The sequence below is a fragment of the Pinus tabuliformis genome, chromosome 8, assembly GCF_031772625.1.
Source record: "Pinus tabuliformis cultivar Carrire ecotype Pingquan chromosome 8, CPIR1, whole genome shotgun sequence".
Lineage (NCBI taxonomy): Eukaryota > Viridiplantae > Streptophyta > Pinopsida > Pinales > Pinaceae > Pinus > Pinus tabuliformis.
Window position 1 is genome coordinate 1,190,814,156 of NC_142294.1, and position 144,179 is coordinate 1,190,958,334.

Below are 144,179 nucleotides of genomic sequence, written 5' to 3' on the forward strand. Positions count from 1 at the left end.
CCTTCACCTTGCATTCTGTCCTTGCTGATATACAGCCAAACTTGGTCACCAACTTGGAAACTATGCTCCATCCAATGCTTGTCATGCCTTTCCTTGTATTTGGCTTGGCTCTTTTCCAGATGTTCCTGTACTGCCTGGTGGATCTCTTGGACCTATTCAATGAACCTAGTTGCCCTGTCCATGTCATTGTGTCCCTCAACTGTGGTGTCCTTACCAAAGACAAAATCCAAAGGAGACCTTCGTGTGAAACCAAAACAGGTCTCAAAAGGATATCTTTGTGTAGAAGAATGTTTTTCTTGGTTGTAAGCATGCTGCAAATAACACAAATGTTCATCCCAAAGCTTAGGATGTTTGTTGCAATATCCCCGAAGCAACTGGATCACTATCCTGTTGACTACTTTTGTTTGGCCATTGGTTTATGGATGGAAAGCTATGCTTTTCTTCAGTTTGGTGTCCATCAGTTCCCACAGACTTGACGAAAACTTTCCCACAAATTGAGTGTCTCGATCAGATACAATGGAAGTGGGTAATCCAAAATGAACCCATACATGTTGAAAGAACAGTTTTGCAATTTGTTCAGCTGTAATCTGTTTATTACAAGGTATCAAAATACACATTTTGCTGAACCTATCCACAAAAACATACAGATAATCATGACCTTTCATAGATTTAGGCAGTCCTCCAACAAAATCCATGGAAACACTTTCCCAAGGGTGAGAAGGAACTGGTAATGGAGTGTACAAGCCTAGTTTTCTATTGATGGGATTGCTTTTAGCACACATAGTACACCCTCTTACATATCTAGAAACTGTCTCGTTCATTTTTAGCCAATAACAAAATCTTTGCAGCTGTGGAAGTATTTTACTTACCCCAAAGTGGCCTGATATTAGAGAAGTGTGTTCTTCTCGAATTATCTTTACTCTTTCAATTTGTGGAATGCATAGCTTCCCACAATGATATAGGAGTCGATCCTTTACATGATAGTCCAATTCTTCTACTCATTTGCCTTGACTTAAAGTCGCATATACATCTTTAAAGTCTATATCTTGACTATATTGTTCAATGTAGCTCTCATGTAACACTGAATTATGTTTAAGCATAGTAGATGCATTTATAATGGGTCTAGATAACATATATGCAACTTTATTGTGTATGCCATTTTTATATATGATGACTAAATGAAACTATTGTAGAAAACCCATCCATCTATAGTGTCTTGATTGCTCCAACTTAGTTTGGGAGTGTAGATATTGAAGTGGTTGATGATCAATATGTATTACTGTTTCTTTTCCCATTAAGTAATGTTTCCACTTTTTCACACTCAGTACTAATGCATAAAATTCTTTATCATATGTAGGATAGTTAAATAATGCAGAATTAAATGTGTCAGAATGATAACATATGGGTTTACTGTGCTATGTCAACATTGCTCCCATGGTATAGTCACTGGAATCCATTTGGATCTCAAATGGTCTTTGAAGATCAGGCAGTGCTAGTACAGGTGTTGTACTAATCTTTTCTTTCAGGGTTTCGAAGGCTTTTTGTTGTTTTCCTCCCCACTGGAACACTTTGTTCAACCATGTTAAAGCATGTAAGGGAGCTGCAATTAAGGAAAATTTAGAAATGAACTTTCTCCAATATTGTGCTGCTCCTAAGAAGCTTCTAACTTATGTAGTAGATTTGGGTTTAGGCTAGTTTATAATGACTCCCACCATAGAGGGATCCATCTTCAATTCACCACTCCCTACTATATGTCCCAAATAATTCAAAGATGTTTTGCCAAATTCACATTTTGAGAGTTTAACATAAACTTTTTCTCTTTTCAAAACATCTAATGTTTTCTTAACATGCTTTAAATGTTCTTCCCATGTTTTTCTAAATATCAGAATGTCATCTAGATACACAATAACAAAATCATCAAGAAAAGGTCTGAGTACATCATTTATTAATCTCATGAAAGTAGCAGGGGCATTAATTAAGCCAAAAGGCATAACCAACCACTCATACAATCCTTGCCTTGTTTTGAAAGCAGACTTCCATGCATCTTGTTCTGCAACTCTGACCTGATGGTATCCACTATGCAAGTCTAACTTGGAAAAATAAACAGCTTCTTTCAATTGATCTAAAAGATCATCTATGTGAGGAAGGGGATAATGATTTTTGATTGTTATCTTATTCAATGCTCGGTAATCAATGCACATTCTCCACGAGCCATTTTTATTTCTCACCAAAACGATTGGTGACCCACATGGTGATGTGCTAGGTTTGATGAACCCCTTCTCGAGAAACTCCTGCACCTGCTTCTTGATTTATGTGTTCTCTAAAGTGGACAACTTGTACATTCCAATGTTAGGCAATGGATCATCCTACTGCAAAATAATATGATGCACTATTTCCTTTTTGGGTGGCAGACCTTTAGCTTCTTAAAACAAGATGTCATACTCTAAAACAACCTTTTCTAAGTCAGCTTGCTGTTTAGCATCATAGCCCTCAAATGCATTGGTTTTATCAGGTTTCTTTTCCTTTACAACCATCAGTAAGAATTGTTTGCATGAATTTATCATTTGTTTCATCTTCCCTGAGTTTATGAGAGTATAATTATCTTTGAGCTTATGGCCTCTTACAAAGTATTCGATTCCATCTTTAACGAGTAGATACTTGTTCTCAACTCTATAGAAAATAGCTTTTCTGTCATACAAGTAAGGACTTCCTAAAACAATTCCACATATATCCAAAGGAATTATGTCTAACTCAACCTCATCTACAAATGCTGACCCAAAAGAAAATTTGAGTTTGCATTGTCTAGTCACTTGTAGTTGTGCTTTATCATTTATCCATCCTAATGGGTATGGTTTGTTGTGAGGTGTAGTCAGTAATCCCAACATCTTTACAATTGCTTCAGAAATTAAATTTACTTGTGAGCCACTATCAAACGAAGTATTAATCTTTTGATGTTTGGAAATAACTCGAATATGGAAAAGCTCATGTCTTTTTCTCTCATTTTCTTCATCAATAATAGATTGTGCAGAATTACTAGTAGATGCTTCAGAATTATTACCTTTTATACCTGTGGCTACAATAGTTGTTTCATCTCCTGAGTCTGACCCCAAATCTTTCTGAATAGCTACAACAGTCTTCTTCTTCTTGCCCTCGAACTTCTTAGGTCTCAGCTCCGGATGCAGAATCCAACAGTGCTCATCATCATGCCCATCCTTCTTACAGTGAGTGCATGAAGCCTTTCTCTTCTATGCAGTGTTAGCCTTCCTTGCTTTCCATTTCTGTTTTCTTTTCTCCTTATTCTTGCTTGCAGTGGGTTGGGATGATCCCCCAACTTCTGGACTTCCATTATTTCCTCTAGCTTCTAGATGAGTAGCTTGAACAAATACCTCATCTATACTAGTGGGATTAAACATGAGGATAGTGTGCCTCATGTAGCTGTGTAGACCATTGATGTACTTCAACAGAGTCTTAGTAGGGTGGTTCTTGGATTCCCCAAGCCACTAGAGTGCATAGACTCCCCCTTACTAAGTCTCGACCTCAACTGGTCTTAAAGGGATGAGTCTAATTTGGTACTCAGTTCCCGACAGATATCCTCACAGGGATTACTTGAACCTCTCAAGCCTGGTTCTGTCTGCTCGATGCTGCCTTAACTCTGTAGGTCAGCTTGGCTCTCTATTCTCTACTTCTATCTCTTATGTCTCCTTCTTCCTTTCTCACTGTCCTCTGTCTCTGTTCTTTGTCTGTTCATGGCTTAAAGCCAATCCGTCCCTTGACTGTTTGCTTCCTCTTTCGCCTCTTCAGATCGCCTGTTGTTGTCCAGTTGGAATTCCCTACCTCTGCATCATCACCACTGTGTAACGTCTCACAGGGAGGTGGCCACTTGTCCCCTCATGAACTGTGCCAGCTCTTCCTCAAACGGTTCGGTATTTCCGTTACTTTGTGAAATGATTCATCCGCCAACTCAGCGGTCAAATCGGAATTCAACCTTTATGCGTTGTAGCTTATTTTCTCCCATCGAATCCGGTTTCCCATCGGGCGCAATCTCTGCCGTTAGATTTGGGGCCTCTAGATCCTACGGTTATCGCTCTTATCATGGGGTTCACTTGTTCGGACGTTAGCTTGCGTTGAGAGCGGTTTTCTTTCTCATCCGCTGGACACGCATCATCCAACGTATGGAATCGCTCATTCCCCTGCCAAATCTACTTACCGCCCAAAACACCTATGATATTCTGCTGGTTTTGGAGTGCGGGACCCGCCTGTCATTTCAGTGCTTTTCCCACGGTTTTCTAGTTTTCCTTGTGACCGTGCACTCAGGGCTATTCCTTCTTGAGGGGTTTTGCCCAGTGATGTGCAATTAGCGGTTTACGTTAGCGCTAATCGCGCATTAGAAACAACCTCTGTTTTCTGATTTGAGCTTCCTATTTGCCAGTTTTACACCACTGCGTGGTCTCCATGGGCCTCGGTCAACACGCTTTGACCAAGGTCCTCGTCGTTCGTTGCTGGCTACAAACTGCCACTGTCCAGAGGTCCTTCTTGATAGCTCACTGTTCACAACTTTTTGAAGGCTATTATGATTTGATACAGTCATAGAACTCTGATAATTTTCATGGATCCAATTCAGATCACTCAAAATGGGGCTTCATTCAGCATGAAAAGCTAATAAAATCTCATAATAATGTGGCAATAAGCATTCCTCAATATAGTGTTACATGGGGATCTCAACAATAATACATCATCCAGCAAAAAAAAAGGGAGGCATAACATAACTGTGTCATATAATTCCATGTTCGAAGATGGCCAAAAAATGAAAGGCTCGACTGCTTAAAATGACTACACGACTAAATTCCCAATGACAAGTAGTGTAAAATTGACTGTAAACTCGTCCAATTTTGAAACAGTCAAATTATAGGCCTTCAAGAATCTTGAAGATTCCCAAAATATTCCTCTCCACTGAATGACTGGAGATTTGCTACTCATATTGCAAATATGATATTGCAATCATGATCCTTGTGAAATTCTAAGAAGAATGAATATAAGGTCGACCATATTCTGACATTGCCAAAATTCAGCCTCCAAGGGAATCTAAAGATTCCTCAAGTTTCCTCAGAGTTTCTTTTTTGCGGGCCACCTGTAATTCTGGTACTAATATGGTGAATCTGACTTCACCATCGTGCTCCCTATGAGAATCTGATAAAAATTACTATGAATTTGACAACATTCTAACAATGTGAAATTTTTACCTCTTAGGGAATCTTTCAGCATATAGGAATATTCTTCAGTTCATAGTTCCATAGCTCCAAGCGCTCAGGTTCCACCATGGTTCGTGGATCCATAATTCATGGTTACACTAGATTCCCTCCATTACTCTCCTTCACGCCCTCCAAGTCGATTGATTTGAAAGGCACTTACATAAGTTTGTGGGCGGAATTAACAAAGTGGATCGTTCAGTCCAATGGTGAAAAGCTAGGAATAGGTCAACGGAGGTCTGACGTTCCAATCCCCGCCCAACCAAAATACATATTGGTTTTTTATTTTTATAACGATGGCACATTTTTTACAACTTTCTGTTGGTGGTTATCAAAAATATCGACGGTTATAATGGCATGGTTAATATATGTTGGTATTACATTCGTTTTGGAGTTCGATAGTGATCCCAATCTGGCACTCAACATTAAAGTTTTAAACTTGGCGAGGTTGAAATCGTAGCATTATATTTGCAGTTGCATGTATTTTTGGGGTTGCTTATTGGGGTCCGCCCCATGTGGGCCAGGCGGGTTCAACCCCCGGTAACCCCCATTGAATGTTGACAAGTGGCGCAATGGATTTGGCTGGTCCATTTTTGGCATCCGCCCATATCACATATATATGATATTTGTATTGTGTGTTGTGGGGTGTGGCAAGGGTCATGAACTGTCACTCACTTTGACTCTATCTACCATATGTGACAAGGGTGGTAGGGGTTATGGCCCACCTCTAATTTTTAATTATTTTTCCATTTAAAAAAATTATTTTCCCATTTTTAATTTTGTCAAAAATAAGGGCCATTAGGTGGTTTAAGTAGGAAACAATTTCGCCCGTCCGTTGGCCAGATTTCATGCACCAAGTCTCGGTTAATTTGTAGCATTTTTAAACTTGGCCCACATGCCCACTTTGACCAAAAATTTTACCAACTCTATTTCACTCATACGAACTTGAATTTGAGTGTCGTTCACACAGTTGGAATTAGGGCAACGAGCCCTTCGATATGGTCCTGGTTCAAGAGAAATCCGACAGCTTTGAATTTTAATCTATTATGAGCCTTCTTTGACCTCTAGGTGTCTCTAGAGCCACCTAGATCATTCTTCCCCACTGAGTAGCTTTTGGTCCACCAAAATCATGACCGTAATCTGCAACTTCTTTGTACATTATTTGCACCATAAGTGTCCTATGAGGTCACCCTTCCTTCTCCTTCACCTTTGTCCTTCGGAGCCATAAGTGATGAGCCGATACCTACGTCCTCAACAAACTTGTAGTACAATATTTTCAAATTACATGTTTAATTACATGACCATAATTACCCAAGCATCCCATACTTTCCATGAGTTTATAACACATATTCGGTGGTCAAGTTTACATCAAACTGGAAACAATACCCCAGCCAAAACATCATTATTGCTATAACAAGTGATGGGAAACACATCATCACTTTTACAATGTAAATTGCAATAAATGATTTACAAAAATATGGCCATGAAAATCTAACACATCTAGAAAAACCATATCTCACTTATCAAAGTGAATGGGTCATATCCCTGTGGTGGATTCAGTTGTCAAACAACTTTTTCAACTGGTTAATGCTCGTGCACTTTTTCCTTAAGACGTTGCTCTAGATGGAGCCTCCAACATGTGGCTCTTTAATGACCACCTCTATTGTAATGAATGCAAATGTCTTCTTCCTCCAAACTTTCTTAACCTTCTTTCCTTGAAGTGGAGAAGGCCTTTCATGCCACATCCTCTTTCATGCTTCCATTCTCTTCTAGCACTCAGCAATCACATGGTTATGTAAACCATAAAAACTACATGTTTTCCTATGCAATGATTTATGTTCATTGTTAGCAACATGCTTGTAATCAAAATTAACACTAGAATATTGAGGCTTATTATACCTTTCCAGACTGTCTCTAGTTTAATTATTATGATGAGAGCTTGCGTCAGCTCTTCCTCTGCAATGTGCATTGTCATGGGATTATGGTGATGTGTTCCCATCATTCTCTTTCCTTGACGGTTTCAACAATATTTAGGAAACTTCTGACACCTTTGATCATTCCCCTTTGGGGTATCCCAAACCCACGAATTGAGGTCTTTGCACAAACTTCAATGGTTGAGTCATGCCTTGGCCATTAACACCAACTCCTCCTCCTTTACACCCCATATTGGTAAGGAGTCTCATGCCAGTCCCTGAAATGGGTACCTCCACATTTCCAACAAAAATAACATCATGTGAAGATGTAACTGAAGAATGATCAACATTTTTTACCTCAATTGTTGATTCTGAAACATATGATGATGGCTTCTCTAAGCCTTCGTTGTGCTTCAACTCCTCTAAAGCCTCTCTCGTGGCTTGTAGCTAAAGATGCAATCTCTCTTTCTCCTCTTTCTCTTCTTGTAGAAGCCTCCTTAATTCAACATTCTCTGCTTCAAGGCTCTATTTGATCTCCTAATTTGAATGATGAGAAGATGATGAAGACACTCAATGTTCACTTGAGAGGCTAGATGGAGCATCGTCCTATGTTCTTTATTTTTCCTCTTTCTTTATTCTCTTCTCATAAGCTTCGTACATTATGTCCACCATTTTTGGACATCCTAAGAAAGGCCTCATACGTTTATTTGTCATCCTCCATTGTTGCACATTCATTCATTCATGCTCGCAATTCACATGAGCGAGAAGACCACTCTGATACCAAACTTGATCCGGAATCCTTCATCTATCGGAATTATACAAGATCTTTTACTTTCATGATGTTTTTAAAAGTGCATTTAAAAGAGAATAAATAACCACATGTGCATTCTTAAACAAGAGGAAACATGAAAATGACCAGCAAATCAAGAACATGATACATTTGATAACAGAGTTCACCCAGTGTGGGTTATGTCTCTAGACCCAGTGTTAAGATAGTGGAAGTCACTTCATATAATGATGCAAATGATGATGATGTAAATGGCATGTTCTTTGTCATAAAAAGGACAAATACCCTCAACAAGAGTGTTGTGTCTCTCCACAGGATGTTCTCCCTACAAGAACTCTCACTCAAAATGGGTCTTCCTTTAGCATTACAAGCTAATAAAATCTCACAATAATGTGGCAACAAACATCCCTCAACATAGTGTTACATAGGGATCTCAACAATAATACATCATCACAACAAAACAAAAATGATGCATAAAATAACTGCATCATATATTTCCATGTTTGAAGATGGTCGAAAAATGAAAAGCTCATATGCTGAAACTAACCGCACCATTGAATTCCCGATGATGAGTAGTGTAAAATTGACTATAAACTCATCCAGTTCTGACACAGTCAAATTCTAGGCCTTCGGGAATCTTGAAGATTCCTGAAAGATTCCTCCCCACTAGCTAACTAGAGATATTCTACTTAGATTGAAAATATGATGTTGGCATCATGATCCTTGCTAAATTCTGAGAATAATGACTGTAAATTCGGCCACATTCTGACACTAGAAAATTTCAGCCTCCAAGGGAATTTAAATATTCCTCATGATTCTTCAGAGATTCTTTGCTACAGGGAACCTACAGTTTTGCTGCTTAGAAGGTGAATCTGACTTCACCATCATGCTCCCTACGAAAATCTAATAAAAATGACTATAAAGTTGCTAGTATTTTGACAATGTGAAATTTTTATCTCCAAAGGAATCTTTAAGCATTTAGGAATATTATTCAGTTCATGGTTCCACAGCTCGAAGCATTTATAGTTCAACCCTGGTTCATGGATCCATAATTCATGGTTCTACTAGCTTCCCTCCATTCCTCCGCTTCATTCCCTCCTAGTCGACTGATTTGAAAGGCACTTACATATTGTGATCCCAATCTGGTGGTCAACGTTGAAGGTTTAAACTTGGTGGGCTCGGAACCATAACCTTATATTTGGAGTTACATGTATTTTTGGGGCCATCGCACATGGGCCGAGTGGGTTCAACCACACCTGCCCCATTGAATGTTGACAAGTGGCGCAAGGGATTTGGTGGGTCCGCTTTTGGCATCTGCACACATCATATATATACTATATTTGTATTATGTCATGGGGTGTGGCAGGGGTCACAACCTGCCGCTCATTTTGACTATATTTTCCCCATGTGACAGGGGTAGCGGGGGTTATTTCCTGCCTCCCATTTTTAATTATTTTCTCATTCAAAAAAAAAAAATTGGCCATTTTTAATTTTGTCGAAAATAAGGGTCGATGGGCGATTTAAGTAGGAAACAATTTCGCCCATCCAGTGGCTGGATTTCGTGTGCCAGCTCTCGGTCAATTTGTAGGATCCTGAAACTTGGCCCACATGCCCACTTTGACCAAAAATTTGACCAGCTCTGTCTCCCTCATACAAACTCAGATTTGAGTGTCATTTGCACTGTTGAAATTAGGACGACAAGCACTTCGATCTGATTCTGGTTCGAGAGAAATCTGACCACTTTGAATTTTGACCTATTATGAGTCTTCTTTGACCTCTGAGTGTCTCTGGAGCCACCTACATCAATCACTTTCATCCATGTTTCGTTCATGTAATTATTCTTTTCATCGAAAGCAATCCATAAGTTCCTATCTGGCTTCCTTCATGCCATGCTACCTTCTTCATGCCATGTTTCCTTAAGGATATTTTATCCTACTACATGGACATTATGGGTGGACGATATCCATAGATCTTCTCTTGGATTCCCTACATAAGCCCATCTGGATATCGTTCAAAAAGAAAGTAATGGACATTAATCAAAATTACATTTTTGATGTTCTTTCATGATGACATCTTCTAACTTGCATTAAAATCCTACATACACATTGACACATCTCCCAAAGATATATATTATCAAGGGTGTCTTTCTTTTTTAGGCTTCATCAAAGTCTTCATATCTTTCATGGAGATATCCTAGTCAAATCTCTTAGCCCTTGGATGTTGATTGCATGTTTCCATAGTTTCATAATTCATGGTCTCTTCCTTTCTTTCTTCACACATTTTCTTCTCGTGAACTTTTAATCAAAGTACCTCCAATCACAACCACCTCATATTTCATATGAGGACATATTATGTTTATTTCATCTAGAAAATGTGTGACTCATGCCTTCCTGCATCCTTTTGAAATGAGGATATGATTTCCTTTGACCATTTCCTCGAGATAGAGAATTTATCCATGTTCATCTGCAACCATATGACATGACTCTGCAATATCGAAAACAAGCATACATACCTCATTTTCTTTTAGGTCATCTAGACATCCTTCAACAACTCTCTGTAATTGAAGGAAATTCAATCCCGTGATCTGTTTCACCTTTTCTATCATCACACCATCATCCCATGAATTCCACAAGTTGGAATTCTTGATGAAACCCTTACTTCCTTTTGAAATTTTGTGAACCTCCCGACAAAGATTCCAATAGATGATCTTGAATATCCTCCTCTACGAGATGTTTCCTTTTGACAAATGTATGATGAGACTCATGCCAGATTAATTTTTATTTTTCTATTTTCCCATAAATACTACTTATGCTTCTAATGAGGTTACCAAGAGCTACATCCTTCCTAATTCATCTATCACTCATGCTTCCCTATTATGATGTCACAAGCTCTTGCTTCTAATGCTTTTATGATGTTCTTCTAATTATCCCTATCATGATATTTATACTTTACAATAGAAAATAAACTTGAAAACATAAACTTGAAAAGAGCTAGGACAGAAATATTATCTCAATTGTAATAGAGATCTTTTACTTCCTCTTTCTTGGACTTCTTCTTTTCAGCTTCCTCCAACTTCCTCTGTGTTATGGGCTTCTTCTCTTCCTATTTTTTTATTGTTCTTCTTGATCTTAGGACATTTTATTTTGTAATCTGCATATTATTGACATCCACAGAATTTATGTTGGCATTATGAGACAAGTGTTGTCCTTGATGGCAAATCAGACAAATGATAAATCATAGTGCAACAAAGTTTCCTTCATGTAGAGAAAAGTTCACGCACAATTATGCAGAGAAAAGTTTATTCCATGTAGAGAAAAGTTCACAGACTTTTATGCAGAGAAACGTTTATTCCATGTAGAGAAACATTCACTCACTTTTATGCAGAGAAAAGTTTATTCCATGTAGAGAAACGTTCACGCACTTTTATGTAGAGAAAAGTTTATTTCATGTAGAGAAAAGTTCACGCACTTTTATGCAGAGAAGAGTTTATTTCATGTAGAGAAATGTTCACACACTTTTATGCAGAGAAAAGTTTATTTCATGTAGAGAAAAGTTTACGCACTTTCATGCAGAGAAAAGTTCCCTTCATGCAAGAGAAAAGTTCACGCACTTTCATGGTTGGTTCATGGTATTAGTCTGACAGTTTTTGATCCTATGGTTTTGGTCCGTGGTATTGCATCCAAAAGTGTTGATCTCACGCATTTTCATGGTTGGTTCATGGTATTAGTCCAACAGTTTTTTGATCCTATGGTTTTGGACCGTGGTATTGAGAAAGGACTAAGGCTATAAAAGAGGAAGGAGATCATCTGGCAAAGCATCATCTGAATTATTGAATATCTGATAAAGTGTTAGATCTGGAATACTGTGATTGGGTTATGGTGCAGATCTGGATCTGAGCTAAAGAGGGATCTCACCGGTTGATGGAGAACAAGATCTAAGGATAGATCGGGATAAAATGGTTTGAAATGAACTATCTCTATATATTTTATTATGCTTATTCTAGACCTGTATACTAACGCTTGTAATGATCTGAACTGGGTATAACTTAAGTTTGAAATCGCTGCAAGTCATGTTTGAATATTTATAGATTTGTACGTGGGTTGGATTTGGTCTAAGCGCATATGTATGCAGACTTGGTTCATTGTAGTAGCGTATACAATTTGAGCTATGATATTTGAAGTCACAGGTGGTTCTGGTTGTTGATGGGTTCTGATGACAGTTTAAAGGTGTCAGTATTCTGCATATCCTGTTTGGTTGATTGTGTTTAGCTTCAGTATTGATGGATGAGAACTAATATTGGATCAGGATCATAATGACTCATATTTATGTGATCTGATGGACTATATCTGGGTGCTAACACATATATTATCCTTGTATGTATTGATCTGGTGTTTGGGTGATTCAGAAGATTGATTGATTATGTGCTTCAATGATATTAATGGGTCCAGTATGAAAACTGGATGAAACGTGGCCTTTCAGATTATGTGTTGTGCTTCAGGAGTATCCAGTATGAAAATGTATGAAACGTGGTACCTGGAGGAGAGAAGATTGTAGGCCGGTGGCTACGTACTAGTATCTTAGCTAGTGCAAGAGCTAAGGGGGTGGCAGCTCCCTTCCAGTTGCAGTTGAAAACTTTGGAGCATCGTAGCAGGTAGCAGCCTGTGTACTAGTAATTAGATCGGCTAGTACAAGAACTATGGGGGTTGTAGCTCCCTTCCAGGAGAGACTGGAGAAGTAGAGAGGGTTGTAGCTCTATGCAAGTAGAAGCCTGCGTACTGGTATAAGATTGCACCAGTACAGAAATATTGTGAAAGGATTTTCTTATTAAGAAGATGATTGAGATGACTTGTAGCAGGTGGTTTTCTCCCACATTGGGTTTCCACCTTATATCATGGTGTTCATGTGTGTGGCTTATGTGTGATGATCTGTTCTATTTTACTGCACCTGTTTACTGTTTGATAATGTTCTAATGCACTCATTAAGGATCAACTAACTGAATCATAAGAAGTTGTGGAAGTAACATATATGAATCTGAATATGGAAATGAAAAAGTTTTATTGATGTGATAATACTGATTCACCCCCCCCCCCCTCTCAGTATTATTTCCAACAATTGGTATCAGAGAAGGTCCTTTGGTAGAAGCTTGATCGCTTGAAGGAGATCCATGGAACTATGGGAAAGAATCTTAAGAAGAAAGCACCTAAGAAGAAGAAGACATCTCAGAAGAACTATGACATTGGGAGAATTGATTGGGGATTAGGTATAAGAAGCTCTTCAGATTCAGAATCATTTCAGAATGAAGATGAACTATCAGGTATGAATTTTCTATCCTCTGATGTTCTAGCTATCTATCCATTTGGAAAATATGAAAGTGATAGTGAAGCAACTGAATTTGCTTTTATGGGTGAGCAAGAAAAGTATCAAATAGAGGCAGTATTTAGAAGGCTTACAGACAAAATTAAAGATCAACAAGATCTATTGAAAAAAGGGGAATGTGCTTTCAAAGAAGAAGTTACCAAACTAAAAGCTCAATCAGAGGAAGGAAACAAGGTAACAAAGTTACTCAAGGACAAGGAAAATCAATGTCAAAAGTTGCAGGGTGAAGTGACATCATTAAGAGATGAAGTCAATGAAAGAAGCACAACCATCAAGAAACTCAGAGATAGATCCAGTTACTATGAAAGTCTTGAAGCCACGATCCACTCGCTAAAGGAAGATCTTGAAGAATCAAAGAAGCAGAATAAAGATCTACTCGAAGCTATTGAAAAACAGGTAAACGAAGATATCAGCTTAAAATCTCAACTGGAATGTGCCTTCAGAATTCGTCAAATGCAGCAAGATCTGAATGAAGAACAAGAAAAGGAGATTCTCAAACTAAGGCATCAGTTGGAAGAAGGAATGAAAGCTGAAGAAGACATGAAGAAGCAATGTCTAGAAAAGGAGGAACAACTTCAAGTTGAGGTAAATATCTTGAAAGGTAAATTAGAAGAAAAGGATAAACTATTGAGATTTCAAGATAGTACTAAAGCCTTGGATGATATTCTTAGTAGTCAAAGGTCTCCTACTATCAAGACTGGTCTTGGTTTTCATGAATCTATTGAAGGTGAATCTAGTTCACAAGGTGAGGCAAGGAACTCTAAAGAGAAATGTAAAATGATCAACAAGGAGATGAAAGATCAACCCCATCAACAATCAAGGAAAGAGACTCCTCAAAGAAAGTCTTTTACTCCTCCTATGAAAAATGTTGAATGTTATGTATGTCATAATCTTGGATATGTTGCAGCTAGATGTGGAAGAAGAATGGCTCAAGAACATCATGTAGAAAGATCATCACATTCAAGGTACTTTAATGGATATTGCTTTGCTTGCAATGAGTTTGGTCACAAAGCTGCTGATTGCTATAGGAGGAATATGAAACATGTAAGATGTTATGCATGTAACAAGCTTGGAAATATATCAAAGGAATGCAGGAACAAAGCACGGACTTCACACCAAAAGGAGAAAACAACATCACACTTGAAGATATGGAAGAAGAAGGAAGTACAGACAGAAAGATGTGGCACAGCACAATGTACTCCGACACAGCACAACACAGACTCAGAGGGAGCTGAAAGTATAAAACTTCAGTGTCCTGAATATCATACACAAGTTCCATAAAGGGAAGTCACGTATATACGCGAGTTGGATACTGCATAGTCGCGTATATGATTATCTGAAGAAATGCAGTAGGGACAGGTTCAGGAAAAGGATTTGTTATGTTTCAGTCCATTACTTTCTCTGTTTCATAATATTTACAGTCTGCTGAGGATGTGTGGAAATATCTTGATACTTGTAAGATGTTTAGAAGGGTTTGATCCTAACTTGATTATGATGTCTTGATGCTTATTGTTGATATATGCATGATTATATCTACCAGATGGCACAGGTTGAGGGGGAGCATATGCCTTTAATAATTCATTGTTGGCATTATGGTTAATGATGCTTATATGGCTAAATGATATATCTTGCTATGATTATGAGTTGTCCATGATAAAATCTCATATGATTCTTGGGGTTACATAGTTGATGTTCAAACCATATTTGTGGATTGATTCTTAGATGGTGCATTTATATAGTGATCAGGATAAGGAGAAGTACAAAGCTTGAATACAGAACTTCATTAATTGATGATGTGTTTCTCATATGCTGCTGTCGTCATATGCATAAAGATCATGATGCAAGGTTCCTATAGCTCTTAGTGCTTATAGTTGATGATATAAAGAAGTTTTGACAAATGAGGTTGAGCTCAAGATACATAGGGCTGATACATGGATGACTACTCAAAGTTGCTTTATTGGAGACATGATGATGAGTTCTTATCTATATGATACTTACATATGTTGATTGATGCAGATGTTCCCAAGTAATGATACCTGGATCATGTAGATCTTGATGTTGATGAAATGGCTATGGTGGTTTCACACATGATATAATGTGAATGACTCTGAATTCTGTTCAAATGGATGAATTGATGCAGACATACCTTGTTATAGGTTGATGACTTATACTCTACAGGAAATTTACAGGTTGTTGATTTGAAATTGGTTGTACGCGAGTTTCATAAGGACCATCCGTGTATATACGCTTGTTTATGTGCATACAGTCGCGTATATTATAATTTCAAGGAAATCTGATATGGGTCTGACAGAGACCATCTGACACAGATTCAGCAAGAGCAGAGCTTTCAGCATGTAGCATGGATAGATTGGTACACCTTGGCATATACAAAGGGGGAGCTCATTCAGATATTTCAGCAGGTACTCAGGGGGAGTATGAACAACGGAATGCCTTTCTACGAAAGAGAATATCTTGGTTCGCCCTTTGCCCTTGATGTCAAAGGGGGAGAGTGATTTGGTATTGTTGCCATCAAGTCCAAAGGGGGAGATTGTTGGCATTATGAGACAAGTGTTGTCCTTGATGGCAAATCACACAAATGATAAATTATAGTGCAGAAAATTTATTTGATAAATTATAGTGCAACAAAGTTTCCTTCATGTAGAGAAAAGTTCACGCACTTTTATGCAAAGAAACGTTTATTCCATGTAGAGAAAAGTTCACGCACTTTTATGCAGAGAAACGTTTATTCCATGTAGAGAAACATTCACTCACTTTTATGCAGAGAAAAGTTTATTCCATGTAGTGAAAAGTTCACGCACTTTTATGTAGAGAAAAGTTTATTTCATGTAGAGAAAAGTTCACGCACTTTTATGCAGAGAAGAGTTTATTTCATGTAGAGAAATGTTCACGCACTTTTATGCAGAGAAAAGTTTATTTCATGTAGAGAAAAGTTTACGCACTTTCATGCAGAGAAAAGTTCCCTTCATGCAAGAGAAAAGTTCACCCACTTTCATGGTTGGTTCATGGTATTAGTCTGACAATTTTTGATCCTATGGTTTTGGCCCGTGGTATTGCATCCAAAAGTGTCGATCTCATGCACTTTCATGGTTGGTTCATGGTATTAGTCTGACAGTTTTTGATCCTATGGTTTTGGTCCGTGGTATTGCATCCAAAAGTGTTGATCTCACGCATTTTCATGGTTGGTTCATGGTATTAGTCCAACAGTTTTTTGATCCTATGGTTTTGGACCATGGTATTGAGAAAGGACTAAGGCTATAAAAGAGGAAGGAGATCATCTGAATTATTGAATATCTGATAAAGTGTTAGATCTGGAATACTGTGATTGGGTTATGGTGCAGATCTGGATCTGAGCTAAAGAGGGATCTCACCGGTTGATGGAGAACAAGATCTAAGGATAGATCGGGATAAAATGGTTTGAAATGAACTATCTCTATATATTTGATTATGCTTATTCTAGATCTGTATACTGACGCTTGTAATGATCTGAACTGGGTATAACTTAACTTTGAAATCGCTGCAAGTCATGTTTGAATATTTATAGATTTGTACGTGGGTTGGATTTGGTGTAAGCGCATATGTATGCAGGCTTGGTTCATTGTAGTAGCGTATACAATTTGAGCTATGATATTTGAAGTCACAGGTGGTTCTGGTTGTTGATGGGTTCTGATGACAGTTTAAAGGTGTCAGTATTCTGCATATCTTGTTTGGTTGATTGTGTTTAGCTTCAGTATTGATGGATGAGAACTAATATTGGATCAGGATCATAATGACTCATATTTATGTGATCTGATGGACTAGATCTGGGTGCTAACACATATATTATCCTTGTATGTATTGATCTGGTGTTTGGGTGATTCAGAAGATTGATTGATTATGTGCTTCAATGATATTAATGGGTCCAGTATGAAAACTGGATGAAACGTGGCCTTTCAGATTATGTGTTGTGCTTTAGGAGTATCCAGTATGAAAATGTATGAAATGTGGTACCTGGAGGAGAGAAGATTGTAGGCCGGTGCCTACGTACTATTATCTTCGCTAGTACAAGAGCTAAGGGGGTGGCAGCTCCCTTCCAGTTGCAGTTGAAAACTTTGGAGCATCGTAGCAGGTAGAAGCCTGTGTACTAGTAATTAGATCGGCTAGTACAAGAACTATGGGGGTTGTAGCTCCCTTCCAGGAGAGACTGGAGAACTAGAGAGGGTTGTAGCTATATGCAAGTAGAAGCCTGCGTACTGGTATAATACTGAACCAGTACAAAAATATTGTGAAAGGATTTTCTTATTAAGAAGATGATTGAGATGACTTGTAGCAGGTGGTTTTCTCCCACATTGGGTTTCCACCTTATATCATGGTGTTCATGTGTGTGGCTTATGTGTGATGATCTGTTCTATTTTACTGCACCTGTTTACTGTTTGATAATGTTCTAATGCACTCATTAAGGATCAACTAACTGAATCATAAGAAGTTGTGGAAGTAACATATATGAATCTGAATATGGAAATGAAAAAGTTTTATTGATGTGATAATACTGATTCACCCCCCCCCCCCCTCTCAGTATTATTTCCAACAATTGGTATCAGAGCAGGTCCTTTGGTAGAAGCTTGAACGCTTGAAGGAGATCCGTGGAACTATGGGAAAGAATCTTAAGAAGAAACAACCTAAGAAGAAGAAGACATCTCAGAAAAACTATGACAGTGGGAGAATTGATTGGGGATTAGGTATAAGAAGCTCTTCAGATTCAGAATCATTTCAGAATGAAGATGAACTATCAGGTATGAATTTGCTATCCTCTGATGTTCTAGCTATCTATCCATTTGGAAAATATGAAAGTGATAGTGAAGCAACTGAATTTGCTTTTATGGGTGAGCAAGAAAAGTATCAAATAGAGGCAGTATTTAGAAGGCTTACAGACAAAATTAAATATCAACAAGATCTATTGAAAAAAAGGGAATGTGCTTTCAAATAAGAAGTTACCAAACTAAAAGCTCAATCAGAGGAAGGAAACAAGGTAATAAAGTTACTCAAGGACAAGGAAAATCAATGTCAAAAGTTGCAGGGTGAAGTGACATCATTAAGAGATGAAGTCAATGAAAGAAGCACAACCATCAAGAAACTCAGAGATAGATCCAATTACTATGAAAGTCTTGAAGCCACGATCCACTCGCTAAAGGAAGATCTTGAAGAATCAAAGAAGAAGAATAAAGATCTACTCCAAGCTATTGAAAAATAGGTAAACAAAGATATCAGCTTAAAATCTCAACTGGAATGTGCCTTCAGAATTCGTCAAATGCAGCAGGATCTGAATGAAGAACAAGAAAAGGAGATTCTCAAACTAAGGCATCAGTTGGAAGAAGGAATGAAAGCTGAAGAAGACATGAAGAAGCAATGTCTAGAAAAGGAGGAACAACTTCAAGTTGAGGTAAATATCTTGAAAGGTAAATTAGAAGAAAAGGATAAACTATTGAGATTTCAAGATAGTACTAAAGCCTTTGATGATATTCTTAGTAGTCAAAGGTCTCCTGCTATCAAGACTGGTCTTGGTTTTCATGAATCTATTGAAGGTGAATCTAGTTCACAAGGTGAGGCAAGGAACTCTAAAGAGAAATGTAAAATGATCAACAAGGAGATGAAAGATCAACCCCATCAACAATCAAGGAAAGAGACTCCTCAAAGAAAGTCTTTTACTCCTCCTATGAAAAATGTTGAATGTTATGTATGTCATAATCTTGGACATGTTGCAGCTAGATGTGGAAGAAGAATGGCTCAAGAACATCATGTAGAAAGATCATCACATTCAAGGTACTTTAATGGATATTGCTTTGCTTGCAATGAGTTTGGTCACAAAGCTGCTGATTGCTATAGGAGGAATATGAAACATGTAAGATGTTATGCATGTAACAAGCTTGGAAATATATCAAAGGAATGCAGGAACAAAGCACGGACTTCACACCAAAAGGAGAAAAAAACATCACACTTGAAGATATGGAAGAAGAAGGAAGTACAGACAGAAAGATGTGGCACAACACAATGTACTCAGACACAGCACAACACAGACTCAGAGGGAGCTGAAAGTATAAAACTTCAGTGTCCTGAATCTCATACGCAAGTTCCATAAAGGGAAGTCACGTATATACGCGAGTTGGATACTGCATAGTCGCGTATATGATTATCTGAAGAAATGCAGTAGGGACAGGTTCAGGAAAAGGATTTGTTATGTTTCAGTCCATTACTTTCTCTATTTGATAATATTTACAGTCTGCTGAGGATGTGTGCAAATATCTTGATACTTGTAAGATGTTTAGAAGGGTTTGATCCTAACTTGATGATGATGTCTTGATGCTTATTGTTGATATATGCATGATTATATCTACCAGATGGCACAGGTTGAGGGGGAGCATATGCCTTTAATAATTCATTGTTGGCATTATGGTTAATGATGCTTATATGGCTAAATGATATATCTTGCTATGATTATGAGTTGTCCATGATAAAATCTCATATGATTCTTGGGGTTACATAGTTGATGTTCAAACCATATTTGTGGATTGATTCTTAGATGGTGCATTTATATAGTGATCAGGATAAGGAGAAGTACAAAGCTTGAATACAGAACTTCATTAATTGATGATGTGTTTCTCATATGCTGTTGTCGTCATATGCATAAAGATCATGATGCAAGGTTCCTATAGCTCTTAGTGCTCATAGTTGATGAAATAAAGAAGTTTTGACAAATGAGGTTGAGCTCAAGATACATAGGGCTGATACATGGATGATTACTCAAAGTTGCTTTGTTGGAGACATGATGATGAGTTCTTATCTATATGATACTTACATATGTTGATTGATGCAGATGTTCCCAAGTAATGATACTTGGATCATGTAGATCTTGATGTTGATGAAATGGCTATGGTGGTTTCACACATGATATAATGTGAATGACTCTGAATTCTGTTCAAATGGATGAATTGATGCAGACATACCTTGTTATAGGTTGATGACTTATACTCTACAGGAAATTTACAGGTTGCTGATTTGAAATTGGTTGTACGCGAGTTTCATAAGGACCATTCGTGTATATACGCTTGTTTATGTGCATACAGTCGCGTATATTATAATTTGAAGGAAATCTGTTATGGGTCTGACAGAGACCATCTGACACAGATTCAGCAAGAGCAGAGCTTTCAGCATGTAGCATGGACAGATTGGTACACCTTGGCATATACAAAGGGGGAGCTCATTCATATATTTCAGCAGGTACTCAGGGGGAGTATGAAAAACGGAATGCCTTTGTACGAAAGAGAATATCTTGGTTCGCCCTTTGCCCTTGATGTCAAAGGGGGAGAGTGATTTGGTATTGTTGCCATCAAGTCCAAAGGAGGAGATTGTTGGCATTATGAGACAAGTGTTGTCCTTGATGGAAAATCACACAAATGATAAATTATAGTGCAGAAAATTTATTTGATAAATTATAGTGCAACAAAGTTTCCTTCATGTAGAGAAAAGTTCACGCACTTTTATGCAGAGAAACGTTTATTCCATGTAGAGAAAAGTTCACGCACTTTTATGCAGAGAAATACTTATTCCATGTAGAGAAACATTCACTCACTTTTATGCAGAGAAAAGTTTATTCCATGTAGAGAAAAGTTCACGCACTTTTATGTAGAGAAAAGTTTATTTCATGTAGAGAAAAGTTCACGCACTTTTATGCAGAGAAGAGTTTATTTCATGTAGAGAAATGTTCACGCACTTTTATGCAGAGAAAAGTTTATTTCATGTAGAGAAAAGTTTACGCACTTTCATGCAGAGAAAAGTTCCCTTCATGCAAGAGAAAAGTTCACGCACTTTCATGGTTGGTTCATGGTATTAGTCTGACAGTTTTTGATCCTATGGTTTTGGCCCGTGGTATTGCATCCAAAAGTGTTGATCTCACGCACTTTCATGGTTGGTTCATGGTATTAGTCTGACAGTTTTTGATCCTATGGTTTTGGTCCGTGGTATTGCATCCAAAAGTGTTGATCTCACGCATTTTCATGGTTGGTTCATGGTATTAGTCCAACAGTTTTTTGATCCTATGGTTTTGGACCGTGGTATTGAGAAAGGACTAAGGCTATAAAAGAGGAAGGAGATCATCTGGCAAAGCATCATCTGAATTATTGAATATCTGATAAAGTGTTAGATCTGGAATACTGTGATTGGGTTATGGTGCAGATATGGATCTGAGCTAAAGAGGGATCTCACCGGTTGATGGAGAACAAGATCTAAGGATAGATCGGGATAAAATGGTTTGAAATGAACTATCTCTATATATTTGATTATGCTTATTCTAGATCTGTATACTAGCGCTTGTAATGATCTGAACTGGGTATAACTTAAGTTTGAAATCGCTACAAGTCATGTTTGAATATTTATAGATTTGTACGTGGGTTGGATTTGGTGTAAGCACATACGTATGCAGGCTTGGTTCATTGTAGTAGCGTATACAATTTGAGCTATGATATTTGAAGTCACAGGTGGTTCTGGTTGTTGATGGGTTCTGATGACAGTTTAAATATGTCAGTATTCTACATATCTTGTTTGGTTGATTGTGTTTAGCTTCAGTATTGATGGATGAGAACTAATATTGGATCAGGATCATATTGACTCATATTTATGTGATCTGATGGACTAGATTTGGGTGCTAACACATATATTATCCTTGTATGTATTGATCTGGTGTTTGGGTGATTCAGAAGATTGATTGATTATGTGCTTCAATGATATTAATGGGTCCAGTATGAAAACTGGATGAAACGTGGCCTTTCAGATTATGTGTTGTGCTTCAGGAGTATCCAGTATGAAAATGTATGAAACGTGGTACCTGGAGGAGAGAAGATTGTAGGCCGGTGCCTACGTACTAGTATCTTAGCTAGTACAAGAGCTAAGGGGGTGGAAGCTCCCTTCCAATTGCAGTTGAAAACTTTGGAGCATCGTAGCAGGTAGCAGCCTGTGTACTAGTAATTAGATCGGCTAGTACAAGAACTATGGGGGTTGTAGCTCCCTTCCAGGAGAGACTGGAGAAGTAGAGAGGGTTGTAGCTCTATGCAAGTAGAAGCCTGCGTACTGGTATAAGACTGCACCAGTACAGAAATATCGTGAAAGGATTTTCTTATTAAGAAGATGATTGAGATGACTTGTAGCAGGTGGTTTTCTCCCACATTGGGTTTCCACCTTATATCATGGTGTTCATGTGTGTGGTTTATGTGTGATGATCTAATCTATTTTACTGCACCTGTTTACTGTTTGATAATGTTCTAATGCACTCATGAAAGATCAACTAACTGAATCATAAGAAGTTGTGGAAGTAACATATATGAATCTGAATATGGAAATGAAAAAGTTTTATTGATTTGATAATACTGATTCACCCCCCCCTCTCAGTATTATTTCCAACAATTGGTATCAGAGCAGGTCCTTTGGTAGAAGCTTGATCGCTTGAAGGAGATCCGTGGAACTATGGGAAAGAATCTTAAGAAGAAAGCACCTAAGAAGAAGAAGAAGACATCTAAGAAGAACTATGACAGTGGGAGAATTGATTGGGGATTAGGTATAAGAAGCTCTTCAGATTCAGAATCATTTCAGAATGAAGATGAACTATCAGGTATGAATTTGCTATCCTATGATGTTCTAGCTATCTATCCATTTGGAAAATATGAAAGTGATAGTGAAGCAACTGAATTTGCTTTTATGGGTGAGAAAGAAAAGTATCAAATAGAGGCAGTATTTAGAAGGCTTACAGAAAAAATTAAAGATCAACAAGATCTATTGAAAAAAAGGGAATGTTCTTTCAAAGAAGAAGTTACCAAACTAAAAGCTCAATCAGTGGAAGGAAACAAGGTAATAAAGTTACTCAAGGACAAGGAAAATCAATGTCAAAAGTTGCAGGGTGAAGTGACATCATTAAGAGATGAAGTCAATGAAAGAAGCACAACCATCAAGAAACTCAGAGATAGATCCAGTTACTATGAAAGTCTTGAAGCCACGATCCACTCGCTAAAAAAAGATCTTGAAGAATCAAAGAAGCAGAATAAAGATCTACTCCAAGCTATTGAAAAAAAGGTAAACGAAGATATCAGCTTAAAATCTCAATTGGAATGTGCCTTCAGAATTCGTCAAATGCAGCAGGATTTGAATGAAGAACAAGAAAAGGAGATTCTCAAACTAAGGCATCAGTTGTGTTGTGGGGAAAAGTATCCGACTCGGAATGACCCTATCCCTACTCTAAGGGTGATAGTTCCTTAGCAACAACTGAAAGTAAAGCTTTGATATTTTCCTTTATGAAAGTACAGAGAAGGAAGAAAAGATTGACTAACCGATATCCTTCGCTTTTGTCGATCTTGTCTTCTCTCTTCGTCCCTTGCTTCCAGCTCCTTGTTCTCTTGCCAGCCCAGCTACACAAAGATCCTACACAAACAAGAGAGGGAAACTACAAGAAACATGTACTCATAACTGATGCATGGATTAGAGTGAATCAGATATACAAGTAAATACAATACATCAATGCAATACAAGTATATAGGAGAACATTCAAAGCTTTATTGATAGAAGTAAAAGGTTCTGAGAAGGTTACAACCATCAATGGCTCCAATCCAGCAGCACCTCCCCAGCAGCAAGAAATCTCCTCTTCACCTCTATAAAAGCAATCACCCAATAACTCTAACTGTAAACCAACAGCACTTCCTTGCTTTGCACAAAATTCCAGCCTCCTTAGACCTCATAGAAGAGCTCTATATATAGGATAGAAGAAGAAAGGATGAGTAAGCTTGAGACTGACATAAAGCTGCCTTGTGTCCTTTCCCTCTTCAGTTAATCTTCAGTTCTTAAGTCCACTTGGAGATCCTTGCTTACACATGGAGATCAAGTACCTCTTACTCATCACAGGGCGAATTCCTTGAACCAAGTGTCAGTTTGGAAGCTTCCTGGGCAGTTGACACCTTGCAGAATGACTGTGCCACTTGGCCAATCTCGCCCAGCGCAGGTAGCCTTCATTGGTTTTGACTTTCAGCGCAGGTACAAGGAGGAGCAGTTGACATTCAGCACAGATGCTCAGTGGAGCAGCTGACATGATCCAAAAATAGCCTGTTTTTGAGTGTTTTCAGGTGGAGAACTGATGGGAAGTGCTGTGGTTTGCTGACCTTGTTCCTCTAGGGGTAAGAACAACATGTTTAGGGACTTTGGATCCCTGTAATTATCGACATTTCATGCTCCATGCTGTGAGGCACAAAAATGTCTATAACAGTTGCCCCCTAAAGTATGAGGCCGTTTATCGGGTGAAATGCTTTATCCAGAGGGTCCGAAGTTCATTCAAGTGCTGAGAGGTGCCCTGTAATACAATACAATACAATACATTATTTTTCATTCTGTTTTCATGATCTAGCTGAGGCGGGCATTCCCATGCTCAGCTTTATAAATACATTTTGGTACATAGAACAGACGATCGTCTGATGGTAGACTGATAATTTTCTGCTGAAATTATCATCCTTTGAGTAGGATGATCATCTGCTGCAATGATGTACATGACAAATGCTTTTATATTTCCTGAATATGTATCGCAGCCTGGATGGATGAAACTAGATCCGGGGTCTTCAAACTCATTCGATCTTCACTCTAAGTACAAGTCGATCCATGTGAGAATTTCGCTGAAGTCGAACATGGAAAGACATCACTTGATTACCGGTCAATGATGAAAACCGTTAACAAGCGCGAGAAGAATCACCGATAATGATAATGACCCTCAAGGTACTGCAGTACAATTCACGTGGCGTGAATAAAGGACTTGGCGTCGAACGCCATGCAAAATCTTCTGGTCGAAGGTCATTGATGTATACCTGTCGCCGGAAGTGAGAAACTTGCCATTGAGGCATGCAAGTTTCAAAGTACTGATGGGGTTGTTCCTAGATCAACTTCTTGGATAATGAGCTGAAGTCGACAAGAAGCGATCCGTCAAAGGAGGGCCTTAATGAATCCCACATCAATGACACGGAACGGAGCTAATGATTTTAGTGGAGGTGAAAACAAACTGTGATATATGATTCAGGGTGGCGATCATGAATGGATGAAGGATAATGTATGGCAGTGGATGGGACACGGTTGACACTTTCAGAATGACCTCTCTTGAACATATAACGACACTGATGCGATGGATCGGTAGCATTACCCCAAAATGTGGATGGTTTGGCGAAGACCATGGTGATGAGACCGGTGAATGAAACAACCCAACCCGATGTGGTATGGAAGAAAAGTGTCATGTTCAAGAGCGACTTGCTACCATTAAGCTTCGATGTTCTCCCAATTTTTCCCCAGTCATTTCTGACCAGTACCTCTTTATTTTTGTCAAGCTTGAGGAGGATAACATATGCTTGTTCTATAACCTGCCCTTCGGGCAAGCCCATCGCTATGATTTAACGAGCTTAGCGATAGGGAAACTCGTTCTCGTCTAAAGACAAGTTTGTCACTATTTAATCATTTTAACGAGTCTAACGACAAGGAAAACTCGGTCCTTTTCATTTTTAGAGAGTCTGAAAAGGTACAGAAAGTTAACTCCATAATTCCTTTTTCGTCATCTAATCCCTTAAGTCCGAAAAAGTATAAAACAATACAGAAGGGATGGGTGTTCGGTACTTTTAACGAGCCGAACAAGACAAGCGCTCGATCTTTTTGTGTAATAATCCCTCAGGTCCAAAAAGATTAAAGTCTAAATGAGGGATAGCTCTTCCGGTTGCTTTAACGAGCTGGAAGGCCAAAACTTGGCAGACTTTTCATATTTTACGAGTCAGTGAAAAGAGCTCAAAGAAGACTCGTCTTTTGAGGAACGAGTGATGAACAGGGATAGCAGCAGATTCCAGGTACAGGTTGGAATTCTCCAATCACGGCAGTGTCACAAGGATGGCTAGGTGAAATCACTCTTCGCAGATGTTCCTCAAAATGGGTAAACACACAAATGGAAGTGAATGATCGGCCAAATGACGGTGGAGGTGACGGTGCACAAACACGACCAAGGCTTTTATGGCTGATGAATTTACGATCTCAAAAGGGTATTTACCGGTTCATTTTTTCTGAATGAGCTTGAACTCTAAAGGAAAGCCTGCTCATAAACTTATGTTTATTTTTTAACGAGCATGAACTATGCGCTAAAACTGCTCGGATCTTGCGTTTATTTTTTAACGAGCATGAACTATGTGCTAAAACTGCTCGATATACCAGTCATAAAATAAGAATGCCTCCTCTAAGGATCCATTTTTTATAGAGCTTGCGCCTTACCACAGCTATGCTCCAACTCATCCTTCCTTTGTGTAAGTTCGGAAAACGGTTAATCTTAAAACCAGATAAATAACCGCCCCTAGCTTGCACTCCAGAAGGTTTGCATGCCCCCAGGTATAGGGTAGGATTTCGAGGCTGCCCCTCCTCTCCCCCACCTCTGCTTTTCTTTGGGTGTTCACAGCTACTTGTCATCTTGCTAATCTAATGTTAACGATACTAGTCTTCTCGTTATTCTAAGGGGTCTTATGCGGTACTCAGTCTTCCCGTCGGCCCACCTTTTAACGAACAGCTATTTGTGACAAGAGAAGAACACTACTCAAAGACAAAACATTGGTATTATTGAGGGAGGCTTGCCTCTTTCTTATTATCCGAAGAGGGTTCTATTTTCTGCCGCAAATCAATCTCTTTCTTCGGCGATGTCTATCATTGGGTTACTCAAATATGGTTACCCTCTGTCACAACAATAGAATCTCTTTCTTTGGAGGCTGCCCCTACTTATCCTTCAAAACATTTGTTTTAATGGGTGAGGCTTGCTTTTCCCCAAAGATGGTTACTGCTTGTCGCAATAAGGGAATTCCTACTTGGGCAGTGCCCACCTCTTTAGACAAAGGTGAATGACTCTTTTGCCAAACACATAACTTTAACAAAAGAATACTATTCCAGAACAACCCCTCTTCCATCCACGGACGGGGTACGGACTAGTCATATTCTTCTGCGGAAATTCTACCTTATACCCAGGGTTTCTTCTGCCCGAAGCAGACCAGGGTGCATGCCCCCTGGGTTCCAGTCTTCCTTTCTGAATCACTCGCACTCATCGGGAAGGAGGACTGGGGGCGGAGGCGAATCTTGTGTGAACAGACCATTTAGGAATGGTATTTGACTATTTGCGATGCGAGATCCCGGAAATGAAAGTTGGTCTACGAGCTTGACCATCCTTCCTTCGTGTGGAAAACACATTACTCTAAAGAGTGAGGAGACTATCGCTCCCATGCAATAAATATAGTCACGTCCAAGGAGTAGGTTATAATCCAAGGGTCCTTGGACGACCATCACGTTCAAATTGACGGTCTTCCCTTTCAATGTAACAGGCACATTGGGGAGGATTCCTAATGGTCGACTGGTTCCTTTATCAAAACCTGAGAGATTTCTTAACTCAGGTAAAAGCGTCGGGGAACCCAGTGCTTTCCAAGCAACAGAGGAAAGGATACTCACAGACGCCCCTTCATCAATGATAGTACCAGCCATGATCATTCTATAGATCTGGACAATGATTCTGAATGGTACACTGGCTGGTAACCGGGGTCTGCCTAGTTGATTCCAATCAAAGGATACAACCAGGTTGCTTGGTGGTGGGACCGAATATACGGCCGGATATGACCCTGATGATGTTCCTTCCTGCGATAAAGGAATGGGCGCATTGCCCTGACGCTCATCAGAGTCGGTGCTGATGAAAAGAACCTGGATGGTGTCATCCTTATTCTCTTCAGTGAGGTTGTCGCATGAAGATGACTCTTCGGCGACGGTGTCATTTGAAGATGAAACTTCTGAAGGTAGAACCGGGTCAACTGCCGTATCGACCTTTGGACTTTCATCCGGTCTGGATTCAGTAGGTTCATTTTCAGTGACTGACGCTTCAGCCGACCACTTGAGCGGGCCAGCTGTATTTTCAATCAACGAAGGACTTGGCACGAGTTTTTTGTATCCAGGAGGAAGTTTTACCGGTGAAACCGGACGATCTTCCAAATCTCTCTTCGCTTCGTCTAAGAAGGGACAACGGTGGATGGCATGACTGCCTTCACACAACTTACAGGGGAATCTTACTCCCCCTTTTTGTCTTGATCCTTCACTTTCGCTGGTTGACGGAAAGCCATCAACCTGATTGTCAGAGGTTGATGCCCCCGAATTGTGCAGACGAGGGGACCAGTCCCTTAGTATCCGGGGAATACAGGGACAATCTCTATGGAAATGGTCTCCTCTACATATGACACATGGCGATTTAGGCTCGGTCTGTGCAGTGGGTGGGTTTTCGTCAGATGTCTTTTGCTTGCCCCCAGTCGCCTTAGGCTCCTTCTTCTTCTTTTCTTTCTTCTTCCTTTCCTTCTTCTCCTTGGGAGGTTGACTTTTGCCAGCTCTACCTTGCGAAGATGAAGGATCAGAGGAAGTATTGTAAGAAGGGGAAGGCTGGTGGGTAGTTCTAGACTGTTCTGACTGTTGATTCGACTTCTCAGGATTAGTGGCGATCTGGACTACATTAGTTGAAAAGAGCCATACAGGTAGGCCAATTGTCAATCCTGGAAGTGACAATGTCGCCATATGAGGCGCACCAACATCTCCCCAAGAGGAGAAGGGATTTGGACTTCCGCCAAGGTTGCCTCCTTGGTTGGTGGGCTCCATACTTTTCAACTGAAAGATCAACGTGGGAATAACAGGTGATTTTGTTCCGCTTAAAATAAATTTTATTAACGACGCTTTTAGACACAAACTTGCTTTTTCATGTTTTAAGAGTCGAGAAAAAGCTAAAGATGACTCTAGTCGCCTTCGATGTTTTAACGAGCCCGAAGTGACAAATGCTCGGTTGGACTTTTTCAGTTATAGAGTTTGAAAAAGGCCAAAAGAAACTGCTCTGGAGATCTAGGCAGAGGGTGTGCCAAACCTTTCGCGAAACCACAGAATACGTTTTACGGTACGGGTGGTCGATCTTCGTGAATGCTGTGTTCACTGCATCGCGATCAGTAGGGCGGTCGACACAGCTTCCTATGGATAAAGGATAATTGCCTATAGGGGTCTCCCAATATATACGCGACGGTACGTGGGAGCACAAGTCCGTATTAGTGCCACCGACTCTCAAGAGGAATCACCCACCTTCGTAGAGATCGATAGTCACTATGTTTAACGACGCCGGAACACGTCTCTACCTAGACCTCTAGATGTTTGCGTTATGTTACAAAGCGTTGTTATGTAAATTGGATTTATTTTAATGTTGATCTTGCTTAGCAGTTTGCCTTTAAGGATCACCACGAGATGTATATATACAACTTCCTAAATGCAATCTAAGATGAGAAGCAAAAAACTTTTCAATCTTTCAACTTTGAAAACCTTAATCTACTGAGGGAAAAGAAAGACATCAACTTTTCACACAGATCATAGAACACACACTAAATGCACTTTTTCCTAAATCAACATGCAAACTGTCAATAATGCACATGCACAATGCAGATATTTCTTTTCTTTATCCTTAATGTTGATGTAAGACAAAAAGGAAACTGTTGTATAACTTTGAATCTAATTTCAAGCGAAAGTAAACAAGCTTGTCCAAAATCAAAAGACACCTTAAGATCGACTTGTTTAGACACTGGAAATGTATAGATTCAAACCACAAAATGAAAAACAAACAAACTCAAACAGCCATGAACAGTAACAAAACTAGCTCTTAAGATCACAAAGACACTTCTACAGTTCAGGATCTAAGAGGCCACAGCTATACTGGTTTGCTTTTCACAATGGGAAACTGTAACTGAAACAAGAAATACTGAAAGAACAATCACAGTTTCATCACACAACTGAGGCGGAATAATGTCAAGGAAAGTTGGTTTACAGCAAGTACAAATGACAAGCAATCAGCAGCAAAATAACAGTGAAAACAGGGCTAAGACTCAGTAGGAAACCTCAGCAAGACATTGGCTAACTGGTTCAGCGCAGGCTCTGGTCTGTCAAATTGACTCTCAGCGCAGTTCCCGAATGGAGTACCTGCGCTGAAATGCAGACTGCCTTTGGGCAGCCTGCACTGAGACACGAGAGTTGCGTTTACAAGGGTTTCCGGGTCATAAAAAGCTCAAAAATTCACTGTTTTTGCTGAAACAAAAAGCTATAGGTCAAGTACAAGCTAAGGGATGATCAAGAGGATGAAAAACTATCACAAAGAGCACAAGAGTCTTTTGTAGATCAGCTCTTCAAATCATGAATCTGCTCAGAAAATGAGCAAGAGTAGCAGCCCCTCTACTTCGCTTTTGATATAGTCAAAAGCTTTTCGATTTGGTACTCTTTTCTTCAAGAAATGAATAGCAAAGATACTACAAACACCAACAAGATACTAGGCTCCCCAGTGGAGTCGCCAGTTTGTTGTGGGGAAAAGTATCCGACTCGGAATGACCCTATCCCTACTCTAAGGGTGATAGTTCCTTAGCAACAACTGAAAGTAAAGCTTTGATATTTTCCTTTATGAAAGTACAGAGAAGGAAGAAAAGATTGACCAACCGATATCCTTCACTTTTGTCGATCTTGTCTTCTCTCTTCATCCCTTGCTTCCAGCTCCTTGTTCTCTTGCCGGCCCAGCTACACAAAGATCCTACACAAACAAGAGAGGGAAACTACAAGAAACATGTACTCATAACTGATGCATGGATTAGAGTGAATCAGATATACAAGTAAATACAATACATCAATGCAATACAAGTATATAGGAGAACATTCAAAGCTTTATTGATAGAAGTAAAAGGTTCTGAGAAGGTTACAACCATCAATGGCTCCAATCCAGCAGCACCTCCCCAGCAGCAAGAAATCTCCTCTTCACCTCTATAAAAGCAATCACCCAATAACTCTAACTGTAAACCAACAACACTTCCTTGCTTTGCACAAAATTCCAGCCTCCTTAGACCTCATAGAAGAGCTCTATATATAGGATAGAAGAAGAAAGGATGAGTCAGCTTGAGACTGACATAAAGCTGCCTTGTGTCCTTTCCCTCTTCAGTTAATCTTCAGTTCTTAAGTCCACTTGGAGATCCTTGCTTACACATGGAGATCAAGTACCTCTTACTCATCACAGGGCGAATTCCTTGAACCAAGTGTCAGTTTGGAAGCTTCCTGGGCAGTTGACACCTTGCAGAATGACTGTGCCACTTGGCCAATCTCGCCCAGCGCAGGTAGCCTTCATTGGTTTTGACTTTCAGCGTAGGTACAAGGAGGAGCAGTTGACATTCAGCGCAGATGCTCAGTGGAGCAGCTGACATGATCCAAAAATAGCCTGTTTTTGAGTGTTTTCAGGTGGAGAACTGATGGGAAGTGCTGTGGTTTGCTGACCTTGTTCCTCTAGGGGTAAGAACAACATGTTTAGGGACTTTGGATCCCTGTAATTATCGACATTTCATGCTCCATGCTGTGAGGCACAAAAATGTCTATAACAAGTTGGAAGAAGGAATGAAAGCTGAAGAAGACATGAAGAAGCAATGTCTAGAAAAGGAGGAACAACTTCAAGTTAAGGTAAATTAGAAGAAAAGGATAAACTATTGAGATTTCAAGATAGTACTAAAGCCTTGGATGATATTCTTAGTAGTCAAAGGTCTCCTGCTATCAAGACTTGTCTTGGTTTTCATGAATCTATTGAAGGTGAATCTAGTTCACAAGGTGAGGCAAGGAACTCTAAAGAGAAATGTAAAATGATCAACAAGGAGATGAAAGATCAACCCCATCAACAATCAAGGAAAGAGACTCCTCAAAGAAAGTCTTTTACTCCTCCTATGAAAAATGTTGAATGTTATGTATGTCATAATCTTGGACATGTTGCAGCTAGATGTGGAAGAAGAATGGCTCAAGAACATCATGTAGAAAGATCATCACATTCAAGGTACTTTAATGGATATTGCTTTGCTTGCAATGAGTTTGGTCACAAAGTTGCTGATTGCTATAGGAGGAATATGAAACATGTAAGATGTTATACATGTAACAAGCTTGGAAATATATCAAAGGAATGCAGGAACAAAGCACGGACTTCACACCAAAAGGAGAAAACAACATCACACTTGAAGATATGGAAGAAGAAGGAAGTACAGACAGAAAGATGTGGCACAGCACAATGTACTCAGACACAGCACAGCACAGACTCAGAGGGAGCTGAAAGTATAAAACTTCAGTGTCCTGAATCTCATACGCAAGTTCCATAAAGGGAAGTCACGTATATACGCGAGTTGGATACTGCATAGTTGCGTATATGATTATCTGAAGAAATGTAGTAGGGACAGGTTCAGGAAAAGGATTTGTTATGTTTCAGTCCATTACTTTCTCTGTTTGATAATATTTACAGTCTGCTGAGGATGTGTGGAAATATCTTGATACTTGTAAGATGTTTAGAAGGGCTTGATCCTAACTTGATGATGATGTCTTGATGCTTATTGGTTATATATGCATGATTATATCTACCAGATGGCACAGGTTGAGGGGGAGCATATGCCTTTAATAATTCATTGTTGGCATTATGGTTAATGATGCTTATATGGATAAATGATATATCTTGCTATGATTATGAGTTGTCCATGATAAAATCTCATATAATTCTTGGGGTTACATAGTTGATGTTCAAACCATATTTGTGGATTGATTCTTAGATGGTGCATTTATATAGTGATCAGGATAAGGAGAAGTACAAAGCTTGAATACAAAACTTCATTAATTGATGATGTGTTTCTCATATGCTGCTGTCATCATATGCATAAAGATCATGATGCAAGGTTCCTATAGCTCTTAGTGCTCATAGTTGATGATATAAAGAAGTTTTGACAAATGAGGTTGAGCTCAAGATACATAGTGCTGATACATGGATGACTACTCAAAGTTGCTTTGTTGGAGACATGATGATGAGTTCTTATCTATATGATACTTACATATGTTGATTGATGCAGATGTTCCCAAGTAATGATACTTGGATCATGTAGATCTTGATGTTGATGAAATGGCTATGGTGGTTTCACACATGATATAATGTGAATGACTCTGAATTCTGTTCAAATGGATGAATTGATGCAGACATACCTTGTTATAGGTTGATGACTTATACTCTATAGGAAATTTACAGTTTGCTGATTTGAAATTGGTTGTACGCGAGTTTCATAAGGACCATCCGCGTATATACGCTTGTTTATGTGCATACAGTCGCGTATATTATAATTTGAAGGAAATATGATATGGGTCTGACAGAGACCATCTGACACAGATTCAGCAAGAGCAGAGCTTTCAGCATGTAGCATGGACAGATTGGTACACCTTGGCATATACAAAGGGGGAGCTCATTCAGATATTTCAGCAGGTACTCAGGGGGAGTATGAACAATGGAATGCCTTTCTACGAAAGAGAATATCTTGGTTCGCCCTTTGCCCTTGATGTCAAAGGGGGAGAGTGATTTGGTATTGTTTCCATCAAGTCCAAAGGGGGAGATTGTTGGAATTATGAGACAAGTGTTGTCCTTGATGGCAAATCACACAAATGATAAATTATAGTGCAGTAAATTTATTTGATAAATTATAGTGCAACAAAGTTTCCTTCATGTAGAGAAAAGTTCACGCACTTTTATGCAGAGAAAAGTTTATTCCATGTAGAGAAACGTTCACACACTTTTATGCAGAGAAACGTTTATTCCATGTAGAGAAAAGTTCACACACTTTTATGTAGAAAAACGTTTATTCCATGTAGAGAAAAGTTCACGCACTTTTATGCAGAGAAAAGTTTATTTTATGTAGAGAAAAGTTCATGCAATTTTATGCAGAGAAGAGTTTATTTCATGTAGAGAAATGTTCACGCACTTTTATGCAGAGAAAAGTTTATTTCATGTAGAGAAATGTTTACGCACTTTCATGCAGAGAAAAGTTCCCTTCATGCAAGAGAAAAGTTCACGCACTTTCATTGTTGGTTCATGGTATTAGTCCGATAGTTTTGATCCTATGGTTTTGGCCCGTGGTATTGCATCCAAAAGTGTTGATCTCACGCACTTTCATGGTTAGTTCATGGTATTAGTCCGACAGTGTTTGATCCTATGGTTTTGGTCCGTGGTATTGCATCCAAAAGTGTTGATCTCACGCATTTTCATGGTTGGTTCATGGTATTAGTCCAACAGTTTTTTGATCCTATGGTTTTGGACCATGGTATTGAGAAAGGACTAAGGCTATAAAAGAGGAAGGAGATCATCTGGCAAAGCATCATCTGAATTATTGAATATCTGATAAAGTGTTAGATCTGGAATACTGTGATTGGGTTATGGTGCAGATCTGGATCTGAGCTAAAGAGGGATCTCACCGGTTGATGGAGAACAAGATCTAAGGATAGATCGGGATCAAATGGTTTGAAATGAACTATCTCTATATATTTGATTATGCTTATTCTAGATCTGTATACTGACGCTTGTAATGATCTGAACTGGGTATAACTTGAGTTTGAAATCGCTGCAAGTCATGTTTGAATATTTATAGATCTGTACGCGGGTTGGCTTTGGTGTAAGCACATATGTATGCAGGTTTGTTTCATTGTAGTATCGTATACAATTTGAGCTATGATATTTGAAGTCGCAGGTGGTTCTGTTTGTTGATGGGTTCTGATGACAGTTTAAAGGTGTCAGTATTCTGCATATCCTGTTTGGTTGATTATGTTTAGCTTCAGTATTGATGGATGAGAACTAATATTGGATCAGGATCATAATGACTCATATTTATGTGATCTGATGGACTAGATCTGGGTGCTAACACATATATTATCCTTGTATATGTATTGATCTGGTGTTTGGGTGATTCAGAAGATTGATTGATTATGTGCTTCAATGATATTAATGGGTCCAGTATGAAAACTGGATGAAACGTGGCCTTTCAGATTATGTGTTGTGCTTCAGGAGTATCCAGTATGAAAATGTATGAAACGTGGTACCTGGAGGAGAGAAGATTGTAGGTTGGCGCCTACGTACTAGTATCTTAGCTAGTACAAGAGCTAAGGGGGTGGCAGCTCCCTTCCAGTAGCAGTTGAAAACTTTGGAGCATTGTAGCAGGCAGCAGCCTGCGTACTAGTAATTGGATTGGTTAGTACAAGAACTATGGGGGTTGTAGCTCCCTTCCAGGAGAGACTGGAGAACGAGAGAGGGTTGTAGCTCTCTGCAGGTAGAAGCCTGCGTACTGGTATAAGACTGCACCAGTACAGAAATATTGTAAAAGGATTTTCTTATTAAGAAGAAGATTGAGATGACTTGCAGCAGGTGGTTTTCTCCCACATTGGGTTTCCACCTTATATCATGGTGTTCATGTGTGTGGCTTATGTGTGATGATCTGTTCTATTTTACTGCACCTGTTTACTGTTTGATAATGTTCTAATGCACTCATTAAGGATCAATTAACTGAATCATAAGAAGTTGTGGAAGTAGCATATATGAATCTAAATATGGAAATGAAAAAGTTTTATTGGTGTGATAATTCTGATTCACCCCCCCCCCCCCTCACAGTATTATTTCCAACAAGTTAATCTTAGTCATGTTGATTTTCTTTTTCTGAGAACTATACTTTCAAAATTTTCCCTTCGTTCTTGTCATTGTAGCATAAGCTTGATTTTTATCACCTGATCCTACATCAGATTTTTCCTCTATCTTGGATTCTTCAATCTTGCATAGTGACCATAGATCTTGAAATGGATTAGCTTCTTTCTTCCCATAGATACATCAATTAAAGTTACCCCACTCCTCTGGTAGCGCATTTAGTACTATTGTAGTCATTTCTCAATCAGACATGACTTCTCCTAGATCTTGAAGTTGATTCCTGAGTTTAGATATCCTCATAAAGTATGAGGTTATACCTTATTCTCTTGGAATCTTTAGCTTGTAGAGTACTTTCCTTAATGTCATGACTTCTCCTGCAGTGCTTACCGAATACAACTCTACCAATTTGTCATAGATTTCTTTTGAAGTTTCAAGTTTTGATACATATGGAATGAGGGGATCCTTGATGGATTCTATGAGAATCCTTTGAGCCCTAACTTCCCATTTCATATACTTTTCAAGTGTTTGAGCATCTTCCTTTGATGTTATGGTTATAGATCCTTTTACATGTTCCATAACCTCATTTTAAATTAGATTCAGATCTGTCCTTTTCTTCCATTCAAGATAGATTGAAGCCCCAACCAATTTGTTGTTTTCCTTGAAAAAAGACATTCTGAAAGATTCATGTGTGGACATAAATATACCTACTTGATAGGATTCTCCTTCTTCTTTCTTATTTATTGATGTTCATGATGATATATAGAATAGAAAAACTTCTCCTTGTTGAAGATAGTTTTCTTCCAGAATGATCCTTGATCCCACCGAGAGGGATATTTATTTTGATACTCTTATGGTAATGTCTTTGATGATGATGATCAATGATGACTTCTTGATGATGTCTTAAATGGTAAGAACCTTGCATCAAATAGAGGGAGATCACCTTATAATCTTGATGACAAATTTCTTGGTCTTGTTTTTCTAGAAAGGAACTTGATTGATGTCCTTCAACTTGAGTAGGTTCTTTGAGGTATCTTTAAATGACTTGAGGATTCCAAGACTTCTTTATAGTGTAGAATTATTCTTGATAGATCTTGACTTCTAGATTCACTTTGATGCCTTCCTTGTGATTTGAACCTTGAGTGTCCCTTCGTAAGATGCCCTTTCTTGACTTTGTCACCTTAGCTCTCATACCATGTTGAGAAATCTAGAGCATCAAGATTAGGTAATTTCTCTATTAATTATAACTACTTGGGACCTCTTTTTACTTCAATAGATTATGATCTTCTCATTAGTTATATTATTATAGTGTTCTTCTTCAGAAAAAAACTACCAAATAATAAATAATAATGAGACAGGGGACACAGAATGTAGGCTATCAGCCAGGGCTAAAACGTCTCCCACTTGAGAGGGAAAAGAAAATGAATTCTTCTTCTTATAGAGGTTTTGAGGAATACCAAGACTAACACCCTTGACCTATTTGCCTCTCAAAGAACAAGTCACAAACCTTCCTTGAAGATCCTCCTTGAATCAAATTCGTTGCTCTTTCCTCCTTCTTTGGTCAACTCAAGTCAAATTGTCTGCACTTTTGAAATTTCAGTCTCTTTCCACATACTGCAATTCATACTTCTGTAATCTTACATGTGGGAGGAGTAGGAGCAATTTTGGATTTTTTTCCATTCTTCGCTATCCTTGAAGACTCTTCTAAGTGAACTCGGTTAGCAATAGAGTTGATTGGAGATCCTTTAATTGCTTCCTTTTGGACTTTTATAAAACCACTAAAAAAACCCTAGTTTTTCTGTCACGCATGAGAAGATACTAACCTAAAAATGGTGCCAAATGCTTCGATTTGATCCTCCTTCCTAAGCTTAGTTTCAAGTCTCCTTCTATCTGATTCTCACACTTGTTTATTGCAGAGTTATCCTTGACCGAATTTCTTTCTTCCAAATGGGATTCAATCTTCCTATATACAGTGATTCTCCCATGCATACAAGCAGACTTGATAAGGATCTAGGCTAACATGTCCTTTGGAGAGATTTAATTATTCCCTATTGAAGTTGACTTGTAGGAGGTGCTTAGGCATGGTCTTAGAGGGTCTTTTCATTCTTTTAATGACTCATACAAATATGTAATATATCCCAGAAGGATTCTTCATACCTGACATTGACTCAATTTGACTTTATGACCAATCCTAAGGGCTCACAATGAGAGCCTTACCTAAAAATAAAATTCCTTGCTCATGAAACCCATGAGACAAGCATTACAATAATAATTTTATTTTTCTTCTTTGCATCAATTACATAAAATCGCAATTACACATGTCATTATGAATATTGAACCTAGTTACATTTTTCAACAAGATAAAACAACTTGTAATTCAACATGAGAAGGTGCTCAGTTAGTTTTTCATACCATGAACAGGATGCATATTTCATTCCATGCAACACCTTTACCAACTTACATAACTATTTCTATTTACCTTTAACAACAAAATATCTAGGCTAAAACATATAAACATCCTCCTTCAAATCACCATTCAGAAAAGTTTTTTTATTGTAAATATGGTGTATGCTCCAACTATTTTGAGCTGCATGAAAAAATAGAGTTCTAATTCTGCCCCATTTTTCTATATGAGAAAATGTCTCTGTGTAGTCAACATCCTCCTTATGCATGTACCATTTTGACACAAGCCTTGACTTTTATTTATCAAGCGAACCATCTACCTTGTACTTGATCTTATACAACCATTTACAACTAATAGGTTTGATGCCAGTAGGAGGATCCACTAACCTCTAAGTTCCATCTTTAATAAGTGCACCATACTTCTTTTTCATTGCATCCTTCCATTCATCACAATGAACATCTTCTTCAAAAGAACTGGGTTCACTAATTGTAGAATGATGAAATTCAAAATCATGAGAAACATTAATTGAATCACCTTTAGAATAACTTATTGTCTCAAAATCATCATACTTTCTTGGAACTTTTTAAACTTGTGTGGATCTTCATAAAGGTTGTTGAAGTTGCTGTGATGACTGCTCATCCCAAATTATAGGTTCTTCAAGATCTCCTTCTGATCCTTCATAAACAATACTATCTTCCAAATTTTCTTCAACAATAACATTCTCATCATTCTCATGAGTCAATACTATTGGTGTAGTAGAAATCAAGTGACTTGAATATTGCATGTTATTAGAAATCAGTAATCAATATAGAAGAGTAAATAAGTTACTAAATTATATTTAGTGATGTTTAGAGTATACAGTTCATATTTAGGCTTTTAACTCAGCACAACACTATTATAAATTGACGGATTGCAATTTGTAATAAATTTGTACAATTAGATAGGTCCATGAATAAACTCCAAAATGGAAAACTGATTACATCCATGGCAAGAACTTCATTTATACAAATGTAAGGTAGGTTTGAGATAAAAAAAATTCGATAACTTATTAATGGAAAGTAAAAACTAATTACTATTTTACAAATATAACCATGAATTATTAGATAACATACCCCCCTTAATCCAAAGGGACATCTGACATGTCAAGTAGCATTATGAACTTTTCAAACTTTTCACATCCAAGTGCTTTGGTAAAGATATCTGTGACATGCTATGAAGTAGGACAATGTTTTATATGAATGACTTTGGCCTCAATGTAATGTTGAATTAAGTGATATTTGGTGTTAATATCCTTTCTTTGATCATGAAACTTGGGATTCTTGGCCAACTGAATTACAGAAGAATTCTCAACAAATAGTGGAGTTGAAGATTTTTATTTCTCCTGCAAGTATTCAAGCATTTTGTGAGGCCAAATGATTTCTTTTGTAGCTTGAGTTGTTGCAAGATATACAGCTTCGGTGGTAGAATCATCAGGAAAAAACTGCTTGCAAGATCTCTAACTAATAGTTATTGATCCAAGATTCATCAAATAACCTGAACTAGAGACCCCATTCTCCTTATCTCCATCAAAATCATAATATGAATAGATGGTGATATGGAAATATGCAACTTTATAATATTCGATGCCATATATTTGAGTGCCTTTGAAATAATTGAGCACTTGCTTCATTGCATTCCAATGAACCTCACATGGCTAATGCATGAACATGGAAAATATCCCTACAACAAAAGCTAATCCAGGTCGAGTAGTAGTTAAAAAACTCAAACTTACAATAGTTTGGTTGTACTTTGTGTGATCCTCAAATGTACTTCCTTCAATGGAAGGAAGCTTCAAATTTTTCTCCATAGGAGTAGCAACAGGGTTACAATCCTGCTTCCCAAATCTATCCAACAGTTTTCCAATATACTTTTCCAAGAAATAAAAATATATTTGGGTTTCACATCAACTTCAATCCCTAAATGATAATGAAATAAACCCTAATTTTTCATTCCAAAAAATTTCATTAACTCTCTTTTAATGGACACTATATAGTCATCATTATTTCCTATAATCATCAAATCATCTAAATAGAAAACAAAATATAGAACCAAATTTGCAAATTTCTTAACAAAAAGAGTTGCATCATTAAGAGCAAACAACTTATAGTTCAACTTGAGAAGGTGTTCAGTTATTTTTTCATACCATGCACGAGATGCATGTTTCATTCCATACAATTCATTTACCAACTTACATATCTTTTTCTTTGTACCTTTAACAAGAAAACATTCAAGATGAAACATATAAATATCGTCTTTCAAATTTCCATTCAAAATTTTTTTTTTATTGTCCATATGGTGTATCTTCCAACTATTCTAAGCTACAAGAGAAAACAGGGTTCAAATTATGCCCCATTTTGTTGTAGGAGAAAATGTCTTTGCGTAGTCAACACTTCTTTCGGAGCATAGCCTTTTGTTGCAAGCCTTGCCTTGTATTTATCAAGCGAACCATTTTCCTTGTACTTGATCTTATACACCCATTTACAACCAATAGGTTTGATACCAACATGAGCATCCACTAACCTCCAAGTTCCATTCTTAATATGTGTAGCATACTCCTTTTCCATTGCGTCTTTCCATTCATCACAATTAGCAGCTTCTTCAAAAGAACTAACTTCACTAATTGTAGAATGATGAAATTCACAGTCATGAGAAATGTTACCTGAATCACCTTTAGAAGAACTTACTGTCTCAAAATCATCATTCTTTCTTGGAATTTTCCGAACACGTGTGGATCTTTGTAAAGTTTGTTGAAGTGAATGTGATGGTTGCTCATCCTAAAGTACAGGTTCTTCAGGAACTCCTTTTGACCCTAAAGAAACAATACTATCTTCCAAATTTTCTTCAGCAGTAACACTATCATCATTCTCATTACTCAAAGATGTAAAAACCATAGACTGATCCAGAATGGGAATCCCCCCATCAATATGTGGAACATCATTATCATATTCAAAATAAAGTTTTTTGGATGCAAATTTCTCCAAATGATTCAGCTGTCAATCAACTGTGGAATTATCTTTATCACAATCAGGAAAAATAACATCTCTGGAAATAATAAATTTATTGTTCTCCTCATCATACAACTTGTAATCTTTGGAAGTAGCAGAATATCCAAAGAAAATACATTTACAACTCTTGGCACCCAACTTGTTGCGTTGATGTTTAGGAATGAATGGATAGCATAGAGAACCAAAAACTCTAAAATGTTTAACAACAGGGAGACGATTATACCATATTTCATAAGGATTCTTGTTATTGATGACAAAAGAAGGAAAAAAATTGTGAATATAAGCTACATAAAGCACTTCTTCTCTCAAAAACATCAACTAAACATTCTTAAAGAACATCATAGATCTAACCATATTAATAAAAATTCTATTGATATGTTCTGCAATGAGATTATGTTGTGGATTATAAGCTATGATAGTCTGATGTTGGATTCTCTTGTCCTTTAAATACTCTTCAAAAGAATTAGAAATATATTCATCACCTTTATCAGTTATGAGAATGTAATGTTTAGTTGAGTTCCATTTTTGACCGTCAAATGAAAAGCTTTAAAATTTTCAAATACTTGTGACTTATCTTTCAACAAATATACCCAACACATTCTCGAATAATCATCAATAAATTTTAGTATATAATTACTACCATTGGTAGTTGCAATAGGCATAGGAACATGTAAATTTGAATGTATGAGACCCATTTTTATTAAAGCTCTAGAAGAATAACTATAAAAAGGTTGGTTAGAATGTTTCCCGAAAATGCAAACATCACATGGTGTAAGATTTCTTGGAATTGTAGGCAATCCTTTTATACCTTGTTGTCTCATAATTCTGATATTGGCATAGTTAATGTGACCAAAATAAGTATTCCATAATAAACTGGAAGATAGAGTATCATTTCGTTGTGCTTAAAGAGAATAACTATCATGAGACTTCATTATAGTAGATGATGTTCAATTGAATTTTAAAAGTGTACCCTCTTCAACGTTGTTCATAATGACTACATGATTAGATTATCTACGTATCTCAATTATGCCATCAAATATATGTATGGAATTCCATTGTTGTCGAATATGTATTACAGACATTAGATTTCTTTGAAATTATGGAATATAAAGGATGTCCAGTGGAACATAATTTGCAAGATTTGATATCTTCAAACAAATGGATCCAATTCTTGAAGGCTTAACTTCAGTTTTGTTAGCAAAATATATTACTCCATCAACTTGGTCACTAAATGTTTTAAAAAAATATCTCCTAAAAGTCATATGACATGTGGCTCCTAAATCCAAAATCAAACTATCTTTCCATGAAGACAATGCAGTACTAAAAACATCATTAATAATGTAATGTGCAGACTTTGGTGATTTCCCTTATTTGGTGGTGTCTGATCTTTCTTTTTATTCAACTACTCTCTCCTTTCACTAACTTTCTCCCAAGGAGTTTTAAAATTAGTAGCATCGTGACCAATTTTATCACACCTAAAACACTTTACAACTGATTTATCATTAAAATTTATTTGTTGGCTATCAAATTGTTGTTTCTCTCCTTGATCCCCCCCCCCCCCCCCCGCCTCTATAATTTCTTCTTTGTTTTCTATCATTTTTTTTCTCTCCCTAATTATGTTTGCCCCCCTGCCTATATAATTTCTTCTAGCAGCACCTCTAGTACTTTTATCACCTATAGAAGTTTCACCATAGTACTTCTGATCTTTTTGTGCAAGGCATAAAGTTTCTACGTTAGAATTGGGTCGAGTCTCTTTCTTTCCAAAGGCCTTTTCTCTCTCAACTATTTTTTTACTATTTTATCACATGTAATGTCTTTTAACTGCCCACCAGCGTGGAGTGATTCCAAATAGTGTGGATAGATAGGGTGAAGGACTTTTATAAAAGTTGTGAGTTGTAAATATACTTCAATTCCAGTGCCTTTCATATCATGAAAAATGAATTTATTTCAAAATCACTCTTCAATGGATCATTATCTTTCATCTCCAAATTAAACAATCTCAACAATGACTGAATAATTTCAAGTTATGAGTGTGATTCATACAGTTCTTTCAACTATTGTAATGCCTCGAATGTAGTATCACATGAAATGATATATTGAATTACCTCGTCTGTCACAGATGGAATTATTAATGCATATGCCTTATTATCTCTTGTTTCAAAAATTTCACGTTGCTTCTTGTTATCAGGTGACTTTGATGCAATTGCTTTTCCATCCTTATCTATCTGCCCTGAAAAAATTCCCAAAAATAGTTAAAAACAAGAGAACTTTTAAGATTTCTAAACCACTCTTGATAATTCTCCTTTCCACTAAGCACAACTCCAATTATGGAGACTATTGAAGTCATAATTTTTTTGTAGCCAAACAAAATCTTCAAACAAATCCTTTTCAAATTTTTGAAACATATGCAATACTCTTCTAAAAAAAATAAAAATCATTTCCCCTTTTGTTTTAAATAAAATTCTCTTAATGGTTTGATGGTGGGCTTCAAAAATAATTTTGAAGAGAGTTGGGTTCAAACCTTACTATTTCCCTTTCGAATATTTCCACCACTTTTAACTTAAGTTAATAATACTCTTCCAAAAAATGCTTCAAAGATTAAGCTTCGCTAATATTCAATGTTATCTAGCAGTCATGCAGTCTTATCTCATTTTTCTTCATGACAACGTCTCCTCAAAAACAACTTGAAGTCCTCCAGTATTTATACAACAAGACTTCAAACAATGCCTCCTCAAAAACAAACTCAGTAGGCATGGTGTTTATAATCTCAATCGGTGCTCTGATACCACTGTAGACAGCCCTGTGAATAAACTCCACAATGGAAACTTGATTGCATTCATGATGAGAACTTCATTTATACAAATTAAAGGTAGGTTCAAGATAAAACTATCTTGATAACTTATTAACATAAAGTAAAAACTAACTAACTACTATTTTGCAAACATAATCGTGAAGGATTAGTTAACAAAATTTCATTTCATTTTATGGAACATTGTTTGTTTCAAAATTGTTGTAAATTTTTTTATAATTTGATTGTAATTTTTTTTATAATTTTAAAAGAAAAGAAAAGTTTTGTTTTAATTATTTTCTATTTTATATTAAAATAATTGTAGTTTTTTTTTATAATTTAAAAAAAAAAATAACGTTCAAATTTTTTAATGATTACCTAAATATAATATATAATTTATATTTGTATTTTAAAATAAATAATTCATTTGTATTTTTAATTTAAAAATAAAATAATTCATTTCTATTTTACATTATAAAAGTTATTTAATAAACGGTTACCTAATATAAATAATTTTTTTTTAAATGTAAAATAATAAAATTTATAAGAAAATCACAATCTTGAAAAAATATATAAGTAAAATAACAGATATGAAAGATAAAAAACCATCCAAATCAAATTTTCAATATAAAAGAAGAAATTTCAAACCTATACGACATGATATCATGAGGTATTACCGATATCTGTTGGTCACACTTTTCATTGATGCCAAGGAGTCACCTCGAGAGGTATTGAAGTAAATATTTTTATCTCTTTTCAAATTTTTGTATTTTTATAGATTTCATTTTGAGTTATTAAGCTGATAGGTTTTTTTAAGCCAATAGGATTTTTATGGTGAGGTTCTTCCCCACGACACAGTAGCAGATTCATCGGTCTTTGAGGAATATACCGTTTTGACAGTGTGATGTTCGTGGGTTTCGATTGACGATCTCCAATAAGATGAGCTCTTTGGTGCTTGGCCTTTGCCACATTTATCTCCATACCACATGACCCTTGCCACTTGCCACTTCCATGTGGGGCCGTTGCCATAATAATTAAACCTTCTTTTAATGGTTTTGCAGGAATTTCACCCTATGCGTGTAGCATATCACTTTTCAACACTTGTCCTTTATCGAAACCAACCTTTATCCGCTACATGTCCCTCTGAGAAGAGAGAAAAGACCTTGTCCTTCTCTGATTTTACCAATAATTTCTTTGTTAACCTTTAATCGACCCTCCCCACCACTTTAACACTTGTAGCTTTGACAATATCGTATATCGCAATGGGCATTATTTTCCTTTGTTAAATACTTTAAGCCCAAGGTTCTTTGAGTCTTAATAACTGCGTGCTAGCACAATATCGGAGCCCCTCTATCAAAAATTTTGAAATGGAACATGTTGCAAAACATTGACATGAGATCCATGATTGTGATCGGCCTTGGTTCTCAGCCTTGCATCTTTCCTTCTTTGTGACTGTGGGCCAGCCCCCATATCAGAGCCCCTTAATCAAAAGATTTCAATCCAAGATTTTACTTTGATGCAACAACATGCCTCAACCTTCGAACGTCGATCTCCAGTCTATTATGTCATTCGTTGCCATGTGGCATCCTGTAATCGGTGACACATGTCACCCTGTCCCCTCCCCCCCCCTCTTTGGGCGTTGAAGATGTTGAAACTTCCTACCATGTGTCCACCATCCTGCCATGTCATGCTGACATCATAGGGCCATGTGGCTTTGTCGAAACCAATCTCTTTCCACTATGCATCCTTTATCGAAACCAAACATATTGCGCTACACATCCATTTGGAAGAGAGAGAAAAAGCACGTCCATGTATGGTTTTGTAATGAAAATCCTTCGTTATTTTGTTTTTTCATTTCCCCAACGGTTTAACATTCTTGGTAATTTTATATCGCGACTTTGTAATATGGAAAAATTTGAAAGTTGGCACCCCTCTTATTCGCCGATTGTTGATATGCGATATGGACCTCTGACCATACACAGGGAAATAGGAATATCGCATCCACTGTCATATCGAAATTTTTGAAATTCCACATATGTTAAATCGCCAATATGGCTTAATGTTCCGATTTTTTATTTGGTTGTAGACTTGATATAGTAATCGAAAATTATTTAATGGAATAGAGAATCTGCTAGAGTTATATCAAAGTTATATGCTATGGACCTCCAACCACATATATACTTTGAAAATATTACATATTGCAATCGGGGTTATTTTTCTTTCTTAAAGGCTTTAAACCCAAGGTTATTTGAGTCTTAATAACCACATACCAACCCAATATCAGAGCCCCACTATCAAAACTTTTGAAATGGTACATGTTGCAAAACACTGATAGGCGAACAACAATTGCGATCACCCTTGGTTCTCAGCCTCGCGTCTTTCCTTTTTGGTGATTGTGGGCCAGCCCCTTAATTGGAGGATTTCAATCCAAGATTTTACTTTGATGAAAAAACATGCCTCAACCTTCGAGTTCTGATCTTCGGTCCATTACGTCATTCACTGCCATGTGGAACCTTATATTTGGTGACACATGTCACCCTGCTTTCCCCCTTTAGGGTGCTAAAAAGGTCGAAATAGCATGCCACATGTCCATCGTCTTGTGACGCCATGCTGATTTCATATGCCATGTGGCTTTATTGAAACCAATCTCTGTTCACCACGCATCCCTTATCAAAACCAATTATATTACACAACACATCCATTTGGAAGAGAGAGAAAAAGGCACACCCATGTCTGGTTTTTCAATGAAAATCCATCCTTATTTTGTTTCTCCATTTCCCCGACGATTATTTTGTTTCGCAACTTCACAATATCATAAAATTTGAAAGTTGTCACCTCTCTAATTCGTCGATTTCCGATATGCGATATGGACCTCCGACTACATGCAAGGAAGTCAGAATATTGCATCCACTGTCATATAATTTTTTTTGAAATGCCACATATGTTAAATTGTCGATATGCCTTAATCCTACGATTGTTGATTTGGTTCCGGGCCCGATATAGTAATAAAGAATAATTCAATGGAATAGTGAATCCGATGGAGTTATATTCGAGAATATGTAGACCCAGTTGTTTTATCATATCAAACTTAAATTTAAAATCACATTCACCCCTTATCGTAACTTTTGCAATAAAAGCTCCAATAAGATCCATTGTGTATGCATGTATCTTGCTTTTGTTGTCTATTATATTCTTAATTAAGCGTGATTAACCGACAATGTTCATTTACTGTCATTTTATTCTCCCTCATATGAAGATCCTATGTTTTATGCCCTTGTGTGAAACCACATTGATAGGATAAATCAAACTTTTTCTTTAAAATATTTCCAAAATATTTATTTTGATGTCAAGGTTTGAATATGCGAAAAATCTAATATATGTTTAATGAATATGTCGCATTGTTTAACGATTCCAACTTTAAAAATATACACACATCTTGGTCTCGACGGTTATTCCATTCATTAATCTAATTAATGGACCGACTATCTCCATTTATTTTTGCTTTGTTCTCGCTCGCATGAAGTTGATATGTATTATGCCCTAGCCACTTTATGATATGTGTTTATTGAAATGAACCACATTGATATGTTGGATCAAACTTTTTACTTCCAAGATTTCCAAAATGATTCTTCTCGTGTCAAAGTTTCAAAGCCCATAAACTCCCATATATACTTAATCAATATGTCACGTTTTCCTTTTATTAAGTTTTCAAACTTATCCACACATCTTTGCGTCGAGACCTCTTTTATTCAATAATCTAATTAATGACCTGACTATGTGCATTTATTCTCACTTTACTCTTGCTTGGACGAGCATCTCTCTCATTTTCTCTGTGATTGGTAGCCCTGTGATGTTTGTGACATGTCTTGACTCTAATTTATTGCTTCCTCTACTTACTTGGTAGATGAACGCATGCTTTATTTAGCCTATTCATCTCGCACTATTTTTCTTCTTTTTCGAGTTGCACTTTATGTTGTTGTTTCTCTTTTATTTCTCTTGTTGTTGGTGTTGCACGTCGTGCTACTTCCTTCAAGTAGACAAATATCCCAAAATTTCATTCACAAACAGGTGAGAATCGAAAACTTGTTAACCATATCACCTTGTACACTCAAATGGCAGGTATCAATGTTTTCATACTGCATATATAGCTTAAAATAATATCTGTATTGTCACGATGTGGAAGACACACCCCTACAGAGTTTTTGAAACATCATATATAGAGATCCAACTTTCTCTGCTTCGAAATTTCAAATTTTCTTCTCCATTACCTTTCACTATTGTTAGCAATCTAGATTGTGAATCGTTCTCCTCTCATTTGTGCTCGCTGTTTTTTTTAATTTCTTTTCCAATATTGACAAAATTTCACATGCTTTCACCTTTCAAAACACCTCTTTTTCTCCTCATCATGGAAGTTACCTTGACAGTAAATGCCATCACTTTGTTGCTGGCTGGCTCTATAGGGATCCAACCATCGCTCCAAATAGTTGAACTCACCTTTATTGCTTCTACAAAGACAACGTCCCAACGCTACCTAATTTACCTCTCTGATGGTACCTCTTATCAAAGAACTTTGCTTCCATCTACTTACAATGGTCATGTCATCTCTAGTTCCCTCGAGTTGGGGTCAATCATCATTGTCAAAGAAGTCACTTGCATAGTTTTGCAAAACTATGTGTATGTTCACTCTTCACCATATCCATCATGTTTTTCTTTTCCTTCCCTCTTTGCACCACTGTCACTCCCACTAATGCCACATTGCTTTTCTGTTTCTTTCCTTCTTTTCAAGACTCTTCATGTTATTGAACTTGAATTTCTTGAACATATGCGCCTTTTATTGGGGACCCAACCCTTCTTCAAATTCTACAACCATCCACATACCAACCGGTATCTTTAGAGTCACATGGCCCTGCCTCATATATTTCTCTATCGACACAAGCTTCTTCTTCATCATCAGCTCAGCTATCCATTTCTCTACCTGGTTTCATTACATTCTTGGCGGTAAGCCCCTACTATAAATAATGGTCGATCCAAGGTAGGGTCCTTGGAAAAATAGTCGTTCGCTCATACAACAATGCTCGAGCCTTTGGAAAGGTCTTTGGATTTGACCTTGTTGATTCTGCCAATGATGTAATCCATCTCTCTACCTTTGGTGATCTGGCAGATTCCTTGCATGACCTTGTCCAAATTGGGCAGATTTACATGGTTTCAAATGGCACAGTGAAACCAACAAAAAAAAATTACAACCATCTCAATAACAAATGGGAAGTTAGCTCTTTGCAACTTCTACTGCTGAACCTTCCCTAGATGATGTTCCGATAATTCCTTTCCACTCTTTTTGTTTTAAATCTATAGGTGAAACCAGATCTGCAAACCTCGGCTCAATTGTTGAAATCATTGGCATTGTCAAGTCCACTTCTCTAACTTCCACCATTCATCGAAGATATGGCTCTGAAATGCCTAGAAAAACTCTCATCTTGGAAGATATGTCTAGGTATACTATCGATGTCACCCGTAGGTAAGCAACTTGTTGAACTTTCCTCTTCTGGTGCTTTGATCATGCTTGCAATCAAAGGCAACTGCATAGCCAAATTTAATGGAAGAACTGTCGAGACTATCTCGACCACCAGCCTCATTCTAGATCCTGATGTTCCAGAGACTAAGCAGCTCCAGTAATGGTTTGATTAAAGAGGTCCCTTGGCCTCTTCAACATGATTAAGTAGAAAATTGTCAGGGTCTTCAAAGCACTATCACACACAACGTACAACTGTCAACCTCATAGAGTCATATCCCACTGGAAAAGCAACATGGTTCTCTATTCATGGAACCATCACCTCTATTGACATGCAATATTTCTACTTCCTTGAATTCCCTCTCTCATCTAATGGCATGTAATGCATGAAAAAAGTTGTCAACCACTCAAATGGAATGTGGAACTACAAAAAATGTGGTGGGGACTTCCCGAAATGTTAGTGTCATTATGTGATGGAATTTGAAATGCATGACCACATAAGCCTACTGGAAAATGTTACTGCTTTTGATGATGTTGAAATTGAACTCATGTGTGTGCAAGAGAAAGACTTTTTCATACTCTCTAGTGATCTTGATGCTATCCATGAGCTTCATGCAAGGGTTTCATGTCGTCCTTTCCTCTTCACACTGTCTGTGAAAACAGATAGCTTCAATGGTGTTCACCATTTGAAGTTTCTGTTAATCAATTTAGAGGAAATCAACAATGGCTCTGCATGTTCTGTACTCCTCTAGGATATCAAAATAATGTCTACTAATTCAGTTGTTCGCCACCTTTGAAATTCATTTTCTTTTCCCCATACTACGATAAATTGTAAACAACAACTTCTATATGCTTTTCCGTTGATTATCGTTTCATCCCCTACCACTCTCTTCTTCTATTCACTTCATCATTTCACTTCTCTTGCTTATGTGTATACACCTATGTTACATGTTGCAGCTTCCACCTTTGCATAATTCTCAATCTTTTACCTTTACATAGAGTATATATGCTTTTTTCTTCTTCCTTCTAAACAAAATACAATGTTTGCATCCTTAAAAGGGTTTCTTTGTGCAACTAAATACAAACACTGGCTTTTTATGAGCTATTGTTGTTTCCTTACCTTACATCTATTTGGTAAATCAATGATAAATAGTTATCAGTCACCACAAAAAATACTTCGCTGAAATAAGATTGATTTCAACAACAAAATTTCAATGGCACGACATTAGTACATAATTTCAAAGAAACATAAAATTTATTATAAAAAGGTTTTCCCAACCAAATAACTGTAGCCGCTTTATCAAAAGACACATCTACTTTATAAGATAAAAGGCATTATTTCAAAAATATAACGAGTAGCTCTGATTCCAAATGTTATGAAACCAGCTCAAGAAAAGATAGAAAAGATAGATCAACGCCTCAGAATTCAGCCTCTTCGAGGGGGCAACCTCCTTTACATTACATAAATGAACAATTCTTCGATGATACAAATGAAAAGACCTCCTTTCTATATATAGGAGTCTAAGGGGTCATAACATAATTAGTGCTGACATAACAATAATAATGTAAGAGCACAATAATAACAATAGTGGGCTTCTATGTGGCACAATAGTAACAATATGGGCACTACATGGGTACATCAATATAAGAAGTGGGTTGTAATAATAATAATAAGGGGTTATACTAGTAGTATAGGGGCCTAACAGAGCCCAGTCTTGCAAGTCACCCATGCACAAGGTGGAAAGTACAAATACATTGGTCAAATTATTTGTTCCCCCCAAGACATCACTACGATCGCCAACATTTTGCCACACATGGCTTCTAAATTGGACATCGTCATTGTTAATAAACATGGCTCTAACCACAAAACATAATATTTCATTATTAGCAGGACACGTGTCCTTGCGGCTTTAGAGTACAAAATGGCCCATGATCACTAGTACAAGGATGTCCATATGGACCAAGCTACAATATCTACCTTGCCGACTCACCCTACTGGTATGTCTTCCCTCATCCATTGCATTACCCCCTCCTCTCCTGAACCATGACTTTCCTTCCCTACTTTCGATGATAAAATTCCTGCACATCCCACCCCAACAAGCCTCCAACCATCCTCTTTTGTATCAACACACCCAAATTCCCATACTGAGTTTAAAGAAATATCCAACTACCTGCACTCTCGCCATCCTAATTCCACTACTTCACTTTCGTGACCCTCTGTTTCTCGCTCTACTATCAATGAATATACCACAGAAGGCATGTTTACTATGGTGTTCCCCACACTCTTCCTAACAAGGGTTTCCATGATTGGTCAACCACGTCTTAGAAAAGTTGAAATGCAAGAATATGTTGTTCACCTGATAAGCTACTATGATAACTGCTTTGCCGAGCATCCAAGATTCTGGTATTACTTGTATAATCTTATGTTGTGGCATCGTAGTCAAGAAACTGTTGTTGTCTTCGTGAAAAGAAACCTTGAAGAGGGCTTTCCAATGACCATTGTAGACCTTCATGCATGCCTCGATGACATGCTTAATTCCATGGTTCCTAACTAGATTATGCGCTTCTGGTCAAGCCTCAAAGGGACGTGCTCATTCTAAAGCAAATGTAGAGGTGAACTCACTAATATTATTGTGCAAATAGGTAGCCCTACTTTCTTATTCACCCTTAATGACATTGACACCAAATGGCATGACATGCACATGGTCATGCCCGACACCCCCCCCTGCATTCATCGGAGTTGTCTTGATGGAAATTCAACAATATAATCAACAATCCACATCTTGTATCACAACACATTCATTGTTGATTCACAATCTTCTTCAAAGAGGTCTTGCAAAAAGGTTTCCATGCAAAGGACTTCTCGTGCAATTTTTTTCCTGAAAATCCATCTCCTTTTTTGTTTTTTTTACCTAGATGTACACTCACCTGACAAAATTTCCTTTCTCATATCTGCATGTATGAGTGCAAACATAGGGGATTCGCACACATACATGGTTTCCTTTAGCTAGAAAATGCACTTGATATGGAAAACCTTGATTAGGATGACCAAGGCTCGGTGAATAGAATGAAGTCGTATTTCATTGAACACATTTTTGCTTGGAATCCTCTCCCTGTTGAACAGCATTCACTTATGTACACATCTCTACAAAGAATTACCCATGCAGCCTCCCTTCGCCATTGATATTTTCATCTTCTCACTTTCAGGACTATGAGGATCTTCTTAATTGTGCTCAACGGCATACAAAATTCCACCCCTCTTCATGTCTTGGCAAAAAAGGTCCTACTTTTGTTTTCCGCTATGGAGTTCCATGGGGTTTGAATGCCACCTCCTCTTTGATGATTGATGAAAGTGGAAAAAATAAATATGTCCTAGCTTGTAATGATGAAAAGTTAAATGTACTTTACTTTGCCATGCTATCCATATGGAGAGCTAACATCAATTTCCAAACCCTTTTGTCTTGGCATGCTATTCTCCACTACATCATGAAATATGCAGCGACACCAGAGAAAAAATCAGAAAGTTATTAGAAAATGTTGTCACGTGTCTCGCAAGTTGTTCACCCCCAAGAACCTATTGTTAGTGTTGTCTAGAAAATTTTAACGGAAAAAGTTTCTGATAGGGACATCGACACACATGGAACATGCCACATGCTACAAAAAATCCCCCTTTCACTTTTTAGCTGCTCATTTGTTTCCATCAATGTTACTCGAATTTTTTTTCAACATGTTTCTCATGCTCTGGGTTTCCCCTTCACAACACGACCCTTCATTGTAGCATACATGAATAGACCTCCCTCACTTGAAACACTAACTCTTCTTGAGGCTGCACATTCATGTTCCTTCTCTGTACGTCGAAAACATAACCAATGGAAAGATATAAATCCTTGCAATATTTTTCATGTCCTCCCTTTCTATTCCTTGATCCCTTCTCCTACTGTTGCATCCTACGCTTCTTTATGTTGGAGTGAACTACTTCTATACATCCCTTTCCAAAAACTCTCATCAGACATCAGCTCCAATGTTGCAGCAACCATTTTGCATTGGGAAAAAAAAATATATGCGTATGTTCCATGGCATGTTCATCGAGCCCCTGAAACACCCCCCCCCCCTCCCCTATCTTTGGTGACACCTCCACTAATGATGTGCCCAACCCCCATGAATCCGTAGACATCGATGAATGGCAATTCCTTTCTTAGTTACACCCTGGAAACAACATGAAAATTGATGACTCTCACATGGTTGGACATCGTGACTTTGACTCTAACCACAATTGGTCCCATACCACCATCTCTCTCCCTTTGTAAGAGACAACCATACATTTTATAGACTTCAGTCGCTCATCCACAAAAATCCAATTCTAGCCCCACTCCAATTCCCCGCTCGCTCACCTCACTATCACCCACCCAACAAGTTACTTTCATCATTGTCCTTACCCACTTTAGGATGACTTCTTCCATTCCTCCACTTAGAATTCTCATCCAAGGTATTGTTGGCATGGGGAAGTCTCATTTAATTGATTTCCTAAGAGATACATTTCTTTTCTAATCTTGCCCCAATTCAAGTCCATTTCTCCTACTCGCTCCAATAAGTGTTGCAATGTTTAACATAAAGGTTCTTACAATCCATTCTTCCCTTCGCATTCCTTTAGTCTCATTGCATCCTCTTGAGGGCCAACCACTTCTACTAATCCAAGAAAAACTTTTTCACATAAAATAAATTTGAATTGATGAAATGGTATTTATCGAGCCTGAACTTCTTTCACTCATAGAAAATCGTTTAAGGGAGGTATTTCCTTCCTATTAGAATGTCCCTTTCGAAAATAAATCTATCATACTTGTTGGTGATCTTGGGAAACCACCTCCTATGAAGGACATCCCGATGTATGTTGATACATCACATGATAATTCTCTTTAGCTCACCTTTGACGCATTCTCACATTAACTACAATATTTCGCCAATGGGGGACTGACCCTCTTCAAATTTCATTCCACCAATTGCTCATGAATCTCAGAAATGAAACACCAACAATTGAATATTGCAACCTTATCATGTCAAGGAAAAATTCCTTCTTGTCAAACGATGAGCAATATGAATTTGACAATGCAATCCACCTATATCCAACCAACCTAGTTGTCGCATTGCATAACAAACAAATGCTCAAAAAATTTAACATGCCAATTGCAAAATGCTACACAGACAAAAGGAACCACCATCCTACTGGTACACATGAAGATGATGAACAGTTGGATGAAAAAGTTATTATTTCCAATGAACAACAATTTTTCCTCACATGTAACTTATGGGTTGAAGCAGGTCTTTTAAACAGAGCACTTGGAAAAGTATTTTCCATTTTCTATGCACCTCGATCAAAACCCCCTCAATTACCATCATTTGTTGTTTTTTACTTATTCCAATACAAAGGCCCACCATGGGATTCCTTGAACCCATATTATGCTCCAATTCCCTCAATAACATGAGGCTCTCGCAGAAAACTTCCCCTTCTAATGGCACAGGGTTTGAAAATAAATCACAAGGGATGAAATTACCAAAGGCAACAATGGACATTGGCAACATAGACTGACAAGGCTCAACATTCATTGTCATCTCCAGAGTTCGTACCTTGGCAGATCTTCGCATCTCTCTACCATTTTCCTTCAGCCACTACTCCTACGTGCAAGGAAATTCTTACATAAAATGTAGGAAACAAGAGGAATCCATGCTAGCATCAAAATATTTACAGCCACATACAGTCTGATCACTCCATCTAGCCCCTTCTAATTTCGTTTTAGTAAGCATACTTTTGATTCAATTTCATAATAGTTGCTTTATTTTTCAAATAGTTACTGGGAAACTTAGTTAAAATTCTTGAAAGGAAGAAACAAAAACAAAGTTGTTGTCACTTGCTGGAAAATCTCTTTTCAGTTGTCCAATAAGTAACTTACCATAGAAGTTGGAAGCCATTTTTCCAGATAGCAAAAGGACTCAAAAGCTACTCTGAACAAGCTTTCCAAACTATTGTGGTCAAAAATACAACACCCCCATTTTGACTGTAGCAACTGCATTTTGGATCATTTGTTATTCCTTTCTTCCTTATGTTGTCTTTTTTTATTTTTCAATATGACTTAATATTATTTTTAAATTTTCTCCTTATTATTCATTAACTAGAATAAATGAAACAAATAGCCCCCAAGTCGAGGACTTATATTGTTGTCCGAATTTAACCCTTTTATATTGAATCAACGTTAAATGGGCCCTTTGAGTAATAACACATTGTCGTATTATTTAAATAATACTTTGAAAACCTTTCAATCAAAGTTCACAAAAATTATATAATGCACATCTTATATAATGAAATCATATCAGAGAAACTGCATATCGATGTTTTGGTAATGTACCACCCCTCCAAACATCTAATTGGAAATATAATGTTACCTCTTATCTCTTATTTGTTTAGATCTTCGATGTAAATATCACAAGACCTCCAATTTGTTTAGAGCTCCAATACACGGACTAAATATGGGTATGCGATTGATTCAAAATAATATTGCATCCAGATTACGATCCAATAAAGTTATAAAAATAAGTTAATTACCATCAACATCCTTGTTGAATGTTAATTATCAACAACAACAAAATTCTCCGCATATTTGTACAATTCTACCTCTAATTCTAATTCTAATTTAAGCTACATTATTTCCCAAATATTCCCTTTTTTTTGCATCTTCTTATCTAACTTTTCACTTCAAACTTAAATTTAAATTAACTATATATAGCAGAAATGGGAACCAAATGAAAGATTAAAATATTCAAAATGTTAATATCAATTTCCTAAAATTATATCCTTTCAAGGAATTAAGAAATGAAAAGGAGATGCGGAAACTGCATTAAACTCATTAAATAACAGTTTATTTTGTTGTTTCAATTTACTAACCTCGTAGAAAGAAATGTTTCCCTTAACCTTCTTCACGTGTTCCACAATATTATACATAATGGTATCAGAGACTACAACGGTCTTGGATGAGTGAAGGATATATGAATTCGAAACTAATGAATTTATATCAAACTAAAAAAATAAATATAAACAAAGCCTTGTAATATCTATCCAAGGACAATGTATCATTAATATAAGTGACTTACAGATCTTTTCACTTATAGAATTATAATCTAGATCATCAAACCATTCATGAATATAAAACGAGTAATGATAGTTTCTTTAATTAAATAGTTAATTACATTAGTTGATATAAAGCATTGCATATATATGATACCATTGTTCATATATATACTTAAAAGATTTCGATTAAAACACGTCAATCATGAAAATGGTCCAATCACATCCAATAACATATATGGCAATGTTGAAATAAACCAGTAGTTGAACTCATAAACATAGCATCAGCATACAGATAATAGCAGATGATACACATTCACTCTACTCATACGTAGAATCGCAATGTTTCTTCTTTCTATTAAGACTTATTTACAGCTACAATAGTGCAAACAAAAAATTTTCTATTAAGACATTTCTTACTGAATTTTGTTTATCGGGACTAGCCTATGAGTAAAAAACACAAAGATTGGCCATCGACTACACTTACATCGAATAAATTAGAGAAAATGACAAATGATGGATGAATCCAAAACTTTAATGAGCCAAATCTACGACAATTGTTAATATTAATGACATAATTTCACTACATTTCACCATTAATTGATACAACGTGGATCCACATGGGCTTTGATACACTTCAACTTTATTGAAGATTTTTATCTGAGAAATCATATGCTTGTCCTACTAAAACTTGCGATATCGTTTACCTCCGAACCCGATTAATTTTACAAGAACATATCTAATATAAAATCGCATCCGCTATTAATCAAATATTTTGGCATGACACCTCCCCTTAGATCCACCAATCTGCGATTGTGATATGTCTTGTAGACCCTATTTCCTTTATTACAACAACTTCGATGTAATATCGCATCTTCCATATCGCCACTTTTGAATCCTTGTCACTTTGAAACCTTTGATTGGAAAACGTGTTGCGGACCTGACTGCTCCATCGTAACACGCCTTAAATCATACTTTCCGATAGAATGTAGAAACCCAATAAAATTTTTGGCTTGTATCTTAACTAGCAACTGCAACCAAAACTATCTAATTCCATAGGAACCATCTTTAAAAAAAAATCATAAATTAATATTCGTAAATTAATATAAATCAGACAAGTAAAATAACTTTGCAGTTGTCATAGAGATACTTTCCCATGAAATGTGAACGCCGATATTTGTTTTAGAAAGGAAGCATGCCCAGTATTCATTTCAATGGCATGCTCTATGTATTTATCTATCATTTCTGGTATATTGTGTGGACTCGATACTATTTAAAATAAGAATTTCTCTTGTCAAATTTTCCTTAGTCTAAATCTTTTTCTATATCATTTAATTCCTTTAAACAATTAAGGCTTTCTATACCCTTGTTGTTGCTACATGTTCTAAAATTTTCTTGATTAATAAGTCCTTCTAGCTGCTACATGTTCTCAAATATTTGTTGATTAATATATCAATATCGATTTTTCCAAATAACTCAATATACAATGCAATGAAGTTCTTAGTTTACACACATTTCATTTACTGTAGAACTTCTACGCACTTGTATACTGAAAAAAAAAAAATGTTTTAAACAACTTGATCTGTCATAATACTTTGGGAACTTATCTCTCCATTGTGTAAACACATTCTTGGCATGTTGTTCTTTGTAGAAACAAAATCAAAACTGACCAAATATGTGGTCCATTTCAAGACTGCATCGCTTCGTTCAACCCGCACCTGGCTTATCATTTCATGCGGTAATTATGTGAGAAGGACTTGTTTAGATACATGGCAGTTAGATTTCTTATCGGATTCACTTGTTAAATGGATATTGGAGTTTTTTTGAATTTGTGTCGTAAAAATACCGATAAATGGCAGTGGACCCAATGATATTGTAAATCACAACCAAATTCCAAATCGGGTCAAGACTAACAGAGTTTACAACTTTCGAAATTATTAAAAATATCGATATAATGAATAGATGCGATATGGATCATAAAGCATATTTAAATTCTATATCGGGTCCGGGGGCTGAACCAACTATATCAGAAAAGTTCCAATGGGAGAACTTGTGATATATGACATGGTACGATGTGGGTCATTGGAGGTTGGGCATATAATGATATCAGAGTTTTTCGAGATATACCATATAAAAAATCTGATAAATGTGATTCAACGATTTGGGATAACAGAAAAATACATGACAAATGAGTCTAGTAGAGGTGGAATTAACTATGGTTGTGCCAATGAAACAGGTCCTTAAACCTTTGAAATTTATTTGGGAAACGTTTTAATTGTCAATTTTCTTAAAAGGAATTTTTAGGATGTTCCGATATAATACCTTTGCATCGAGGCTTTAAAGTTAAACCTAAAATTTATCTCTCTTTTTAATTAAGTTTTTTGGGATCTTAAAACTAAGAATTCCTTATCTTATTACAAATTTTTGGATTATAGCCTAAATTTTAAAATGATCCCTATTATTTATTAATTTTATTATTAACTATAATGGGGGGTTGTTGAGTCATACAACACATATGTAGAATTTTACTCAAATGTTTCTTTTACTTACTTCCATATCACCCACTTCTCCTATCGGTGTTGCTTTACACCTCTTGGTGCAAATGCTAGTATACACATGGGCTTACAAAATTTCATTTGGACTTTATATACATATGGGCTTACTTTTGTACTTGGTTTTCCTTCTAGCATTGAATTTTTTTATTTTTTCAAATGAAATTTGGAATGGAATATTTATAAAGTTTTACGTATATTGGTTTACTTTTGTAAGTGGATTGCCAAAGTCACACTCGAATTTTTGGGCGCTTTAAGAGGTATCAAGTTGTAGTAAAGATTTTGATATCTTTTCGATTTTTTGTATTTTTCTAGATTTCATTTGGAGTTATATACATTTGGACTTACAAAATTTCATTTGGATTTATATACATCTGGACTTACAAAAATTCATTTGGATTTATATACATATGGGCTTATTTTTGTGTGTCGTTTTCTTTTTGGCATTGAATTTTTTATTTTTTCAAATGAAATTTGGAATTATATATTTATAAAGTATTAGGTATATTTTTTTACTTTTCTAAGTGGATTGTCAAAGTTATAATCAATTTTTTTGGGGCTTTAATAGGTATTAAGTTTATTTTAAAGTATTCTTTAAGTGATATTAAGCTTAATTTGAGATGAATTTCTTGTATAGAACAATTTCTTTTCTTAAGGTAGTTGGATTATAATAGGAGAATCTTTTATACACTAAAAGGTATTCCCTCCCAAATAACAACGAGTGGGTCATTAATCACTACCCAAAAGACCTCACCAAAGTAATTATGATGTTTGAACCAATATATATAAAAGAAGTAAGCATAAATTTTCCATCTCAATATTTTTTGGAGGTTTTTTCCGTTAACCATATACCTTAACCCTTTCACCATCCATCTCTATGGGGTTGAAAATGACAAATGAAAATTTCAAATTTGTAATGGCATGGAATTGACCTACATTACCACTGATATCTTTGAGGTGAGAGTGAAAAATCTACACTTTATTTATAAAAGCATGGAATTGGCTTACATTGATTAACGAAAACTTCACCTTGGTGAACAATATATTATCACGTTCATTCATAAAGCGAGTTTTAACATTTTGAAAAATAAAGCCTATATAATGTAGGTCTCTGTGGGGGTGCTGATGGGACGAAAGGATGAAAACTACGTCGGTTTTATTGGTACTGGGGGGTATAAAAGGGACATCTATTAAAAATAAAGTTCTTTTGTACTATAAATATGTACTGGGTGGGGAGTTAAACAAAAGGATGTAAGAAGGAACTTATTAATATCTAGTCAAATTAGGAGTCTTCTTAATATCCCACAAATACACAACCTATGCTATAGATTCATAAAGTGAAGACTTATAGGTAGTTATATCATTGGTATGTAGTGTGTACTTGAGTATAGAATGGATGACTATATTATTTGTCATCTATCCCAATTCTTTCAAAGTGAAAAAAGTGGAAGAATTACTTTGTTGAGTCACATTAACAAGAATTCCCAATTTCGAAAATTAAGGTTAGAAACCTTCCACATCCATTTTAAGGAATCAAATGGTATTTATTCGAGTCAAATTTTTCCTTTCTTGAGTGAGGGCCCTTTGACAATGATATGCACCTAGATACCTTTCCAACAGAATAAGTATCAGGTCAATCAGAGTTCGCGTGAAAAAAATATGCATATCACAAGTTGACCTACCATCTTCACCACCATGGTATGAGAGGATGCTATGTTAATCCCTATTACTCATACATATGGCACTATCCACGTTCAGGATATTTTATTGCGATCTTATGATTTTTCGTCTTTAAACAAAATGTGAAATACCAAACTTGATAATAAACCTTTAAAAATCTATGTGTCATGTCCCCTCCTAAATTAATTTGGAACAAGACTAATTATTTCATTTTGGGACCAATTTTAGAGATAGTGGGGCCCATTCAATTTTATTAGGAGACTAGACTAGGGAAAAGTTATTTTTGTTGTGGTTAAATTACACCTAGGGACTACCCACACTAGGGAAATACACACTCCCTAGTTTTATTTGCATGGAGGTGGTTAAGTTTTGCATGGAGGTGGTTAAGTGAGGGCCCACGATGGAGGTAAAATTGGAGGGAAAAGTGCTCCACAAACTCTATATAAGGAAGGAAACTCTCCTCATTTCATTCATCTTTGGCATATCGAATTTCTCTTTGGTTTCTCAAGATGCTTAGCCAAGTCACCTGTTCTTTAGCAAGAGTAGTTCTAGCGGAGATATCACCCTTTCTTCAGGGGACTTCGAGTGCCACCCTAGAAATTCCAGAAGGGAGGCTTGGGTGTTTTGCTACATTTTGGAAAAAAAAATTTGCTGAGAGAGAAAGCTTCTATTTAGTGTGGTTTTTTCACTTCCTGGGCTAGCGCAGAGGGAGAATATTGTGCACACGTGGGAGGTGGAGTCTCAGCTATTGAGGTTGATCCTTGTTGGGAGAGATAATGGAAACACTAGTGGAGGTGATTGCTGATTTTCTGAAGCATTGGAGGAAGATTTTGTTGGTATATTTGCAGGTTGTGTGCTTCAGTAGTTTTGGAGGGTGTAGGGCCTCTTGGGGGGTTTATTTTGGATGGTCAAAATCTAGCCAAACCATTTCTAGGTTTTTTTGGGTTTTCTGAGAGTAGTCCGTAGTTAAAATTTCAGAATTTTGGGGACAATATTCGGGCCTAGTATCGTAATTATTATAATAGGGAAAATTACTAGTTAGCTGGGGTATTTTCACCATTTTTTGGGTTCAAGTTTCGCTTAGAGATAGGCCAAACCATTTATAGTTTTTGTGGGTTTTGGTCAAGGAGCTTGAGGTTAAATTTGCAGCATTTTTTTAGCACCGAAGGTGGAGTTTCTTGTTTTCCCTTTCTAGCCAGCAGTGTAGTTTTCTACGCAGTGCAGAGCATTAGAGGAGCAATCATTTCCAACATTTGAGATCATTGTATTATGACCTGGGTTTTGTCACACTTGCCATTGAGGCATGTCCATGTGCATTCCTCCATACTATTGTACTTTCTCCATTGATTAATAAAATGGCTCAGCTAATTCTTACTTATGGAGTTTTTATGAGCATTTGTTGATTGTTTAAAATTTATGTGTTGTAAATTGTTTTTGCTTTTCATATCACTATTTATTTAAGTTTGGAACATTGCAGTGGTATCAGAGCATGATCTTAGCCCTACTGTGGGAAACTAGCCAGAAGATCATGGAAGCTTTGGGTATGAGTACATAGTGAAACTGGACACAAACCCATGGCTCAAGGGAAATCCAGTATGTAGAAATTCTAGGGTAGAATTCATTGGGACGATGAGAGGTTGGACCAATTGAGGAGGGTGGTAGACCAAACCCATCCTCAGCCTTACAATGGAGATGGTAGAGGTGAGCAAGCCATGGGGGTGCAACCATATACATCATGTGGGGAAAGTCAACAAAATCAAGGCATTGGTTCTCCTCAAAAGGAGCAGGCAGGATCGGGAAAGTTACAGAGTGAGACTAGGGGGCACTTTTGCTAGGAGAGACCTATATTTAGATGTCAGGAGCTTGAGGAGGAGGTTGAGCATGATGCTAAGAGTCCACGGGATGGTGAGGAGAAAATTGATATACCCAGCATGACGAAGGAGTCACCTTTATTAGAGACCTGTTTGATAGCCCCAATTGACACCTTGGTGAAGCAAATAGAGCCTACCCACATAGAGGCATCTGTTGAGGAGGAGCCACCCATGGATGAGATGTTGATAGTTGTTGAGTTATCAAGAGTTGTGACTGAGTCTGTAGGTGATAGATACCCGTGGCAATTTCATCAGTTCCAGTTCAACCTTCTAGCATTGAGAGAGAAGGTCACCACTGTACGAGAGGCCATTCTACAACAGAACGAGGAGTTGGAGGGCATGAGAGTGGTTTTTGTCAAGTCAAAAACCAAACAGAATCACGTTGGGGAACAGTTGGATCCCTTAATGGTACCACTAGAGTGCACTTTAGAGCATCAGAGCACCCCTCCTCATATATACATATATGGGGCTTGTAGTGTCAATAGTTTTCCTCTCACATTGGAGAGAGAGAGGAAGACCCACTTCAACATATTTCATGTGTTGACCGAGCCGTTGAGATGAGGCGACATGAGTGGTGTAGGGTGCAACATTTACTAGATAGAGGGCTTGTCCTATGTATGAGAGTCCATGCATTCAATCCCTCTCTTGGGGTTGGATGGCGAGAGATTTTGAGTTGGTACCCAGTGCAGTGGGCTATGGAGATGCTAGTGGACCAACATGAAGCTCAAAAAGAGCTTTCATGCATTGGGTATACCAGAAGCCCAGACTAGCATTGGGATCTAGGTGGGACTACCTATCATTCCCCAGATATGTCAGTTAACTACGACTGAGGTGGTGTAGTTAGCCTAGAAGTTGAGCACACACATTCACTAGGGGAGTTTTGGCCAGTACCAGTGACCAACTAGTTTGTGGGCAGACTCCTTGGGTTGTCTTGGTATGGAATTTTTGCATGGGATCACATGATGATCATCATACTCTGGTGGTAGTTTGTCGAAGGAGGTGGCACTGATAGGCCACAAGACAGTTCTTTGTATGGATCTGGAGATTGTTCACATTTGTGTAGGGTATGAAGGACATGGAAGAGCAGATCAGTGGTGGCATAGTCACTAGTACCTAGGGAGACTCACTTCTTGGGTCTCTCAGGGAGGATTTGGAGGGGCGATCCACTCATCGGAGTGTATGGTGATACGATGGTGGAGGTGATGATACAAGTCAGGTGTAGGCCAATGCATATGGACACAACTTTAGGCCATCACATCTAGGGATGTGTAGGAGCATCTAGCATGGAGAAATGGTCTATAGATGGGCATGGAGATGCATGGCGGAGTGTCATACTATGTCAGATTTTGTTGTGGAGTGGAAGTGCCTCACATCGCATTGAGTACATGAGGGGAGTGATAGGTACAATGACATAGGTGGGACATAGGATGATGAAAGATGTTATATTCGTATCCAAGAGTATCTAGTGGTGTACCGGGACAAATTGCGACATGCAGTGACATCTCAAGGAGTGTGGCCATATTGGGTGGTATGTAGTGGCAAATAATGTGGTGCAACAGGCGCTTGGAGCATTACCTCTCAGGAGACTTATGGATAGGGGCACTACTTGTACCATTGGATGCAGCCCACTTAGGATTGATGAGGACATTGTTGATCATATGGGGACACCATGTTTAGTGGAGACAGGGATTCAAGGGGGTTATCAGCAGATCTAAAATAGAGAGGGGGTCATCTATAGGATTACTCTTGAGTGTCTTGGCGGAATATTGGTCATACCCATCCTGATCTGGTGTTGTTCACAGTTGCAGATTATTTGTTTTTTTCCCCTTGATACTTTCCATTCAGGCAACAGGGCTTGGGAGGTTCACCCTAGGTCGTTGGATGAGACACCTTATGTCATGAGATGAAAGGAGCTCTCTAGTTGAGATACTTGGTAGGTGCACGAGTTGACGAATACAGGCTTAGGGATGGCATGGTTTATTGTTGACGTAGCATATGTTCTACCCTAGGCTCACACATGGGGAGGTGACCGAGAGGGAGTTACATGGTGCTTTTTCAGTTCAATAGCTTGAGGCGTAAGGTGAGCATGAGATGTAGAGGACAATAGTGATTGTTGGCAGGATGATGTCTAGGCTTCCGGCAGTACCCGGGAACATCATCAGGAGCTTGGGTAACAGATCTTGTTATGTGATTTGGCAGACATAGAGCAACTAGATATTCGCGGCACAAGTTCTTGATGCTTGGTGTCTAACTATTGGATACCTACAAGAGATAGAGACTAGGCACAGAGGGGTCCAAAAAGATAGCATCATAACACAATAGCAGATAGAGACGATTTGGGGTTGTGGAGTTCTAGTATGGTAATGGGATCTAGGGATCCAGTGGATTGGTGGGATACTCCACTCCTCAGCGACCTTGGTCAGAATAATAGACAAACTGATTCATTCACATGCAGAAACATGGGGAGTCGCCAAAGCACTCACCATAAGGCGAGTCATATTATTTCTCAGGATTGGGGTCAACCATGGGATGATAGGTGTTGGCACTATTGAGGCACTTTGGTAGGTTGGGCCTAACCTCGATCATTGCATACATTGTGACTGAGAGTTATGCGAGAGGAGGTTATGGTCATGGAAAATTTTAGGGGCCAATGTTCACCCAGTGGGCTAATTTTCCATGATTTTTCCACAAAAAGCATTCACCAATTTCCAATTTTATAAAAGACAATTCGCCCAAATTTTAAAATATAAAATTATTTTACCTTAAAAATTGCCAAAATTATATAGAGACTATATATAAAACCATTATAAATTTGAATAATTTTACAAATATATCAATAAACATTTTATAGTTTGCATGTTAGGGATTAGTGAGATTCGCCAATATTTTTAAACGTCAAGAAAATTTTCCATCCTTAAAATTTTCCTTGGTTATGGTATGAGTGTGCCAGACAATAGTGATGCCCAGGGTGTCACGAGATCAATGTGATAGTTTCTTGCTACAATGGGTAGGGGGGCCTAGCATCACAGTACTTAGTGATTCAGCTACCCATAGGGTGAGTTGGTCTCTACAGGAGAGGGTCATCTAGATTTTCCACTGGGTTTTCATGATTCGTTGATGGCATGGGAGGCTTCATTAGCATTGTAGGATGGCCAATAAGAGGATTTCAAGAGAAGCTCATGCAGGAGAGCCTTAATTAGCATGGGGATTGATTTACAAGGGCCAACAATCATAGTGCATGGGGTATACTATTCGATAGGGCATCTTCATGAGGGTTTGGATGGAGTTTTACATCATCATGATGCTATACATATTGGAAGTAGATAAAGTGGTTGTAATGCCCCTATTTGGCAGGATAGTGAGTGGAGCAAGAGGTGCTCCACGTTGCTCATTGTTGGCTTGGGATCCTGGTATCGAGGGACTCATTCTCTATAGGATAGTACAACGATCAGTGACGATCCAATTGCATGTTTGGAACCCTGGTGAGGTTTGCAGCGACAGTGGGGATCCACATTCAGAGAGGGCGCTTGTTCGGGCACTGCTTGAGGATAAGCAATTTTTGATGCATTGGAGGAGCTTGCCAAATGAGGATGCTACTTGGGAAGGTGAGCACATACTTGAGCATCCAACATTCAAGTTGCTTGGGGAGAAGCAACATTTGGGAGGGGAGGATTGTCATGTCCCTTCCTAAATTAATTTGGAACAAGACTAATTATTGCATTTGGGGCCAATTTTGGAGATAGTGGGGCCAATTCAATTTTATTAGGAGATTATACTAGGGAAAAGTTATTTTTGTTGTGGTTAAATTACACATGGGGGCTACCCACACTAGGGAAATACACACTCCCTAGTTTGATTTGCATGGAGGTGGTTAATTTTTTCATGGAGGTGGTTAAGTGAGGGCCAGCAATGGAGGAAAAATTGGAGGGAAAAGTGCTCCATGAAATCTATATAAGGAAGGAAACTCTCCTCTTTTCATTCATCTTTGGCATATCAAATTTCTCTTTGGTTGCTCGAGCTGTTTAGATGAGTCACTTGTTGTTTAGTAAGATTTATTCAAGTGGAGAGCTCACCCTTTCTTCGAGGGACTTCTAAAGCCACCCTAGAGAGGTTCATCTACATTCTTTCGGTGGAGGTTTTCATTTTGATTTCCAGCAGTTGTATCCAGTTCCTCCAGGTGGTGTGTATTCCTGGAGGATGCAGTGAGGAGAGGTCGAGTTGTGATTTCGACATCTCTTAGAGGAACTTTGGCTGGGAGAAAATTCGAAAGGGAGGATTGGGTGTTTTGTTGCATTTTGGATGAGTTTTTGAGCCGAGAGAGAGAGCTTCTATTCAGTGGGGTTTTCACATTTCGTGGACCAGCGCAAAGGGAGAATGTTTTTCACATGTGGGAGGTGGAGTCTCATCTATTGAGGTTGATTATTTTTGAGAGAGATAAGGGAAACACTAATGGAGGTGATTGCTGATTTTCTGGAGCATTGGAGGAGGATTTTGTTGGTATATTTGTAGGTTGTGTACTTCAACAATTTTGGAGGGTGTAAGACATCTTAGGGGTTGATTTTGGAAGCTCAAAATCCATCCAAACCATTTATGGGTTTTTCTAGGTTTTCTGAGAGGAGTTCATAATTGAAATTTCAGAATTTTCAGGACGATATTCGGGCCTGAAATACAAATTCTTATGACATGGTGAATTGTTAGTTAGCTGAGGAATTTGCACCATTTTGTGGGTTTGACTTTAGCTTGGAGATAGGACAAACCATTTCTAGGCTTTTGTGGGTTTTGGTCAAGGAGCTTGAGGTTAAATTTGCAACATTTTCTGAGCACCAGAGGTGGTGTTTCTTGCAGTCCCTTTCGGACCAGTAGTGCAGTTTTCTAGGTAGCACAAAGCATTAGAGAAGCAGTCATTTCCATCATTTGAGATCATTGTATTATCACCTGGGTTCTATCACGCTTGCCATTGAGGGAATCCCAGGTGCATTCCTCCCTACTACTGTACTTTCTCCATTGATTAAGAAAATGGCTCAGTTGGTTCTTACTTCTAGAGTTTTTATGAGCATTTGATAATTGTTTAAATTTATATGTTGTAAATTGTTTTTTCTTTACATATCACTGTTTATTTAAGTTTGGAACATTACAATATGAATATAAAGAAAAAACTTTATATAAACAAAAGGAACACAATGAAATTGATAATAGAGTTTACTCGATGTGGGCTACAACTCTGAGTCTGCTTCCAACAGAGTGGCCTCTTCAATTATTATGAAAAATGACTCAAATTACATCAAATCCCCAAAATATAAATTTGTCTCTCTATTTTACAGCTTTACAAAGCCCCAAAGAACTCCTTACACTAATATCTCTTTTCTTAAATCTCCAAAAGGGCATAAAAATGGTGTAATACCACAAACACAGTTATAACACACACTACAATACTAAGGAGTTCAACTTCCTTTTACAACCACATAAATTACAATGTTGTATATTGACCGAGAGAATATCTCACAAAACCCTATCCCTCTTTCTACTCTTAAAAAGGGGTAAAAGACTGAATTTTATACCACAAATATTCTAAAACTTTGCCTTCAAATGACAAAGATTTGACCTCTTGTTGTGGTAAAAATACAACACCCCCCATTATTGATGCGTCCGCTTCGAATAATGGGGACCCTTTCTATAAAATTTTGGCTAAGCACCTTTTTGATTTTTATTTTAATTGATTGCCCTACGCTGTCGTTAATTTTTAGTTTTCTTTGGATTCTTGTTTTGATTGCTTTGTTAGAATCGATTTTTTTATAAGCTTCACATTGACGCTTGTTTCACCTCATTTGGTCAACTGGTTTGAAAATGGCACTCCTTTGAAATCTCATCATTTATCTAGCCTGGGTTAAAAATGCATAAAATGTACAATATTGCATTTTGTAAATAAATTAGTTCAATAAGGCATTCATTTTAAATATTAACTCGTAGAGGGTTTTACTAACATTTTTCATTATGCAGCCAAATATTTAAGCATCGGGACTTAAGAAATTCACTCCAATTTTCTAATCAAATCTTAATCTCGAAAAACCAAACATTCAAGTGGCTGTAGTTTATTTTTATTATTTTTCATTTATTTTCTAAGTGGTTGTAGTTTTATTTTTAGCTATAGTTTAAAAACTTATGTTCATAAAAACAAAACAAAAAAATGAAAATTTAAGTTTAAAATTAAATTTTAAATTAATTAATATATTATATAATTAATTTAATTAAATTAAAATTTAAAACAAACAAAAAAAAAAAGAATATAAAAAATAAATAAAAGACCGCATCGCAACTTTCATTCGCAACATATTTTAAAAGCCCCCGATATACCATAAGCCATGCCCCCGATGCGATATCACATCGGGGAAATTCACTTGACATGTTTTAATGGGTCCCTTCGTGCCTCCGATCGCCGATAACCAAAGGGCAATGAATCGCATCGAGGAAGTTTGGCTCAACATATTTTTAAAAATCTCATAAGCCACTCCATCGCATCGGGATTTCGCATTGTTTGATTTCGCATTGTTTTAAAAAAGGCAGCGACACCGCCATACCCCCATCGCTGATGCGATAAGGCAAGCATTCATTTCACGCTCATGGCTTAATTCGATTGTTTTTGAAATAGGTTTACATTACCATATCACGACACTTTAAAAGTTTATGTGAGCATGAGGTCCATGTTATATTTTTTAAACCCATTCAAATCAAAGTTAAAATGAATGGAATAAAGGTGGAAGATAGTTTGTATTTTGTTTTTTATATATATATTAATTTAAATATTAATATTTAGATAATTAATTTTATATTAATTAATATATGTAATATATTGTATTAATTAAATTAATTAATAACATGTAATATATTGTATTAATTAAATTAATTAATAACATGTAATATATTATTAATTCATTTAGATTAATATTAATTAGTTTTTTAGATTAAATTTGTTTATAAATAGTTAATTAGATATTAGTTTAGTTTATAATTAGCAATTAAATTAGAATTAATTAGAGACTAATTTAGGATTAGTTTTTAATTACAATTTTTTAGCCCAGCAACAGAATTTCCAGATTCATGCCAGATTTGACTCATCAACCTTGGAAGCTCATAAATTGAGTTATACTTGGCCAAATGAGGCCCAGGACGGCTCATTGGAAAGAGAAAATCAAGGAGAACATTTTGGAGGAGGTTTCACCAACAGATTTACTCATTTATTAGGTCAAAAATCAGGCAGAAGATCAGGCTCCGAATTTTGAAAAACAAAATCAATTTTCTGAGTTATTTTCTTCAATTTCATTTATCCAAAGCCTCTTCTAATTGCAGATCCATTGGCCAATAATATCCTTTGCCAATCAAATCATTTCAAGCATCAATACAGAGCTTATATTTTGTTTTTAATTATTTATTTAAATAGAATTTGATTGGGTTTGATTTAATTGCCAGAAATGATATTTTGATTGCATTTTAATTTATTTTGATTTCTTTTGCAGGAAAACAGTGGAAAAGATATGGAGAAAATGATTTCAAGCAATGAGAATGCTCCAGCAATTGAATATCAGAATTAGGAGCAATTAAAATTATATTTGGCAGATTTCTCTTCAACAAACTCTTCTCTCCAAAAATTCCTTCACAAATATTATAAATAACAGATTGCAGAATGTAAAAAGGGCTGCTCTCCTCTGCAATTTTAGAGCTTCTAAAAGCACTATTGTAATTGGAATTTAGAGTTGTAGGAGAGAGGAGTGAAAAATCTCAGATCTGGGGATTATTGAGGATTTTCCCTTTGTATATTGAATTATGCATGAGGAACAAAGCTTGCACTATTGTGGCTCTAGTTTTGAAGGCAAAAGTTCAAGCAATGTAAAGGGCTGTTGGAGACCAAGAACAGAGAAATGGATGCAATAAATTGGTATTTCTAATACTACTGTTTCAAATATCAGTTTTATTTTTATGGTGATATAAATGTGTCATTTTATTCATGTTTGTGCACTATTGTCAATATGGATAATTTGTCTCAATCTTGTTATTATGTATCTCTGTTTTTATGGATTAATTTCTCATTTTGGAGTAACTACTTACTCTGAAATCTGTCTTATGAAACTGATTTATTGAATAATAATGTGTGTGAACTATTTCTACATATCATTATTCAATTATTGGATTTATTGATTTGATAATCAATATCATTTTGTGAACTACTTCCTGAATGTTGTTGGTTTATTATTTCAGTTTTAAGGTCTCAATAGCACGTGTTTTGGTAACCATAATATCAGTTAATTGAACTACTTCATTAACTTGATATTCATTATAAACAAGACATATTTAAATCCCAATATTTTAATTATCTTGCTCTTAGTTGGGTTAGATCTATATCTGCCTAATTAAGATAGGATTTAGATTAGTTTCTTTTGCTTGCATCATAGAATAATCTTGCATTTAGAATAAATTCTACATTCTTTTAAGTCCTCTCCTCAAAGAGGCAAAATTTTAGTTGTGGCTTGGCTGAACCCAAATCAGCTTAAGGGTCATTCTCTTGCCCGATCAGCAAGAAGAAGTGATCTGATGTCCCTGTCTATTGGTAGTTAAAGATACATTATAAACCAATAGCAATAGGGAGAAGGTAACTGGACCTAGATGAACAATCGGAGCCACCACACCAAACGGAAAAGGAGCTGCTTTTAAGGTCCAGACCGGGTGGTTAACCCCAATGTTGTTGCAGCGATTTTCGAGGCCTCAACATTTTTGGCGCTAGAAGGAGGGCCTGAGATTATTTGTCTATTAGAGTCTTTTCAATTTTAATATTTTATTTATTGTGATGGCTCCTCTTAAACTTCTAATTTGGAGTTGTATCCATGGACGTGCATCTTCCAATACTCCACCCGAAGTGGTAAGACTCTTGTCTCAGGTAAAATTCAATGGTAAGAGGAATTCTTCTGCTTTTAACCATGTCTTTCAATTTATTCAAAACATTTCAAATTATGATTTTCAAGGAATTGATGAAGGCATCTTATGCAGAATTTTTACTCTTACATTTGCGGCAAAAGCCAGAAACTGGTGCAAAACTCTTCCAGTTGCCTCAATCCATAGCTGGGATCAATTTGTTACAATTTTCATTTGTAAATTTGACGGCTATGATTATGAACAGGTATGTCAAGAAATTGAATATCTACGAAGGTTTAAACATGAATCTGTTAATGATTTTCATATGCGATTTCATTTGAATTGCTTAAGATTTAAAGACGAAGATAAACCTACGGAAGAAGAATCATTAAATTGGTTTGAATATATATGTTCTCTTCCATCCATTCCCAATCCATATGAAGTTAATTCAAGCTTTGTTCCATCCCATTACAATATAAATGAAAATCCCAATATGGATGTGCAAATAAATGGTGATGAAGTGGTTTCACAAAGTTTGGAAAATATTTCCATTCAAATGCAAGAAGACAACAATAGCAATTTTGGGGAAAAAGCCGCCTTGAAATCTGAAAACTACCGTGAAGAAAATTCGGAAAATCAAATCGCAAATCAGCAAGTACAAGCAGCAATCAAAATGAAAACTGCTGTACAAATTTCTGAATTTCTCCATGATAAGCAAATGCCAAAATCAGAGCAGCAAAGCAGCGTTCTTCAAGAAAGCATATGCACGCAAAGGAATGATCTACAATCTGAAATTTACAATGAGCATAATGCACAAGAGCTCTCAAACAGAGACAGTTTTAAATGCATTGTTTCAGGTTCACACTTTTCCCTTTATCCTGATATTTTCAATAATGGTAATATTTTTCCTCTTGATGTTAATGATATTTCAGAAATTAAAGAGGGTGATTTAAATGAATTAGCATTAAATTTTTATCAAGATAAAGAAATAATAATCGATCATTCTTTTGCCATTAATGAACATGAAATGCTTGTTCTTTCTTGTTTGGATATATTGGATGAGATTAAAGGGAATTCTAGAAAGTCTTGTGAGGTCATTTATGATGATTACTCTGATATTGAGGATGTTGATTTCAATTTTTCTCAAGAGAATCCTCATGATAAAATTCAAATAACATCTGAGAATGAGGAACGCTTCAATTTAGAAATTATCCCAACTAATTCTCATTTTAGAGCAGCAAATTATCTTCATGATTTCACCATTCAAGAAAACGTTCCAATTTATGATTCATATGAGGATCAAACTCTCATTCCTACTCATAATCATAATTCGTTTTCTAATTCACAAGTTGGAATTAAAAATTTTTCAAATTCCATAATTCTGGCCAATCCTTGTGAAAATGAAATCATTTCAAAACGATCCCAAATGTGTTGTAACATTAGTTGTACAAATAATGATTTCATTTTAGTTTTTCTTTCACAGCTATTTTGTTTAAACTTAGATTTATTTTCTGATTTTATTTTGCAAAATTTTCACACTCTTCGCTGGCAGATTGAACACCTAACTATCAAACACTCAATTGATGCATTGCCCAATTGGGAAATTCAAGTTTCATATTATAATCATCAGCATCGAAAAATATTAATATTCCAATTTATATCAATGCTAATGTTTCAACAAAAACTTCTATTTTTTCAAAGGCAATGTGAACAAGAGAATATATTTTTGCAATCCGGCCAGCAATTCAATTCAATTAATAAATTGCCATTTTATTTGAAAGGCTTCCATCCATTTTTCATTGACTCATTTGAAAATTGTTTGGAAATTTTTCCTTCAAGTAAAATTGGCAATGATTTAACATTTGTACATAACACTAACAATTTTTTTCAAGCCTTTGAATTTAAAAGCTCATCTTCACAATCTGGCCTGTTATCTCTTCCTTTGAACATTTCTCGATCCTTAATAGAAATCCATCCAGATTTTTATGATCCAATTGGTAGTGAATTGGAAAAGAAATTTCAGGAGAGAGAGATTTTAATTAAATTCCTAACAATAACTGTACATTCTGATTTCATATTTATTTTCCTTAGTTTAGCCAAATCTGTATTTTTATTACTAACATTTGAACTGTACATAAATGCGGGAATAAAAATGAGAAAATGGCTACACTGGAAATATGACTATACCTAGTCATTTTCATGTATATGGTTAGAATAGGAGTAGAATTAATTTAGTTAGCTTGTTTTATGTAATTAATTTATTTGCAATAGTTCTGTAGATTAAAAAATAAAACAAAGCAATCAGCTTTCTCATACATGTTCAGTGGAAACATTTTTCCTTATCAGAAAATTTTAATTCTTGCTTTCCTTTTTGAAATTTCTTATAGCGATTTCTCTACTCTGCCTATTTTGAATAATGTCTTGATCAAAGTCAATTAAAATTGCACTTGGCATCGATTGCCTCAAAGCCATTTTTCTTCATTTCGGGATTTCCTTCTAAGATTTTCTTTATGGTAAGGATTTGAGGATATAAAAGCTTCATGATCCCATTATCCTATGAGATGTATGATTGACTATGATAAGCCTAATTCTAATTCAATCATTATCAGTTAATCTAACCTGTCACAACAATCATATGAAGTTCATATTATATTCCTCGGAATTTGCCAAAAGTTGATCTTAAGGATGCCCATTTTGCCAAGCGCACACATTTAAATCTGTTTTGACATTTTTCTACAATTAGTGGCTTAATCTCATTCTAATCTTTAGTTTATTATCTGATGTTGTAAAAACGCATCATGTCTATTTACTAAAGGCATTATTAAAAAGTCATTATAACAATACAAATTTTTCTCAAGATTAATTCGAAATGAGCTGAGGTAATAAATTGTTGTTTCACTTCGAAAGGGAAGCATAGCTTAAAATTTATTTCTGGTAAATTCTATATTCCATGAACATGAATGATTGATTTCATTTAGGCTGATTGCACACTTAGAATTAGAATAAATAATGAGATGATTTTAATCAAAGGAAGAATTTGAAGATTTATCAGGTAAAATTTACAGACAAATTCTTTTCAGGTACGCATTTACAACTTTATTTTCATCCATTATTAGTTCTGTTTTTCTTAGCTTATTTTTTATTTATGTTCTGTTTTATTTGCAGGTTTTTATTTCCTTTCAAAATCTGAAGTAAGCAACAAACTCATTTTAAATTTGCAAACAGGTTCAGGGAAATTCAATTCTGATTCATTAGAATTTAAGCATTTTTTTAGCTTTGCTTTCATTCATTAGAAAACCCATTCGCATCATAAGATTTCATCGGAAGTAGTTCTTAGTATTTCTTTTGATAAAAAATTGTTCATCAAAGACCTCCGATATATTATCTTACTCATATGCCATATCGCATTTCGCATATCGGAGATTTCCAAGTAAAGTATACTTCCATGAACATGAATCGCCTATCTCCAATAATCGACTTTACCGATATTGCGATAAACACATAATTCCGGACCCGATATGAAATTCAAATCAAATTCATAAAATATCGCGTCCGTTCAATCGCAATAATGGTAGGAGTATAACTTTAAAGGAGGCCGATGTTTCGGATCCGATATGTTATCAAATTTTCATCATAAAATTATCGGGTCCATTCTTCATCACATATCGGCATATTGAGAATTGTTATATCGGGTGCTTAAGATTTCCGATCGCCGATTTACGTCATCCATCGCATCGCCGATATCGCAATCGCTTCCTTGCAGTTTTATTTATGGCCGATATCTCGGATCCGATATGTTATTAAAATCCCATCATAAAAAGTTATCGGGTTCGCTCTTCATCGCATATCGGCATCGCAAAAAAATATATTGTGTTACATCGGGTAACCAAAATTTGCCGATTGCCGATTAACTACGACATCCATCGCATCGCCGACATTGCAATCATTTCATCACATTCTTACGCTCACATCACCTCTCTGAATCTACAATGTGTATTTTGCAATATGGGAAGCACGATGCAATTTATTCTCTGATCCCCGATATAATATTTCTTTAATGATGCGATCGCTTTATTTCATTGCACATGTTCTTATCGGCAATTTGCCATTGCAATCTCCGATGCAATAGCTTCCAATGCATGCCTTTGAGCCATTAACATTTAATCGATATATGGCATAGCAATAAAGGTGAAGTTCTGCAGATTAAATTTGAAGCATGGTGAAGAAACATGTTATGTAAATCATCCGATATGGCAATGTGTTATTTTAAAAGCGAGCTTGGGTAACCACTATGGTAAGAAAGCAGTTAATGACCAATTTGCAGCATATTCAAATTATTTCAATTTCTCATACATTTTAGTTTAAATATATAATTCCATAATTAAAAATGGAATTCAAGACCTATCTATCTTCATATTTAAATTTTATTATCGTAGATTTGGTCTTGATTCCGAACTATTTATAAAATCATGGAATTTATATGAAACTTGTGATATTTTGAGAAACAGTCATTACTGCAAATTCTCATTCTCAATTCTGATGCATTTCTCTTAATTTCAATTCCCCTGGGCACTAAGCATTCTATTTTGACATTTTACTGCCTGCTTTAGTTTAAATAAAATAAATAATGATTTTGGGTTATAGGATTTTGGTTAGTGGGATTTCTTCATGTTTTAATGATAATTAAAAGAAGGAGTCAACTAGTTTGGGGAAATTGATACCTTTCAGGTAAGATCAAAAGCAATTACCCAATTGTAAGATTCATGTGCCCATTGTCATTAATTTCCATTTCATCATTCTAGTTTCATTTTTGTTTTTTAAATTATGCTGATATAAAACTCTGTTTTGCAGCTCTCCATTTAAAGCTTTCAATCCTCTGCCAGATCATATTTTCGAAAGTCCATACTCTTCTCCTGGCTTTATTTCAAGAAGCAGCGATAATCCTCATTGAAACAGCCACACCAGGAAGTTTCTGAACCTTTAGTTTGTTTCTCTAAGCATTCCTTTTTAGAAAATGATTAAGATGATGCTTGGAAACAAGAAGATTCATATCAAACAGAAATTATTCATTGTGGCTGAATTTTACGATCACTGTTATCTAAAAGCCTAAAGCATTCACAACTCTGCAAGGTATGTTTTTCTAACTCTCAACATAAGAAGGAATGATTACATGCTTATTTTCCTTTTCTTCATATTGTTGAGGCATTGGTACAAACATTCTTGTTTGAGTTTATCTTGCGAAACATAGATTTTCCTTTTCATTCTTAGAGATTTCTTTGTTTTTATTTTTATTTTTGTTTGCTGATTTCTTTTTCACTTTAGCATAAGAATTCTTTTCTTTTTGTTTTCAGTTTTGATTTTGGTGACTTTGCTGTGATTTATATGAAAGACCTTCTTGTTACCTAACTATGGTCAGCATTCATGGAGAAAAAATTGTTAATAGTTACCTATTAACTTTTTTCTTAAATCTCTTAAAAGAGTTTTATTTTCTTATTATAAAGGTAAACATATTTAAGGAAGAGATTACCAATCAAGAGAAGTTGGCAAAGTATCATAAAATCTGAAGAATTTCTTTTTCATCAAATTGTAATCATTTTGAGATTTCAAAATTTTATTAAGATCTTTCAGAATTCTATTATCAGTCAAGAAAAGTTATTTTTAACCAAGTAAAGACACTTTACAGCAAAGCACCTTTAACTCTGAAATTGTCATTCTTAACTCTTAAGGAGTCAATGATTCTCCCTGTCTCAAAGAGTCTTATTTTCCTAGAGAATAATCCAGAAATATATTTAAAACTTAAAAGATAAGAGGTCTCATCGTGAGCCTGCTTACCATGATCATAGGGGAAAATAGGCTGACATTACCAACATTGCTAAACAAACCAGGGTAATGGCTTATGATTGCAAACAATTATAAGACAAGGGGTCTCATCACGAGCCAGCTTGTTCAGTCCAATTTTAACCAGTGAATGGCATTGTCAACTATCTGGCTACCATACTAGGACAATGGCTTTTAAGATTTAATAAAAAACAAAAAAAATAATAAAAAAATAAAAAATAAAATAAAAAGTAATACATATATAAATGGATTTATCTCTAGATCAATAATTCTTAAACAGATGGGATTCTGAATCATTTATGATTAAAAGGTAACCCTGTCGAAACTATAGACGTTTGCTGGCAACAGTGGCTCTACCTGTGACAAACGAGTATATTTTGAAAGCTAAGCTGTAAAGTGACCCCTGCTTTATCCCTTCAGCTAATTAATGACTGATATAGAGTTTTGAAATATTTTAATTTATGAGGAATTTTAAGAAAAATTACAGTTAGATGATTTTGGTTTTTATTCAGACTAATCAACTAAGTCAAGCATTTCAAGCATAATCTTCTCTTCTTTAATTATTTTTGCTTTAATTTTAGGAAAATCTCATTCATAACAGAGATAACTGGTTCTTCTCCCGTGTGTCGCCAATTGTTGTGGTAAAAATACAACACCCCCCATTATTGATGCGTCCGCTTCGAATAATGGGGACCCTTTCTATAAAATTTTGGCTAAGCACCTTTTTTATTTTTATTTTAATTGATTTCCCTACGCTGTCGTTAAGTTTTAGTTTTCTTTGGATTCTTGTTTTGATTGCTTTGTTAGAATCAATTTTTTTATAAGCTTCACATTGACGCTTGTTTCACCTCATTTGGTCAACTGGTTTGAAAATGACACTCCTTTGAAATCTCATCATTTCTCTAGCCTGGGTTAAAAATGCATAAAATGTACAATATTGCATTTTGTAAATAAATTAGTTCAATAAGGCATTCATTTTAAATATTAACTCGTAGAGGGTTTTACTAACATTTTTCATTATGCAGCCAAATATTTAAGCATCGGGACTTAAGAAATTCACTCCAATTTTCTAATCAAATCTTAATCTCGAAAAACCAAACATTCAAGTCGCTGTAGTTTATTTTTATTATTTTTCATTTATTTTCTAAGTGGCTGTAGTTTTATTTTTAGCTATAGTTTAAAAACTTATGTTCATAAAAAACAAAACAAAAAAATGAAAATTTAAGTTTAAAATTAAATTTTAAATTAATTAAATTAATTAATATATTATATAATTAATTTAATTAAATTAAAATTTAAAACAAACAAAAAAAAAAAGAATATAAAAAATAAATAAAAGACCGCATCGCAACTTTCATTCGCAACATATTTTAAAAGCCCCCGATATACCATAAGCCATGCCCCCGATGCGATATCACATCGGGGAAATTCACTTGACATGTTTTAATGGGTCCCTTCGTGCCTCCGATCGCCGATAACCAAAGGGCAATGAATCACATCGAGGAAGTTTGGCTCAACATATTTTTAAAAATCTCATAAGCCACTCCATCGCATCGGGATTTCGCATTGTTTGATTTCGCATTGTTTTAAAAAAGGCAGCGACACCTCCATACCCCCATCGCCGATGCGATAAGGCAAGCATTCATTTCACGCTCATGGCTTAATTCGATTGTTTTTGAAATAGGTTTACATTACCATATCACGACACTTTAAAAGTTTATGTGAGCATGAGGTCCATGTTATATTTTTTAAACCCATTCAAATCAAAGTTAAAATGAATGGAATAAAGGTGGAAGATAGTTTGTATTTTGTTTTTTATATATATATTAATTTAAATATTAATATTTAGATAATTAATTTTATATTAATTAATATATGTAATATATTGTATTAATTAAATTAATTAATAACATGTAATATATTGTATTAATTAAATTAATTAATAACATGTAATATATTATTAATTCATTTAGATTAATATTAATTAGTTTTTTAGATTAAATTTGTTTATAAATAGTTAATTAGATATTAGTTTAGTTTATAATTAGCAATTAAATTAGAATTAATTAGAGACTAATTTAGGATTAGTTTTTAATTACAATTTTTTAGCCCAGCAACAGAATTTCCAGATTCATGCCAGATTTGACTCATCAACCTTGGAAGCTCATAAATTGAGTTATACTTGGCCAAATGAGGCCCAGGACGGCTCATTGGAAAGAGAAAATCAAGGAGAACATTTTGGAGGAGGTTTCACCAACAGATTTACTCATTTATTGGGTCAAAAATCAGGCAGAAGATCAGGCTCCGAATTTTGAAAAACAAAATCAATTTTCTGAGTTATTTTCTTCAATTTCATTTATCCAAAGCCTCTTCTAATTGCAGATCCATTGGCCAATAATATCCTTTGCCAATCAAATCATTTCAAGCATCAATACAGAGCTTATATTTTGTTTTTAATTATTTATTTAAATAGAATTTGATTGGGTTTGATTTAATTGCCAGAAATGATATTTTGATTGCATTTTAATTTATTTTGATTTCTTTTGCAGGAAAACAGTGGAAAAGATATGGAGAAAATGATTTCAAGCAATGAGAATGCTCCAGTAATTAAATATCAGAATTAGGAGCAATTAAAATTATATTTGGCAGATTTCTCTTCAACAAACTCTTCTCTCCAAAAATTCCTTCACAAATATTATAAATAACAGATTGCAGAATGTAAAAAGGGCTGCTCTCCTCTGCAATTTTAGAGCTTCTAAAAGCACTATTGTAACTGGAATTTAGGGTTGTAGGAGAGAGGAGTGAAAAATCTCAGATCTGGGGATTATTGAGGATTTTCCCTTTGTATATTGAATTATGCATGAGGAACAAAGCTTGCACTATTGTGGCTCTAGTTTTGAAGGCAAAAGTTCAAGCAATGTAAAGGGCTGTTGGAGACCAAGAACAGAGAAATGGATGCAATAAATTGGTATTTCTAATACTACTGTTTCAAATATCAGTTTTATTTTTATGGTGATATGAATGTGTCATTTTATTCATGTTTGTGCACTATTGTCAATATGGATAATTTGTCTCAATCTTGTTATTATGTATCTCTGTTTTTATGGATTAATTTCTCATTTTGGAGTAACTACTTACTCTGAAATCTGTCTTATGAAACTGATTTATTGAATAATAATGTGTGTGAACTATTTCTACATATCATTATTCAATTATTGGATTTATTGATTTGATAATCAATATCATTTTGTGAACTACTTCCTGAATGTTGTTGGTTTATTATTTCAGTTTTAAGGTCTCAATAGCACGTGTTTTGGTAACCATAATATCAGTTAATTGAACTACTTCATTAACTTGATATTCATTATAAACAAGACATATTTAAATCCCAATATTTTAATTATCTTGCTCTTAGTTGGGTTAGATCTATATCTGCCTAATTAAGATAGGATTTAGATTAGTTTCTTTTGCTTGCATCATAGAATAATCTTGCATTTAGAATAAATTCTACATTCTTTTAAGTCCTCTCCTCAAAGAGGCAAAATTTTAGTTGTGGCTTGGCTGAACCCAAATCAGCTTAAGGGTCATTCTCTTGCCTGATCAGCAAGAAGAAGTGATCTGATGTCCCTGTCTATTGGTAGTTAAAGATACATTATAAACCAATAGCAATAGGGAGAAGGTAACTGGACCTAGATGAACAGTCGGAGCCACCACACCAAACGGAAAAGGAGCTGCTTTTAAGGTCCAGACCGGGTGGTTATCCCCAATGTTGTTGCAGCGATTTTCGAGGCCTCAACACCTCTATAAAAAACCACACGGTGTAGTACAATGTCACATTATTTTAGTATAAATAACATTTTGGGCCCACAACCCCAAGGTTGAGCCTACAGAGGTTGCAACCCCATATATGTGTGTGTGTGTGTGTGTGTGTGTGTGTGTGTGTGTGTGTTGGAAATAATACTGAGAGGGGGGTGAATCAGTATTATTAGATCAATAATTTTATTTCCAAAATATATTTATATACGCTACTTCGGTGAAGTGAACTATCATGTACATGTGATTGTGATTAAGGAAACCAGTGTATATTCAAAGAACTTGTGATTTAGACAATTTATCATGTGTTGATCTTAAAGCAATATATCAAATATTTATTAGACAGTGCAGTAAAAGCAGAATAAAGCATCACACATAAACAACACACATGAACACCAAGATGTAAGGTGGAAACCCAATGTGGGTAAAAACCACATATTGCTGTCGTCTCTGTCTTCTTTTAATAATAAGAAAATATGTTTACGATCAAGGAAAATTTTAAGGATGGAAAATTTTCTTGAAGTTTAAAACATTGGCGAATCTCACTAATCCCTAATATGAAAATTATAAATGTTTATTGATATATTTGTAAAATTAATCAAATTTATAATTATTTTATATATAGTCTCTCTATAATGTTGGCGATTTTTAAGGTAAAATAATTTTATATTCTAAAATTTGGGCGAATCGTCTTTTATAAAATTGGAAATTGGCGAATCTTTTTTTTGGAAAAATCATGGAAAATTAGCCCACTGGGCGAACATTAGCCCCTAAAATTTTCCATGTTTACGATCTTGTACTGGTGCAGACTCATACCAGTATGCAAGCTTCTACCTGCAGAAGGTTACAACCTTATTTCATTCTCTAGCTTCTATTGGAAGGAAGCTACAACCCCCTAGCTCTTCTACTAGCCAATATGTATACTGGTACGTAGGTGCAATTCTACAGAAAACTACACTCTTCCATTAGGGACCACGTTTCATGAATTTTCAGATTGGATACTCCTGGATCACAACACCACAATCTGAAGGCCACATTTCATCAAATTTTCACATTGGACCCATCATAACTTTTAAACTTAAACTACATCAACCAATATTCAAATAATCTGAACAATCAGATCATTGACACCAAAACACTTTGTTGAACCCAAAACCCTGCACCATCATTCATAACTAGATGTAACCTCAAAAGTCATTCATTAGAGTGTATACGCTACTTGGTTGCACCCAAACTGCGTGTATATGGTACTTTCATTAATTGAACCTACGTATACCTTCAAAACTACTGCAAACACAAACTTTTGAATCAAGTCCGTACCAACTATCAATATTCTGAGTATCTACTATCAACTTTCAAAGCTTTACATAGGCGGGGATAGAGATCACTTCTTCTCACTTATACAATCAATCAATCAAATGCCAGCCTCCTTATGCATTCAGTTTTACATTCATATCTAAGAAGACTTCATTGACAGACAACAGTAAAATAACAAAATTTTATCAGATAGATCAATCAGATCTGAAAATAAGCTTTTCTTTTGTATACGCTACTTGAAAGAACCGAACTTGCATGTCTACACTCTTTGGCTGAGACGAACCTGTGTACAGATCTACAGATATTGACTCAGAACTTTGCTGCAATTCCAAACTTCAAAAAAACCCAGATCATGATAGATAACAAATAGAACAGGTGCAAAAAATCAGATCTAGTCTCACCCAATATTAGATCATTCAAGAATAAGTCATTTCAAGTCTCATAATTCTTGATCCAATATTGAACTCAAGGTGCACATGAATATTTCAGATCTAGTCCCAAACATAACCCTACAACATAAAATATACTTTAGATAGAAGTATTCCTTAGAATATTATTGCTTGCCCACCCGGCCTAATGATCTTCTCCTCCTTATATACTCTTAGGCCTTTCTCAATACCTTGGACCAAAACCACTTAGGATCAATACCTTAGACCAAGTACCTAGGGTCAATGACTTGGACCAAATACCTTAGACCAAGTACCTTGGATCAAATACTTGGTTTCGAACATGTACGCACTTTTCCTCCTGTGAAAGTGCATGTATACGTTATATGCTTCTTTTGTTCTGTTAACCTGCGTGTATACGCTTCTTGGACAAAGTGAACCAACGTATACCTCTCTTTCTTCATTCTTTGGAGTCTGATATGTAATCCTTTGTTGTTAACCTATTGCACTATGAATTGTCATCTGAGAGAGTTTCCATCAAGGACAACACATGTATCATAATGCCAACAATCTCCCCCTTTGGACTTGATGGCAACAATAACACCAAGACACTCTCCCCCTTTGGCATCAAGGGTAAAGGGCGGACCAAGATATTCTCCCCCTTTTACATACATTATGTTGTCCATGCTCCCCCTGAGTACATGTTGAAATCTCTAATTGAGCTCCCCTTTGTACATGCTGAGTTGTACTAAAACCGTCCATGCTCCCCCTGAGCACATGTAGAGTCCTTGACTTAAGCAAAAAATTGTATAAATATTTGAAGCCATAGATCGACTCAACAACCATAATGCCAACAATGCAGAATGTGTGTGAAGGCTAATGCTCCTCCTAAACCTGTGCTACCTATGCATTGTTAACAAGTCAATGATCAAGGCATCTTTGTCAATCGGATAAAAATTAATGAACAAAGCATATCAATAGACTGTAATCATCAACAATAGATAGAGCACCCATATTAGAATCTGCCCCACTTTTTTTCTTGATTAAAAAACATATACGCTCCTTCACCCATAGAACGCCATGTGTATAGGTGACTATACTTCATGAAACCTGCATATAATAACATTTTTCTGAAAAACTGGATTTTAATAGCAGGATGATACATCAACTACTCCCAGTTTTTGTCTAAGATATTCAAATGTTTCTCTAGGCAGCGGTTTATTGAATATATCAACAACCTATGCTTTGGAGGGAACATACTCTAATTTGACCCTTTTCTCAAGCACTTGTTTTCGTAGAAAATGTTATTTGATGGGTATGTGCTTGGTCTTGTAGTGCATGACTAGATTATTTGAAATACCGATGGCACTTGTGTTATCACATAGAATGGAGATGGGTGGAGTACATGCGATCTGAATGTCTTGCAAAGTTTGCATCATCCAAAGTAGTTGTGTGCAGCAATATGCAGCAGCCACATATTCTACTTCAGTTGTTGATAAATAAATTGAACTTTGTTTCTTGCTAAACCAAGACACTAACCTGGAACCCATATAGAATGCACCACCACTAGTGTTTTTTCTATCATCAACACTTCCTACCCAATCTACATATGTATATGCATGAAGAGTGCGATCTGCATCTCTAGGATACCATAAACCAAAGTCCTAAGTTCCTTGAAGATATTTAAATATTTTTTTGACTGCCTGAAGGTCTGATTCCTTTGGATTTGCTTGGAATCTTCCAACTATTCCTACTGCATGCATGATGTCAGGTCAGGTACCTGCTAGATAAAGCAAACTTCCAATCATAGATCTGTAAGTTGGTTAATGTACTGTTGTTGATTCATCATTTGACATGAGACTACATCCTGTTACCATTGGGGTACATATAGGTTGAGAATCTTCCATTCCATACCTTTTCAAGATCTATTTGAGATAATTGGTTTGTGAAAGAAAAATACCATCTTTATTTTGTTGAACTTGTAAACCAAGAAAATAGGTAAGTTCACCAAGCAAGGACGTTTCAAATTCTTGCTGCATTAATGAAGAACAATTTTGACTCATGGATTCTTCATTGCTACTAAAAATCATATCATCAACATAAATAATAATAATTAGCAATTTATTAGTTTCAATCTTTGTATATATATTTCTATCTGTTGAACCTTTTGTAAAACCTTGTTGGTGTAGATATTTGTTAAGGCGGTAATACCAGACCCTTGGAGCTTGTTTCAGACCATAGAGAGGCTTTTTGAGTCTGCATACAAGTTTTGCATCATTGCCCAGAATGAATCCTTCTTGCTATTCAATATAAACTTATTCTTCTAAATCTCCATTAAGGAAAGATGACTTTACATCCATTTGGTATACTTTGAATTTCTGAAAGCTAGAAAGAGCAAGAAACATCCTTATGGCTTCAAGTTTGGCAACAGGTGCAAAAGTTTCTTCAAAATATATACCTTCTTGTTGAGCATACCCTTTACAAACAAGTCTGGCCTTGTTTATAATGACTTCTCTATTTTCATTCAGCTTGTTTTTGAATATCCATTTAGTTCCTATAATATTTTTACCATGAGTTCTAGGAACTAATTTCCAAGTATGATTCTTTTCAGTTTGCTAAAGTTCTTCATCCATGGCCTTGACCCAACATTCATCTTTGCATGCATCATTTACATTTTGAGGTTCGGTGGAGGATAGTAATGTTATATAGCTTGAGGTCCCTGTAATGGTTCTTCTTGTCTATACACCTCCCTCATTTTCCCCTAAAATTTGAGTTTCTGGAAGATTTTTCTGAACATACCTGAACGAAGTCTTTTCTTCTACCATTATCTCTTCTTCTGGTGCTTCATTGGTTTCTTCTTCAATATCATTTTCATTTGATGTGGGAAAATAATCCCCATATTCTTCATTGTCATAATATTTTGTTTTTATTTGTTTTGGATTTTTGCATGCTTCATCAACTACAACATCAATGCTTTCAACAATATTCCCAAGTCTTTTATTATAACATTTATATCCTTTACTTCTAAAAGAATAACCAAGAAGAATACCTTCATCTGCTCTGGGTCCAAACTTACCAAGTTTTTCATCAGTCCTTTTGATAAAACTTTTGCTTCCAAAGAATTAAAAGTATTTTACAGTAGCAGTCTTACCATACCAAATTTCATGTGGAGTTTGAGTGTTATTTACCCGAAAATTTTCTTTGTTGAGAATAGTCATGACAGTGAATGCAGCTTCACCCTAGAAGGTTGCAGGAGTTCCAGATTCATCTAGCATAGCTTGAGCCATTTGTTGAATGGTTTTGTTCATTCTTTCAACCACACCATTTTGCTGAGGAGTCCTTGTGGTGGATAAGTACCTTTCTATTCCATGTTGTTCAAAAAAGTCAGAGAATTCATCCGATGTATATTCCCCTCCTTGATCAGATCTGAGGCATTTGATTTTTCAATTTGATTCATTTTCAACCAAGGCTTTGAAGGCTTGGAACTGTTCAAATGCTTCATATTTATGCTTTAGAAGACCTATCCAACACATTTTGGAAAAATCATCAATGAACAAAATAAAGTATTCATCTCCATGAGGTGACTTTTTCCTTGAGGGTCCACATAAATTGATATGGACAAGTTCAAGAGGCTTACTAGCTGACCCTTCTTTTTCCATGAAGTGAACTTAGGTTTGCTTACCAATTTGACATAGTTTCCATATTGTATTTTCTGGGATGTTGATATCTGGAAGATCACGAACAACCTTGAGTCTGCATGCTTTTCTTATTTGAGAAAAGTTTAAGTGTACCAATCTTCTATGCCACAGCCAGTTTTCATCATTTTTGCTTAGATAGCATTGTTGTTGTCCCCCCTTGAGTATGTATAAGTTGTTTGGAGTTCTTGTACCTTTTATCACGGTCTCTCCTATATCAAGATCACGAACAACACATCCATTTGATCTAAACACCACTTCATTTCCTTGATCACACATTTGACTGACACTCAACAGGTTGTGCTTTAAACTGTCTACATACATAACATTTCTAGCCTTAACCTTTTCTTTCAAGAAAACATAACCTTTACCTTTTATGATAGCAAGAGTGTCATTTCCAAATGAGACATTCTTTTCCTTTTCTAAGGCATTATATGAGTGAAGTTTTTCTTTGTCACCTGTCATGTGCTTGGAGTATCCACTGTCGATGTACCACTAATTTTCTTGTCCTTCTGCATACAAGGTTATACCACAAATTTCAGTTTGAGATTCTTTCCTTCTCCATATCTTGGGATTTAATGGTGTTTTCTCCTTTTGAGATGTTTGCCGAAATTTTCTCCTGCATTCAGATTCTTCATGGCCAAAGTTGTTACAAATTGAGCATTCTATTTCATTTTCAAGAGGAGAAAAGTTATTATAGGAACTTCTCTTGATTGCTGTTACATTCCTTTGATTTCATGCTTCTATGGTCATGATGGTTTTGTAAGCAACACATTAAGTAACTTTGTTCCCAAAATTATGACATGGAAAACATTGCCCATTAAAGAAGTTCCTGCGACTATCGAATCTATTAACCTGGTGATTGTAGTTTCTATTGATATTCATCTTTGGAGAAAATTGAGTATGATTTGCCTAAGGTTGGTTGTGGCTTCTATTCATTCTTGGAGTAAATTGAGTATGATTTACCTGGTGATCAGCTTTATGCCTTTGCTGACGATTGTCATACTGTTCACTGGTCTTTGTTGCATCAAGATAGCTTTTGGTGGAGGTTGACAGCTTCTGTGATTGAGATGCTTCTTCAGTATATCCAAGACTTGTCTTTATCATAGGAGAACACTGAACTTTGATAATTTCATTTAAAGTTTCTGATCCTTTATAAAATCTAAGACTAAGAGATTTTGTTTTCTCAAGATCCTTTCTTAGACCCACAATTTCACATTATAGTTTTTCATTATGTTTTTCCTTTTCATCAAGTTGGTATGTCAAGGTATCTATAATCATATTCTTTTCTTCTAAATAGATTTTGAGTTTATAGATTTCTTCATGAAGGTCTTCCTCTTCTAAAGCATCCAAAAAATTATCATCGTCATAAGCCATGAGAAGTCTGTAATCTTGTCCAGTTTGATCTTCATCACTATTAGATAAACCATCGCTATCTTCATGAGTATAGCAACTCCTTTTATTCACAACTTGTTTTCTATTCCCTTTTGCATATTCCTTCCCTTTTTTCATATTTATCTTTATGAGGACATTTGGCAGCATAATGACCGACTCTGCCACAAGTAAAGCATTTGAATGGTAGCTTACCTCTAAACCTTCCAGAACCCCGTTGAAGCTTCTTGACAAATTTTACCTCATCTTCTTCTTCTGAAATATGTCATGATTCATTGTGTTCTTCCTTTCCTTTTGCTGAGGCTTTAAATGTGGATTCTCTCATATCTGATGGTCCTCCTTTTCTCATCTCAAAGGCAGTTAAAATTCTGTGAAGCTATGTCATAGTGATATTCTGCAGATCCTATTTTTCTTCTATGGCAGACACTTTTGATTCAAATTTAGGAGATAAGGATCTCAAAACTTTCTCAACTAAGGTGACTTCCTTTATTTCTTCACCCAGATTCTTCATACAATTAAAAACCTCATCTCTATGTAAGAAGTAACTAGCTATACTTTCATCACTATGCATCTTAAGAGTTTCATACTGAATTCTGAGAGTTTGAAGCTTAGGACGTTTTACGTAAGAGTCTCCTTCGTAGCTCAGAAGGATTTTGTCCCATATTTCTTTGGCTGATTTGAGCTACATGACTTTGAAAAACTTTTATTCTGACAGACTTCCCAATAAAGTATTGACAACTTTGGCATTCGTTTCATATTTCTTTTTACCTGTCGCATGTGTAGGAATTGTTGTTGGAAATGTATATCCACCTTACACAATTTCCCACACATTCGTTCCAAGCAATTGTAGATAGGATTTGGTTCTTATTTTCCAATAAACAAATTTTCTCCCATCAAAGATTGGTGGTCTGATGGATCCCATGCTTTCTTGATTATCCATGTTGATGGATCTTCCTTCAAGCAATCAAGCTTCTTCTGAAGGACCTACTCTGCTACCAATTATTGGAAATAATACTGAGAGGGGGGTGAATTAGTATTATCAGATCAATAATTTTATTTCCCAAACAGATTTATATATGCTACTTCGGTGAAGTGATCTAGCATGTACACTCGATTGTGATTAAGGAAACCAGGATATATCTAGAGAACTTGTGATTTAGAAAATTTATCATGTGTTGATCTTAAAGCAATATATAAGAGATTTATTAGATAGTGAAGTAAAAGCAGAATAAAGCATCACACATAAGCAACACACATGAACACCATGATGTAAGGTGGAAACCCAATGTGGGTAAAAACCACCTGTTGCTGTCATCTTTGTCTTCTTTTAATAATAAGAAAATCTATTTACAATCTTGTACTGGTGCAGACTCATACCAGTACGCAGGCTTCTACTTGTAGAAGGTTACAACCTTCTCTCATTCTCCAACTTCTATTGGAAGGGAGCTACAACCGCTTATCTCTTGTACTAGCCAATATGTATACTAGTACATAAGTGCCAACCTACAGAAAACTCCACTCTTACACCAGGGACCACATTTCATGAATTTTCAGATTGGATACTCATGGATCACAACACCAAAATTTGAAGGCCGCGTTTCATCAAATTTTCACACTGGACCCATCATAACTTTAAAAATTAAACTGAATCAACCAATATTCAGATAATCTGCACAATCAGATCACTGACACCAGAAAACTATGCTAAACCCAGAACCCTACATCATCATTCAGAACCAGTTGTAACCTCAAAAATCATGCATTAGAGTGTATACGCTACTTGGCTATACCCAAACTATGTGTATACACTACTTCCGTTAATTGAACCTGTGTATACTTTCAAAAATACTACAAATATAAACTTTTGAATCAAGTTTGTACCAACTATCAATATTCTAAATATCTACTGCCAACATTCAAATATTTACGCAAGCGGGGACAAAGATCACTTCTTCTCACTTATACAATAAATCAATCAAATGCCAGCCTCCTTATGCATTCAGTTTTACATTCAGATCTAGGAAGACTTCATTGACAGACATAAGTAAAATAACATAATTTTATCAGATAGATCAATCAGATCTAAAAAGAAGCTTTTCTTTTGTATACGCTACTTGAAAGAACCGAACCTACGTGTATATGCTCTTTGGCTGAGATGAAACTGTGTACAGATCTACAAATATTGACTTAGAAGTTTGATAAAATTCCAGACTTCAGACAAACCCAGATCATGATAGATAACGAATAGAACAGGCACAAAACATTAGATCTAGTCTCACCCAATATCAAATCATTCAAGAATAACTCATTTCAGGTCTCATAATTCTTGATCCAATATTGAACTCAAGGTTCACATGAATGTTTTAGATCTATTCCTAAACATAACCCTGCAACATAAAATATGCTTCAAATATAAGTATTCCTTAGAATCTCATTGCTTTCCCACCTGGCCTAATGATCTTCTCCTCCTTATATATTCTGTTATCTCAAAAAGAGACCCTAAAAGGCTGCTGATCATGTATACTTTAAGTAACTCTTTCAAACCTACTTTAGGCTGAGGCTTAGCCTCCTCAACCTGAGAGGACTCTCTCACAAGATTAAAGATTTGAATAATGAATAAGATGGCTAACTCTATGTAAACAAATGAACAAGTATAAGAGGTTGAAACACAATTAGAAAGTATCCATTGGGCTTATGGATTCAGATATGCTTCAGTAGTGACAGTAAGGTTAGCTTTGCATAGAAGTCAGGGCATTCAGAATCCAACATATGTAGAACACACCAAACACATAGAAGGCCAGCATAGTTTACAAATATATGAAGAAAGTTAGAGCACTGTTAGTGATTTCTATGTAATCACACATTCATAAAAATGTAGATAATAGGAAGAGACAACACAAGACATTCATCACATCGAATTCCTTCTGATTCCTGAGAAGCAAAGCCAATACTGTATTACTAAAAAACAGAGTCTTTTACATAAAGCCAAATATCAGAGCTTTTCTCAATAAATTTCCAACCCTAAGTACATTTCTCTCTCTCCTATATATAGAATTCTTTACATAGCTGAGATTCCTCCTCCAGCATGATGGGAACTCAAATTCTACTTGCTATGACACCTATTCAAACTTTAACTAACTATTAAATACAACAACTGCTAACTGGGAGTTTTTAGAAACCTAAGACAACTAGAAGTCTAACTCCACATCATACTGATAATAGCATTTATTATAGTCAAAACTCGTTCTCTGACAAGCGGTTCCTTTCAGTTTAACTTTGGTAGATTTTTAAAACTCCTTGCTGGCCCTTAACATCTCATCTCCTTTACTGCTCCTGAAAAGTAGGAAACTGCCCCTGTTTTTCTACTTTTGGTTTCCTCAAGGATATTTGAAACCAATTAACCATATAGTTCTTCTTTGTTTACACAAAAGTGTATTGGAGTGCCACGTTCTTGATGTGCTGTAGACCCTTCCCATATACTCATATGAAGACAAAACCTCTTCAAAGCTGTTGAAATGTCATGGACAATACTAGCAGTGATCATTTGTATGACAAAAAGTTAGAGTTCATATATCTTTTCCTCCGCTTGTTTTACCCTTGCTGGTTGCTTGCACATTGTAAATGATCCTTTTTTGAACTCCCCTTTCAAACAAATTTCCCCTTGACTACTCAAAATTGGTCGATTGAGTTTAATTATGCATCTACAGCAGTTTTGTAGCGCGCTACGAAACTGCTGTGTAATCACAAAACACAGTTTTAATACCAAAATCTAACTATCTTGAGCCTCTTCATATTGAAATGTCCCTTTCAACTGCCCTGAAGCTATTCAAAACTGAATAGAGATACATCATTCTTCAAGAAAAACTGCAACGAGGTAAATCATCAAAATTTGGGATATAACCTTACTTGCTTTGTGATTTCCTTAGGGAAAACTTTCCCGCTAGCTTAGCTACATCTTCAAATCCTCAATTTGTCTCTTCATAACCCTGATCCCAGCTCTCAGTTTCATATTAACTCTTCTGATGAATTTTTCTTCCTTTATTGTGGGAACTGACCAGGTGTAGTATTGAGCGTGACAGTTGACCACCTCGAGTATTTCAATTGTTTTGTCTTCCCACAGAGCCTCCATTTTGTTAAAATGAGCTTCCTTGATTACATGTTTCCTTGAGGCTTTCTTCAGTTTTGCAATTTCTAGGTTTGCTGATTTCAACTTCTTTTTTAACTCTTCAACACTATATTCTTCCTGAGGGATAACTGCTTTACCTTTATCTTTTCCTTCATGAGACTGTGCTATCTCCTTTGTTTCACTTGCTTCTAGCAGTGTCTCTTGTACCTGTCTTGAATGCCTCGTCACTGGTCTTCTTGGCTTAAAGACAAATTTAGCAACCAGATCATCAAACTTGAGCTTTTTCGAGGCTTTGATCTTTTTGGTCTTGTCCTTTCCTGATTCTATCAAATCTGCTTGAACCAAGGGAGATTCTTCAATATCAATAGCTTGCAGCAAGTCATTAAGACTTCCCTTTGAAACCGGGCTTTCCTCAGTAACCACTGTCTTGCCCTTTTCCTTAGCTAACTAGCTCCTTGTCATTCTTCTCTGGACTACTTCACCTGTAGATGATTCATGTACACCCTCTCTGACCTGAGTTTTCTCTTTCTGGCACTGTTGGGGTGTTTCTTGGATTATCAGTGGTTTGGTGAGTTGCTTTACCTATTTCCTGGCCTTCAATTTGACAAATCTCCTGGATCTTGTCTCTGCACGATGGCCAGTTGTTGTTGGAGAATCTTTTGCAGCTTGAGGACTGAGACCAGTCTCGTTCTTGAAACCAGACATAAACATGAACGTGGGCCAGTCCTTACCTACTTTCTGGAGCTCATGCAAAACGATTAATTTAACTAAGCCGTGATGAAACAATGAGGTCTCACAGGCTTCCCTTTTTAACTGCACCTTGTCACACATTTTGCCTAGGCTACGAAACAGGTAGAAAGGTAAATCAAGAGATATCTTTCTTGTGAAATGTAGCAAAAACTTGAAGTGATATGAATATACCTTATGATACCTCCCTTCATAGGTAAAGTACCTCTGTATGCATGTTAGTAAATTAGCATACTATTCCTTGACAAAATTCTTGGGCACAGACTTATTTAAATCTGAATCAATGAACTTCGGCTTCAGAAATTATTTGCATGGGGTTATATCGAATTTGAAAATTTTGAACCATCTTTCCTCTCCCCTTGGGATTTTACTAACTACAGATATGATCTCTAGAGAGATGGATAATTCAAGCAGCCCAACTTTTGAATTCAGTCCCGTGAAATTCAAAGCGAATTCCTTGATGATTTGCATATGGCCTCCTTGAAGCTTTTCGCAGAAATTCGAATAGCCAACCTGCTTGAATGCACGTTCGACTTCTCTGTTCTTTAATATAATGTATAAGCCTTTAGGTTCGCTCCTCAAGCACCTGCTTGACCTGTGCTCCTTTCCTTTTGTAGCCCTCTCCATGGGATTCCAGCAGGATAAAAATTTTAAATACTTGCATTGCCTTAATCTCGAAATTAGCTGCCTCGCTTGAAAACGGCCTCGCTTGATCTTCAGGGAATTCAAATTGAAGGCTTAACCATTCATTTTTCATGCATGAACCCAAACACAAATCATGATTGTGAATGTCAATGCTTGGCTCTTCTTGAAACTTGAAATCTAAGCGTACAAATGTACCTAACGACTCTAATGATGAAGATAAGCGGTTGGACATGATAGGCGAAGTGTATAAGATAACAAATGATTATTTAAACATAACGGATTTTGATAGATATGACAACTAAGCAGGATTTGGTACGAATTCACACGAATCCCCGATTTTGTAGTGCAGCCAGTGCAAAATCTGTGTTTTGTGCTACGAAATCACCTAGACAGGGTTTCTGCGCTATGAAATAACCTAGACCTTTTCGTAGCACATAAGAATTTTGAAACGAGTTTCGACATATGTTATTTATGTGAGATATGAGACCATTGATAAACTAAAACAAAGAATTTACCCCTTTTGACATACCAACAAGACTCTTAACAAGACTCCTATTCAAACTCTTTAGACTCTAAAACAAGATGAAAAGACTAGACCCAAAACTGACACCAACCCTTTGACAAATTTAAAAAATTGATGTTCAGAATTTAAAATATTTTTTCTTAAGTGATAACATACTCTTAGGCCTTTCTCAATACCTTGGACCAAAACCACTTAGGATCGATACCTTGGACCAAATACCTAGGGTCAATTCCTTGGACCAAATATCTCGAACCAAATACCTTGGACCAATACCTTGGATCAAAATAACTTGGACCAAATACTTGGTTTTCCAACATGTACACGCTTTTCCTCCTGTGAAATTTCATGTATACATTATACGCTTCATTTTTTCTGTTAACCCGCGTGTATATGCTTCTTGGACAAAGTGAACTAGCGTATACCTCTCTTTCTTCATTCTTTGGAGTCTGATCTGTAATCCTTTGTTGTTAACCTGCTGCACTGTGAATTGTCATCTGAGAGAGTTGCCATCAAGGACAACACCTGTATCATAATGCCAACAATATATATATATATATATATATATATATATATATATATATATATATATATATATGACTTTGTTATGATAGGTTTGTTGGTTATATTAAATATAACCATTCATGATAACTATTCAAACCATATTATATACCATATAACATAATCCTTGGCCCATGTGTTCATCAACGGTCTTCGAGATATGACATGGCTTGCAAAGTCTATTGGTTTTCATGCAACGGAGGTTGGGGAGAGATCGCAGGGTCAAGCTTGCGACCTACCCCATTTTTTGCAACTAGCTATAACGAAAGCATATATAATAAAATTATCATGTGGCCCAATGGTTGGGCCATTGGCGGGCCTCTGCCAAGGTTGTGATTTCAAAAACTATTTCTCCAACTGTCCAACAGATGATTCTTTTGACTAACTTCTTTGTGGTGCCACATGGTGCCCTCTGATTGGGCAATGTGGCATGCTTTTGTTGGACATATTGTTCCTAATCAATGTCTTTTTCATGCTAATCTCTGCCTTCCACATCAGCGTTGACTCAATGTCACGTCTCAATTATATGATGTGCTACATCAGATGTACAAGCTTTCCGTGTGGTTTTGTATCAAAAATGTTGATAATTACTTTTGAAATTCAAGGACATGAAATATTTCTACAATTATTGATAATTTCCACATGCCACACTCTCCAACATTTTGTTGTTTGGCATGAACTTCAGAATGCCGTAATTTTTTTATATGGAATCCATTTGACACAATTCAAGTTGGAATAGAATTTTATCATCTATCTCTTCAACATGGTATTGTTTCTATCAAATTTTGGGGACCTTAAATTTTAGGCCTTTTTGGATCCTATTGGATCAATCCTCCCCACTAGAAAGCTTTTGGACCACCAAAAGTTAAATTACTCAACAAATAAGTGAGGGTATCTTTCCATTACTTTCCCTATCTCGATCCACCACGCTTTGCTTGGATTCGTTCCATTAAGACCGACTTATAGGTATTCCACATTTCCTTGATGTGAAGTCCCCATATTCCTCTCTAGAATGACATCTTCCTACAACTCATTCAAATACTTAAGATAAAAATCATCAATGGAAGGAACTTGAATACTCTCATCCTGATCTATGATTATTAGAGGATCATATAATTACAAGTTCTCCACATTTATAATTGATAAAATAAGCATGTATAGCGGTAAATTTAAGCAGAAAGCATTAGTACAAATCTTCTCCAAAATAGAAAATGGTCCATACCAAATTGGCTTGAGCTTCTTACCTTCCCCTGTTAACCTATCATTTTTATATGTAGCCAAACTCAATCAATAACTTGGAAGTGATGACCCGTCCTATGTTTATCATTCCTAGCCTTATACTAAGCTTTAATTTTCTCCAATTTGTCCTGTAGTGCTCAATGCACCATCTGTATCATTTGAATGAATTTTTTGGCTTTACCTTCATCTCTCTACTCATTAGAATCGACATCTTTCCTAAAAATCAAATCCAGTGGAGACTTTGACAAGTACCCAAAACAAGTTTCAAATGGAGATCTCTATGTAGATGAATATAATCCCTGGTTGTATCCACTTGCAATAGTCTCTATCTCAAACAATTGTTGCAAGTTTCACAAGACTAACATTGGTGTTGTGCTGATATTTTATTTCAATGTATCAAAGGCTTTTTGTTGCTTGCTTCACCACTCAAAGACATGTTTCACAGTAGCCAAACTATGTAAAGGAGATGCAATAAAGAAAAACCTAGTAATATATTCCCCCCATTACTGGATTTCTCCTAAGAAATTTTAGCATTTGTTGCTAATGTAGGCTTACACCAATTTGTAGTCACTTCAACCTTATAGAGGTTTATTTTCAATTCACCACCCCATACTATGTAACCCAAGTAAACTGATGATAACTTTCCAAAATCACACTTTGACAATTTCATATATAACTTATCCTTTCTTCAAAGTATCAAATACTTGGATGACATGCTTGACATACTCATCCCTTGTTCTGTTAAATACTAGAATATCATCTAAGTAGGAAATCACAATTTCATCAATTAATGGTTGAAATATCTTGTTCACCATATGCATAAAAGTTTTTGAGGAACTGCAAATCCCAAAATGCATCACTGATGATTCAAACAAACCCCACTTTGTTTTGAAAGATTTTTTCTAAAGATCACCTTATGCAATTCGAATCTAATGATAACCACTTCAAAATTCTATCTTAGTAAAGTAAAATACATCTTTTAGTTGATCTAACAAATCACTGATACAAGGAATACCATCCTTACTCAGTACCATCACAATAGGAGATCCACGTGGAGAGGAACTAAGCCTAATGACTCACTATTCAAACAATTCTTAAACTTGCTTCTTGATCTCTACATTTTCAATCACAGACATCCTGTAGATACCAACATTAGGAAGAGGGGTGTTGGGTGCAGTATAGGGTATATAAATGTACCAACATTTAATTGTCAATTCGGTAATTTGTGAACTTCGAGGTGCAGCACTGGAAATGCCATAGAGAGCCCCGAGAAACCTACGAAACAAATTATAGTCTATCTTGCGAATTAATCTTAACAATAAATGAAATCCCACACTTAAAAGGGAATTTGAGAAAACAGAAATCTTGATAATTAAAATCATGCGAGAAATAAAAGCAATCCTGCACTGAAAGGAAATCCTAATTATGGGAAAACAAAAGGTAAATCTGAACTGGAAACCAAGCGGTGCTGGAGCAAAATCAAAAAGACTATAAATGCTAGGATGAATTCAAAAGAAATTAAAAACCATTCTAAGTTTGCACTAATTCTGCTACATCTACCTCTGTGTAACAAAATCAAACTAAAAGCATCAACAAACATAACAAGTAAATTGACTGTGTAAATAAACTTTTGAAAGAAATTGATTTAATATGAATCTCTCACCTTCCTTGTCCCTAAACATAACTCTTGAGAAGCTGACCAAAAGTTTCAAGGCAACTACAATGGAAAATAAACATTATCATTTTCAAACATAGTGCAATTTCCTTTTTATCAATGTCAGATATGTGGTATAAAAATCACAACTTTAGATAACATAAAACTATATGTGATTGCTTCTTCCTGAGTGTTGCATGGGTTCTGTAACATCGAGTGAATGAATAGGTTAAGACCTCAGAACCATAAACACTTAAATTGATCTCATATTCTAGAATATAAATTAAATGGATCTGGATCAATTCAAAGGATTCAAGTTGCACATTACAGCTCATAAAGGCAGAGTATCAATGCGTAAGCTGATCTTGTAAATTTAGATAATCTGGAGGGATGCAATCTCATTCAATATAAATAAATATTTCGAGTGCAAGAACAATTCTTAATGCAGTAAATCAAATCAATTTTGAAGTTGAAAAGAAAACATTGCAACAGATTAAATAACATCAATTTGAAGAAGGAAAGAGACTGGAAATAATTAAATCCTACGATATGAATTTCACACACAACAAATAATTATTTAAATAAAATTTAATCTAAAAGATGCAGAGCAGTGTCGAGCTGGTATGGCGGCCAACCCAGCCAGCTCACACCCTAGGTGAGTGACATTCTACATACAAACACTTAACTCCAACAAACAGGGGGAGTCATCCACATGCCATAATTGTGTGATGCTACATCAAGATCATCTCCTCTTCCCTTCTGCCTACTCCTTTTGTGCCTATGCCTATTTATCCATGTATATCTATCGACCAATCGATCAATCCCCCTCATTCCAGGTAATCTCTACACTTATATAGGCATCGAAATACAATTTGGGGCTTTTAACAACCAATTAAAATACAGGAGGGTATATTATCAACCATAACAATTTTGCAACTTGTTATGCCCCTATACCAATAGGTGTCATATATCATGATTGACTTGGCCTTGTTCTGAAATATGTTCATACCTTTACTTGTTGCAAAGGTTTTCCATATCTGTAAAAAATTAAAAAATGTAAAGAGGGTATACCCTAAAAGAAAAATCAAAGAGTAAAAATAATAAAGAAAAGGTCGAAAAAAGGTAAAATAAAATGAACCCCAACAAAAAGAAAAGACCATGAAAGTGTGCAAGACCAAATGCCACTGCTTTTTTACTTTTTGCATAATAAAAACTGTGTGCAATTTGTCACCTATGCCACAATCCATGGTAACAAAATAGTTTAAACTTGGTTATTCCATGTTTTCAATTTCATGTTTTAGATATAGAGAATAAACATTTGACCAAAGAGTGTAAACTTGGCAGATAAGTAGATAGGTAGAGTGAAAAAGGAGCTCAACAGTTTAATCTAAGCCCTTGGATGTAATAAGTGTAGATTTAGATAGGAGTTCATATGTAAAAGAAAAGAAAGTTTGATAAGGGTTTTCCAGTCTAAGTGCACCCTAATAAAGAAGTGAAAATGCTAGGTTAAGTAGGTAGGGTAAGTAGATGGTGGTTGCAGAATAAATGTGTGTTGAATGGTTAAGTTCAATGCTTAAATCTTTTGCTTTCATCACTTGGACAAGGCATGTATCACATGGAAGGCACATCAACATTCAAAGTCACAATAATTAACTTCCCTATTCATTTCCCCTAAATTTTCACTAATTCCCTAAGTGCTAAAGGTAATTGTCAAAGTTGGAGGGGCTCAGAGCATTTCTCTGACTTTTGGAGGGACCGGACCCTCGGCCCAATAATTGGAAATGCCTAAAGTACTTAAGTCCCTTTCGTCAACATTATCCCTCCACAAACTCATTCATCCCTTGATAAAGCTTTTCCTAGGTAAAATTATATTTTACTTAGGGAAATTAACACATTCTCTATATAGAAACCCTCACACTCACTTAGCCTAAGTTTTAAATGTATGATGAAAAGCTTTCGGAAAACATTAGACTTAGTGCTTTCCCATGCATTTAGTCATATTAACCACTAATGTTATTACTATGCAATTCCCGAAATAAACAACATTACCCATGCCTGTATTATCATATTATACAAAACCCCAAATTATTTACATATCTCACCCTAATGGTTAAATATAACCGTAAATCAAATAATAAGCGGGATTAATGAGCTAATCTATAGTCGATTAAGAACCTAACCTCCCCGCCATGCTAATGAGGATTAATTAGTCATCAGGACTAATTAATAACTCAGCGACCAATCAAATCGCCCCCGATAGGAGTAACTCCTTTAATTATTATCGGGCCCGCCCTCAGTTATCCATCAGTCACTTCATTACCCCAAGCACCGTCTGATCAGATCCCTCAAATCCAACGGCTTTCGCCCATATCACGCGGGCCTTCAGGTCGACCTTTAACGTGCGATGTGAGCGGTTTCCAAAACAATGCCGATGCTATGTGTCGAAAGATGTGTGGAATCGCGCGGCCCCTCCAAAAAACCACTTCTCACCCATAAGCAGTGCGATGAAACCCACTTATCGCCTCCCCACAAATGACAAAAATGTCAAATCACTCTGCTAACGCAACCTGTCCATTTCACAAAACCCGCCAAAAACTTGGACTTTGCATAAAAAACAAAGTTAATCCATTTTTCATCCTTATTCTGAAAAACTCATGCATGTAGTTGGTACGTAGAAAACGACCAACTCATACCCAAATCATCAACCACCCTAAATGTTGCTGCCCAATGCCACTCTAGTCCACAATGAGCTTCCAATTGACCAATTTACCATTATTAGTCACTCCATAACATGTATTTACTAGTTTTCTCCCAGAAACCCTATTACAAAATAGATTTCCTCTGCAATTACGTTGAAACCCCAAAATTCCAGTGTAATTCAATTGCAAAACTTATAGTAAAGAACTTGCAGGATCCCTGTTTCACCTATCTCACTCAAAAAACCCCATTTTCATCTTTGAATCCACAAGAACCAGAAATGGAAAGCCACGTGGCCCTTAATGTAGCTCCATCCAATGCTCCCCATAAAGATTTGGACCACCTTCCCTTAGCTGATAGGGACTTCCAAATCAAAGACCTCACATTTGATTATTCCTCCTTGAGACTGCACTGTAAATACCAGGACCCTTACCTCAATAATGCTAACAGTATTGGTCTATGGGAATCAAATCTCCCAAAGTATCAATTCCCTTATATGCACATTTTCCCAAACATTATTCACTAGTGTCATGCCAATTACAACCCTAATCTCAGAGCTGTAATGTCCCCCGAACAGCAAATCCTTCTTACCATTACAACAGACTCCATCAATGAAATATTGCAGTTACAACCTAGTCAGAAACTTACCCCTCTGTCTATTGCTGATTTACTTAACAAATCTTCCAAACTATCCAACTCAGAGATCGCCAGAGTTTGCTCAATGTTCATGTTAGAACAATACATTTCAGAAAACCCTCCACTCTACATGATAGGTGCTTTTACAAGCTCAGGGAGGGATATTATTACCATGATTGCTTGTATTCTTGGTTTCTTAACCAATGAATATGTGGATGAAATGACCTTTGCTTATATGACTATCTTCACCCTTGGCCAGCCCCCTGCTGCCAAGTATGACTATGTTGCATTCATAGCTGACAAAATCCATGACCAATTCATGAGATTGGAAAATGAGAGAGTTTTCAAGTATTCCACAGTCTTGTATCACCTCTTCCTGTATTACCAAACTAACAAATTTCCATTCTCTATGAATAAGCTTGATACTAGAGGTAATCCTAGGTCAGTCATTTTCTGGACTTCCATCTTCCACTACTCATACACTTCTCCATATTCATACAATAAATTCATAGAAAAATTTGTCTCTCCTGTAACCACTATGCTAACAGGACATTCTCCCCCAAGAATCAGTGATGAAATCAAGAGAATCCTGCAACTATCAAAGCAATACAAAATAGGTGACTGGTACTTGTACCAAAATCACACTGAGATCTGAATCTATGGTTGTGAGCTCCCTCCTTTCAAGTTGCCTAAGTATGTCCCTATGAGATTGTTTTCCCTGGAATATTACAAGCAAATATTAAACTCTAACCAAATTCATTTCACCAAGGCAAAGAAGAAAGCCCAATTGAGGATCAAAGACCACTTAGGCCCATTTGTGTGCAACAATAGAGAAGCAGGGAAGAAAGCAGAAGAAATTATAGAAACAACAATGAAACTAAAGAAGAGCTTTGCTTGGACATATGATCCTCATAGTTTCATTTGTGATAGGAGAATGAAACATAAATTGTCACCCTATATCCATCACAGAATCCCTGAGATAGAACAGTATGCAAATTTGAATGAATGGAGGGAAGGGACTTTGATAGAACAAGATAGTGATCAGGTTGAGATTGACAATGTGATGAAAGATTTGGAGAAGACACTTGACCTAGACTCTTTTGGACAGGTACCAACTGAATCTACTCAAAGGCCAACACTAGAACCTAGTGCCTCCACAGCAGAAACTTCTCAAGGGTACACACAAGAAAATTGTGCTCCCACAGCAGAACCACCACAGGAACAAAACCAGGGAACAAGTGCTGCAACAACAAGACAACCACAAACATCAGAAAAACCAGAGGTATCAGAGCAACCTAAAATCTCTTAAGAACAAGATCCACCACAGCCCATCTAGCTCGAACAAAAATGGGAAATCCCCCAGTTGTATATACTCCTCTGAATGAGGAAAAGAACTTGAAAAGAGCTAGGGAAGTAGCTACCCATTCTAGTAGACCTACAGATCAAACCTTTGCTAAGAGGAAAAGGTTGAATCCTTATTCAGAGGAAGAATACATTGAAGAAACTATAGGGAGTATGAGAAGGGAAGGTGGAGATAGTTTACATACATTCCCAATAGGTGGGACACCTTCCAGCTCACAAAGGCAAGAGCTAGAGAGACAACCTAGCACAGAAGTATCATCTCTCAGATCTTCATCTAAGAAGATCATAGACATAAAGGGGAAATTTAAGGAGATAAAGACAAAGAATGAGCAACCAAAGGCTCAAGCCTATGCTCAATACTTAAAGATGGCTCCCACAAATCAAACTAGATTGATGTCAGCTTTTGACATCAAAGAAGGCAAAATGCAAATGAGCTTTCTAAAGCGCACAGTGCTGCAGCAAAAAATCCTTGGCAGATTATCCCAAAACTGACTTTGAAGTCATGGCTAAAGACATCCACCCAATATACCAGATCAAATTACACAAGCAAACAGGGGAGATGGTCTATTCTACACTAACTAGCAAGGCAATGATGGTACATAGGTTGCAAAATTCACTGAGAAACACTACTGCCCAATTGCAACTAGAGAAGGTCTCCTCACAAGCAAAGGACAACAGGATCAAATAATTGGAGGAGCCAATTATTGAGTTGGGCCATGACCCAAAGGATGTCAAGGCAACAGAGAGCCTAATAAAGAAGAAGAATGAAGATATAGTTGCACTCAGAAAACAGTTGAAATTGCCACCCCACATACATACTCAAACTGTTGAAGTTATTGAGAAAAAGAATGATGAGGAGCTGATGGACATGATCCTCAAGTGGAATGACAATTGAAGGAAACAGAGCAGGAATTGGAGAAACCAATACGGTCAAGGCAGAGTGAGTCGACCACACAACCTGAAATTGTAGTGCCAATAGTTTCAACAACAGTCCCTTCCACATTGGCACCTGCTTTAGCACCAAACATTCCTTTGGCAATAGCCACACCAATGGAAACAACAGGTACAACACAGCCAGGTACATCAACACAGAGCACAGAGGACTTGGTTAAGTCCATGGAGGAGATGAAACTCAAAGTCACAGAACTACAGAAAGTAAAAAAGAAATTCATTACTTTGGAGCAGAGATATGATATATCAAAGATTAATTATGCAGAAGAGATGAGGAAAAATAAAAGCATGGCCCAACAAATTAAAGCACTAGAGAAGGACCTAACATTTGACAGGCCTTTGATAGAGATCAGGAAAATACTATGGACCAATATCATTGATTCCATCAATGATATTTGGTCATCCATTCAAATTATTTTTGAACAAATTGATTTGGTTAAGCCTGCTCTTGAAGAAGTTCAGAAGACCAGAGAGGAATTGGGCAGGAAACTTGAAGAAGCTATCAGACTGATCAATTTTATAAACAGCAAAAATAGGCAACAGTTGGAGCAATTATAAATCAAGGATAGGACTGCTACTATCCTCAAAATAAAGAAAGTATTGACCAAGAGAAATCGGATGCAAGGTTTGGAATGTCGGTGTCAAAGCATGCAGGAAGATATAGATGAATTCATGAAGAAATTTGACATCCTAAGAATGAAAGGACTCCCCAATCCTTTGGTCATCAATGATAAATTAATGGTTCAAATTGATTACATCAACAAGTTGCATCAGTAGGCTAACAATCAAGGCATTTCCCACAGGGAAAGTTCTGTATGATGGTTTGGAGAACCTTTTTTACATTGAGTATGAAGTGAAGCACTTATTCCCAGTGCAAGCCAATTCTGTGAAATATACTGAAGCAGAGAAAATCTACAGGAAGCTGACAAGGATGAATATACCAAAAGATGATTGGTGGACCAGCATGACAGACATCCTATAAATTACCATGGTAAACAGTGAGGTAAATAGAAGTATTTACCACAATAAATTTTGGTCAAAAGGGTGAATGCTGGTAAACAGATAAAGAGTATCAGTTACAGGTAAAAGAGTATCAATGAAAAGATAAAATTAGATTTCTAGCACAGATTTACTAACATGACAGCAAGATGCACATTCATAGGACCTGCTTCTAGCTCCTTCAACAAAAACAGGGACATCAACAATCAGTTCACATTCTGTTTCTACATTCGAGACCATCTGTCTCTATTTTTTTGTAAAAAATAGTTAGTTTCCCTAGAATAAATCTCTCTTAGTTAATAGATATTTTGATGTAAAGTTTTATATAAATACTTCCTCATTCGAAGTATTGAGGGTAGATTCTTGGACATTTCTGTAGACAATTTACTTTTGGAATTGAAGTGTTGTTGAACAACTGTTGTATGGCTGGCTGGAACAAAGTAATAAAGCAAAGGACTTTTACACGATACCCGTGTCAAACGAGAAACAAATAAGTATTCTATATCTTGTGTTTTTACAGTTTTTCTAGTTTAATAAATATTCATACTGTTTCATATCTGAATGATAAATGAAAAATTATATTTCAGAAAGAGGTTTATTGCATTATGTCTTTAAAATCGTTTATTTTCTTAGTGTTTTCTTCCAGGCTATTATAGGTAAGGAAATCTTAATTGCTCCCCGGTTTCATAGTTTATCACTGTGACCATTTAACAAAGAATACTTAATTGCTTTTTGTTAATGAGCACCCATTTTCATCATCTTGGACCTTGTTGAAAGATTCTTAGTTGCCCTTCCTCCCCGTTCAAGACCATTTCACCCATTTCAAGCTATCATTTGTCTTTTGTTTAGCTATCTTTCCTGTGAAACTTTCCTTTTTTAAATCAACCTAATCTAGTTAAGCCATCATTCAGTTGACTCCATAGCCCAATGGCCTGAAATACCTTGTTCTATCCATCTGCACCCGAATTCCACCACCAAACAAAATCAAAACCCCCCAAGTTGTCATAACTAGCCTAATATCCCATAAAACAAAGCTAAATCATAAAGAGAGAGCCCTCTCTGAGTATAGATTGGCTAGATTATGTACTTAAAAGCTGGTTTGTGGTTACCTCAGACCCTTTTCCTTCTTCTAACAACTTTAAGGAAAATCTGAGTGATAACATTGTGGCGACCATACTAGGGAAGAACATTCCTCAGTCAAAACAAATATTTGAGAAACTTAAACTTTAAATCTAAAACCATCTTAAAGAATTCATAGAAGTTGTCTTGATATCTGTTAAGAATATAAAAAAAAAAAAAAAGCAAAACCTAAAATCTAGCTTCCGAAAGGACTCATTACACCAGGGCTAACCCTGATCCAAATCCTCCCCCTATGTTTGAGAACCCCAATCTGATCCCAAGAATCATTAGAAGGAAAGAAAGTTCATTAAGTCCCAGGCCTCCATTCAGATCACATTCTTGCCCTGTTAAGATTCATTTCCTAGAAGATATTCCTTTTGATGAACAATTTGAACTCTCTCCTTTTAGAACCTCATCTGATAGTGAATTATTAGATACAGTCCTAGATCCAGTATTTGAAAGAGAACTTGAGATCCAACAAGCCAATTTGTCAGTTGATCGATATTTACAGAATTTTTCTCAGTCATCCCTTACCACTGAAAGCATACTTGAATTTTCTGAAACCACTTCACTTTCTGCCAATTCATCATTATTCCCTCATTCATCTAAAATCCATTCCACTCCTCCCTTCATCCCTTCACTTCCTCCCCAACCAACCACAACCCAACATCCTACTACTACTTCTAGTTCCTCCTCCACAACACAAACACCTCCTGTTACCCCAACTCCTATTCATACTACTACCCAACCAAGAATCATGGCCAATAGATATGCTCCCCTTGTGTTTCCTACTGCCCCAGGTGCAATGCCTACTAACTATCAGAGTAAAATCACATCCTTTGATGGCACTGGAACCTACACAACCCAGCAACATACTAGGAAAATGACTGATTATTTCGAAATGTATGAAATAGACTTTGTTGATGTACAAATGAGAATTTTCGTACAAAGCCTTACTGGAGATGTTAGAACCTGGTTCAGAGCCTTAACACCCAATAGCATAGATAGCTTAAGAACTCTCTATCAGAAATTCCTAAAAAGAGGCGAGAAAAGGAAAGACCACCTATAGATTTTATCTGAATATGAGAACCTAAGAAGAGGACCCCATGAAACTGTCTACGACTATTGCACTAGATTCAATAGTGTGTATAGTGCCATCCTTCTAGATCATAGGCCCCCACCTGGTTTAGCCCTAATTAAATTCCTAGATGGAAATGATTCTGATATGGCTTTCAATCTTAGAGAACAAAACCCCTTACTTTGGAAGATATGCAAAGCATAGCAGTTAGTGTTGAGTCCAACCTGGTATCCAAAAGATCCGAGGCTAGGAGTGAAAGGAGGATACCTTTAAAAGAAGAAATCTCACCCTTTGAACAAAAGCTAGATGCCATAATTAAAGGAATGGATAGATTAGGAGACAGAGTGGAGACAATTGAAAGGAAATCTCCTTGGGACAGCCAGCAAGCTAATGCAGCGAGATATCCTAAATTTAGGAAAAATCTAAACCAGAACACTGGAAAGAATGGTCCTGACCAAAACATTAGACCCCCTTTCCAAGAGAACTATGCAGAAGCTTCTCACTCTGAAGGCCCAGAAGAAGATACTCAAATCAATTTGATGGGGCTTGATGATGAAGGAGAAGTTTTCTTATCCCAAGATGATCAAGAGGCCCACATACTTAAACAGTTCCAAACCCAATCAGGAGAATCATTCGACTTTAGGCAGGGATATGACTCAGCCATCTTTGAGGTGCACAAGCAATACAATCTAAGAAGTAGGAGAATTGATGTCCCTGAAACAAACAAGAAAATAGTCTCAAATCAGCCCAAAAAAGGTAAGACAGTAACCAAACCTTTGCAAATTCTTTCTAGACCAAACACTAATCCTTCTAACCCCATAATTGAAGATATCTCTGACAATCAACCAAACAATGAACAACCTTCCACTTCCCTTCCTTCTAAGGAAACAGTGGAAGAACCTCCAAATATTGATCCAGGAGAATCAACAAATCATGATTCTAATCTTGAAAAGGAAAAATACAGAGAAAACACAGAAAACAGAGAAAAAAACTACTACTCGAAATCCAAAAGCCCAAACAGAAAAACTCTTTAACTTGGAAACGGAAGTAGGCAAGCTAAAAATTTATGTCCCATTATCTGAATTAGCCAAACATGATGCCTACCGAACTCAAATCAATAGATCACTGAAAACTACTGGAACTGAAGACTCAGTTAACCTTTTTTATGATCAACCCGACTTGATCTTTGGTCTAGAAGTGAATGGGAAACCATTGGAAGGAGGAATTCCTCCCTTCTATGTTAGCCTAAACATACATGATAAGATTCTTCACAATGCCATGTTTGACTCTGGTGCTTCTCATAATCTCATGCCCAAGTCTGTCATGGAAAAGCTAGACCTAGACATCACTAGACCATACAAAGATTTGTTTTCTTTTGACTCCAGCCAAGTGAGATGTTTAGGATTGATAAAAGACTTGTGTGTTTCATTGGTTCAATACCCTACGCAAACAATTTTAATGGACATAGTGGTAGCAGATATACCACCCAAATATGGCACGATGTTGTCCAGATCTTGGGGTGCTAAGCTTCAAGGGTCTCTTCAGCTAGATATGTCATATGCCACTATATCAGTTTTTGGACAACCAAAGAAGTTATATAGAGAAACATTAATGAAGTATGTAGTGAGTAGTCAGGAGAAGCCTCAAAACTTTCCCATTTACTCAGTATATTCTTATATGGATTCCTTTATTCTCTATAATGCAGAAATGAATCCAGAAATCGATAATCCTAAAGATTTAGCACCAGAACCAAAAGAAATTGAAAAAGAAAAAGGGTCAACTATTCAAATTCAAGAGATATCAAATGACAAAGTAAAATTAGATAATAAAGAAAAACCAGACGAGGAAGAAAATCCTAAGACCTTAGCTGAGAAAGACTACACTACCCCAGACACAAATTATGAACATGAAATTTTATGGCATTTAGAATTTGATGGTTCAGTAAACAAATTAGGTGCAGGGGCAGGTGTATGGGTCTACAACTTAGAGAATGATCATGCAGAAGGACATGCCTATAGGTTAAATTTTAGATACACCAATAATATGGCAGAATTTGAGGCTCTCTTGTTAGGTCTTAAACTTGTTAAAAGATTAGGAGCTAGTAGGGTGTCCATCATAGGAGATTCTGAACTAATAATTAAATAGATAAAAGGAACTTACATAACCAGAGATCCTAGAATAGGATATCATAGAGGGATAGTCATAGAAATTCTTAACACTTTTTTAGAAACCCAGCTTGCAACTATTCCTAGAAAACACAACATGCAAGCTCATAGCCTAGCCATGTTTGCCAGCACCTACAAATTACATTTTCAACCTAATCATTAGTATATTGTTGAGATTAGGCACAGGTCAGCCATCCTTGATAATCTTAAGAACTGGCAGGTCTTTGATAATGATAAGCAAATCAATAATTTTCTAACTTTAGATGAAGAGTTTTCTAACATTAACATAGATGTTGATACAGTTACTAGTTTTGATCATACTAATGAGGTAGAAATTAACATTTTAGAAGAGAATTCGATAAATATGCTTCATCCTACCAAATTCACACAAGCATAAATTAAAGACCTGAAACAAATGGACCTAGACAAAATAATTGAAGAAGAAACGGAGGTTATAAATCTGAAGGATAATCATTTACCCAAAGGATTAACTCCTTTGGAAGATTTGTTTGACTCTAATGACATTCCCAAGAAACATAAAATGGAGCCATTAAAAACATATATTGAGGAGTATAACCTAGGAACACAGGATGATCCTAAATTGATCAAATTGTCAAAATCTTTACCTCCTAATCAGAAGCTAAAGTATGTTGAACTTATGAGGGAATTCCAGGATGTCTTTGCCTGGAGTTATGAAGAGTTGAAATCTTATGACACCTCAATCATTCAGCATACCATCCCTTTGAAAGAAAATCAAAAGCCCTTTAAACAAAAACTCAGAAGAATTAACCCTGTGTTATTACCATCAATTGAGAAAGAAATCAAACACATGTACGAAGAAGGAATTATTGCCCTTATTAGATTTTCAGAATGGATGTCCAACCTGGTACCCACTAGGAAGAAAACAGGGGAAATAAGGTTATCTGTTGACTTGAGAAATGTACATAAAGTCTCTCTTAAAGATAACTATCCTTTACCCAAAATGGATCATATTTTTCAAAGGGTAGTGGGTTCTTCTAGAATTTCACTTTTAGATGGGTTTTCAAGTTATAACTAAATCTTTGTTCATCCTGATGACCAAGAGAAAACTGCATTTACAACACCATGGGGTACTTTCATGTACATTAAAATGCCATTTGGACTAAAAAATGTAGGAGCAACCTTCCAAAGAGAAATGGACATTTCCTTTGCCAAAGAAATTCATGATTTTCTTGTTATATATCTTGATGATCTAACTATTTTTTCCAAATCAAATCAACAACACTTGGAGCATCTCACACAAGTTTTTCTAAAAAGCAGAAAATATGGTATTTCCTTGATTCCAAAGAAGTCTTTGTTCGGTGTAGAGGAAGGTAAACTATTAGGTCAATCATTTCCAAGGATGGCATTTGAATTGACCCTTCCAGGATTGAAGCTATTTTACAGATACCCCATCCAAGAAACATTAAAGAGCTTCAGACTTTCCTAGGAATTTTTTTTTTTTTAAGAAGATTCATCTCCAACTTAGCTAAACTCATAAGATCATTAAATAACATGCTTAAAAAGGATTCAGGCATCAAGTGGATAGTAGAGGCCAAGCAATCATTTGAAGAAATCAAAATGGCCTTAACCAGAACACCAATCCTTACAAGCCCATAGTTTGATAGAGACTTCATCATTTTTTCTTTTGCGTCAAAACACTCCATAGCTGCAGTTTTACTACAAAAGGATGATCAAGGATGTGAGAAACCAATAGCCTTTTTTAGTAAAGCCCTTAGAGATGCATCATTAAAATACAAAATATTGCAGAAACAAGCTTTTACATTGGTAAAAGCCCTTAAAGATTTCAGAGTCTATTTATTATATTCCCATATAATAGCTTATGTTCCTAATGCAGTAGTCAAAGACATCCTAACTCAGGATGGAATTGATTTCAAAAGAGGAAAATGGATAGCTACTATCTTAGAGTATGATATAGAGATAAAACCTACCAGACTCATTAAAGGTCAGGGATTGGCTAAACTCATGGCAAAAACTAATTGTCAAGCTCTAGACATAAATATCATTGTAGAACTGGATAACGAACAAGAGATGGCGACTCCACAAATCAGCTAGGCCTTTTCAGATTCACCCTGGTATGCTGATATAATTTATGTTTTACAAAACCTACAGGCTCCTCCAGGGTTATCCAGAACCAAGAATAGGTTTTTGAAAATGAAAGCTTCAAAGTTTTGCATCTTAGATAATACTCTTTTTTGGAAAAATCATGAAGGAATTTTGTTAAATTGTTTATTAAAAGAAGAAGCTGACAAGGCTGTCCAAGAATTTCATGCAGGGGACTATGGTGGACATCTCTATTGGAAGTCAACTGCTAACAAAATCCTAAGGGCTGGATTCTATTGGCCAACCTTGTTTGCAGATGTGAAGAAATTTGTAACTTCTTGCCATAAATGTCAAATCTTTGAAGGCAAAAGAAAATTGTTACCTTTACCCTTGAAACCTATTTCCACTGAAAAATATTTTCAACAATGAGGTCTCGACTTCATTGGAGAAATCCATCCACCTTCTTCTGGCCAACACAAATGGATACTCACTGCAACTGATTATTTCACTAAATGGATAGAAGCCATTCCCTCTAAACATGCCACTGACACTGTTATCATAGGTTTCCTAGAAGCCAATAATTTGTCCAGATTTGGTTGTCCCACTAAAATCATTACTAATAATGTTGCAACCTTCAAGTCCAAGAAAATGGTTTCCTTCTGTCACAAATATCACATAACACTTGGCCATTCCACAACTTACTATCCTCAAGGGAATGGACTTGTAGAATCTTCCAACAAAAGTCTCATCAATATTATCAAAAAATTGTTAGAAGAAAATAAGAAAACTTGGAATAAAAAGTTGACCAATGCTCTGTGGGAAGATAGGCTTACAACCAAGAAATCCATTGGAACCAGTCCCTATGAACTAGTATATGGAATGGAGGCAGTTTTTCCCTCATCTTTAGGAGTTCCTGTTATGAAATTACTACAAGAAGCTCAAGTGGAACCAAATGATATACAAAGAAGGATAAACCAGACCATCCATTTGCAGCAAACTAGGGAGGAAGTGTACCAAAGATCCCAAGTACTGTAGGAGAAACTCAAGAAGATATTTGATAGAAGGACCAAAGCAGAAGACTTCTATCTTGGAGAGAAAGTATTAAGATGGGATTAAAGAAGAGAGGACAAAGGAAAACATGGGAAGTTTGACTTCCTATGGAAAGGACCATATATCATCTATGCTTTCAGAGGAAACAATGCATATTTTCTTAAAGAGTTAGATGGTACAGAAATTGAAGGAGGACCAGTCAATGGTCGGATGTTAAAGCATTACTTTGATCCTAGTTACTAATATTACCATGTTCCTAACTGTACATACTATATCCTTTGTAATGTTCAGTGTTGATTGGATGGTAATTTTGTGAAGTTGAAGCCTAAAGAGAAGGCCCTAAGCTTCAGAAGCATTACTGTCATACATATACATAAAGTAGCAGGCAAAAGGAAGATTGAAAAGCACAGTCAAAGTCATTCAGAGGTCATTGATCTACTGTTCTTGACTTTCCACCAGGAAAATCCATCCCCAAGTGGAGCCACTGTTATGTCCCTATACCAATAGGTGTCATATATCATGATTGACTTGGCCTTGTTCTAAAATATGTTCATACCTTTACTTATTGCAAAGGTTTTCCATATTTGTAAAAAATTAAAAAAAGAAATCAAAAAATGTAAAGATGGTATACCCTAAAAGAAAAATAAAAGGGTAAAAAGAATAAAGAAAAGGTTGAAAAATAGTAAAAGAAAATGAACCCCAACAAAAAGAAAAGACCATAAAAGTGTGCAAGACCAAATGCCACTGCCTTTTTACTTTTTGCATAATAAAGATTGTGTGCAATTTGTCACCTATGCCACAATCCATGGTAACCAAATAGTTTAAACTTGGTTATTCCATGTTTTTCAATTTCATGTTTTAGATATAGAGAATAAAGATCAGACCAAAAAGTGTAAACTTGGCAGATAAATAGATAGGTAGAGTGAAAAAGGAGATCAACAGTTTAATCTGAGCCCTTGGATGTAATAAGTGTAGATTGAGATAGGAGTTCATATGTAAAAGAAAAGAAAGTTTGATAAGGGTTTGCCAGTCTAAGTGCACCCTAATAAAGAAGTGAAAATGCTAGGTTAAGTAGGTAGGGTAAGTAGATCGTGGTTGCAGAATAAATGTGTGTTGAATGGTTAAGTTCAATGCTTAAATATTTTTCTTTCATCACTTGGACAAGGCATGTACCACATGGAAGGCACATCAACATTCAAAGTCACAATAATTAACTTCCCCATTCATTTCCCCTAAATTTTCACTAATTCCCTAAGTGTTAAAAGTAATTGTCTAAGTTGGAGGGGCTCAGAGCATTTCTCTGACTTTTGGAGGGACCGGACCCTCGACCCAATAATTGGAAATGCCTAAAGTACTTAAGTCCCTTTCGTCAACATTATCCCTCCAAAAACTCATTCATCCCTTGATAAAGTTTTTCCTAAGTAAAATTCTATTTTACTTAGGGAGATTAACACATTCTCTATATAAAAACCCTCACACTCACTTAGCCTAAGTTTCAAATGTATGATGAAAAGCTTTCAGAAAACATTAGAGTTAGCGCTTTCCCATGGATTTAGTCATATTAACCACTAATGTCATTACTATGTAATTCCCGAAATAAACAACATTACCCATGCCCGTATTATTATATTATAGAAAACCCCAAATTATTTACATATCCCACCCTAATGGTTAAATATAACCGTAAATCAAATAATAAGCGGGATTAATTAGCTAATCTGTAGTTGATTAAGAACTTGACCTCCCCGCCATGCTAATGAGGATTAATTAGTCATCATGACTAATTAATAACTCAGTAACCATCAAAATCGCCCTCGCTGGGAGTAACTCCTTTAATTAATACAGAGCCCGCCCTCTGTTATCCATCAGTCACTTCATTACCCCAACCACTGTCTGATTGGATCCCTCAGATCCGATGGCTATCACCCATATCGCATAGGCCTTCGTGTTGACCTTTAGCGTGCAATGTGAGAGGTTTCCGAAATAGTTCCGATGCTACGTGTCAAAAGATGTGTGGAATCGTGTGTCCCCTCAAAAAAACCACTTGCCACCCATAAGCGTTGTGATGAAACCCACTTACCACCTCCCCACAAATGACAAAAAACATCAAATCACTCCGCTGATGCAACATGTCTGTTTCAAAAAACCCGCCAAAAACTTGGAATTTGAATAAAAAACAAAGTTAATCCATTTTTCGTCCTTATTCTGAAAAATTCATGCATGCAGCCGATAGGTAGAAAATGACCAACTCGTACCCAAATCATCAACCACCCTGAAAGTTGCTGCCCAACGTTGCTCCAGTCCATAGTGAGCTTCCAGTTGACCATTTTACCATTATCAGTCACTCCATAACAGGTATTTACTAGTTTTCTCCCAGAAACACTGTTACATAAAAAATTTCCTCTGAAATTATGTTGAAACCCCAAAATTCAAGTGTAATTCAGTTGTGAAACTTATAGTAGAGAACCCCCAAGACCCCTGTTTCACCTATCTCACTCAAAAAACCCCATTTTCATCTCTGAATCCACAAGAACTAGAAATGGAAACCCACGTGGCCTTTTATGTAGCTCTAGTCAATGATCCCCATAAAGATTTGGACCACCTTCCCTTAGCTGATAGGGACTTCCAAATCAAAGACCTCACATTTGACGATTCCCCCTTGAGACTGCACTGTAAATACCAAGACCTTTACCTCAATAATGCTAACAATATTGGTCTATGGGAATCAAATCTCCCAAAGTATCAATTCCCTTCTGTGCACACTTTCCCTTAAATTATTCACTAGTGTCATGCCAATTACAACCCTAATCTCAAAGCTGTAATGTCCCCTGACCAGCGAATCCTTTTTACCATTACAATAGACTCCATCAATGAAATATTGCAGTTTCAACCTAGTCAAAAACTTACCCCTCTATCTATTGCTGATTTATTTGACAAATCTTATAAACTATCCAGCTCAAAGATCGCCAGAGTTTGCCAAATGTTCATGTTAGAACAATACATTTCAGAAAACCCTCCACCCTACATGACAGGTTCTTTTACAAGCTTAGGGAGGGATATTATTACCATGATTGCTTGTATTCTTGGTTTCTCAACCAATGAATATGTGGATGAAATGACCTTTACTTATATGACTATCTTCACCCCTTGCCAGCCCCCTGCTACCAAGTATGACTATGTTGCATTCATAGCTGATAAAATCCATGATCAATTCATGAGATTGGAAAAAGAGAGAGTTTTCAAGTATTCCACAGTCTTGTATCACCTCTTCCTGTATTACCAAACTGACAAATTTCCATTCTCTATGAATAAGCTTGATACTAGAGGTAATCCTAGGTCAATCATTTTCTGGACTTCCATCTTCCACTACTCATACACTTATCCATATTCATACAATAAATTCATAGAACAATTTGTCTATCCTATAACCACTATGCTGATAGGACATTATCCCCCAAGAATTAGTGATGAAATCAAGAGAATCCTGCAACTATCAAAGAAATACAAGATAGGTGACAGGTACTTGTACCAGAATCACACTGAGATCTGAATTTATGGTTGTGAGCTCCCTCCTTTCAAGCTGCCTAAGTATGTCCCTATGAGATTGTTTTCCCTGGAATATTACAGGAAAATATTATACTCTGACCAAATTCATTTCACCAAGGCAAAGAAGAAAGCCTAATTGAGGATCAAAGACCACCTAGGCCCATTTGTGTGCAACAATAGAGAAGCAAGGAAGAAAGCAGAAGAAATTATAGAAACAACAATGAAATTAAAGAAGAGCTTTGCTTGGACATATGATCCTCACAGTTTCATTTGTGATAGGGGAATGAAACATAAATTGTCACCCTATATGCATCACAGAATCCCTGAGATAGAACAATATGAAAATTGTAATGAATGGAGGGAAGCGACTATGATAGAACAAGATAGTGATCAAGTTGAGATTGACAATGTGATGAAATATTTTGAGAAGACACTTGACCTGGACTCTTTTGGATAGGTGACAACTAAATCTACTCAAAGGCCAACAGCAGAACCTAGTGCCTCCACAGCAAAAACTTCTCAAGGGCACACACAAGAAAATAGTGCTCCCATAACAGAACCACCACAGGAACAAAACCAAGGAACAAGTTCTCCAACAGCAAGACAGCCACAAACATTAGAACAGCTAGAGGTATCAGAGCAGGCTAAAATCTTTGAAGAACAAGCTCCACCACAACCCTACCCAGCTCCAACAAAAATGGGAAATCCCCCAGTTGTACAGACTCCTCTAAATTGGGAAGAGAACTTGAAAAGAGATAGGGAAGTAGCTACCCCTTCTAGCAGACCTACAGATCAAACCTTTGCTAAGAGGCAAAGGTTGAATCCTTATTCAGAGGAAGAAGACATTGAGGAAACTAAATTGTGTATGAGAAGGGAAGGTGGAGACAGTTTAAATACATTACCAACAGGTGGGACACCTTCCAGCTCACAAAGGCAAGAGCTAGAGAGACAACCTAGCACAGAAGTATTATCTCTCAGATCTTCATCTGAGAAGATCATAGACATAAAGGGGAAATTTAAGGAGATAAAGACAAAGAATGAGCAACCAAAGGCTCAAGCCTATGCTCAATACTTAAAGATGGCTCCCACAAATCAAACTAGATTGATGTCAGCTTTTGACATCAAAGAAGGCAAAATGCAAATGAGCTTTCTAAAGCGCACAGTGCTGCAGCAAAAAATCCTTGGCAGATTATCTCAAAACTGACTTTGAAGTCATGGCTAAAGACATCCACCCAATAGACCAGATCAAATTACACAAGCAAACAAGGGAGATGGTCTATTCTACACTAACTAGCAAGGCAATGATGGTACATAGGTTGCAAAATTCACTGAGCAACACTACTGCCCAATTGCAACTAGAGAAGGCCTCCTCACAGGCAAAGGACAACAGGATCAAATCATTGGAGGAGCCAATTATTGAGTTGGGCCATGACCCAAAGGATGTCAAGGCAACAGAGAGCCTAATAAAGAAGAAGAATGAAGATATAGTTGCACTCAGAAAACAGTTGAAATTTCCACCCCACATACATCCTCAAACTGTTGAAGTTGTTGAGAAAAAGAATGATGAGGAAGTTATGGACTTGATCCTCAAGTTGAATGAGCAATTGAAGGAAACAGAGCAGGAATTGGAGAAAGCAATATAGTCAAGGCATAGTGAGTCGACCACACAGCCTCAAACTGTAGTGCCAATAGTTTCAACAACAGTCCCTTCCACACTGGCACCTGCTTTAACACCAAACATGTCTTTGGAAACATCCACACCAGTGGAAACAACAGGTACAACACAACTAGGTACATCAATATAGAGCATATAGGACTTGGTTAATTCAATGGAGGAGATGAAACTCCAAGTCACATAGCTACATAAAGTAAAAGAGAAATTCATTACTTTGGAGGAGAGATATGATATATCAAATATTAATTATGTAGAAGAGATGAGGAAAAATAAAAGCATGGCCCAAAAAATTAAAGCACTAGAGAAGGACCTGACACTTGACAGGCCTTTGATAGAGATCAGTAAAATACTGTGGACCAATATCATTGATTCCATCAATGATATTTGGTCATCCATTCAAATTATTTCTGAACAAATTGATTTGGTTAAGCCTGCTCTCGAACAAGTTAGGAAGACCAAAGAGGAATTGGGCAGGAAACCTGAAGAAGCTATCAGACTGATCAATTTTCTAAACAGCAAAAATAGGCAACAGTTGGAGAAATTAGAAATTGAGGATAGGACTATTACTATCCTTGAAATAAAGAAAGTATTGACCAAGAGAAATCTGATGCAAGGTTTGGAACGTAGGTGTCAAAGCATGTAGGAAGATATAGATGAATTCATGAAGAAATTTGACATCCTAAGAATGAAAGGACTCCCCAGTCCTTTGGTCATCAATGATAAATTAATGGTTCAAATTGATTACATCAACAAGTTGCATCAGTAGGTTCATAGTCAGGCCAGTTCATTTGCAGTCAAGGCATTGCCCACAAGGAAAGTTCTCTATGATGGTTTGGAGAACATTTTTTACATTGAGTATGAAGTGAAGCACTTATCCCCAATGCAACCCAATTTTGTGAAATATACTGAAGCAGATGACATCTACAGGAAGCTGAGAAGGATGAATATACCAAAAGATGATTGGTGGACCAACATGACAGACATCCTATAATTACCATGGTAAACAATGAGGTAAATAGAAGTATTTACCACAATAAATTTTGGTAAAAAGGGTGAATACTGGTAAACAGGTAAAGAGTATCAGTTACAAGTAAAAGAGTATCAGTGAAAAGATAAAATCAGATGTCCAGCACAGAGTTACTAGCACAATAGCAAGATGCACATTCATAGGACCTACCTCCAGCTCCTTCAACAAAAACAGGGACAACAACAATCAGTTCACATTTTGTTTCTACATTCGAGACCATCTGTCTCTATTTTTATGTAGAAAATAGTTAGTTTCCCTAGAATAAATCTCTCTTAGTTAAGAGATATTTTGATGTAAAGTTTTGTATAAATACTTCCTCATTCGAAGTATTGAGGGTGGATTCTTAGACATTTTTGTAGACAAATTACTTTTGGAATTGAAGTGTTGTTGAACAACTTTTGTATGGCTGGCTGGAACAAAGTAATAAAGAAAAGGACTTTTACAGGATACCTGTGTCAAACGAGAAACAAATAAGTATTCTATATCTTGTGTTTTTACAGTTTTTCTGGTTTAATAAATATTCATATGTGTTTCATATCTGAATGATAAACGAAAAATTATATTTCAGAAAGAGCTTTATTGCATTCTATCTTTAAAATCGTTTATTTTCTTAATGTTTTCTTCCAAGCTATTGTAGGTAGGGAAATCTTAATTGCTCCCTTCTTTCATATTTTATCACTGTGACCATTTAACAAAGAATACTTAATTGATTTTTGTTAATGAGCACCCACTTTTCATCATCTTGGACCCTGTTGAAGGATTCTTAGTTGCTCTTCCTCCCTGTTCAAGACCATCTCACCCATTTTAAGCTATCATTTGTCTTTTGTTTAGCTATATTTCCCTGTGAAACTTTCCTTTGTTAAATCAACCTAATCCAGTTAAGCCATCATTCAGTTGACTCCATAGCCCAATGGCCTGAAATACCTTGTTCTATCCATCTTCTCCCAAATTGCACCACCAAACAAAATAAAAGCCCCCCCAAGTTGTCATAACTAGCCTAATATCCCATAAAACAAAGCGAAATCATAAAGAGAGAGCCCTCTCTAAGTACAATTTGGCTAGATTCTGTACTTAAAAGTTGGTTTGTGGTTACCTCGGACCCCTTTCCTTCTTCTAACAACTTCAAGGAAAATTTGAGTGATAACACCACTAAATGTTGAATAGGCATTGATTCTAGTAAATCGTTCCTCTTTTCTTAGGATGATTTTGTTGGTAGAAAGTGCAATTTGACTAATTAATTTCTTCCCCAAACTATTGTTCAACTATCAACTGACTAATGTCCAAATTTGAGTAGTCTACGTGCTCCATAATGTTTGATGGACAGAAAAAGAATTTGCATTTCAAACCAATTTTCCCTACACAAATAGAGAATATCTGGCAAAAATCTTCATAGTTCATCTTTTCAGCACCAGTTGAATCATTAATGACACAATTTTCCTGTAATCAAACCCACATGTTGTCCAAATCATCTGCATCTCGATGAATATGCTCATCAAAGACTCATTGAATAAAATATCTCTAAGCGTTCCATCATCATAATCGAGAATTTCTTGCTTGCTCAATGTCCCATTCATGTCTTTATCCAATCCAAGAATAATGTCACAGATCCTCTGCATTGTTGTATGATAAAACTAGTTCTCATCCTGCTCACTGTCAACAACTTCCTCCTCATTTTCCTTATGTAGCTCCATTAGTTCTGCAAGACAATTACTCAACAAAACCTTCTTTATGCACAATTTCCCTTGTCAATAGGGATCACAAAAGAAAAAGAACTTGTGGGTTGTAATACGGAAATACATTTGCAAAAATTTTGAAGGCATGTCCATAAGTTGTGCCAAATTTGGAATGAGTCCTCTTATGCAGGCTTCCATTTCATGTAGTTGCAAGAAACCATCTCCATCTTCATCAATTTCACTCATTTCTATGCGTGCTTGGGTCAATGAAACCGTAACATAATTTGACTCTAGTGTAGGGACGTGAGTGTAGTCTAGGAACTCTTCAGAGTGCAGGAAGCTCAAAGTAAGCTAGTGCAGGAATTTGTTGCATAGTCTAAAAAGGTGCATGCAAGACCAAGGCATGTATAAAAGCATGATAAACTCAATTTTAAACCTGCAACATACAAATCTTTATTAATGATATTTTAATCTTGTTAAAACAAGGGAAGTAACAAATACTTGCGACAATAATAATTTAACCAAACAACAAGATGAGAGATTTCAAGTAAAAAATAAGACAAAATGGAGGTCCAACAAGGGGCACTTTCTTATAACTAAATCTCATGTTGAATATCCCTCTTAGGAGGAAATCCTTTAGGTTCCTATAAAATCTCATCATGATTAGTAATGAGTTTAACTAATTCATCCTTATGAGAAGGATCACAACCCTTGAAAGCATTGAATTGTTCAACATCTTTTGCTTTCAAAACAAAAAGTACAATATTCTTGCTAGAATTTATGATCCTCTTAATTTTCCTTGCACTAACAAGTGATAAGTTAGTCGTCATGTTGTTCACTCTTACAATATACTCAACTCCATATTTAGTGAGGTGATATTTGTTCTCCTCCCTAAATAATATGGTTATCCTATCATACAAATAAGTGTTTTCCAATAAAATTCCACAAATATCAAGAGGAATCACGTCTAATTATATTGAATTTTGTAACAATGGTTGGTCCTCATAATGTATATATATAAAGCATGTTCTTCATGTTCATTTCAAAAGATGAAGAATCAAATTTTAATTTTAATTTTTTCAATCCATTTAACCCTAGTCAACCTCCTCATAGTCAAGTTGGCCCCCTTCAAGTGATTAAGTCGGCTCAGTTGGAAAGGCACCCATTCGGTAAAGAAGAAATCTACTATGGTCAATCCTCATAATTTATATATATATATCTATATATATATATATATATATATATATATATATATATATATATATATATATATATATATATATATATATATATATATATATATATATATATATATATATATAAAGAATGTTCTTCATGTTCATTTCAAAAGATGAATATTTTAATTTTAATTTTAATTTTTTCGATCCATTTAAGCCTAGTCAACCTCCTCATAGTCAAGTTGGCCCCCTTCAAGTGATTAAGTCGGCTCAGTTGGAAAGGCACCCATTCGATAAAGAAGAAATATATCTATTGGAATTTTTCCTCCTCCATTTGAAAAGAAACTCACCTTCTTTTGTGGTGAATTCAACTCCCATTTGAGGCATGCGAAGTATTAAATATGAGTTCATCAAAGAGGCTTACGTGAGGGAACTTGGAATCAATATGAGGCCAATGAATAACCCTCTCTCTCTCTCTCTCTCTCTCTCTCTCTCTCTCTCTTGCGAAGTATAAAATATGAGGTCATCAAAGAGGCTTACGTGAGGCAACATGGAATGAATATGAGGCCAATGAATAACCCTCTCTCTCTCTCTCTCTCTCTCTCTCTCTCTCTCTCTCTCTCTCTTACATCCTAATATGAAGCCAATGAAATTATCTGAGGCGAGTGAAATTCCTTGAGGCCAACAAAGTCATATCTTCATGATGAAGGACTAAAGTACAAGTTGTGGAGCAAGTTTCATGGGCTAGTTTCTCTCTCTCTCTCTCTCTCTCTCTCTCTCTCTCTCTCTCTCTCTCTCTCTCTCTCTTACGTCCTAATATGAGGTCAATGAAATTATCTGAGGTGAGTGAAATTCCTTGAGGCCAACGAAGTCATCTCTTCATGATGAAGGACTGAAGTACAAGTTGTGGAGCAAGTTTCTTGGGCTAGTTTGTTTGACTTGACTAGGAGGATGTTGGGATTTTCCCCATGTAATATTTCCTAGGGTTAATTCTTGTGTGGTTGTATCTTCATGTTTTGTTGTTGTAGTTATTTGTGTATTTTTTTATGATGCATAATAAATATAAGAAAGGAACAACCTAGAAGGATTATCATAGGAAACAATTACCAGATTAGAGAACTACATAAAATTTCAACATGGTATCAGAGCTAGGGCATGAAAGAGTAGTCCTGATTAAGGATCTTATCCACCACATCAATTTAAAATGTTGGACCTAGATCATAGAAATCATAAATGTTGAGAAAATAAATCAAGGCTAAAGCCCTAACTGGAGTTTAAATCCCTACCTCAATATGCTGAATTCCTAAGAATCAAGTAAGCCTCTATTCTAATATGTTGAAAATCTTAGATGTAAGGTTGCAAGAGACCTTAGATCCAGGAGCCTCAGAAATCATGTATGCCTAACAAGTCAGAAATGATAAAAACTTTTATTTATTTTTAGGTTGGCCTCAGGACCGAGTTTCAATCGCAATGTTGTAGAGGAGCTAAATACCTCAAAAGTTTGAATTTTCTCAAGGATGAATCCCCTGAACTTATGAAGGGTGAATATCTCTGTCGTGATCATTATCTAGTAACTTTATCACTATTTAACCAAGAATGACTGATTTTATAGGTCTAAATCCTTAAAAAGGATCGAAGCCTTAAATTCTACACCCTTGACTAATCCTATGTAATCCTATGTATCAAGCCTCATAGGCCGAAAAGCCTCAATACCAAAGTGAAAAGTTTAAGAAGCCAAGTAGGCATTAGGTCAAACTTATTCAATCTCATACCGAGTTAGGTAGTCCCAACTTGTGAGGTCTTAAGGAGCTAAGATATTAATGTCTTGAAGCCTAATACATTAGGAGCTGAGATGATCTATTCAATTATTGTGGTAAATCTGAGAAGGTGACCAAGAATATGCAACAACAGACCTTAGGTGTCTTTATCACCTAAATGAATGCTAGTTTCACTCTTGTTGTGCCACTGAATACCCCTTCAAATGAAATTTATCCATTCTATTATAAGGTTAATATCAAAACACAATAGGAGAGATCAATCTCTTGCTCAGTAAAATTCAAATAAAAGTTGCCAAGGTTATTTGAGTTCTACAATATTTATGATTCGTACTCATTGAAAAGAATTGGTCTAATGTTAAGAGAAGGATTTGTGCTCTAAGTGACAAGGATACAGTCTCTTAAATTCACACCTTGAATAAAATTCAAAGGATGTTTTTAGTTCCAAAAGGCAGTGTACAAGAAAAAAAATTGGGCTAATGTAGAAAGGTTGAAGTAAGGAATCAATAAAACAAGAAGCCCATAATCCTAAAGCCATAATGCATTTCCAGAACTAATATGATGTCACATTGAAGGAAGCAATAAGACAAGGATATTTTTCTACAATCATGATTACAATAATGGTCAAAACAAGTATGTGAATCAGGAAGTCAAATCCTAATTGCAGTGAAAGGACGAAAATCCCTCATCTAATTCACTGAAGTCTTTACAAAAGATTGAAAATCTCCTTGAAATGTAGTGACTTCTTGTTCCGAGAATGTTTTGGAATCCTAAAGACATGTTTTGACATACTCTAATATCTCCATCACCTTTATAGAATTATTATATGCATAAGATGTCGAGTTATATATTAAGAATCATGATGATGTATTGGAAAAAGAGGGAGCTCAGAAAGATCATAAGACAACCTGAATTATTGAATTGAAGAAACCTTGTCTTTTGATGAGAAATTCTACGTTATTCCTAATCTGAAGCAATGGTTGTATATTGTTGTTCACACAACACTGGACATTTGAAGATGCTACAAAATATCATGACTAGCAAGATGCGTGTTATGAAACCAACTCAAGAAAAGATAGAAAAGATAGATCAACGCCTTAGAATTCAGCCTCTTCGAGGGGGCAACCTCCTTTACATTACATAAATGAACAATTCTTGGATGATTCAAATGACAAAACCTCCTTTCTATATATAGGAGTCTAAGGAGTCACAATATAATCCAGCCGACCTAACAATAATAATATAAAGGCACAATAATAACAATAGTGGGCTTCTATGGGGCACAATAGTAACAATATGGGCACTACATGGGTACATCAATATAATAAGTGGGTTATACTAATAACAATAAGGGGTTACACTAGTAGTATATGGGCCTAACATTCCCCTCTCCTTCAAAAAGCGTTGTCCTCAATGCTTGAGTAGTTCTTGATGCTTCTGTATAAAATTCTTGTCCTCCCATGTGGAATCTTCAGTGGGTAAGTTCTTCCACTTGATGAGATACTCTGAAATTGATCGATTTCGTAGCTGTCGGGTTCTTGTTTCTGTGACTGCTCCAGGTTCTAATATGATTTTTACTTCCTCTTCAATTTCTGGCAATATTGTTTGAATTGGGATATTTTGCAACTTTTGAATAAGTGGCCATACTTCTTCATCCTTCTTCCATTCTTCCCTTGCTTCGTTTATCCAATCTGGTTGGATAATATAAATAGCACAAAACAATGCTTCCACATCCTCATCCTTGAAGAGTCTTCCCATTCGGTAAGGTCGCCATTTTTTAAGTGCATGTAGTATTGCCAACATTTCCTTCTCATAAATAGCTTGCTTGAGATGTAGCAGTAAAAATACCCACTCACCTACATCAAAACTTTTTTCACTACGATGTTGATCTACCTGTTGTTTCGTTTGATTTTGCACCGAAGTGACGTTATCCTTTAAAAGTTGGAGAACTTGTTGTTGATGCTTTATGTGATCTTTCACTGCTTGAACCTTTTTCTTCTTCATATGTCCTTCTATCTCTAGAATTTGAGGAGTGGTAATTTCTTCCAATCCTTTACAAGATATGGTAGGATTCATTTCTTGGTGCTCGATGTGATCTTTCACTTCTTGAACATTTTTCTTCTTGATATGTCCTTCTATCTTGATACTTTGAGGAGTGGTAATTTCGAACAATGAATTACAAGATATGGTTGGATTCATTTCTTCTTTCTCGATGTGATCTTTCACTTCTTGCACCTTTTTCTTCTTGATATGTCCTTCTATCTTGAGAGTTTGAGGAGTGGTAATTCTTGCCAGTGCTTTACAAGATATGGTCTGATTCATTTCTTCTTTCTCTGGGGTGGGGTCCTGGCATATATCTTCTTCTTTTGATGTTTCTTGATCCTTTTCTTCCTCCTCTTCATATTCTATGTAAAATAATTTCTTCTCAGCACACTTATGACCTTTTGTGCATTTGCTATCACAATTGTAACAAAGCCCTTTTTCTCTTTTTTCTTCCAATTGTTGTGGTGTAACCCTTGTAGGTTGTGGAAGGCTAGGAGAAACAACACTTCCATCTTTATAGTTGTGAGGGGTACGCTTCATGGTTTCCATAATTTTGCTTTCCACTATGTCACAAAGCCCTTTTACTCTTTCCAATTGTTGTGGTGTTGCTCTAAAGAATGTGTTACTCTTTGTATCCTCATAATGTGCTATCATTTCCTCTGTGAAAATTGACCACGTAACAAGTTGTTTACGAGAACAAAGCCCTTCGTACCATAGAAATTGATCTGGTTCTAAATATGAATATGCAATACATACCTTTTTTAACAGTTGTACACCATGTAGATCAAAATATTGCTCCATCTGAAGTATCCAATTTACCGGATCCTTGCCATCAAACTTCCTCATCTTGCTTTTTCTTGGTTTTAGGAGCTCGACCTTGAAACGACTGTAATTATACACTTTTGGATCTTTAAGTTCTAAACTTATGAGCTATAGTAGCCCTCTGTGTCCTATTTCCAATGCCACTAGTCTGATCCAAATTGGATTCTCTAAGAAAAGGTTATGCACCATCTCCCAAGATGACCTGATTATAGACCTTTCCAGAAGAGCGAACTTGTATGAAGTTCCACGTGTCACTATTTCGAACTTTGGATCTAAAAAAGATATAAAAGAAAACTAAAGTCCGTCCTCTTTCTGCACCTTCTTACGAAATTTCAATCCGATCCTTATGACGATTTTCCCCAGGTCACCTGTTTTAAATGTAATTCAGGATTCTGCAAAAAGACCAACTTCCTCAGATCATATCTACGCAAATATCGTGCAAAAATCTCTGAAATTCGGACCTAAGGTTTAGCGCGATTTCTACTCAAATGGGTTTTTTTTTCGACTTCTAAAACGTCATAGAAAAAAAGTTATAGCGACAATTCCACGATGACCTGTTTGGAGCAGCAAAACCCTAGAATCCAAAGCTCTGATACCAAATGTTATGAAACCAACTCAAGAAAAGATAGAAAAGATAGATCAACGCCTTAGAATTCAGCCTCTTCGAGGGGGCAACCTCCTTTACATTACATAAATGAACAATTCTTGGATGATTCAAATGACAAAACATCCTTTCTATATATAGGAGTCTAAGGAGTCACAATATAATCCAGCCGACCTAACAATAATAATATAAAGACACAATAATAATAATAGTGGGCTTCTATGGGGCACAATAGTAACAATATGGGCACTACATGGGTACATCAATATAATAAGTGGGTTATACTAATAACAATAAGGGGTTACACTAGTAGTATATGGGCCTAACAATGCGTAATGAAGACACTTTCATTGGAAGATCCCTTACTAAGAGATTGAGAATTGATGGCATTTGAAGATTGTTAAACTTGCAAAAAAATATAGGGTTTGTAAGAAATTAAATCCTGGCCAAACTCTAGGTTTTTTCTTATGGAAATATATAGGGTTTTTAAACCCTAGCTATCATTTGGATAAAAAATATTTAGGCTTTTTAGAAAATTTCCTGGGAGTGATCATTTCCACTTAAATAAGTAACACTAGTATATACAAGGAAGGTATGACATCATGTTGATGCTTAGGTGAGGACAATGAAGTTGCAAGATGAATTCAACAAGGATGAGATTAAGAGTGAGTTGAAATTATCGTAAAATTCTCAAAAGATAAGTATTATTTATCTCTCTTTATTAATTATTACTATTATTATTGTCTTTACTTATCAATTAGTCTTTATATCCTTTCTTGGTAGTAATCGTTCTTCCATGACCTCCTAGTGAGGATTGCAGGTCAATGGAAAGGAGTGCCTAGACTTTGGAAATAGATGGAAGAAGTGGAAGAATGAAGCAAAGTAAGATGAATTTCCACAATATCTATTTGAAGATATTGCACCAGATAAGACCCAATTTCAGAGTGAGTGGGCTATTTGAAGTATTTCTTGATTGTGCCAAAGAGAAATCAAGATCTAACATGTAGGAGATGACGACATTTGATAAGGTTCTCCTAGAAAGAGGGAGAGGAGTATGTCAAGACATTTTCCTCGGTTGTAAGAGTTTCCTTAGGTTTTTGAAGAGCATGAAAAGAAGTCTCATGATTGAAGAAGAATTTATAATTTTTTCTTAGTTGAATGGATCAAGGATGATCCTAGATGATTTATCTCTAATGGAAGTTGAAGGAATCATGTGTCAAAGGGAGAAATAGGAAATCCATGTTTTCACCTCAATGAATATTGACCCTATATTCTTGGACGATGGATTTCTAGTGTAAGAGGGAGTACTCAGTCATGGTGACTTGAAAGCATATGTGATGATGGATATTGTGAAGGTGCAAGGATTCTTGTATTCAGTTTGAGTTTGTCATCTTAGTTTGAGACTTAATAATAAAGTCACCCTATATGAAAGAGGCCAAGTATATTTCAGTTAGATTCACAAGTTGAGAAGAAGTATGGTTTCATACGCCACTTGCAGAATTGTATGGTGACAAACATGGTGATGAAAGGTGCAATGAAGCTCAAGTATATCTCCATTTATGATCATATAGTCTATATTATATCAAAACATCTTTCTAGAGGGAATTTTGTGCACCTTAAAGACAAGCTTGGTCTTGTGGATATTGCCGCCATGGTTGAGAGGGAGAAAGGATGATATTGCATCATGGATATGGCTTATCCCTGTGTCATGTACTTTGATTGGAATTAGGAATGTTATCCCTATATCAAGTACATTGACAAGAATTGGGAAGAATGATTCAATGGACATACATTATCCATGTGACAATAATTATGACCTGAATTAGGGAGAATGGTATGGTAGAGGGTATTTGGTGCTTCCTAGCATCCTGCTTAGATCTATGAGAGAGATACTCATATATTTGAGATATTTTTTCAGATCTCTATGTAGATAGAGCTTCTTGGATCTTTAAGAGAACTTCTCATATCTTTGTTTAGGGAGAGCATGTTTTGGTATTTTTCCTGGGTTAAGGCCATTTGGATTTTCACCTAGAATAAGTGCACTAATCGTCTTATGGTAAACGGGGGCTATTCTATATGCCACAAGTTCGAGGAAACAACATGATCATGGTGACTAGTTGATATTGGTGTTGTACCATAGGTAGTGAGTTGATTCCATGATTGTTATAGGTCAAGAGGGTTAACCTATATGATAGTGATGTTATTGATTATGATATCGATTATGATTCTTATCTTAATCTTGATCCTTCCTTATAGAATATTTCAAATTGAGAACATCATGATAAGTCATTATGAATACCTCCCTAGTTAAGAGGAAATGTTGAATTTTGTAACTATGGTTGTTCTTCATAATGTATATTTTTATTCCTATATTTATTTTATGTTTAAGCATGTTCTTCATGCTTATTTCAAAAGATGAAAATTTGAATTTTAAATTTAAGTGTTTTGGCTCCATTGAAGAACAGTTGGCCTCCTCCTAGTCAAATCAGCCTCCTTCAAGTCATTAATTCGAGTTAGCTAGAAAAGAACCCATTCGCCAAAGAATGAATATATTTATTGACATTTATGCTACACCATTTGACAAGAAACTCACCTTCTTTGGTGGTGAATTCAACTCTCATCTGAGGAATATGAAGTAGAAAATATGAGATCATCAAAGAGGATTATTTGAGGCAACATGGAATGAATTTGAGTCCAATGAATAACACTCTCGCTCTTTTTGATACATGACCTAATCAAAGGCCAGTAAAATTATCTAAGGCTAGAAAAATTATCTTAGGCCAATGAAGTCATCTCTTTGTGATGAAGCACTATAGTACAAGTTTGTTTGACTTCAATAGGATGATGGACTAGGTCATTTCTATTGTTTTCCTATGATGTTTCTCTTGCTGACTTGATTCTATAAGGAAATGATTGATGTGCTTTCCCCATGTGGGTTTTCCCAAGGTAAATTCTTGTGTGGTTGTCTCTTCATGTTTTGCTATTGTAGTTCTCTGTGTAATTGTGTTATGATGCATAATAAATATAAGAAAAGATAAACCTAAAAGGATTATCATAAAAACAATTATTATACTATAGAAGCACTTAAAATTTCAATACATTCAACCTCATCAACAAATTTTGAAGTGACACCAAATCTAGTTTACACTTATTTGTTACTTATAGCTTTGCATTTTCACAAATCCAAATGAGAGGTTAAGGTTTCTTTTGAAGTGTTGTTTATACAAACTTCTTGGAAATTTCTTCAAATATTAAATGCACTTGGGAACTAGTATAAAAAAAATTATCAACTTTTGTATGCTTAATTATCACCCTTTTATGAAAAAACACACTCTTTATGCTCTCAACTCTAGGAGACGAAATAAAAGAACTAGATCTAGCATGACTAGATGTTTTACCTTGAACTCCTACATCTATGACATGATTTTCATCCCCTAAATGAGATCCCAAATTGTGTTGTATTGTTGTAACAATATTTTTATTTCCTTTGCCTCGAAACCTATTAGGTGTTAGTTGTGTTAGTTTGGGATGTAGATTTAAAAGATGAGCATGATCATGCCCTTCTTTTTTACAATGAGAACACACAAAATTTTCCTATAATTTCTTCACTATAACAACCTTTTTACATTTCCTCTTTCCTTTAAACTTTCCTTCACATAACTTGGATGGTTGCTTCTTTGTGAAATAATTATGCACATTCTTTCCCCTAGACTCAAATGAGTAGCTTGGACACATATTTCATCCAAGTTAGTTGGATTAAATAAAAGAATAGCGTGACTACAATAAATATGGAATGTGCCAATGTATTTTAAAATCGTATATGAAGAATCTAATGGAATATTCAAATCCACTTATTTCTTCCTAATTTCTTTAGTAAAACATTGCACTCTTTGTCCTTTTCCTTGTCTCAAAATTTTCCATTCCATGATTGCTTTATGAGTATAAGCTAATGGATAAAAATGAATATTTAATGCATTAGTGAATTTTGACCATGAAGAAAGGATCTTAGCATTATTTTTGTTGGCTTCTCAAAGTTTACTTTCCCTCCAAACCATTGTTACCCCTTCAAGTCAAAGAGAGGCCAATTGAATCTTTACCTCTTCTTCAACAATCTGTTGAATACAACAATAAATTTCTATTTTTTGAATCCAATTATGTAATTTTTCTACATTAATCTCACCATTATACAATGGTGAGTTGAACTTGACATCCAACTTCAAAAATGGCTTCTTTGAAACAATCTTCTTATGAGGAGATAGTGACATAGAATTAGATAGAGAAGAAGGAGGTGAAGAATGAGGAGGAGATGGAGGTATCAAAGGAGGAGGAGAAAACGAAGGAAGAGTGGATTGATCACCCTCATTATTTAATTGAATGGTGCCTTGTCCTTTCTTAAGTCCTCTTTCGTTATAGATATTTTCTACCCTTAGCTGCAATAGACATAATGCCTTGAGAAAATCTCAAGGAGTTAAAAGGATTCTCTCATCTTAGTGAATCCATTTTCCCTCTTTGGGTGAAGCTCTTTGAACCAAATTTGGGGTTGTAAGCTTCAGGTTCACCTTCTCCCTTTTCAAGATTTGACCTGGTAATCATTCACAATCAAGAACCAAAATCAAACTACCTCTTTTAGCTCTAATACCAAACTTGATCAAGATATTTCATTGCAACCCTAACATTTGTTCCCTTTAAATAGAATGTTAAATACCAAACTTGATAATAAACATTTAAAAAAATATGAACATAAAGAAACAATTATCGATAAACAAAAGGAACACAACAAGATTGATAACGAAGTTCACAAATGTGGGCCACATCTTCGAGTTTGCTTCCAATGGAGTGGCCTCTTTAATTATGATGCAAAATTACTCAAATTACATCAAATCCACAATATCTAAAGTTGGCTCTCTATTCTTTAGCTTTACAAAGCCTCAAATGACTCCTTGCACAAATATCTCATTTCTTAAATCTCCCAAAGGGCATGAAAATGGTGTAATGCCACAAGTACAGTGATAACACGCACTACAATACTATGGAGTTCAGTTTCCTTTCAAAATCACACAATTTACAATGCTATATACTAACCCAAAGAATCTTTGACAAAACCCTCTCCCTATTTCTCCTCTTCAAAAGGGGAAAAAGTCTAAATTTTATACCACAAACTGTTTAAAACTTGAGCTTCAAATGATAAAGATTCAACCTCTATAAAAAACCACAATGTGTAGTGCAATGAAACATGATTTTTGTATCAATAACATTAGGGGTCTGCAGCCCTGCAATCAAGCCCATTAAGGTTATGACTCCATATGTTGGAATGTATATGTATATATATATATATATATATATATATATATATATATATATATATATATATATATATATATATATATATATATATATATATATATATATATAGACACACACACAATATGACTTTATTATCGCATGCATGTTGGTTATATTAAATATAACCATTTGTTACAACTATTCAAACTACATGTTATACACCATATAACCTAATCATTGGCCCATGTGCTCATCGACGGTCTTTTAGATATGAAGTGGTGCATGGAGTTTATTGGTTGTCATGCAACAATGATTGGTGCATGGGGGCTTTAGTGGGAGGCACAATACCCTACAACGTGCTTTCATATTGGGGGACATATATTGATGAAAAAATGACATAATATATTGAGCATATAATAGGGGCTAAAGGTTTTTATATTAGTAGGTATAAAAAATGGAGCTCAAAGTGAATGAAAAAATATAAAGGGGTATAAAAAATGTTAACGAGAAAATGGATACCTACAATATCTATTGAAATTAGTGGTTTTTTAAATTGGAAATGTGTATTGGGTGTTGCTGACGGTGCTAGAAATATGTCAACCAAGGGGGTCTCCCCGATGAAAAGTCCTAATTAGACTTCACACTATTTGGTGTGGGAGTCCTTCCGGAAATAAGGCCTAACTGCCATATGTTCTTAGTGGTTTTCTTTGGCTACAATGGTCAACACAAAATAGTAATGCATAGGTACTTTCATATGAACAAGTGAGTATGCCTTGTGGAATTTTCAACTACAAAATGTATCAATGTTCTTCTACCGAAAGGGGGAGAAAAGTGATCCTTTAAAAGAAGAGTAATAATACTGATCTAGTAAAGACACACAAGCATGTACATATGAATGAATCATTGGAAAACTAGTGAAATAGTTCACATAGAAGAAATGATTGTTGAAACACACAACACAACCAAAGCCACCGAAATAGTTCAATTTCCTTAATCAAGATGAAAACAATGTACATAAAAAACATTCAAACAATAGTCTTAAAATATTTATGACAAACACATGAAAGTGTGTTGGCTCAGTGAGCTTCAAAATTAAATAAAAGTTCCAAGTTACATCAGTATAGTGAACACCACTAGCTTCAATAGTGGAGTGTTAGAGCAACCACTTTATCCTCCAAAGAACTACATTCCTCTCTAATTCTTGGTAGGAGGAGCCAAGGTGAAAATTCCTTTGCATGAGCTATGAGGGTGTATATATAACAAATGGGGTCACCACTCACCTCCCTTGTGACTCTTAGACTACCCTCATGATTGTTTGACTTATCTATGACCTTTTGACTCCTTCATGACTTTTTACATTCTATAGATGACTCTTAGACTTCCACTTAACATTACATTTCCTATACATTGAAATTAAATAATCCACAAATGATTTGGTCAATGATGACATGACACTTTGATAGGATATGACAAGACATTGATGACATGGATTGCATGATGACATTGCAATGTTAAGTCATTATTGTTGCTTTTATCTTTGAGTCTTCTTGAATGATGGGGCATGTTCTTCTTCTTCCTCTTCCATAAGGCTTGAAGGTATGGATTGTTCAATGTGATATTGATCTCTAAATTTTGTCGTAATCTTCCTTCCCTTTGTCTTGAATTGATTGATCAATTTGTCTTTGCAGCTACAAAGATGTCTCCTAACAAGGTTTCCTTCTTCATCTCCTTCATCATAATCTCATCATAACATGATATCATACCTACAATTGAAGTCCAATCATGACAATATGGAATCAATTTGATAAACCCCTAATATAATGTGCTTCATGAAAACCATTAACTAAGATGGAATTGGGTGATAGCCTGAGAGACTGGCTCAAATATTGTGTAGTTGTGTAGCTCAGGAGGTTAGGGGCTAGGACTAAGCCTTGAGACTATGCAATGCACAATTTAGATAGACCAGGGCAAGGAAAATACACAATTGAGGGGCTCAAAAGGTTATGCTTGAGGTTTCCCACTACACAGTTCTTGAGGGACAGAGGCCTCGGGCTTACACAAATGCACAATTCAAGAGGTAAAGGTTGAGTCTTGTTGATTGATACTGTGAGTTGCATAGAGGATGCAGATTGAAGGTAGAGACTATGCAGTTCTATAGCTCAAGGTTCGAGACTGGGCACTAAGAATACACAATGCACATTTTTGGAAGGGACTGTCCATTGTGTAGTTCCATGAGGAAAGGTCTAGGTTTGAGAGTTGAGACTGCACAGTACACTATTCAAGAAGGCTGAGTGAGGTCAAATTGCTCTGTCAAGAAGTTTTGAATATTTGGCTAAGTGTGGGATCAGTGAGGCCAAAGTGAACAAGGACAAAACTTGAGCATGATCACATACTTAGAAAAATTGGTGATACAAAATTGATCACTCAGAACATGTGAACAGCATACTTCCCTCAATGCGACAACATTGTGACAACTTTCCCCATGTATGACACTAAAGGTACACTTTGCAATGAAAATCAAGACACTTGTGTGACAGTGCTTGAAAATTTGGGAATGAGTGCGATACATGTCTACATGATAAGAATGACTCATTAGTGCCAAGGTTACCCCTTGAAACAAACCAAAACTACATATGTGTGATGTGTGATTCTTGCCATGCTAAAAGACGACACTTTTATTTTCTTCCAAATGGGACTAGGATCCTTGGATAAAACACATGTGGTGACTCTTAATACTTGTGATGACAACACGCAAATTCAATGTAGGCTCAAAAATTTGGATGTAGGCCAAAATTGTAGAGGGTGTTGTAGCAACAACAACACGTTCATATTGGTAGGGGGTTAAATAATGTGATTTTTAGAGATATTTCCTAATATGTAGTCAAATTAAGGGTATTTTTTTGTATGCCATTAAAATGCGTGATATGTCATATGTTCATTGAGTGAAGCCCTCGTGGCTAGCGAGAGGTTGTGGGGTCAAGTCTACGGCCTTCATCCTTTTTCACAATTTCTTATAAAGAAAGCATATATATATATATATATATATATATATATATATATATATATATATATATATATATATATATATATATATATATATATATATATATATATATATATATATATATATATATATATATAGATATCGTTCATTTATATAATGAAACAAACTTGTGACCCAATGGTTGGGTTGTTGGCTTTCCTCTTCCAAGGTCGTGGGTTCAAACCCCACGACTCCAACTCTCCAATAGATGATTCTTTTGACTAGCTTCTTTGTGGTACCATGTGGTGCCCTTTGATTGGGCCATGTGGCATGATTCTATTGGACATCTAGTTCCCAGTCAATATCTCCTCCAAGTCAATCTCTACCTACGACATCAATGCTAACTCAATGGCATGTATCAACTATATTTTGTGCCATGTGAGATGTACGGTCTTTCCACATGGTTTTATATAGACATTCCGCATATCATGTTGTCCAACTTTTTGTTGTTTGGCATGAAATTTAAAATACGATAAATTTTACATACAGACTTTGTTCGATGTAATTCAAGATGTGCTGGAATTGTCTGATCAAGCATTTCAACATGACATTATTTCTATCAAATTTGGGGGACTTTAAATTTTACCCATTTTGGATCCCCCTAGATCGTCTATTTTTCAAGAAGATTATAGAAGGTAAAAAACCACAACTCTAATTTTTCTTTGAGGAAGTAAAAAAAACTACCCATAAATGGATATTAGGCAATGTTAAATATTGGGCCACTAGGTGGAGTATGGATTCCATTCTATGTTTTCGTATGTGTTTCGTAGTTGAGGAGAGAATCTAAGAGTGAGAGGTTATAAAGTAGAATAGAGTGGATTAGATTCCATAGTAATTGTACATGTTAGAAGTATCATGTAACTCCATGGAGGATACATCTTTCTTTTTATTTTCATATTTCCATACTAAAGAAAAGAGAGAAAATTAATCTCACCTTCTAGCTAGGTTTTCTCCTTAACAGGTTTCTAAAGGTAAATCTTGTGTTTATTTGTGGATCTGTTTGCATATTTTTGTGTTCTCTATTTTTCCAATTTTAACTATTTTATACATTTAAACATACAATTTAGTATAATCTAATATCTAAGGGAAATTAACCTTCATATTAAATATTTCAGTAGTATATTATATATATTGTGATGCATTTTCCTAGTGAAATATCCACGAAAGTTTAAATATTAGTACCACAACCTGAACATGGACTTTGTTGCTTAAAGTACTACAAGTGCATTTTACAAAGGACATGATGTCTTACTTTTCACTTGAGATGGAACCACTCATAAGTAAGTGGCATAAGTATTACAATAGAAAGATACCCTCCTCATATCTTACATTACTTGCTAATTATCCTTACCCAAATTTATATTACACTCTCAAAGTGGAGTATCGTCATAAAGTTTTCTCTATTTACAATGGGTCAAAAAACGTGGGTCCATTGGTTTATGGGCAAAGTGGATTTCTTTATGCAACCTTTTTAAATTAGGTAAGAATATCAAGTTTCTCTCCTTAATATTGAGTAGAGAAAATCATTTTCACTATTAGTAATGCCTTGAGTAGGTTTATCATCATAACTCTAATGACAAAGATGAGGTTTGACATTACATCATGTTTCCCACTTTATATTTACTTAGATTTGCATAAACATTTCCTAAAGACAATTATCTTCATAAAAACATAATCATAATTAAACATAATTTTTATATTATAAATATTTCATTATGTATTACTAGTTTTGTTTACCAAAATCACATATTAAAATCTTGTCCAATAGAATTTTTTTTTTAAAGTTTAGAAAAATAAAATAGTAAACTCATCCATCAAGCTTATCTTAATTATAGATTCCTGAGTGAAATCAACATGTCTAAGACCCCTCTACCCCCAACTTCCTTGTCCCCAATCCCTTCTTCCTTTTCTCCCGTCTTCTCCTCCTTCCTAAGAAGGCCCCTTCTACTAGCAACCTTGAATTGAGTTCTACCCACCTGCTTTTGGGAACCCCACCCCATCCTAGCCAAAATCCAAAGATTTTCAAGTAAAATTTTTAAAATATTTGTGCCTTAGGATGAGTGTAAGTGTTGGCTTGTTGGGGCCTGACCCAAGTTCGAAGTTAATTTGCCAAACAAATCCCTGTACCACTGGCCCTTTCGGCAACAGTCTGCAGAGCACGCACTAAGGTCTCACCCGAAGTAGTATGGGGGGGTGCTAGAACCAGGTTTCCGCACCCTTGAGATGTCTGAGGGGTTGATTTGGTCCAATTGTGAGTCCCTTCATGCAGGTTACTTCACGCACTTCCCTAGCCTTCGTGCCCTGATATATTCACCTTCGCGCAACCCTAACCAAGGGTTGTGGGGCTTTTGCACTGCTGGAGCAACAATCTGCACTATTTCCCTAAGTCACACCCGAGATCTTTATTATCTTCTTATAATAGTTAGTTATTTTCACGTAAACATATACTTATTCTACACATTCATATGAGTTCGTGTAGTGAATAAAGAGTAAACTTGCAATTATACCCAATAATACATAAAACCAGAAATGATACACAGAAATATGGTAAAAATTCTCTTTTATTAATTCTTCCAACGGTTATAGACTTGACCTGCCCTATGCACTTAGCTGTAAGGGTCTGCGCACTCATCTGTAGACTACTATGCCTCTACGCACTCAGTTGCAAAGCCTTCTCCTACTCTACGACCCAAAGACACGACTTAAACTTCGACTCAATGCTTCTATTCCTTCTATTCCATCAGATCCCTCTATTATATTCCTTCTTTACACTTAGAGCCTCACTCTATTTATACAATCCCATGGTCTGCAGACCATGGGTAGATCTTTCAAGCTGACGTTACATTACAAAAATAAGGGCAGACAACCCTATGACTCTATTACGACTTCGTGCTCTATGCCCACAATTCACGGAGTCTTTACAATGGACTTAGTCAAAACTTGGGCTTTAAGCCCCAAAACATGCCTTGGGGGGGGATTCCATGCCCAACAGGCCCCCAACACAAAAATCGTGACTCGCCCTCGATTCACTCAGTCGCTATGGAGATCTTTGCATGGAGACCCTTCAACTCTGCTTGGACGGCTGCAAGGTTGGTAGCGCACTGAATAACTGCCTGTTGAATCTCTTGTACTCGTTGTTCCGAGACTGCGGTGTCAGAACTGCTCCGCTGCATCTGTTACTGCGTCCCTTACATTTACATGAGCTTGCCTTCAATTGTTGCTGTAATGATGAAGGCCTCGTCAATCCAAGGCTGAATGCACGACTTCAAAACTGTATATCTATGTCACACTACATCTACTTTTTCTTTAAGCATTTGGCTTGTCGCATTTGCACAAGCCTCTAAGTGAGGGCCACCATTTGCACATCCCATTGATGTTGTCATACTGTTGTTGGAGCTCACGTGCCTCTGCCTCTAAGCGATGGATGTTAGGGTCCTCCTGCAGATTGGTGAGGACCTCGAAATGACTCTTCCAACATTCTGATGTAGTCCCTTAGTGTACTTCTGATCTCCTCCATCCCCGATGTAATAGCGTTGGAGCATTCTTACCTTAATTCTGGAGGAGCGAACAACTACGCCTTCAACCACAGATCTGTTATCTGAAGGTTCAGCTCCAGCTGAACCTTGGTCATTTCTTCTTGTGCCTCGTGCACCCCTGTTTCTAATCTGTGGATGCGCACCTCTACTGGTGCATCTGCTGGGATGCCCATCTTAGGGACCATCTAGCAGGCTTCTTCAAGTACCTGCACCATTTGTCAATTTTGAGACATGACCTCGTCGTGCTGCGAGCTCAACTATTCCATGTTGATCTTCTACTCACTCAGTACCTACAATGCACGGCTCTCCCTAGCCCACAGTTTTAGAGTAATCCTATCTTGTAGAACATAGAGCATCTCCCGTGGGAGCACAACCATGTTGATCCTAATGCCTTTCAAGGTACTGACCCTAGGCCTGTCAGCCTCATTTTTTGTAACTAGTGCCCCCTCTGGTAGCACTATGGTGTTGGTTGTCCAAGCGCGTAGCATTTCCTTGGCTGCAACTGTCCCTACTGAGAGGCTAGTCGAAAGAGTACCAACCTAAGGAGTGCGCACCTACAACTCCTGAATCTGTGCTTGGAGGACCCCCAACACAATCTGATTCTCCTCCATGAAGTTCTAGAGGGCCTTGGTGGTGACATCACACATTGTCTTGCCTATGTTGTGCAGATCCCCCTTAGTAAGGGTGATCAGGTCGATAGACAGTTTAGATGATTTTACCTTCTTGCATGGCCCCGTCCGCTTGCTCAGGCGCTGGTACTTCAATTGTGTTGACGATGTTTGTGGGTCCGCGCCGACCTCTTATTCCTTTGTTTCCATCTCTTTCTCCTGCTTCGGGGGAGGCAACTTCTAGCCCTCGCGTGCCTTCTATGCTGCCTTCTGTGTTGTTGCTACTGCGGCCTTTTCCTATTCTGCTGCTGCGCGTGCAGCATCCTGTGCCTCCTGAGCTTTTGCTGCCGCAGCTTCTTTCCTTCTCTTTTCTGCCAACTGTGCCATGATCAGTTTGGCCTCCTCCTTCTTCTTCAGTGTAGCAGACTTTTCCACCGCAGTAATGTCTAGGGCACGCCATTCCGACGCCCATGTCTCCATTACATCGAAAATCACATTATCGATGGCTATAAAGGGTAGTTCGCTCCACTTCTTCACAGGGTCCTTGTGCACCCTGAGGTATATGTCATGGAAGTCCACTTTAAATTCTACAAAACTTTGCAGGCTGTTGTAGACAGTGGGTGATAACCATGACTTGTGGTGAATCCCCATTCTGATGTTCATCTCCATGAACACCGAGAATATCTTACTGTCGCGAATCCGGTTCGCGTCCTTAGTGGCCCATAGTGAAGCATGCTTCATGGCCTCCGGGAGATCCCTTGCAATCATGGGCAACTGGTTGTCCTCTAGCAATTCCCCCGCCACTAGCACTATGGACAGCAGAAGCCATGCATAGTGGAACATTTTTCATTGTTACTCCGCCATGCGGAAATTCTCCAGGAATTCTTTGCACAAGAATTTGGACCAGTTCAGCTAGACCCCTGCAGAATACTTTTTACGGTACGGCAGTCAATCTTCCCGAATGCTGTGTTCGGTGCATTGCGATCAGAAGGGCGGCCGACACAGCTTCCTATGGATAAAAGGTTTTAAGCCTATAGGGGTCCCCCAATATATACTCGACGGTACGTAGGAGCACAAGTCCGTACTGGCACTTATCATCTCAAAGTGGAGGAATCACCCAACCATCAGTGAGGACGACAGTTACCAGGCTTTACGACGCCGGAATACGTCTCTAGCCTAGACCTCTAAATGTTGTGCGTTAAGTTCCAAAGCGTTGTTAGATTCATTCAATTTATTTTAAGTTGATCTTTCTTAGAAGTTTGCCTTTTGGGATCACCACGAGATGTAGATGTAATTCCTAAAATGCAATCTAAAGATGATAAGCAAGCTTTTATCTCTTTTCAGCAATGAAAATCCTAGCTACAAGGGGAAAAGAAAGACACAATCTTTTCTCAAAGAGCAAAGAGCACACTGTAAATGCACTTTTCCTAAATCAAGCCAAACAGACTATCAATATGCAAATGCACATATGCATGTATTTGTTTTCACTTTCTTAATATTGATTCCTAAAAAGAAAGTTGATGTACAAATCTGAATTTGCTTTCAAGCGACAAACACAAACAAGCTTCTTTTCGAAATCAAAAGGTAGAGAATATTACGACACTTTATGATTTTGAAATAAACACTCGTTTCGACACTAGAAAGTGACAAATTCAAACCAAAAGCAAAAGTAAAAGCATAATCGACTGTCAATAGCAAATAAACTTTCTCCTAAGATCAAAATCGAATCTTACGACAGATCTAAATCCAAGGACGACAGTATGACTATTTTACTCTTTCAATGGAAAACTGTAAATGATGTAACAAACACACAAAGAACATCTACAGTCTTTTTGTACAAAGGAGGCGGAATTAAGGCAAAGAAAAGGGGTTTTTAAACAGACACACACTGATCACAGGCTGCAAAAATCAGAGACAAAACAGAAAAAATGAAGCAAAGAACCTCAGCTGCACAGGGCTAGGCTGATCAGCGCACCTGTTACACAGAGAAACTGAATTTCAGCGCAGGTAGCCCTCTCGGGAACTACGTTGAAATGCAGAATCTCTTCATTGTGCCTACGCTGGGGCAGAAACGAGACTTCTATCCGGGTTCTGGGTCACGGTTTGCAGTTTAATTTATGGATTTTGGCTGAGTAAAAGCAATCAGTAATGCACAATCAGAGGGTGGATTTAAAGGAGGTCTAAGAGCTATCACAAAGGGTAATCAGATCATTCGTGAATCAGTTGTTCAGATCATAAACAAATCCAGTGAATGGATTGAAGTAGCAGGTGTCTACTTTGCATTTGATGATGGCAAATGCAGTTCGATTGCTACTTCTGTGTTTATGAAACAAACAACAAGAGAAACAAAAAAAAACTAACTAGACACGATCCCCAGCGGAGTCGCCATTTTGTTAACGGGAAAAGTGTCTACTCAGAATGCCCCTATCCCACTAAGGTGTGACAGTACCTTAGAAACAAACAAGGAAAACTACTTTCGTATTCTTCTTTATGAACTATAAACGAAGAGGAATAGGATGAACCAACCTGTGTCTTGCGCTAGTCCTTTGATCCAATCTCTCTCCTCTTTGACAGCTTCCAGCTACCTGCTCCCTTACTTGCCCAGCTTCACCAAGTTCCTGCAAGATCACAGAAGAAGAAAACTACACAAAGACATGGATTTATATTCATAAATAGCTTAGGATCAGATTTAAGCTAAACATGCAAATATAACAAAACATCACTGATACACAAGCATGTAGGAGAAACTCAAATAGTTTTATTGATATAACAAGAAGGTCCAGGAGGAGTTACAACCGATGATTCCTGATCCAGCATCAACCCCCCAGCAAAGGAATCCCCTCTTCACCTCCAACAAAGCATAAATCACCCAATACACTGATCTCTATCTCAAAACCAACAGCAATTCTCTGCAATGTACAAAATTCCAGCCTCTGGATCTCTGGGATGAGGGATCCATATATAGATGTATGCAAAGAGGATGAGTCAGCTTATGATTTGACCAGTGGCCTCTCTCTGTCAGTTCTTGCTTCTACTTGGGGACTGAGAGCCTCTTACTCATCCTTGGTCGAACTCAGTGAGGCAAGTGTCATTGGGGAAGCTTCTGGAAGCTTCCATTGTCTGTCCACCTCGCGGAATGACACTTCCATTTGTCATTTCCTGCTCAGCGCACCCTGGTAGTGGATTTAGGTGCGTTGCAACGCACCTAGCTAGTGTACTGGGGTGCTATGCAACGCAGCTAGCTAGTGGAGCAGCTGAAATGATCCTGATTTGACTGATTCTGAGCAGTTTCCGGTTGAGAACTTCTGGGAGAAGCTGTAATTGGTTGACCTTGTTCCTCTAGGGGTAGGAACAACACTTTTAGAGACTTAGGATCCCTCTGTTTATGGACATTTCATGCATAGAGCTGTAAGGCACAAAAATGTCTATAACACTCATCCTCGTCTTCTTCCATTATGAGGTCCTCCAGGGCTTCTTCCTCCTCGTCAGTTTCTATGTTAATTGCTTTCCCTTTTTCCTCCATCGTTAATTTGGTACGCAATGGGTTTCAAGGGGACACACGCACCAGAATCATTATTTTTTTTCTTTCTTCGGCCTTAGCATGCACAATGATTTATGGATTTTCACCACAATCTCAGTGCCTTCAGGGGAATCTTCTATTGTTAGGGCCTGCATGGCCTCTTTTGTGGTCATCTTTGCAATTTCCCTAGCTTCTTCAGACATTGCCATCTTGCTCGTCCAGAAATCTCTCAATTGCTCAATCAGGGGCTCAATCAATGCTCTGCACAGGGAAAATGGGTCTTGGCTCAAATACGCAAGGCATACAACAGCTCAATTCATAAATGACCAAGTGTTGTTTGTTGAGTAGCCCTTTGTAATTTATAGCGTCTTCTGAATTTGAATTCAACCATTCCCCCCAAATCTGGTCCATTAAGGCTCCCATGGTGGCAGATTTTCCCAATTCTTGCCCATAAAGCGCATCTTAAATGCCTGTCGCCTACTCCATTTGGTCACAAGTCAAGCATTACATCATGAATAGTGACTACAACGGTCAATTTCCACCCAACCCGCATGGCATCACATCCCCCTTGCACGGTCGTGGACCTTGTGACACTTTGCTCTTACGCGTAGCTCCAACATCACACAACTCCCGGGCATAGTATTTTATAGTCCCGCACCTCCTTTCAACTGCCTGGAGTGCTAAGACTATACTTCCCACGGCTAGTCAGGTGGTCACACCACCTGTATAGGGTTTCAACTAGTCATCCATCACTTTTCCTGGAAAACATCCACCTTCAATTGTTACTTGTTGCATCACACACTTTATCATCTACAGCACACCACCATGGGTGATCCTTCTAGTAATATGTGGTCCAATCCAAATCATCAGGCTAATCAACTCTCAGTGGTAGACCCAAAATTCATCAACGTAATCGTGCGCACCCTGTTTTATCACCCTCGTGTTCTTATCGAGAAAATCCTTCTTTATTTCATCCTCCAACTTCTTGACTTCCACTTCCACTAGAGCGCTTTTCTCCCTTAATCACACCCTTTCTTTCATAAGTTCTTGGAGCTTAAGATCACCCTGTTAGATTTCTTCCTCAGGTCCCAAGCGTTTTGCTTCGTTCAGCTGCACGATCCCTTCTTCCAAGACTCTGTGAGCTGTCATATCCACCGGCGCTGCTATGCGAAGACTACGCATTTTATACTCTATGGGGATTATAGCGTTTGCTCTAGACTCCAACCCCGAAGGCATATGCTTCGTCAGTTTCTTGCACGTTGTCTTATAAGCCCATAGAATTGCCGGTATGGGCAAGTCCCAATCAGTCTGCTGTGCATCATATACCTTGTTCAGTGCTTCGCATACTTTGTGAAAGGATTCTGTGTGGATAACCTTTTGCACACTCATTCCTTCCATACTCCATTGTTCCAACTAGAGGGGTTGTTTACACAATTTCCTTGCCCACGCATGCTTACTAACCATGTCTCCTAATGCGAAGTCTGTGTGCATTTGCGTAGGTTTTTTAAGATATGCTTGTATCCATCTGGACAGTTATGTGCGCAGAGCATTCTGTCTGGCAATCTTGTTAGTTAATCGGGTCTGAGGCTTCCCAAATTGCATGTATAGCATTCTTCTGCATTCGCACCAGTCCTCAAAGCTTCCTTGGTGCGTACCCCACCACCTCGCGGGCATAACGCGTAGAACCCATTTCAGAGCTTCAAAACGTTGTTTTTCTGGCACCTCTCTTTCAAATCTATTCAAGAAGGAATCGACCTCACTTAACCCATCATACGTAGGCAGATCCCTTACTTCCTTTGATGTGTAGTGCAGCGATCTTGTCATCATGTCATAGTTTAGTGTGGTTACCTCATGTAACCAGTTCTACCATTGCTCTATCTCTTCATCTGAATCCGATGTACAGGAGCTTTTGCGCTCCCATGAGATTCGTCCATACGATGTGAGATTTACCCAATCCTGTTCTCGCGCAGTTATCCTGTAGATACAATCTAAGTCGTCGCCGCT